The 144,179-nt window shown below is 51.2% G+C and overlaps 1 protein-coding gene across 2 annotated transcripts; it reads right to left on the reverse strand.

The window, feature by feature from the left end:
• Window positions 1–21,241: 21,241 nt before the first annotated feature.
• On the reverse strand, window positions 21,242–120,118 carry ILDR1 (immunoglobulin like domain containing receptor 1). 2 transcript variants are annotated; one of them, XM_075593586.1, is made up of 8 exons: window positions 119,571–120,117; window positions 84,140–84,310; window positions 76,007–76,156; window positions 35,202–35,321; window positions 28,172–28,318; window positions 25,899–26,030; window positions 24,932–25,767; window positions 21,242–21,696 (listed from the first exon to the last, which is right to left on the reverse strand). In XM_075593586.1, exons 1-8 carry the CDS (start codon window positions 119,614–119,616, stop codon window positions 21,655–21,657), a joined length of 1,644 nt encoding a protein of 547 aa, XP_075449701.1. In that variant the 5' UTR covers window positions 119,617–120,117; the 3' UTR covers window positions 21,242–21,654. The 2 variants fall into 2 exon arrangements, with proteins under 2 accessions (XP_075449701.1, XP_075449702.1); XM_075593587.1 differs by lacking the exon at window positions 28,172–28,318 and having other exon boundaries at window positions 119,571–120,118.
• Window positions 120,119–144,179: the final 24,061 nt, after the last annotated feature.

Consider the following 144,179-nt stretch of genomic DNA (forward strand, 5'->3'; position numbering starts at 1 on the left):
TCCCTACAAATGCTGCACCATACAGTGACGTGGGGAACACTCCTCGGGACCTGGTAATAGTCTCTGGCCTAAGCAGGCGGGTCACGGACCCCCTGCTCTCGCACTCAAAATTCTGGCAATCCCCTCCTTGCTTCTCCTAGCGTGGTCTCCTCTCCCACACTTCCTGTTCTCCTCCCCTAACAATCCAGCCTGTCCATTGGCTCCTAGCCGCAGCTGACTCCTCCAAGGTTCGCGAGGTTAAAGTTCAGCACATAGTCCCTCCTTATTGGCTCGCTATTCGCGCGCTTCCATGGCGCATGCGCGACCTTGCCTTGACACAGTGACCTCTCAACCTTGCACAACAATATGGCGCGCCCTGTACCAACTTGCCGGCGCGGAACCCGACATACAATGTACTTATAGACGTTGTGCTAACACATCCTTACACTTACTAGACAAGAGAGAATAGACCTTGACACATTAAGACATGATTACACCATTACTATAAAAAATGCGGATAAAGGAGGGGTGATTGTGGTACAGTCGTCCCTGAAATACAAACAAGAAGCTTTAAGATTATTGAGCGATACTAAATTTTACTTAAAATTGAAGACAGACCCCACGAGAATCTTTTTTGGAGAATTGCAGACCCTATTGGAACTGGGGGATGTACTATATGTTTTGAGTGTTAAGGAACGACAGTTTTTGAACTGTGACCATCCTGTCATTCTTTCACCATCTCCCAAAGATCCATAAATCTCTTGAGAGCCCACCGGGGCAGCCCATCGTCTCAAGTATTGGATCTTTGGGAGATGGTGTTTCCCGATATGTAGACAGATTTCATCAGCCATTAGTGCATACCTTGCCCTCATATATTCGCGATACCACAGCACTCTTACTCACATTGGAGGGTGTTACCTGGAAGGATGGGTTACTATGGATGTTACGTCTCCTTACACGATTATTGACCACCAACATGGTTTACAAGCTATTTATCACTATTTATTATCTTCTTCCCTATCCACGGCACAGATCACTTTTATCACCGATTCCATTTTATTTTTACTTACACACAATTATTTTTTATTTGATTCACATTTTTTTCTTCAGGAACAGGGCACGGCAATGGGGACATCTTTTGCCCCATCTTATGCCAATCTCTTTATGGGTCTTTGGGAGTCTGTTCACATTTATGGTAGCACTAATAATTTTTGTCAAAATATAATTTTTTTATAAACGTTACATCGACGATCTGATTTTCATTTGGGATGGTGATCTAGATAGTTTGCACACTTTTATTAACATTCTTAACACTAATGACATTAATCTTAAGTTTACATTCGAAACTGATCCACATTCAATTAACTATCTCGACGTAACACTCCATAATGGCCGTGACAACACAATTCAAACAGATATCTTTAAAAAGCCTCATTCCAGGAATTCATTTTTGCATGCGAAGAGTAGTTACCCCAAATTCTCTCATTCACGGGATCCCGAAGGGACAATTTTTAAGATACAGGAGATTATGTTCCAACAAGGTTTCATTCCTGCAGCATTCGAAGGAGCTTAGTTCTTGATTCTTGGCGAGGGGTTTCCGCCAGACTGACATACAAGAAGCTTTTCTTAACGCTCAATCTACTGATCGGATTAAGTTGATCCAATGTAATAAACAGGAACCAGACAACTTTAGAAATAATCCTTTGTTTATTACCAAATTTAATAAACAACCGTATCATATACGTAAACTTGTTTCTAAACATTGGGATATACCAAAATTGGATCTTGATCTGAATCATGTTACAGAACATGGCCCTAGATTTGCTTTTAAAAAAGCCAATACACTGGCCTCATTAATATCTAGAAGCCTCTTTCAGTCGAGATATCAAAAACCCTTATGCAATAAACCAAAGGGGTTTCACAAATGTAGCTTCTGTAGGTGGTGCCGATTTGCAGAACCCAAAAAAAGAATACACACTCTCTATCCAAAAAATAGATACAAGATCAGAACTTTTATTAACCGTCATACTAGTTTCGTTGTGTATATAATCATGTGTGGTTGTAATAAACAATATGTCGGTAGGACTATTAGATCACTGAATGCTAGAATTGCTGAGCATGCAAGACTCATTGTCAAAAAAGACATGGTACACCCAGTGTCTAGACACTTCACGGAGTGTCCACAGGGTGGGATGGATAACTTCCATTTTTTGGTGTGGAACATATAACGGTTAATGCCAGAGGCGGTGATAGGCTCAATTGCCTTAATAGAAGAGAAATGTATTGGATATTCTCTTTGAATACCCTTCATGCTAATGGAATAAATAAATGTAGAATGGGAATTGAAACATTTCCTTCGTAATTAAAGATATGTTTAATATTTCAAGATATGTTTAACATCTAATATTCATACATGATTTCCTTTTTTCCCCTTCCCTCCTCTTCCTCTTTCCTCCTTTCCCCTCTCTTCCCCACCCCCCTCCCTGCCTACCCCTTTCCCTTTCTTCAGTTTTAATATTAACCCCGTGTTTCTCATATATTCGATCTCTCATTAGTACTGTTCATGTTTCATTATATCATGTATTGTACTTGCTCTCCCCAGCATAGATTTGGATGTAGACATTATATGATCTTCAAGGTTAAGCATCTGTTTGGTAGCTTCTGGCACTGCTGTGTTTGTTTTTAATCATTATTATCTTTTTACCAGTTTCATTCTTTTTTCCATATATATACAATGTCTGTATTTTATATGTTATAGTTTCTTTATACGAGACTGGCTGTTATTATGTGTGCTGGTTTATATATACTCCTGTTGTGGATGCTTCATCCTCCACACCTGTTGATCATGGACTCTTGATCAGATTTCACAGATGTTGACGTTTTGCGCCCTATATCAGGCCTATCTGTTCACTGGCGGATCACTCTTTGACAAAGCGCTTCGGCGTGAAACGCGTTAGAGGATCCGCCAGAGCTCTACCATTAGGCTCCAATAAATTTTTCTCAGTCACATTCTCAGCCTTTGCATTTTTTCACCGCGGCGGTCACCGTTTCTTTCTCCGGTGGGAGGAGTATCATCCTTCAATAATTCAGCCTAAAGTGTTCACTGTGGGCTGGTATGTCAACTTTGTTACATTGATGGTTTCTTCACTTATTGATTGTAGAAGAAAGCAAATACTGATGTAGTCCTGTTTCCTAATGAATACAGTACGCTACCAATGCTGTCTAACCTGTTGGCTCGCAGGGCCTAAGCCCAGAGCCTGGGGCAATATATATGCATACCAATAACCTCTTACCAAGTGCAGCGCCTCCACCTGTGACAGCTCCCAGCAGAGCGGGAGTGGTTCCTCACAGGACAATATTGTAATACTACGCACACAGCATATAAAAGGAACAGAGACTTTACTAATGATAACCATAACCTTGCATGTCATATAGTGAGTGTCCCTCTGTATAGGAGACACTATAACTAATGCGTCTCGCAGGACGCGACCCCTTCACCGTGCACCCGCACCGTGTCCAATTCCCCCACACCACAATCCCACCCCCAAAGTGCGGTATGTGTGTGTGTGACTGCGCAGCTACTAAGTTCTGGTTTTATAGTTGGTGCACTTGTGGATGTTACCTGCCGAGCGCTCCAGCGCTCGGACCTGCAAACGGGCTTCACAAAGGATCCGACGATGAAGACACTCCAGGGATACCTTCCAGGACGATCCCATCCGGTCGGCTGCTGCTGTGCGTGCAGAGGTCTGAGCCCAAACCTCTGCGTTGGTACCGCGACAGTCTCTGGGTATACACTTCTATCACTTACTCTAATGGGGCAGATTCCTATCTTAGGGCCTGTCCCTGCATCAACTTCAGTGTCTGTGACTCAGGGTCTAACTGGGCCAGGTGTATAGGGCCTAGTGTAGGGGCTACTTAGCAAACTTGACACCCTCTACAATTCAATTTGTCGTTTTGTTCTCCAATGCAACTACAACACACATCACGGCGAAATGCTCAAAGAACTAGATTGGTCATCACTAGAGTCTAGGCGCAAAGTTCACCTTTCCTGTCTTGCCTTTAAATTCTTCATGGGCAAGCTACCCAGCTACCTGAACAAGATCCTCACCCCTACCACATGCAGCACATATCACCTGAGATCAGACTCCAAAAGACTGTTCATGGTCCCAAGGCTCAACAAAGTATCCGGACGTTCCTCCTTCTCCTACCGTGCACCCCAAAACTGGAACAACCTACCAGAGACTCTCACTACAGCCACCAGTCTAAGTTTTTTCAAATCTAAGGCTGTCTGACATTTTAACCTGGTCTGTAACTGTTACATAAGCCCATACTATACATCTTCTCTAACTGTGCACGCAATGTCTTGTACAGTATATAATGTATACCCTGTTCATTTATGTAACTGTACTTGTAACCATGTATTATTTGTCTTAACTCTGTGCCCAGGACATACTTGAAAACGAGAGGTAACTCTCAGTGTATTACTTCCTGGTAACACATGTTATAAATAAATAAATACTTGCCTCCCTACATGCAGAGCTCCTTCTCCTTCCTCCTCCTGGTCCTTTCTGATCAGCGTGCTCCCCTGCGCAACCTCCTAACTCTTCCTCCCGTGAATCCGCCCGCCCTATAGGCTCCCTGGCGTCACCTGGTCTCGCTGAGGCTCCTGGGACTCGTAGTCCCGTGCGCTACGCCCTCTATGATTGGTTCCTATTTCACGGGCTAACGCAACCCCTTCCGCACATGGGCGACCTTTCCTTTATCACCACCTACACGGGCTCACCGCGCATGCGCGAACATCCAACATGGCGGCGCCCTGAACGCTCGGGTCACTGCGGAGCCTCCAGTGCGCCGGAGCGCTCCCTGCTCTTGCTGCAACCTTCCCTATTCTCCCAGCAGAGCAGAGATAAGGGTGAGTCTGGGGGACCTGGCTGCACTGATAAACTTGGTGAACTGCGCACAGCACAAACCGCGCCCGCAACTTGTCATGTTAAAAAATAAAACCCTGCCATGTGTTGTAGAAAGCACACGGATCATTTGTACAGCTCTGGCCAACTCCAGTCCTCCAGGGCAAAGAACAGGTCTGGTTTTCAGGGTATCCCTGCTTCCGCACAGGTGGCTCAATCAGTGCCTCAGTCGTTGCTTAAGGCTCTGTGACCTGTTGGGGACCCTTGAGGAGTTAGCCATCCCTGTGAGACCAATGTACGGGGGCAGCAGTGCCAATGTGCGGGGGCAGCAGTGCCAATGTACGGGGGCAGCAGTGCCAATGTACCGGGGCAGCAGTGCCAATGTACGGGGCAGCAGTGTCAATGTGCGGGGCAGCAGTGTCAATGTGCGGGGGCAGCAGTGCCAATGTATGGGGGCAGCAGTGCCAATGTACGGGGGCAGCAGTGCCAATGTACGGGGGCAGCAGTGCCAATGTACGGGGCAGCAGTGCCAATGTATGGGGGCAGCAGTGCCAATGTACGGGGGCAGCAGTGCCAATGTATGGGGGCAGCAGTGTCAATGTACGGGGCAGCAGTGCCAATGTGCGGGGGCAGCAGTGCCAATGTGCGGGGGCAGCAGTGCCAATGTACGGGGACAGCAGTGCCAATGTACGGGGGCAGCAGTGCCAATGTACGGGGGCAGCAGTGCCAATGTACCGGGGCAGCAGTGCCAATGTACGGGGGCAGCAGTGCCAATGTGCGGGGGCAGCAGTGCCAATGTACGGGGGCAGCAGTGCCAATGTACGGGGGCAGCAGTGCCAATGTACGGGGGCAGCAGTGCCAATGTACGGGGGCAGCAGTGCCAATGTACGGGGGCAAAAGTGCTAATGTACGGGGGCAGCAGTGCCAATGTACGGGGGCGGCAGTGCCAATGTACGGGGGCAGCAGTGCCAATGTGCGGGGGCAGCAGTGCCAATGTGCCGGGGCAGCAGTGCCAATGTACAGGGGCAGCAGTGCCAATGTACGGGGGCAGCAGTGCCAATGTGCGGGGGCAGCAGTGCCAATGTAAGGGGGCAGCAGTGACAATGTGCGGGGGCAGCAGTGCCAATGTACGGGGGCAGCAGTGCCAATGTGCGGGGGCAGCAGTGCCAATGTGCGGGGGCAGCAGTGCCAATGTACGGGGCAGCAGTGCCAATGTACGGGGCAGCAGTGCCAATGTGCGGGGGCAGCAGTGCCAATGTGCGGGGGCAGCAGTGCCAATGTACGGGGGCAGCAGTGCCAATGTACGGGGGCAGCAGTGCCAATGTGCGGGGGCAGCAGTGCCAATGTGCGGGGGCAGCAGTGCCAATGTACGGGGCAGCAGTGCCAATGTACGGGGCAGCAGTGCCAATGTACGGGGGCAGCAGTGCCAATGTACCGGGGCAGCAGTGCCAATGTACGGGGGCAGCAGTGCCAATGTGCGGGGGCAGCAGTGCCAATGTACGGGGCAGCAGTGCCAATGTACGGGGGCAGCAGTGCCAATGTGCGGGGGCAGCAGTGCCAATGTGCGGGGGCAGCAGTGCCAATGTACGGGGGCAGCAGTGCCAATGTGCGGGGGCAGCAGTGCCAATGTACGGGGGCGGCAGTGCCAATGTGCGGGGGCAGCAGTGCCAATGTACGGGGGCAGCAGTGCCAATGTGCGGGGGCAGCAGTGCCAATGTACGGGGGCAGCAGTGCCAATGTACGGGGGCAGCAGTGCCAATGTGCGGGGGCAGCAGTGCCAATGTGCGGGGGCGGCAGTGCCAATGTACGGGGGCGGCAGTGCCAATGTGCGGGGGCAGCAGTGCCAATGTGCGGGGGCAGCAGTGCCAATGTACGGGGCAGCAGTGCCAATGTGCGGGGGCAGCAGTGAAAATGTGCGGGGGCAGCAGTGCCAATGTGCGGGGGCAGCAGTGCCAATGTACGGGGCAGCAGTGCCAATGTGCTGGGGCAGCAGTGCCAATGTACGGGGGCAGCAGTTCCAATGTGCGGGGGCAGCAGTGCCAATGTGCGGGGGCAGCAGTGCCAATGTACGGGGGCAGCAGTGCCAATGTGCGGGGGCAGCAGTGCCAATGTACGGGGCAGCAGTGCCAATGTGCTGGGGCAGCAGTGCCAATGTACGGGGGCAGCAGTGCCAATGTACGGGGGCAGCAGTGCCAATGTACGGGGGCAGCAGTGCCAATGTACGGGGGCAGCAGTGCCAATGTACGGGGGCAGCAGTGCCAATGTACGGGGGCAGCAGTGCCAATGTGCGGGGCAGCAGTTCCAATGTGCCGGGGCAGCAGTGCCAATGTACGGGGCAGCAGTGCCAATGTACGGGGGCAGCAGTGCCAATGTGCGGGGGCAGCAGTGCCAATGTACGGGGGCAGCAGTGCCAATGTGCGGGGCAGCAGTTCCAATGTGCCGGGGCAGCAGTGCCAATGTACGGGGGCAGCAGTGTCAATGTGCCGGGGCAGCAGTGCCAATGTGCCGGGGCAGCAGTGCCAATGTACGGGGGCAGCAGTGCCAATGTACGGGGGCAGCAGTGCCAATGTACGGGGGCAGCAGTGCCAATGTGCGGGGCAGCAGTTCCAATGTGCCGGGGCAGCAGTGCCAATGTACGGGGGCAGCAGTGCCAATGTACGGGGGCAGCAGTGCCAATGTACGGGGGCAGCAGTGCCAATGTACGGGGGCAGCAGTGCCAATGTACGGGGGCAGCAGTGCCAATGTGCGGGGCAGCAGTTCCAATGTGCCGGGGCAGCAGTGCCAATGTACGGGGCAGCAGTGCCAATGTACGGGGGCAGCAGTGCCAATGTGCGGGGCAGCAGTGCCAATGTACGGGGGCAGCAGTGCCAATGTACGGGGGCAGCAGTGCCAATGTACGGGGGCAGCAGTGCCAATGTACGGGGGCAGCAGTGCCAATGTACGGGGGCAGCAGTGCCAATGTACGGGGGCAGCAGTGCCAATGTACGGGGGCAGTAGTGCCAATGTGCGGGGGCAGCAGTGCCAATGTACCGGGGGCAGCAGTGCCAATGTGCGGGGGCAGCAGTGCCAATGTACGGGGCAGCAGTTCCAATGTGCCGGGGCAGCAGTGCCAATGTACGGGGCAGCAGTGCCAATGTGCCGGGGCAGCAGTGCCAATGTACGGGGGCAGCAGTGCCAATGTACGGGGGCAGCAGTGCCAATGTGCGGGGCAGCAGTTCCAATGTGCCGGGGCAGCAGTGCCAATGTACGGGGCAGCAGTGCCAATGTACGGGGGCAGCAGTGCCAATGTGCGGGGCAGCAGTTCCAATGTGCCGGGGCAGCAGTGCCAATGTGCCGGGGCAGCAGTGCCAATGTGCCGGGGCAGCAGTGCCAATGTACCGGGGCAGCAGTGCCAATGTACGGGGGCAGCAGTGCCAATGTACGGGGGCAGCAGTGCCAATGTGCGGGGCAGCAGTTCCAATGTGCCGGGGCAGCAGTTCCAATGTACGGGGCAGCAGTGCCAATGTACGGGGGCAGCAGTGCCAATGTGCGGGGGCAGCAGTTCCAATGTGCCGGGGCAGCAGTGCCAATGTACGGGGCAGCAGTGCCAATGTACGGGGGCAGCAGTTCCAATGTGCCGGGGCAGCAGTGCCAATGTACGGGGGCAGCAGTTCCAATGTACGGGGGCAGCAGTGCCAATGTGCGGGGGCAGCAGTGCCAATGTACGGGGGCAGCAGTGCCAATGTGCGGGGGCAGCAGTGCCAATGTACGGGGCAGCAGTGCCAATGTACGGGGGCAGCAGTGCCAATGTACGGGGGCAGCAGTGCCAATGTGCGGGGGCCGCAGTGCCAATGTACGGGGGCAGCAGTGCCAATGTACGGGGGCAGCAGTGCCAATGTACGGGGGCAGCAGTGACAATGTACGGGGGCAGCAGTGCCAATGTGCGGGGGCAGCAGTGCCAATGTACTGGGGCAGCAGTGACAATGTACGGGGGCAGCAGTGCCAATGTACCGGGGCAGCAGTGCCAATGTACGGGGCAGCAGTGCCAATGTACGGGGGCAGCAGTGCCAATGTACGGGGGCAGCAGTGCCAATGTACGGGGGCAGCAGTGCCAATGTACGGGGGCAGCAGTGCCAATGTAAGGGGGCAGCAGTGCCAATGTACGGGGGCAGCAGTGCCAATGTACGGGGCAGCAGTGCCAATGTACGGGGGCAGCAGTGCCAATGTACGGGGGCAGCAGTGCCAATGTACGGGGCAGCAGTGCCAATGTACGGGGGCAGCAGTGCCAATGTGCGGGGGCAGCAGTGCCAATGTACGGGGCAGCAGTGCCAATGTACAGGGGCAGCAGTGCCAATGTACGGGGGCAGCAGTGCCAATGTACGGGGGCAGCAGTGCCAATGTGCCGGGGCAGCAGTGCCAATGTACCGGGGCAGCAGTGCCAATGTACGGGGGCAGCAGTGCCAATGTACGGGGGCAGCAGTGCCAATGTGCGGGGGCAGCAGTGCCAATGTACGGGGGCAGCAGTTCCAATGTGCCGGGGCAGCAGTGCCAATGTACGGGGCAGCAGTGCCAATGTACGGGGGCAGCAGTGCCAATGTACGGGGGCAGCAGTTCCAATGTGCGGGGGCAGCAGTGCCAATGTACCGGGGCAGCAGTGCCAATGTGCCGGGGCAGCAGTGCCAATGTACGGGGGCAGCAGTGCCAATGTGCGGGGCAGCAGTTCCAATGTGCGGGGGCAGCAGTGCCAATGTACGGGGGCAGCAGTGCCAATGTGCGGGGGCAGCAGTGCCAATGTGCGGGGGCAGCAGTGCCAATGTGCGGGGGCAGCAGTGCCAATGTGCGGGGGCAGCAGTGCCAATGTACGGGGGCAGCAGTGCCAATGTACGGGGGCAGCAGTGCCAATGTGCGGGGGCAGCAGTGCCAATGTACGGGGGCAGCAGTGCCAATGTGCCGGGGCAGCAGTGCCAATGTACGGGGGCAGCAGTGCCAATGTGCGGGGGCAGCAGTGCCAATGTGCGGGGGCAGCAGTGCCAATGTGCGGGGGCAGCAGTGCCAATGTACGGGGGCAGCAGTGCCAATGTACGGGGGCAGCAGTGCCAATGTGCGGGGGCAGCAGTGCCAATGTACGGGGGCAGCAGTGCCAATGTACGGGGGCAGCAGTGCCAATGTACGGGGCAGCAGTGCCAATGTACGGGGGCAGCAGTGCCAATGTGCCGGGGCAGCAGTGCCAATGTGCGGGGGCAGCAGTGCCAATGTACGGGGGCAGCAGTGCCAATGTGCGGGGGCAGCAGTGCCAATGTGCGGGGCAGCAGTGCCAATGTACGGGGGCAGCAGTGCCAATGTGCGGGGGCAGCAGTGCCAATGTGCGGGGCAGCAGTGCCAATGTACGGGGGCAGCAGTGCCAATGTGCTGGGGCAGCAGTTCCAATGTACGGGGGCAGCAGTGCCAATGTGCGGGGGCAGCAGTGCCAATGTACGGGGGCAGCAGTGCCAATGTACGGGGCAGCAGTGCCAATGTGCAGGGGCAGCAGTGCCAATGTACGGGGGCAGCAGTGCCAATGTGCTGGGGCAGCAGTTCCAATGTACGGGGGCAGCAGTGCCAATGTACGGGGGCAGCAGTGCCAATGTGCGGGGGCAGCAGTGCCAATGTACGGGGCAGCAGTGCCAATGTGCAGGGGCAGCAGTGCCAATGTACGGGGGCAGCAGTGCCAATGTACGGGGCAGCAGTGCCAATGTGCAGGGGCAGCAGTGCCAATGTGCGGGGGCAGCAGTGCCAATGTGCGGGGGCAGCAGTGCCAATGTGCGGGGGCAGCAGTGCCAATGTACGGGGGCAGCAGTGCCAATGTACGGGGGCAGCAGTGCCAATGTGCTGGGGCAGCAGTTCCAATGTACGGGGGCAGCAGTTCCAATGTGCGGGGGCAGCAGTGCCAATGTACGGGGCAGCAGTGCCAATGTGCAGGGGCAGCAGTGCCAATGTACGGGGGCAGCAGTGCCAATGTGCGGGGGCAGCAGTGCCAATGTACGGGGGCAGCAGTTCCAATGTACGGGGGCAGCAGTGCCAATGTACGGGGGCAGCAGTGCCAATGTACGGGGCAGCAGTGCCAATGTGCAGGGGCAGCAGTGCAAATGTGCGGGGCAGCAGTGCCAATGTGCAGGGGCAGCAGTGCCAATGTGCGGGGGCAGCAGTGCCAATGTACGGGGGAAGCAGTGCCAATGTACGGGGGCAGCAGTGCCAATGTGCGGGGGCAGCAGTGCCAATGTACGGGGGCAGCAGTGCCAATGTACGGGGGCAGCAGTGCCAATGTACGGGGGCAGCAGTGCCAATGTGCGGGGGCAGCAGTGCCAATGTACGGGGGCAGCAGTGCCAATGTACGGGGGCAGCAGTGCCAATGTACGGGGGCAGCAGTGCCAATGTACGGGGGCAGCAGTGCCAATGTGCGGGGGCAGCAGTGCCAATGTACGGGGGCAGCAGTGCCAATGTGCAGGGGCAGCAGTGCCAATGTACGGGGGCAGCAGTGCCAATGTACGGGGGCAGCAGTGCCAATGTACGGGGCAGCAGTGCAAATGTGCAGGGGCAGCAGTGCCAATGTACGGGGGCAGCAGTGCCAATGTACGGGGGCAGCAGTGCCAATGTACGGGGCAGCAGTGCCAATGTGCGGGGGCAGCAGTGCCAATGTGCGGGGGCAGCAGTGCCAATGTACGGGGGCAGCAGTGCCAATGTGCGGGGGCAGCAGTGCCAATGTGCGGGGGCAGCAGTGCCAATGTACGGGGCAGCAGTGCCAATGTACGGGGGCAGCAGTGCCAATGTACGGGGGCAGCAGTGCCAATGTGCGGGGGCAGCAGTGCCAATGTACGGGGGCAGCAGTGCCAATGTACGGGGGCAGCAGTGCCAATGTGCGGGGGCAGCAGTGCCAATGTGCGGGGGCAGCAGTGCCAATGTACGGGGCAGCAGTGCCAATGTACGGGGGCAGCAGTGCCAATGTACGGGGGCAGCAGTGCCAATGTGCGGGGGCAGCAGTGCCAATGTACGGGGGCAGCAGTGCCAATGTACGGGGGCAGCAGTGCCAATGTACGGGGGCAGCAGTGCCAATGTACGGGGGCAGCAGTGCCAATGTACGGGGGCAGCAGTGCCAATGTACGGGGGCAGCAGTGCCAATGTGCGGGGGCAGCAGTGCCAATGTACGGGGGCAGCAGTGCCAATGTGCGGGGGCAGCAGTGCCAATGTACGGGGGCAGCAGTGCCAATGTACGGGGCAGCAGTGCAAATGTGCAGGGGCAGCAGTGCCAATGTACGGGGGCAGCAGTGCCAATGTACGGGGGCAGCAGTGCCAATGTACGGGGCAGCAGTGCCAATGTGCGGGGGCAGCAGTGCCAATGTGCGGGGGCAGCAGTGCCAATGTGCGGGGGCAGCAGTGCCAATGTACGGGGGCAGCAGTGCCAATGTACGGGGGCAGCAGTGCCAATGTGCGGGGGCAAAAGTGCCAATGTACGGGGGCAGCAGTGCCAATGTACGGGGGCAGCAGTGCCAATGTACGGGGGCAGCAGTGCCAATGTGCGGGGGCAAAAGTGCCAATGTACGGGGGCAGCAGTGCCAATGTACGGGGGCAGCAGTGCCAATGTACGGGGGCAGCAGTGCCAATGTGCGGGGGCAGCAGTGCCAATGTGCGGGGGCAGCAGTGCCAATGTACGGGGCAGCAGTGCCAATGTACGGGGGCAGCAGTGCTAATGTGCGGGGGCAGCAGTGCCAATGTAAGGGGGCAGCAGTGCCAATGTACGGGGGCAGCAGTGCCAATGTACGGGGGCAGCAGTGCCAATGTACGGGGCAGCAGTGCCAATGTACAGGGGCAGCAGTGCCAATGTACGGGGGCAGCAGTGCCAATGTACGGGGGCAGCAGTGCCAATGTACGGGGGCAGCAGTGCCAATGTACGGGGGCAGCAGTGCCAATGTGCGGGGTCAAAAGTGCCAATGTGCGGGGGCAGCAGTGCCAATGTATGGGGGCAGCAGTGCCAATGTACGGGGGCAGCAGTGCCAATGTACGGGGGCAGCAGTGCCAATGTGCGGGGGCAAAAGTGCCAATGTACGGGGGCAGCAGTGCCAATGTACAGGGGCAGCAGTGCCAATGTACGGGGGCAGCAGTGCCAATGTGCGGGGGCAGCAGTGCCAATGTGCGGGGGCAGCAGTGCCAATGTACGGGGCAGCAGTGCCAATGTACGGGGGCAGCAGTGCTAATGTGCGGGGGCAGCAGTGCCAATGTAAGGGGGCAGCAGTGCCAATGTACGGGGGCAGCAGTGCCAATGTACGGGGGCAGCAGTGCCAATGTACGGGGCAGCAGTGCCAATGTACGGGGGCAGCAGTGCCAATGTACGGGGGCAGCAGTGCTAATGTGCGGGGGCAGCAGTGCCAATGTGCCGGGGCAGCAGTGCCAATGTGCGGGGGCAGCAGTGCCAATGTGCAGGGGCAGCAGTGCCAATGTACGGGGGCAGCAGTGCCAATGTACGGGGGCAGCAGTGCCAATGTGCGGGGGCAGCAGTGCCAATGTGCGGGGGCAGCAGTGCCAATGTGCGGGGGCAGCAGTGCCAATGTACTGGGGCAGCAGTGCCAATGTACGGGGCAGCAGTGTCAATGTGCGGGGGCAGCAGTGCCAATGTACGGGGGCAGCAGTGCCAATGTGCGGGGGCAGCAGTGCCAATGTACGGGGGCAGCAGTGCCAATGTGCGGGGGCAGCAGTGCCAATGTGCGGGGGCAGCAGTGCCAATGTGCGGGGGCAGCAGTGCCAATGTGCGGGGGCAGCAGTGCCAATGTACGGGGCAGCAGTGCCAATGTGCGGGGGCAGCAGTGCCAATGTGCGGGGGCAGCAGTGCCAATGTGCGGGGGCAGCAGTGCCAATGTGCGGGGGCAGCAGTGCCAATGTGCGGGGGCAGCAGTGCCAATGTACGGGGGCAGCAGTGCCAATGTACGGGGGGCAGCAGTGCCAATGTACGGGGGCAGCAGTGCCAATGTACGGGGGGCAGCAGTGCCAATGTACGGGGGCAGCAGTGCCAATGTACGGGGGCAGCAGTGCCAATGTACGGGGCAGCAGTGTCAATGTGCGGGGGCAGCAGTGCCAATGTACGGGGCAGCAGTGCCAATGTGCGGGGGCAGCAGTGCCAATGTACGGGGCAGCAGTGCCAATGTACGGGGGCAGCAGTGCCAATGTACGGGGACAGCAGTGCCAATGTACGGGGGCAGCAGTGCCAATGTACGGGGGCAGCAGTGCCAATGTACGGGGGCAGCAGTGCCAATGTACGGGGACAGCAGTGCCAATGTACGGGGGCAGCAGTGCCAATGTACGGGGGCAGCAGTGCCAATGTACGGGGGCAGCAGTTCCAATGTACGGGGGCAGCAGTGCCAATGTACGGGGCAGCAGTGCCAATGTACGGGGCAGCAGTGCCAATGTACGGGGCAGCAGTGCCAATGTACGGGGCAGCAGTGCCAATGTACGGGGGCAGCAGTGCCAATGTACGGGGCAGCAGTGCCAATGTACGGGGCAGCAGTGCCAATGTGCGGGGGCAGCAGTGCCAATGTACGGGGCAGCAGTGCCAATGTGCGGGGGCAGCAGTGCCAATGTACGGGGCAGCAGTGCCAATGTGCGGGGGCAGCAGTGCCAATGTACGGGGCAGCAGTGCCAATGTACGGGGGCAGCAGTGCCAATGTACGGGGCAGCAGTGCCAATGTACGGGGGCAGCAGTGCCAATGTACGGGGGCAGCAGTGCCAATGTACGGGGGCAGCAGTGCCAATGTGCGGGGGCAGCAGTGCCAATGTACGGGGGCAGCAGTGCCAATGTGCGGGGGCAGCAGTGCCAATGTGCGGGGGCAGCAGTGCCAATGTGCGGGGGCAGCAGTGCCAATGTGCGGGGGCAGCAGTGCCAATGTACGGGGGCAGCAGTGCCAATGTGCGGGGGCAGCAGTGCCAATGTACGGGGGCAGCAGTGCCAATGTACGGGGGCAGCAGTGCCAATGTACGGGGGCAGCAGTGCCAATGTACGGGGGCAGCAGTGCCAATGTACGGGGGCAGCAGTGCCAATGTACGGGGGCAGCAGTGCCAATGTGCGGGGGCAGCAGTGCCAATGTACGGGGGCAGCAGTGCCAATGTACGGGGGCAGCAGTGTCAATGTGCGGGGGCAGCAGTGCCAATGTACGGGGGCAGCAGTGCCAATGTGCGGGGGCAGCAGTGCCAATGTACGGGGGCAGCAGTGCCAATGTGCGGGGGCAGCAGTGCCAATGTACGGGGGCAGCAGTGCCAATGTGCGGGGGCAGCAGTGCCAATGTACGGGGGCAGCAGTGCCAATGTGCGGGGGCAGCAGTGCCAATGTGCGGGGGCAGCAGTGCCAATGTGCGGGGGCAGCAGTGCCAATGTACGGGGCAGCAGTGCCAATGTGCGGGGGCAGCAGTGCCAATGTACGGGGGCAGCAGTGCCAATGTACGGGGGCAGCAGTGCCAATGTAAGGGGGCAGCAGTGCCAATGTAAGGGGGCAGCAGTGCCAATGTGCGGGGGCAGCAGTGCCAATGTACGGGGGCAGCAGTGCCAATGTGCGGGGGCAGCAGTGCCAATGTGCGGGGGCAGCAGTGCCAATGTGCGGGGGCAGCAGTGCCAATGTGCGGGGGCAGCAGTGCCAATGTACGGGGGCAGCAGTGCCAATGTAAGGGGGCAGCAGTGCCAATGTAAGGGGGCAGCAGTGCCAATGTACGGGGGCAGCAGTGCCAATGTACGGGGGCAGCAGTGCCAATGTAAGGGGGCAGCAGTGCCAATGTGCGGGGGCCGCAGTGCCAATGTACGGGGGCAGCAGTGCCCATGTACGGGGGCAGCAGTGCCAATGTACGGGGGCAGCAGTGCCAATGTAAGGGGGCAGCAGTGCCAATGTGCGGGGGCCGCAGTGCCAATGTACGGGGGCAGCAGTGCCAATGTACGGGGCAGCAGTGCCAATGTACGGGGGCAGCAGTGCCAATGTACGGGGGCAGCAGTGCCAATGTGCGGGGGCAGCAGTGCCAATGTACGGGGGCAGCAGTGCCAATGTGCGGGGGGCAGCAGTGCCAATGTACGGGGGCAGCAGTGCCAATGTACGGGGGCAGCAGTGCCAATGTGCGGGGGCAGCAGTGCCAATGTACGGGGGCAGCAGTGCCAATGTACGGGGGCAGCAGTGCCAATGTACGGGGGCAGCAGTGCCAATGTGCGGGGGCAGCAGTGCCAATGTACGGGGGCAGCAGTGCCAATGTGCGGGGGCGGCAGTGCCAATGTACGGGGGCGGCAGTGCCAATGTGCGGGGGCGGCAGTGCCAATGTGCGGGGGCGGCAGTGCCAATGTACGGGGGCAGCAGTGCCAATGTGCGGGGGCAGCAGTGCCAATGTGCGGGGGCAGCAGTGCCAATGTGCGGGGGCAGCAGTGTCAATGTGCCGGGGCAGCAGTGCCAATGTACGGGGGCAGCAGTGCCAATGTGCGGGGGCAGCAGTGCCAATGTACGGGGGCAGCAGTGCCAATGTACGGGGGCAGCAGTGCCAATGTGCGGGGGCAGCAGTGCCAATGTACGGGGGCAGCAGTGCCAATGTGCGGGGGCAGCAGTGCCAATGTACAGGGGCAGCAGTGCCAATGTGCGGGGGCAGCAGTGCCAATGTACGGGGGCAGCAGTGCCAATGTGCGGGGGCAGCAGTGCCAATGTACGGGGGCAGCAGTGCCAATGTGCGGGGGCAGCAGTGCCAATGTGCGGGGGCAGCAGTGCCAATGTGCGGGGGCAGCAGTGCCAATGTGCGGGGGCAGCAGTGCCAATGTGCGGGGGCAGCAGTGCCAATGTACGGGGGCAGCAGTGCCAATGTGCGGGGGCAGCAGTGCCAATGTGCGGGGGCAGCAGTGCCAATGTGCGGGGGCAGCAGTTCCAATGTACGGGGGCAGCAGTGCCAATGTGCGGGGGCAGCAGTGCCAATGTACGGGGGCAGCAGTGCCAATGTGCGGGGGCAGCAGTGCCAATGTGCGGGGGCAGCAGTGCCAATGTACGGGGGCAGCAGTGCCAATGTACGGGGGCAGCAGTGCCAATGTACGGGGCAGCAGTGCCAATGTGCGGGGGCAGCAGTTCCAATGTACGGGGCAGCAGTGCCAATGTACGGGGCAGCAGTGCCAATGTGCGGGGGCAGCAGTTCCAATGTACGGGGGCAGCAGTGCCAATGTACGGGGGCAGCAGTGCCAATGTGCGGGGGCAGCAGTGCCAATGTGCGGGGGCAGCAGTGCCAATGTACGGGGGCAGCAGTGCCAATGTACGGGGGCAGCAGTTCCAATGTACCGGGGCAGCAGTGCCAATGTGCCGGGGCAGCAGTGCCAATGTACGGGGGCAGCAGTGCCAATGTACGGGGGCAGCAGTGCCAATGTACGGGGGCAGCAGTGCCAATGTGCGGGGGCAGCAGTGCCAATGTGCGGGGGCAGCAGTGCCAATGTACGGGGGCAGCAGTGTCAATGTACGGGGGCAGCAGTGCCAATGTACGGGGGCAGCAGTGCCAATGTACGGGGGCAGCAGTGCCAATGTGCGGGGGCAGCAGTGCCAATGTACGGGGGCAGCAGTGCCAATGTGCGGGGGCAGCAGTGCCAATGTGCGGGGGCAGCAGTGCCAATGTGCGGGGGCAGCAGTGCCAATGTGCGGGGGCAGCAGTGCCAATGTACGGGGGCAGCAGTGCCAATGTACGGGGGCAGCAGTGCCAATGTGCGGGGGCAGCAGTGCCAATGTGCGGGGGCAGCAGTGCCAATGTGCGGGGGCAGCAGTGCCAATGTACGGGGGCAGCAGTGCCAATGTACGGGGGCAGCAGTGTCAATGTGCGGGGGCAGCAGTGCCAATGTACGGGGGCAGCAGTGCCAATGTGCGGGGGCAGCAGTGCCAATGTACGGGGGCAGCAGTGCCAATGTGCGGGGGCAGCAGTGCCAATGTACGGGGGCAGCAGTGCCAATGTGCGGGGGCAGCAGTGCCAATGTACGGGGGCAGCAGTGCCAATGTGCGGGGGCAGCAGTGCCAATGTGCGGGGGCAGCAGTGCCAATGTGCGGGGGCAGCAGTGCCAATGTACGGGGCAGCAGTGCCAATGTGCGGGGGCAGCAGTGCCAATGTACGGGGGCAGCAGTGCCAATGTACGGGGGCAGCAGTGCCAATGTAAGGGGGCAGCAGTGCCAATGTAAGGGGGCAGCAGTGCCAATGTGCGGGGGCAGCAGTGCCAATGTACGGGGGCAGCAGTGCCAATGTAAGGGGGCAGCAGTGCCAATGTAAGGGGGCAGCAGTGCCAATGTGCGGGGGCAGCAGTGCCAATGTGCGGGGGCAGCAGTGCCAATGTACGGGGGCAGCAGTGCCAATGTAAGGGGGCAGCAGTGCCAATGTAAGGGGGCAGCAGTGCCAATGTACGGGGTCAGCAGTGCCAATGTACGGGGGCAGCAGTGCCAATGTAAGGGGGCAGCAGTGCCAATGTGCGGGGGCCGCAGTGCCAATGTACGGGGGCAGCAGTGCCCATGTACGGGGGCAGCAGTGCCAATGTACGGGGGCAGCAGTGCCAATGTAAGGGGGCAGCAGTGCCAATGTGCGGGGGCCGCAGTGCCAATGTACGGGGGCAGCAGTGCCAATGTACGGGGCAGCAGTGCCAATGTACGGGGGCAGCAGTGCCAATGTACGGGGGCAGCAGTGCCAATGTGCGGGGGCAGCAGTGCCAATGTACGGGGGCAGCAGTGCCAATGTGCGGGGGGCAGCAGTGCCAATGTACGGGGGCAGCAGTGCCAATGTACGGGGGCAGCAGTGTCAATGTGCGGGGGCAGCAGTGCCAATGTACGGGGGCAGCAGTGCCAATGTACGGGGGCAGCAGTGCCAATGTACGGGGGCAGCAGTGCCAATGTACGGGGGCAGCAGTGCCAATGTACGGGGGCGGCAGTGCCAATGTGCGGGGGCGGCAGTGCCAATGTGCGGGGGCGGCAGTGCCAATGTACGGGGGCAGCAGTGCCAATGTGCGGGGGCAGCAGTGCCAATGTGCGGGGGCAGCAGTGCCAATGTGCGGGGGCAGCAGTGTCAATGTACGGGGGCAGCAGTGCCAATGTGCGGGGGCAGCAGTGCCAATGTACGGGGGCAGCAGTGCCAATGTACGGGGGCAGCAGTGCCAATGTGCGGGGGCAGCAGTGCCAATGTACAGGGGCAGCAGTGCCAATGTGCGGGGGCAGCAGTGCCAATGTACAGGGGCAGCAGTGCCAATGTGCGGGGGCAGCAGTGCCAATGTACGGGGGCAGCAGTGCCAATGTGCGGGGGCAGCAGTGCCAATGTACGGGGGCAGCAGTGCCAATGTGCGGGGGCAGCAGTGCCAATGTGCGGGGGCAGCAGTGCCAATGTGCGGGGGCAGCAGTGCCAATGTGCGGGGGCAGCAGTGCCAATGTGCGGGGGCAGCAGTGCCAATGTGCGGGGGCAGCAGTGCCAATGTGCGGGGGCAGCAGTTCCAATGTACGGGGGCAGCAGTGCCAATGTGCGGGGGCAGCAGTGCCAATGTACGGGGGCAGCAGTGCCAATGTGCGGGGGCAGCAGTGCCAATGTGCGGGGGCAGCAGTGCCAATGTACGGGGGCAGCAGTGCCAATGTACGGGGGCAGCAGTGCCAATGTACGGGGCAGCAGTGCCAATGTGCGGGGGCAGCAGTTCCAATGTACGGGGCAGCAGTGCCAATGTACGGGGCAGCAGTGCCAATGTGCGGGGGCAGCAGTTCCAATGTACGGGGGCAGCAGTGCCAATGTACGGGGGCAGCAGTGCCAATGTGCGGGGGCAGCAGTGCCAATGTGCGGGGGCAGCAGTGCCAATGTACGGGGGCAGCAGTGCCAATGTACGGGGGCAGCAGTTCCAATGTACCGGGGCAGCAGTGCCAATGTGCTGGGGCAGCAGTGCCAATGTACGGGGGCAGCAGTGCCAATGTACGGGGGCAGCAGTGCCAATGTGCGGGGGCAGCAGTGCCAATGTGCTGGGGCAGCAGTGCCAATGTACGGGGGCAGCAGTGCCAATGTCATTTATTGTAGAAAGCACACGGATCATTTGTACAGCGGGACATGAAATGATAGACCAGGGCTGGCCAACTCCAGTCCCCCAGGGCCAACAACAGGTCAGGTTTTCAGGGTATCCCTGCTTCCGCACAGCTGGCTCAATCAGTGCCTCAGTCGTTGCTTAATAATTATATATGTCGCGTACATTCACTATTCTTTGCACCCTTTTTTGCACTATTTATTAGGGATTGTGTTTGCGCCTCAGTCTTTTTTGTGTTCGCCCCATCAAAGATGCCAGAACGCTGACATCGCAGCACGAGACGCGGAGGCGCTGGCGACTGTCGCCATGGGTACGAGAGAAACCAAAAAATAAAGTCTCCCGTCGTCATCGCAACATTAGTACAGCGTCAATATATTAGTGTGTGTGTGCGTGCGTGTCGCATAACTCCTCCCTACGCCTTCTTCTGATACACCCCAAATCCCCAGCGGACATGCACAGAGCAAAAATAGGAGCAAAGACATTGATTCATTTCTCGCTATGCACCATCCCGACTCTTGCGTTCTGCTCAAGGATGTCTTCTCTCTACCCCCTTTGTATCTAAAGCCCTCTCCCGCCTTAAACCTTTCTCACTGACTGCCCCACACCTCTGGAATGTCCTTCCCCTCAACATCTGACTAGCACCCTCTCTATCCACCTATAAGACCTGCCTCAAAACACACCTGCTTAAGGAAGCATATGGGTAGCACCATGGCTGATAATTAACACCTTATACATAAAGCTTGGCCCCCTGCAGACGCACTTACCAGAACGCCCTCCTACTGTCTCTGTACGTTCTCCCTACTTACCAATTAGATTGTAAGCTCTTCGGAGCAGGGACTCCTTTCCTAAATGTTACTTTTATGTCTGAAACACTTCTCCCCTTTATGTATTATTTGTTATTTATATGATTGTCACGTGTATTACTGCTGTGAAGCGCTATGTTCATTAATGGTGCTACTGTATATAAATAAAGACATAGATACATAGATACATAGATACATACATACATACATACATACATACATACATACATACATACATACATACATTGATGCAAAGCAATGCAATGTGAAAATGGTGCTCTTTGAAACCAGTTTTACTCCACAATGTAATTAGTACTGTATATAAGGCCCGATGTAATTAGTACTGTATATAAGGCCCATGTGTAATTAGTACTGTATATAAGGCCCCAATGTAATTAGTACTGTACATAAGGCCCAGGTGTAATTAGTACTATACATAAGGCCCCAATGTCATTAGTACTGTATATAAGGCCCCGATGTCAGAGTTGTGTCTTTACATTGGTTAAAAAATACAAGACGACGCATTGATGTGTCTAAATGTACCTAATTTATTTACATTACATGTACAGGAGGTTCGTTATTACAAAGTAAGGAATGGTAACCTTTTTCTGAGGCCTTCCCCAACATGACGTACTGTACAGTAAAGGCCAACTCAATTATAGTATTTACACGTGAACCAAAAGCTGATCAATGTACTGTATACCGACCGCGACTGCTGTTATTCCGTCTCTCAAATACAAAATATCTGCTAAAATTGCCGTGTGGTGTAGAAAAATATAAAAATCCTTCCTTTTCAGTCTTGTGCTTTTGCGTTCTTATTTTCCACGTGGAACAGCCTAGTCTCAGAAGTGGCCGGACCAATCCCAAGGTCAGAACAAACTATTGTGCCAGGCAAATACACATGAAAACAAGCCACGGTTTATTCCACGTAGTTTTGTGGGCTAAATGATCATGCTTCTTCCACTCCTGGAACTCGCCCGGTCCTGGGAAAAAATAAGCACGAGACACTAAATATCTGAGAAGATTTGCAACCACTGTACACATACATATTTAGTTACATATTTACGATAGTAGATGAAGTTGAAAAAAGACATATGTCCAGCTATTCAACGTGTGCTAAATTTAGATGACAGATACTTATCGTATATTTTTATTTACAGTATTTTGATCCAGAGGAAGGTAAATGAAGAACCCCAGTGACACATTATCCAAAGATGTCTCATAACTGGGAAAATACATTCCTTCCTGACTCCAAATAACAGCAATCAGATTACTCCCTGGATCAACATCCACATTATAAAGATGGGAGTTGTTATTGCATAGAACGAACCATGTAATACTTTACTATAGAAGCACAGACACATTAAAACCACATGTTAAAAAGAGAGAATGGGGATTCCCTGCCTGAAAGATCTGGCCACACAGAAACCGCGTGAAATGCATATGACAGCACATTGGCGGATCCATTTAGTAAGCGTGGCTGCAGTCCTGAATAGTTCCATGCTATTGAACGCTTACACGACTCCAGGGAGGGAGCTGGGAATATAGGGATGGAAAAGAAAGGACCAGACAAAAGGGTGCCGATAGTGAGAAAGGTTTCAGGGGTTAAATGAATAACAGAGGACCATATGACAAAGCCGACAGACTAGACCAAGAGTTCAGCAGTAGTGTAGTAGGACACCAAACATCTATTTAAGTAGAGGCAGAGAACTAGAGAGCCTGGAAGAGAGAGGAGGACGTTGTAACCAATGTATGCTTTTATAGGAATCCATCAGAATGATTTTAAAGGCGTAAGCCCGTCTCAAATCCACTTAGAGCCCAATAAATACATCATATCAAATAGTGACCAATTAGAAGCACGGTCATATACTTCTCCAATAAAAATCTCAATAGCAAATAACTTAAACAGCGCACTCAGTGACCCACTTCCTGCTCAATGGCGCAGAAGGGCTCTGTTATCTGCAACTGTCTGAGGTTGAACGACATCTGTGGTGGGGGCAGAGAGCAGGGTGACTGTGCAGACAGATACATGGAGAAGTGCTCGGCAGGAGAGGGGAGTGTATGGAAAGTAGCAAAGTGAACAGCGGACACTGGATATCAAACTGGGGTCATCTGCTCATAACACAGGCTACAAAATCGCTGCCATTAAAAGTGGCTACATGGGGTTCTACCCCCAATCCCAGCTCCACGTAGAGACCGTGTATCTAATGTGGCGTCTGCTGTATTTGGCCACTCTGTCTCTATCCCGTGGTCACGCGCTGTGATGTCAGTAATGCCCGAAGCTCGTTTCGCTCCTGAGAGCTTCGCCAGGGCTGGGCGGACCTTACGTTGTGCAGGTTTTTATAGCGTCTTACTTCCTTGGCACCCACTATGTTGTCTATGCTACTAGAGCCCTCCTTTTCTCAGCGTTGCTGTTTTTACAATCACTAATGCCTCAATCTCAATCTTGCTGAAACCTGCGTGTGTTAAGGAGCCCGATAATACAAAATTAAAACTTGTGTTGTTATCTAATGAACTTACTGGTAGGTCTTTGGTACAAAAAATAGTATAGATCAGAGTTAATCAAAAATATACCGGCTACTGCCTTTACTTTATATAGGTCCTGCTAGTAGTCTTCAAGTAAGTGTGTTGTTACAAAATATTGGCAATATTTGAAGTTACTGTCCCTTCTGTTTCTATCTCTCACACAATGATTCAGACCATTTCTCTCTTTACTCCTATTTCTATTTTTATTAGGTGTAGCCAATTGCTGGATCGGCTAATTATCAACTCTATATAGTTGGTATGGAAATCCTTTTAGGAAGTGTGGGATGGGACTCATTTAAATATACTTTGCATAACCATTAACATATCTCCCAGTCGGGTACCGTAGGTGTGCTCCTTTTCCAGCACAGGCGTCTCTCCCTAATTTATCTGGAGGAACGTTTGAGGGGATATATATTTACAAATCTGGTTTCTGCTAATAAAGATGCAAAGGTCATGGCCTCTCGCTCATTTTTTTAGTACCCAATCCGCAGACGAATTTTAGTGCAGGGGACAGATTTGGTCAGCGAATTTAAGGTTATATACGTGGCCGACGGAGGGAAGATATCACGCATTTTCGGGACCCTACAGGGAGATAAGCGAGACAGCTGGATAGCGGTGTGTATTAACCCTGGTCACATATAGAAGTCACGTGCTCACAGCGGTGTCGAGTGTGACAGGGGTGCCAGCATACAATAGCAGGTGCCCTTCCCGATTGTAGAAACTGCGTTAATGGCGTTAAATGATCTCGGTGTGATACTTTGGCTGAGCATATGTTGATATTCTGTAATACATGTGGGTCAAATGTAAGGGCAGCAAGGCGTCTAAATCTGCACTTGTACGACATAAATAACTCATGAGCAAAATGTATTACTTTACCCTTGATTAATGGCACATTGTGTTTTTGTAAAAGTGTATAATCTTTGGATACTTTATACTTCCTTCCCGGAGAGCATTTGTGACATGCTGTAAGTATGCAGTGACCTCTTGGCGTTTAAAGAATAAATTGCCTCAGGAGGTGAACGTTTGGAGAAATACTCGTTTAGAAGTTATGTAAGACAGAGACAACTCAAAAGAATGGGTTCAAAGCACCCCACTATTTGCACTCATTACCTAGATAATAAACAGATGCCCCTAATGCTATCTGTTTATTATCTAGGTAATGAGTGCAAATAGTGGGGTGCTTTGAACCCATTCTTTTACCTCCCTTGCACCTACCCTTTCACAACTAGGACAAATAAGATATAGGTGAGCAGTTATATTACCTTTTTTGATCGTTTAGGAGTTACAAATAAATTCAGCTAAAAAAAAATAATGTATCTGGATGCGTGATACTACTCCTCTATATACAGATCCACGCATAGCATAAAGTTACAAAACCGGGCAGTACCACAAAGCATTATAGTAGAAATCAGCGATAAAAAAAGTTAAACTACCATCCGGGGGACAGCTTCTCTAACCCATCTACCGTGTTTTGTTTTTATAGCAACGTTTAATAAAGGCTTTCAGTTCCTTGTAATTTCTGCAATTTTTGAGCACAAAGTTATAAAGCAGTTGTAGAAACGGGTATACGACGCTACCATCAATGGTTGCCAAGAACAACAAAAAAACGGTGATTAGGGTGGAAAATAAATGCAGATAGGACAAAATAAAAAAACGTTTGATGCAGGACATCAAATTAGCCTCTGAACTCACCGACTGTCTCCCTGTGCCCGCTCGTTGGGTTTGAACCTTTCCTGTAGTGACGTCAAGTGACTTGTAGCTGGGAGGCTTCTCCTCCGGGTAGTCGTAGGACTGCTGACGTCTTTCCATTCGACCTCTGCTGCGGTGGTTCTCATCTTCTGAGCTCCAGGAGTCGCGTCGATACGGTGGAGAGTTGCTCCTCCTGTGTCCCCGGGGCCTTGAAGAACGATCAGGACTACCTCTCCTCCCCGACCGTGGTTCTCCTCTGTCTGGTGACCTTCTGCTGTCTGGAGACCGCACTCTCTCAGAACGGTAGTTGGAACGACCACGGCGATCATCGTAACTGGATTCGTCGCTGTGGCCATCACGACCATATCTACGGGGTGGGGAGCGATCCCTCCTGGGACAGCTACTACTTTGTGCGTCTCTCCTGTACTCATTAGCTCTGTCACTGCGCAGTCTGTCTTGTGCCCTCCAATCATTCTCAGTAGAGTGTGTATCTTCCACTGTTCGGATCCTCCTCCTGTCTCTGTCACTCTCCAGGGGATCCCATGATCCCATATTGATGCGCTGATGGGAAGTGTTGCTGGTTCTCTGGGAGTTGACAATGTGCTCTATAATAGGAGGGAGCTGGATGACCCTACGTTCTACCTCTCGCACTCCGACATCACCGAGCGATGATAACATACTGGGATGGTGGCTACCACCACTGTAATGAGCCCCGGCTCGAAGAGGCTGTGCTGTGTTTAGGTTTTTGATCTCAGACTCCAAGAAATCAAGCACTTTGTTATTAGCAGTTGGGTAGAGCGATTGTCTGGCCATGGGTAGGCTGTTCTGCAATGAAAAATCTACAAAGAAAGGAAGGGGGGGGGGGGAGATCACAGAGGAATCAGAGAGAAAGGATAATGGGTGCTCATTTAATAACTATTTTATCTAATTAACTACTGTTGCCACCAACAGCCGAAAAGCTCAGTCTCACCTCTCTGGAGCAACGGGTTCAGGTGATAGGAAGAATTGTGAGAGTTTCTGTCATCCCCCGCATACATCGGCTTATCCATCATCCAAGGCATTTGTCCAGCTGTCTGTTTCATGTACCTGTGCCGGGCGAGGGCTGGAACATGAAAATAAATCCGTATGTAAACCCCCATGCATCGCTCGGAATCAAGATATTTCCATAGGAAGGTACAGTAGGTCCAAATGAAGTCCTGCATCTTAAGGACATGTCTCATATGTTCCTTGAAATAGAGTTACATTTTACACTATCCACAGAATACAAACCTCCCTCCAAATAAATTAGGGAGACTGGGTGGAAAATGAACGCACCTGAAGTACCCTGGGACATATGCTAATGGGTATGGTCACCAGGTCACTTTGTTATATTACTTTCTCTCGTCATCTGCTTTATTCACTTATGTGTCAGAAAACCTGTGTTTTATTTAGTGTCACCTGGCCTCAGTACATATTATTACTTTGTACTTTAAGTTCTTTCAAGGTTACAATCAACGAAATAGATAACCCTTGGAGATATGTTAGTAGACGTTACGGTGGTGCTAACCCAACAGATGTTTTAGCTCACACTGTTAGATCTGCTGTCTAGAAAATCAATGGTTGTGGGTTCTAGTCCTGTTGGGTCTGACAAGTATACTATTCCAGTCACTACAATAGGTGCCGTATGCTTATCCAGTCAGTATAGTTCTTATGGAAATCATTTTGGGAAGTGTGGGATGGGACTCATTTAAATCTACTTTGCATAGCCATTAGCATATCTCCCAGAGTACCTCAGGTGTGCTTGGAGATATGTTAGTAGACGTTACGGTGGTGCTAACCCAACAGCTGTTTTAGCTCACACTGTTAGATCTGCCGTCTAGAAAATCAATGGTTGTGGGTTCTAGTCCTGTTGGCTCTGACAAGTATACTATTCCAGTCACTACAATAGGTGCCGTATGCTTATCCAGTCAGTATAGTTCTTATGGAAATCATTTTGGGAAGTGTGGGATGGGACTCATTTAAATCTACTTTGCATAGCCATTAGCATATCTCCCAGAGTACCTCAGGTGTGCTCCTTTTTCAGCACAGGCGTCTCTCCCTAATTTATTTGGAGGGAGGTTTGAGGGGGATATATACAACTGGAGACACTACTGAAATGGAACTCCTCCGCCTCCCTGGGCGGAATGGATTTAATGGCAGATTTGGATTTATCCGCTCAGATCTTTTAGTACCCAGACAGATTTTTGGTGGGGAAATTGGATTTAGGTTTTAAATATCCAGGAAAATCCAGGAATGGGTTTCGGACCAGTCCGCCCATGTCTATTAGTGAGCCGCTGTATCTTTTTGTTTTCGTATAAGCAAAAGTCTACTGTGTTCTTGGCCTTTATATGAATGAAATAAAAATGTAGGCACATGGATGCTCCTTATGCGTAGACGTTTATGCATGAGCAACACAACAAGCTCTTCAGATGCTTCACAAATGGTGCCAACTAGAAGAAAATAGAAAATCAACCAGCATACTGTATCCCAAGTGCAGTGTCTGGCTTATTCTGCATCTACATAAATAATATATACAGAGAAAGGGACACTAGATGTACCGCGTATCAGAAACGTAAGAAAAAACAAACCACATTAATGCCGCATGAACGGATTAACAGAACGATGTATGTACACATACAGCATCAAAACAAGGGCCAGATCTACTAAACAATGCTACTCCATAAAATACCTTCGTGCATGACTTGGTAAGTACTGCACCGACACACTTTATTCGAGCAAATACCCGGTATGTACCTGGCAGATACCTGGAATGCGCCGCTCCTCACCTCTGACAAGCCCCGTTGCGTTTGCCTTCCCAGCCTGGGTTCATGCCTGGCTGACGGGCGGCTGATCTGTTAAATGATAATGACTAGGATTTAATAGGCTGCAATGCTTCGCGTGTCTACCAGATGGCATAAATTCATGAATTGTAATGCAGTGTATATATATATACTGTGCAGTATTGCAGCCAGCGGGAATTAAATGCTTCAATCCCTGCCTGAAAAATAACTCAATGTACTCGGGCAGAAAACAGTCACAAACCTCAATACACCCGGGTATACCCGAATTCGTGGGACTAGCCAAGCTCGAATAAAGTGTGTCGCCAGTGTATGGTCCGTTACAGGCATACCATGTGAAATGGGGGTATGGTGTCTTGCGATATTGAAGGCCTCTTATGGAGTGGCACTGCTTACGAAACATGGCCCGAAATGTCTTCATTGATACCTTCTTCTGGACAGCAGCATTTGGTCGGGCAGCACGGACACCGGACATAGCAGCAGCAGCAGTGGGGGCAGCACTGGCACCAACATATGCCCAACAGGAGGAAGAGGAGCAAAGCTCCCATAACGATGAACAGCACTGTAAGCCAATCTGTGGGGGGGACAGAGACACTGGTCATGTTCTCAGGGTGTCACACACATGTATGTCCTCACCAGCACTTAGAGATTCAGTCCCACAAGCAGGGCTAAGAGATCACAAACATTGGGCGGGCCGAATAAATAGGGATGCTTTGCAAATTCAGTGTCAACAGAAGTGAAACGCGTTGGGATTTAGCGATTTGTAGTCCTAACAAGCACACATAGAATATACTTTTTAGCTGTTAACCCTTTTTTTATTCCATTTGTGATGATACCGGGGATGTCTCTTGTAGACGGTCAGATTAAAATGGATGCACGGGTAAATCTGTCCATGTCCACCATAAAGGGGTGTGGATTTCTCCATTCACAGGCAGTGCCAGTCTCCTTAATAGTACAGGACACTCACAGGCAGTGCCAGTCTCCTTAATAGTACAGGACACTCACAGGCAGCGCCAGTCTCCTTAATAGTACAGGACACTCACAGGCAGCGCCAGTCTCCTTAATAGTACAGGACACTCACAGGCAGCGCCAGTCTCCTTAATAGTACAGGACACTCACAGGCAGTGCCAGTCTCCTTAATAGTACAGGACACTCACAGGCAGTGCCAGTCTCAATAATAGTACAGGACACTCACAGGCAGTGCCAGTCTCGTTAATAGTACAGGACACTCACAGGCAGCGCCAGTCTCCTTAATAGTACAGGACACTCACAGGCAGTGCCAGTCTCCTTAATAGTACAGGACACTCACAGGCAGCGCCAGTCTCCTTAATAGTACAGGCCACTCACAGGCAGTGCCAGTCTCCTTAATAGTACAGGACACTCACAGGCAGCGCCAGTCTCCTTAATAGTACAGGACACTCACAGGCAGTGCCAGTCTCATTAATAGTACAGGACACTCACAGGCAGAGCCAGTCTCATTAATAGTACAGGACACTCACAGGCAGTGCCAGTCTCAATAATAGTACAGGACACTCACAGGCAGCGCCAGTCTCATTAATAGTACAGGACACTCACAGGCAGTGCCAGTCTCATTAATAGTACAGGACACTCACAGGCAGTGCCAGTCTCATTAATAGTACAGGACACTCACAGGCAGAGCCAGTCTCATTAATAGTACAGGACACTCACAGGCAGTGCCAGTCTCATTAATAGTACAGGACACTCACAGGCAGTGCCAGTCTCCTTAATAGTACAGGACACTCACAGGCAGAGCCAGTCTCATTAATAGTACAGGACACTCACAGGCAGTGCCAGTCTCCTTAATAGTACAGGACACTCACAGGCAGAGCCAGTCTCATTAATAGTACAGGACACTCACAGGCAGTGCCAGTCTCGTTAATAGTACAGGACACTCACAGGCAGAGCCAGTCTCATTAATAGTACAGGACACTCACAGGCAGCGCCAGTCTCGTTAATAGTACAGGACACTCACAGGCAGTGCCAGTCTCATTAATAGTACAGGACACTCACAGGCAGTGCCAGTCTCGTTAATAGTACAGGACACTCACAGGCAGTGCCAGTCTCATTAATAGTACAGGACACTCACAGGCAGTGCCAGTCTCATTAATAGTACAGGACACTCACAGGCAGTGCCAGTCTCATTAATAGTACAGGACACTCACAGGCAGAGCCAGTCTCATTAATAGTACAGGACACTCACAGGCAGTGCCAGTCTCGTTAATAGTACAGGACACTCACAGGCAGCGCCAGTCTCGTTAATAGTACAGGACACTCACAGGCAGTGCCAGTCTCATTAATAGTACAGGACACTCACAGGCAGAGCCAGTCTCATTAATAGTACAGGACACTCACAGGCAGTGCCAGTCTCATTAATAGTACAGGACACTCACAGGCAGTGCCAGTCTCATTAATAGTACAGGACACTCACAGGCAGTGCCAGTCTCCTTAATAGTACAGGACACTCACAGGCAGTGCCAGTCTCATTAATAGTACAGGACACTCACAGGCAGTGCCAGTCTCAATAATAGTACAGGACACTCACAGGCAGAGCCAGTCTCGTTAATAGTACAGGACACTCACAGGCAGAGCCAGTCTCAATAATAGTACAGGACACTCACAGGCAGTGCCAGTCTCATTAATAGTACAGGACACTCACAGGCAGTGCCAGTCTCGTTAATAGTACAGGACACTCACAGGCAGCGCCAGTCTCCTTAATAGTACAGGACACTCACAGGCAGTGCCAGTCTCCTTAATAGTACAGGACACTCACAGGCAGCGCCAGTCTCCTTAATAGTACAGGCCACTCACAGGCAGTGCCAGTCTCCTTAATAGTACAGGACACTCACAGGCAGCGCCAGTCTCCTTAATAGTACAGGACACTCACAGGCAGTGCCAGTCTCATTAATAGTACAGGACACTCACAGGCAGAGCCAGTCTCATTAATAGTACAGGACACTCACAGGCAGTGCCAGTCTCAATAACAGTACAGGACACTCACAGGCAGCGCCAGTCTCATTAATAGTACAGGACACTCACAGGCAGTGCCAGTCTCATTAATAGTACAGGACACTCACAGGCAGTGCCAGTCTCATTAATAGTACAGGACACTCACAGGCAGAGCCAGTCTCATTAATAGTACAGGACACTCACAGGCAGTGCCAGTCTCATTAATAGTACAGGACACTCACAGGCAGTGCCAGTCTCCTTAATAGTACAGGACACTCACAGGCAGAGCCAGTCTCATTAATAGTACAGGACACTCACAGGCAGTGCCAGTCTCCTTAATAGTACAGGACACTCACAGGCAGAGCCAGTCTCATTAATAGTACAGGACACTCACAGGCAGTGCCAGTCTCGTTAATAGTACAGGACACTCACAGGCAGAGCCAGTCTCATTAATAGTACAGGACACTCACAGGCAGCGCCAGTCTCGTTAATAGTACAGGACACTCACAGGCAGAGCCAGTCTCGTTCATAGTACAGGACACTCACAGGCAGCGCCAGTCTCCTTAATAGTACAGGACACTCACAGGCAGTGCCAGTCTCCTTAATAGTACAGGACACTCACAGGCAGTGCCAGACTCCTTAATAGTACAGGACACTCACAGGCCACTCACAGGCAGTGCCAGTCTCATTAATAGTACAGGACACTCACAGGCAGTGCCAGTCTCCTTAATAGTACAGGACACTCACAGGCAGAGCCAGTCTCATTAATAGTACAGGACACTCACAGGCAGTGCCAGTCTCGTTAATAGTACAGGACACTCACAGGCAGAGCCAGTCTCAATAATAGTACAGGACACTCACAGGCAGAGCCAGTCTCCTTAATAGTACAGGACACTCACAGGCAGAGCCAGTCTCAATAATAGTACAGGACACTCACAGGCAGCGCCAGTCTCCTTAATAGTACAGGACACTCACAGGCAGAGCCAGTCTCAATAATAGTACAGGACACTCACAGGCAGCGCCAGTCTCCTTAATAGTACAGGACACTCACAGGCAGTGCCAGTCTCATTAATAGTACAGGACACTCACAGGCAGCGCCAGTCTCGTTAATAGTACAGGACACTCACAGGCAGCGCCAGTCTCAATAATAGTACAGGACACTCACAGGCAGTGCCAGTCTCATTAATAGTACAGGACACTCACAGGCAGTGCCAGTCTCATTAATAGTACAGGACACTCACAGGCAGTGCCAGTCTCCTTAATAGTACAGGACACTCACAGGCAGTGCCAGTCTCATTAATAGTACAGGACACTCACAGGCAGCGCCAGTCTCGTTAATAGTACAGGACACTCACAGGCAGTGCCAGTCTCCTTAATAGTACAGGACACTCACAGGCAGTGCCAGTCTCCTTAATAGTACAGGACACTCACAGGCAGTGCCAGTCTCATTAATAGTACAGGACACTCACAGGCAGTGCCAGTCTCATTAATAGTACAGGACACTCACAGGCAGTGCCAGTCTCCTTAATAGTACAGGACACTCACAGGCAGTGCCAGTCTCGTTAATAGTACAGGACACTCACAGGCAGCGCCAGTCTCGTTAATAGTACAGGACACTCACAGGCAGCGCCAGTCTCGTTAATAGTACAGGACACTCACAGGCAGCGCCAGTCTCATTAATAGTACAGGACACTCACAGGCAGAGCCAGTCTCATTAATAGTACAGGACACTCACAGGCAGAGCCAGTCTCATTAATAGTACAGGACACTCACAGGCAGCGCCAGTCTCGTTAATAGTACAGGACACTCACAGGCAGTGCCAGTCTCCTTAAAAGTACAGGACACTCACAGGCAGTGCCAGTCTCGTTAATAGTACAGGACACTCACAGGCAGCGCCAGTCTCGTTAATAGTACAGGACACTCACAGGCAGTGCCAGTCTCGTTAATAGTACAGGACACTCACAGGCAGTGCCAGTCTCAATAATAGTACAGGACACTCACAGGCAGTGCCAGTCTCCTTAATAGTACAGGACACTCACAGGCAGCGCCAGTCTCGTTAATAGTACAGGACACTCACAGGCAGTGCCAGTCTCGTTAATAGTACAGGACACTCACAGGCAGTGCCAGTCTCCTTAATAGTACAGGACACTCACAGGCAGAGCCAGTCTCATTAATAGTACAGGACACTCACAGGCAGAGCCAGTCTCATTAATAGTACAGGACACTCACAGGCAGCGCCAGTCTCGTTAATAGTACAGGACACTCACAGGCAGCGCCAGTCTCCTTAATAGTACAGGACACTCACAGGCAGTGCCAGTCTCAATAATAGTACAGGACACTCACAGGCAGTGCCAGTCTCAATAATAGTACAGGACACTCACAGGCAGTGCCAGTCTCCTTAATAGTACAGGACACTCACAGGCAGTGCCAGTCTCGTTAATAGTACAGGACACTCACAGGCAGCGCCAGTCTCGTTAATAGTACAGGACACTCACAGGCAGTGCCAGTCTCGTTAATAGTACAGGACACTCACAGGCAGTGCCAGTCTCAATAATAGTACAGGACACTCACAGGCAGTGCCAGTCTCCTTAATAGTACAGGACACTCACAGGCAGCGCCAGTCTCGTTAATAGTACAGGACACTCACAGGCAGTGCCAGTCTCGTTAATAGTACAGGACACTCACAGGCAGTGCCAGTCTCAATAATAGTACAGGACACTCACAGGCAGCGCCAGTCTCCTTAATAGTACAGGACACTCACAGGCAGTGCCAGTCTCATTAATAGTACAGGACACTCACAGGCAGTGCCAGTCTCATTAATAGTACAGGACACTCACAGGCAGTGCCAGTCTCATTAATAGTACAGGACACTCACAGGCAGAGCCAGTCTCCTTAATAGTACAGGACACTCACAGGCCACTCACAGGCAGTGCCAGTCTCATTAATAGTACAGGACACTCACAGGCAGCGCCAGTCTCCTTAATAGTACAGGACACTCACAGGCAGTGCCAGTCTCCTTAATAGTACAGGACACTCACAGGCAGCGCCAGTCTCCTTAATAGTACAGGACACTCACAGGCAGTGCCAGTCTCCTTAATAGTACAGGACACTCACAGGCAGTGCCAGTCTCCTTAATAGTACAGGACACTCACAGGCAGCGCCAGTCTCATTAATAGTACAGGACACTCACAGGCAGCGCCAGTCTCGTTAATAGTACAGGACACTCACAGGCAGCGCCAGTCTCGTTAATAGTACAGGACACTCACAGGCAGTGCCAGTCTCATTAATAGTACAGGACACTCACAGGCAGTGCCAGTCTCGTTAATAGTACAGGACACTCACAGGCAGTGCCAGTCTCGTTAATAGTACAGGACACTCACAGGCAGTGCCAGTCTCAATAATAGTACAGGACACTCACAGGCAGTGCCAGTCTCATTAATAGTACAGGACACTCACAGGCAGTGCCAGTCTCGTTAATAGTACAGGACACTCACAGGCAGTGCCAGTCTCAATAATAGTACAGGACACTCACAGGCAGTGCCAGTCTCATTAATAGTACAGGACACTCACAGGCAGTGCCAGTCTCATTAATAGTACAGGACACTCACAGGCAGAGCCAGTCTCCTTAATAGTACAGGACACTCAAAGGCAGCGCCAGTCTCCTTAATAGTACAGGACACTCACAGGCAGTGCCAGTCTCATTAATAGTACAGGACACTCACAGGCAGTGCCAGTCTCATTAATAGTACAGGACACTCACAGGCAGAGCCAGTCTCCTTAATAGTACAGGACACTCACAGGCAGTGCCAGTCTCGTTAATAGTACAGGACACTCACAGGCAGTGCCAGTCTCCTTAATAGTACAGGACACTCACAGGTCTGCTATTTGCCACCAGGCACTTCACTAAAAGGCAGGGTCACTGGTCTACTCCCATCCAGAGCGAGGGTTCAAATTTGTACCAGATAAAAAAACAGCACCGTTTAGTGCAGGGGTGGGCAACTCCAGCCTTCATGGGCCACCAACAGGTCAGGTTTGCCAGATATCTCTGCTTCAGCACAGGTGTGCAGTGGAAGACTGAGCCACAGATTGACCCACCTGTGCTGAAGCAGGGATATCCTGAAAACCTGACCTGTTGAAGGCCCTTGAGAAGTGGAGTTGCCCACAACTGATCTACAGTAGTAGATGGCAAATGCGTTATACACAGTGACAACGTTACTGAATTCCAATATCGCAACGTTAACACCGCCGTCTACGGACTACCCCAGAAATAATTGTGATCACTGTGAAAAAGCCGGGGCTGGAATGATATATGCTGCGCAAACCTGTAAACGCTGACTGGTATCAACACAAATATATGAATTGCCGTTAAACTTTAGCACGTGTGATATCGGAGGAAATAACAGTGCAACTTGAGCGCGGGAAAGCTCATTGGAAAGTCTCGGCAGCGCGGGCTCAGACGCCGCGATTCCCCGTGTAGGCGTTCCACTTACGCAGCACGATGAGCTTGACCTCTTTATCGGGGTCACCGGAGGTGTCTCCCTGAGCTTCCACTGCGCAGTAATAGACGCCGTGATCCCACCACATCACTTCGCTGATGACCAGGTCGGCCTCTGGGGAGAAGAAATGCACACGGTCAGCACCAGGACTTCCCGACTTTCAAGGGTCACGGCTTCCATCCTAAATAAGTGGTCTGGGTGTGGATGCCGGTGTGTGAAGCACTGTATGCTGGGTGATAATGGTATAATGGTGAAAGGCAGTGGTGCAGCCCTGTCTAAGACGTGATTGTGCTCTATATATCTATATCTATAAGTCTCAAATAATGTTTGTGTGTGTTTGTCTTCCCCCTGTGTCATTGGCCACGGCGCACGCCCCACCACCCCCCCTCACCCCACCCCTCACATTGCAAGGACCATCTCACTTGCAGTTGGAACCTAAGGAGAACAACCCTTACACGCGCACCACACGTGCATATATAGGGGGCGGAGGGGGGGGGGTATGTGTCAAACTGTCCTGCACGTGATTTTTTTGCGCTAATAGATCTGGCGCCTTTTCTTTGCTCCGTCTCTGCGCTGGCTTTGCAGCCGGGAGACTTTCATTCCTATTAAGTCGGTATCTTTTGCTTTACGTATTAATACTGAACGTAATAAATCTATAGGAGGCAGGTTTATTATTCTAACAATTCTGTCTCGAGAGCCTCGCTACAACCACAAATAAGGACGCGGTTTGCCTTATTAATACAACTGACCGTTTAGCAATGACTGAAATCTGGTTTCTAGATAAATAGTTGCATGGTATTATTAATCCCCGATGTTTCCATGGTTACAAAGAATAAGAGAAGCATTTAAATGTTTTAATCTATTAATTGCTTTGACCCAGAACATCCAGGGGTATAAACAGTTCCTTTTGTAATTAGGCAGGTGGACAAAGGGGGGAGGGGGGGTGTTGTCCTGTAAAATTGTGTGGACCACGAAAAAGAGGCCCCCTGACTCCTATGTGACCCTGCCTTCTATAAGAAAATTAAACAAGATCCAACCAATGAATATACCAAACTCCTGAAACAACTCCTGGAGGATGCATTGGCTAACTTGGTCATATCTGCAACAGAGTTTGATTTTCTTTACTCGGAATCCCCAAAAGTTCCAATATTTTATCATTTGCCAAAAACACATAAATCTGTCACGAACCCGCCCGGAAGACCTATAATTTTGGGGCATACAATCTCTAACTGCGAACCTCTCCCAACACGTGGACTTTTTTTCTGCAGGTGTATGTAGGGAAACTTCCCTCGTATTTGAAAGATTCTTCCTCAGTATTAAATGTCTTTTCAGATTTTCAGTGGAAAAAAATCCTATAGATGGCTTACTTGCGATGTTCAAGCGTTATATACGCACATTCCACATCTGAAGGGGTTAGAAGAGGCTCAGTCCTTTTTAGAAGGAGATCCCTGCTACATTCACTAAATAGTGAAATTATCCTAAAGTCAATAACATTCACATTGACGCACAATTATTTCTTGTTCCTCTCCGAGTTCTTCCTCCAGGTTTGCGGAACAGCAATGGGGACGTGCTTTGCCCCAAGTTTCGCAAACCTGTATATGTTGGAATAGGAGTCTAAGAACATTTGGAATGATAACCCTTTTAATAAAAATATTATTGCCTGGCGTCACTTTATAGACGATATCTTATGCGACTGGGAGGGCGACACACAATCGGTTGAGGATTTCATCCTGTACATAATGACAGGAAATTAATCTTTACACACACACACTTCAGACGCTAAAATGGTTAACTTCCTAGATCTCAAATTGATGGCCTCTGAGAATGGAGAAGTGATAACTGAGACATTATTTAAGGAGGTTGACTCGAATAACTTGCTACAGGCCTCTAGTAACCATAAACCAACGTGGATCAATAACATCCCGAGGGGCCAGTTTATGATGATAAAAAGAAATTGCAGTCAGAAAGAAGACTTCGAAAGACAGGCTGAGAAGTTACTTCTCAGATTTGTAGAAAGGGGCTATCCTATAAATAAACTGAATCATGATTTGGATTTAGTTAGAAATATGGACAGAACCCTTATGCTGAAACCGAAATTGAAAAAGAAGGAATTCGAAACTAGGGATAAAGTGGATGTGGCTTTTATTACCAACTTTAAACAGAAAAATAGAAGAGATCATCAAAAAACACTGGGGGATCCTGTGCAATGATCCTATTCTGGGTGGACACATTGTAGATACCCCTAAATGTATTTACAGGAAAGCACAAAACAACAAGAATTCACTTGCTTTAGTGATATAGGAAATCATTTACACCAAAGCGAAACAGACTTCAGTTAAAAAAGAAACCTCTAGGAAATTTTGCATGCGGCAAATGCTCAGTATGCGAACATCTACATCAAAAATCTTTTAAGTCCAATATTACCAATAAGGTGTTTGCTATTTCAGATTTCATCTACTGCAATTCCACACATGTATTCCACCTAATTGAATGTTCCTGTGGCTCACAGTATGTGGGCTGCACAAAAAGGTGTCTAAAAGTCCGAATTCAGGAACACATTAGGGATATCAGAAATGGTTATGAGAAGCACCGTTTGTCTCGTCACTTCGCTGCGTAGCATTAGGCCTTGGACATTGTAAAAAATACGGTGCAGAGCCGCGCTGAACCAGCACACTTACCTCCTGCTCCTGGTGTGTGCGTGTGGCTTTAGCGGGCGCGTGCGGGCGCGTGCTGAATTGCAGCTGATATATTAATTTAAGTTTTCGCGCTTACAGGAGCGGAGGGGCGGTCACGTGACCGCAAACAGCCAATGGGAATGAGGAACAAGCCCGCCTCGCCCCCAAAGCGCGCTCGCTGCCTCGCCTGACAGGACGCAAAAAAGCACCAGCTGCAGCAGGCGAGGCCGAGCAGGAGCGCGGCCCGAGGCACCATGCCCGCGGCCTAAGGCTGAGTCCCAGCTGGCGCTGAGCGCCGGGTGTCCTGCTTGTACGCGCACGTGGGGGAGGGGGCGGCATTGCGGGTAGTTGATCGCGCGGGTAAGTATAGTTTTTTTGTTTACCAAAGCGCCGATCCCGGGTGAGCGTAATTGCCCGTGCACCAGCGCCGCGCACACCTCGTGAGCGGGGACATATATATCTCTATATGTAAGTTCCCGCCGCAAGCGCCGCCCGCTCAGCGCTAGCGGGGACTTAGCCTAACAAGGACCCTTCCTCCCTAATGTTTATTAAAGGTATTAAAATTGTCCCCCGTAGTAGAAGAGGATGGGACAGAATTAAAGACCTTTCAGTACAGGAAACTTTTTGGATCCATAAAATGGAAACCCTTTCCCCGAAGGGATTAAATGAAGACATAGATGTCTGGTCTTTGTTCTAAATTGGTTTCTACCTTTTTTTGTAATAGATAAAATAAGTAACTCCTTCCTCTCATATTGGTTGCTATTTTTATCTTCATTCTCTGCATCTCGGCTAAGAACACATTAGGAATATCAGAAATGGTTATGAGAAGCAGTTTGTCCGATCACTTCGCTGCGTATCATAACAAGGACCCTTCCTCCCTAATGTTTAAAGGTATTAAAATTGTCCCCCGTAGTAGAAGAGGAGGGGACAGAATTAAGGACCTTTCAGTACATGATCTTTTTGGATATATTACTCTTTAATATATGTGTACAGGAGACTTGCTACATTAAGTGGAGTTATGTTTATTAGATCTTGTGTATCTAATTTTATTTTCTCTTTGCAGCACGGTATATTGTGTATATTTATATTGTTCCTATATTTTGAATAAATATCTGTTTTTAGCTTTAATTTATGAACTTATGACCTCTGCTGTGCTATTCACTGCTCCCCTTGGTTGGCTAAATCGATTTATTGTTTGACCTATCACAGGCGACTAGTGGGTATTTAATCTTAATGCTTGCTTAGTTGTAATAATCCCTGAGGAAGTAGCATGCTAGTTACGAAACGCGTAGGATTTTAAGCATGGTCTTTTACTTGACTTTGACCTCTGGAGCCCTAACATATGCCAATGCACTGTGTGCTGGGTAAGGAATCATTTCCCAGTATCCATCGTCACTTAGTGACGCGCATACAGTGACGTCATCTTCCAGTGCCAGTACCATCGGCGCACGACCCAAGCGCGGAGGCTCCCTGATTCATGTCCCGACGCAGCCGTGTGTATACTGCATTACCAGGATCTCTCTCCTCTCTGATGTGAAGGAGCTGTGTCTGCTGGTCGGAACAGAAGTGGGGGGATCCGTTCGGCATCACCACGGAAGTGCTTTAAAAGGACTTTTAACCACACTTTGCTCCGCTATTCAGGACACGGTGACCGGGACTAATATTCTTACTAAGAGGAACTCCTGCAAAACCATACGAGGTGCTATTTACCTGCAGGAGGGTGATATCTTCCCGGCTGTTACTTGAAGGTGACTGAGACATCCCACGCTTCTATCTACACGTGGGCCCACTGTGTGGTAACTCATGTATTGTAACATGATATGCTTTTATCTGATGTACGCAGATTTATTACCCCTTTCTACACAATATATATATAATTAATAATACTACACTATGAGCGTTGTGCGCTGTTTTCTTGTCTTTTTTTTCCTTCTGGGGTTCATACCCCACATATCTCTTTAGCAGTGCAGCGCCTCCATCTGCCGTGGACTCCAGGAACTGAAGGTATATCGCAAAGCAGGAACGGGTTTATTACTACTCTCTGCAGTAACAGTTACTCGGCAGTCTTCTGCCAGATACAGTCTCTTTAGATCAGCTCTCAGTGGAGATGGTCCCTGGACCGCCACTACAGGCCAAGGGCACCCGCAGGAATCCTAGCTCTTCCCCACCTCCCTAGCGGAGGCAGAGGTATGGTCCACACTCACTCTCCCCCATGGGGAAGAGGAATAGTGTAGGCCCAATATGTAGCCTCTCCAATGTGTGACCTGCCTTCCTCAAAAGGGAAGGAACAACCTGCTAACTTTAGGGCGGTCCTGCCGTTATGTACAGCCAGAAGGTGGGCACCCCGTTGTCACAGCTACAACAGGATGTACCACCCTCGGCTGTCACTCAAGTGCAGTACCAAAGGTGAAGAGAAAACCCCATACCAACTACCTGCAACCTGATAGTACCAGGGTTTATTGCCAGCCCATTGGGCATAATAGTAGTCGGGGATGACTGCTACAATTATAAAGTAAGCCCACGATTTACTGGAAATGGCAAACAAATCACAATCTGTAATACTCTATGTTTGCCACTAGGTGCCACTGGAATGACATGCAAGCTTTATTGTGTACAATTCCTCTTGGGTGAGGCAACAGAACCAGTTTAACCAGTCCCCATGAAATTACACCTTTATTTTTAGGCACACAATTCTGCAGTTTGTTTTCAAATTTCTGCTGGAATTTATTTCAGCAAAAAGTTCAAAGGGATTTTTTTTAACCAAAATCACTGAATTATGGAACTGGAGGAATTCACAGATTATTTTTTTTGAAGCCGATTAATCTTGAAAATGGTCTGGGGTTTCATTCATTCAAAGCAAGATTCATACTGTACCTACAATGACTTATGTGTGGATCCCGCTGTCATTATAAATATGCTACACATGAAAAAAATAAAACAAATTATGTCATTAGTATGGGGACGGAAATAATGCAAATTTGTAGGGGGGACATATTTAAAAGCCCCAAATAAAACAAAAACACACATGGACAGACACATTGCCGTCTTAGGCCTCGTTCAGGGTGCAGGCTTCGGAGGGAGGCGTGCTGCCGTGCGAGCTGCCGTGGGACACAAAGTATTCAAATTGAATACTGGTTGTCAGGGTAGCAGCTGCCCTGTCTCCGAAGCCCGGAGTTGACGCTGGCTACAGTTTCAATAAACAACCCAAGTCGTTTTTTGAAGCTGCAGCAGCGTCACTGGGACCTCGGCAGCCAATGAAATCATTCTTGAGAATGATTTCAAGACTGCAACTTGGATCCCTAACCTCACGTCTGTAGCCCCACCCCCTCCCCGCCTCCTGAAACAGTCTGCTGGGGATGAACACACATCGCCCAGCAGACTGCCGCCCGCCCTCGCAAACGATGCCCACATCCACCGGGCTGCCCACACACATACGCCGGGGCTGCCCACGTCCGCCGGGGCTGCTCACGTCCGCCAGGGCTGCCCACATACGCCGGGGCTGCCCACGTCCGCCGGGGCTGCCCACATCCACCGGGGCTGCCCACATCCACCGGGCTGCCCACACACATACGCCGGGGCTGCCCTAGTCCGCCGGGGCTGCTCACGTCCGCCGGGGCTGCCCACGTCCGCCGGGGCTGCCCACGTCCGCCGGGGCTGCCCACGTCCGCCGGGGCTGCCCACGTCCGCCGGGGCTGCCCACGTTCGCCGGAGCTGCCCACGCCCGCCGGGGCTGCCCGCATCCGCCGGGGCTGCCCGCATCCGCCGGGGCTGCCCGCATCCGCCGGGGCTGCCAACATCCGCCGGGCCTGCCCACACACATGCGCCAGGCTGCCCACATCCGCCGGGGCTGCCCGCATCCGCCGGGGCTGCCCGCATCCGCCGGGGCTTCCCGCATCCGCCGGGGCTGCCCGCATCCGCCGGGGCTGCCCACACCCGCCGGGGCTGCCCACACCCGCCGGGGCTGCCCACACCCGCCGGGACTGCCCACACCCGCCGGGGCTGCCCACATTCACCGGGGCTGCCCACACCCACCTATACAAGGATTCTCAAACCTGCAGGACCGAGCTTCATTGCATCCTTGGAACTGTAGCTGTTAACCTTCAATGCACATGTATAATTCAGGAAGTGTTTCCCTAGAAGGGGAGAACTGGGGCTCAAGGGAATAGGATACACCGAAAATAGAAGAAAACTGTATATATAATAATGATCCTTCAATAGCAGATACAGCTCAACCCCCTTATAACGCTGTGCTTGGGGTCCAAAGAATCACATCGCGTTATAAGCGGATCGCGTTTATTTATTATTATTTATTTATTTATAAAATATTTTACCAGGAAGTAATACATTGAGAGTTACCTCTCGTTTTCAGGTATGTCCTGGGCACAGAGTAAAACAAATAATACATGGTTACAAGTACAGTTACATAAATGAACAGGGTATACATTATATACAAGACATTGCATGCACAGTTAAAGAAAATATATATTATGGGCGTATGAAACAGTTACAGACCAGATTAAAATGTGAGACAGCCTTAGATTTGAAAGAACTTAAACTGGTGCTGGATGTGAGAGTCTCTGGTAGGTTGTTCCAGTTTTGGGGTGCATGGTATGAGAAGGAGGAATGGCCGGATACTTTGTTGAGCCTTGGGACCATGAATAGTCTTTTGGAGTCTGATCTCAGGTGATAAGTGCTGCATGTGGAAATAATGTACAATTGTATGCATTGTACAATAAAGTATTTAAGCTACCAATAATCGTGTTGTAAAGTATTCCTAACTACGAAAATTGGGAGCCGCGCCTGCATCGCGTTATAAGCGGATTCGCGTTGTAACGGATCGCGTTATAACAGGGTTGAGCTGTATAATAATCTTGAGAGATCTGACCCTCTAAGCAAGTGTGAGAGAAACACTTTGATGAAGCTCTCCCGAGCGAAACATGTCCGCGTGATCTACCATTTGTGAAACAAATGGTTTTCAGTTCGCCCTCCATTGCTGGCTGATTTTTGTGGTGTGGCGCTCCTTTGCTTCCTGGCACATTTTTCTCTTCCACATGTATAATTCCACCAGCACCCAATACGCAGAACTGCTATCGAGAAGGGTCCTTCAGTGTTTGTTACGGCCTTTTAGAAGGTAGCAGAGGTGAACCATATTCAACAAGGTGTGGCAGGCACCAGAGAGTTGAACTGTAAACACAGGGCCAGTACCACTATACAATGAAGCATACAGATGTAACCCAGCTCTTTCACCCGTGGGTTTGCGGTGTTCTTGCTTCCCTGGTGGCAAGTATGGCTAGCCTCACTCCAGGGGACAGGAGTCTGGCTGCGTCAGTATTGCAGTTGGGAGGGAGGTGATAAGGCAATTAAGTCACTTAACATTTTTTTTAAATTATTATTTTAAACCAAATGTGAGTGTTTTAATCACCTCGCTGTTTCAATCAACGTGACAGCAGGTTTTAATCTCCTCATTATTTTCAGAGTCTGTATAAAATACAGCTCAAATAAGACGTGTGACATAGCAAAGTTAGTACTGTACTACTCGGGTCAAACAGATTTTTAGTTCTTGTGCATTCCAGTGGTTACTATAGTTATATCGTAGGTAAATAGATTAGTACTTGTATAAGAAGTATATTCCTTTTGTCAAGACATTACATCCCCTCTGTATCCTCCTCACATCCTACACTTCTTCCCAACTCTCCTCCTGCCTTCTACTCTTTTTCTGCTGTCAACAGAGGAGGATGTGTCGTTGCTGATCTCTTCTCCCTCTACCACTTGCCCTCTTGACCCTATTCCCTCCCATCTCCTCAAACCTCTTGCCCCTACTCTAATTCCTACACTCACACAAATTTGAATCTCCCTCCCACCTCTGGTCCCGTTTCCTCCTCCTTCAAACATGCAACACCATTACTCAAAAACAGCAACCTTGACCATACTTGTCTCTATCCTTCTGTCTCCCTCTTGCCTCTAAACTCCTTGAACGTCTTGTATTCTCTCGCTTACTCCATTTTCTCACCACCTAGTCTCTCCTAGATCCTCAATCTCGCTTCCGCACTGCTCACTCCACTGAAACAGCCCTCACTAAAATAACTAAATGACCTTCATGCTGCCAAAGAAAAAGATCATTACACTTTGCTCAGATTACTCGACCTCTCTGCAGCCTTTGTTACTGTGGACCACCCTCTTCTCCTTCACATTCTCCATACCCTTTGCATCTGTAACAGAGTTCTGTCCTGGATCTCCTCTTACCTCTCCCATCGTACTTTCAGTTTCCCGTTTGCCAACATCTCCTCCTCCTCTATCGATCTCTCTGTGGGGGTTCCCCAGGGCTCTGTCCTGGGACCTCTTCTCTTTACACATTCTCTCTAGGTGACTATCACATTTATTGGGTTCAAATATCACCTCTATGCTGATGACACACACATTTACTTATCAAGCCCTGCTGACCTTACACCTGCTGCACAGACCAAAGTCTCTGAATCTCTCTCCGCTACAGTATATCCTCCTGGAAGACCGTCCGACGACTCAAACTAAACATGTCAAAGACTGAGCTCCTCATACTTCCTCCCGAAGTTCCCACACAATCAGACTCTCCGTATCACACGCACACTGTCTAGGGGTCACATTTGACTCCTCCCCCACATTCACAATGCAGCTAAAACCTGTTGTTTTTTCCCCCTCTGTAACGTTGCAAAGATTCGCCCTTTACTCTATAGCACTACTACTAAAACTTTAACGCAGGCCAAGAATAATATTTTAATATTTAATCTTTTTTCTAACAGGAAGTGCTCAGGAAACCTATTACTTATAGTTGGAACAAGGGTGGACCCTTATCTGCAATTATAGGAAACTTTATTCCAAACACGAGCTGGAGTGATTGGGGCCATACCTAGTGGTAACCACCAGCTGGCACTGCTGGCTTTAATCTGGCCTATGAAAGGCACAGATTGAAACCAGGTGGGACAATATTATATTAACAAAACACAGAACCCCAGCAAGCTCTTTTTGGGAACCCCTGAGCCCCCACAAAATATATATATGTATATGTGTCAAAATGGAGTGCTATTGAGCGTGGCATATGTATACAACAGACAACAGAGAAGCCCAATGCTACATCCAACATGACAGAAATACACAGTAAAATACTTATATATTCTCTTAAAATAGGGTCATTTAGTTTAACCCTTTGGCCAAAGCGTTGTAAGCCTGTGAGCCACGTCAAGGCAGACACCTGTTCGCAAGTCCTAACACTACCAGATAAAATACTACACTACCGACACACTTTATTGAAGTGTGGTCGGTACCGCAAGCCGGGAAATCTCCCGGCTTGCTAGTGGCCGCCCCTCGGCGTGCCGCGCGTCATAGACGCGCGGTCACGCGTCATCGGGAGCGTGCGCCCCCTGCACGCGTTTCCAGGGGCTCCCCGAGGGAGCCCTGGTGTCCCGCGATCGCGGGACAGCGGCAGGGGGTTCCGGGGGACCCGGCGGACCCGGCAGCGGTAGGGAGAGCGCCCCGATCGGAGGGCGCTCTTCCGCTGCTTCGGCGCGCGCCCGTCACACTCGGGCGCGCGCCAGGCTACTGCTGCGGCACAGAACGGGCAAATGCTCGAATAAACTGTGCCGCAGCAGTAATATACCTCTATTGGGATTACAATTCTCATTTACCTCTATTAGGAGGGAGAAAGACCACAGTGGGTCTATATCCAGCAGAATGAGGAACTTGCAAACTAGGGAAGTAGGCAGGGGCGGGCTTAAAACCTGGGAAGGAGGAGCCACTAACCTCCAACAGCTGGAACAGCTGAGAATGGGTTAACAAAACACAGAACCCCAGCAAGCTCTTTTTGAGAACCCCTGAGCCCCCACAAAATATATATATGTATATGTGTCAAAATGGAGTGCTATTGAGCGTGGCATATGTATACAACAGACGACAGTCCCTCATTCTGCTGGATATCGACTCAATGTGGTCTTTCTCCCTCCTAATAAAGGTAAATGAGAATTTTAATCCTAATAGAGGTATATTAGTATTTTATCTGGTAGTGTTAGGACTTGCAAACAGGTGTCTGCCTTGTCGTGGCTCGCAAGCTTACAATTCTTTGGCCAAAGGGTTAAACTAAATGACCCTATTTCAAGAGAATATATAAGTATTTTACTGTGTATTTCTGTCATGTTGGATGTAGCATTGGGCTTCTCTGTCGTCTGTTGGAACAGTAATATATCAAACAGGTTAAAGTTAGATGATGATTTGTAGGCAAAGGGTGGGTAGCAGTGTTCGCCCTTTCCTCCATGTAGTAAAGAAGGGAGAGGGGACCAGCAAATAGTTTATATGTTACAAGCTTTGGAACTTCTCAAGGTCCCTCAGGATTTTTTATGAAGAAAAAAAAAAAAAAATAGACGGAAAACAAAATGTGAAAGCTTGTTCTGAAACTGGTTTTATACATTGTATTATCACGTTTAGGGCGGGTTCTAACTGCCTGGTCTCTTTCTTATCCTGTCCTCTTTTGTAACCGGTTCTAAAACACAAAAGGGTGGAAAATATGAATAATTAAAACATCTCGTTGGACAGCGCAAACAATTTTGTAATTTTCAGGGTGTCTTTAAGGAACTTTTTAATATATGTATGGTAGGGGAGAGACTGATTCTGTGTGGTACAGAACTCCTGAGCTGGGATCCAGCGCGGGAAAAGTCATAGTGGCGGGAGTGAGGCGTAGTGATACGGGAGGTGGGAGGCGTGGATCAGGAGCAGAGCGCAGACTGCGTGTGGGAGTGTACTTGCACATAAGGTCAGAGCTGCAGAGAGGAGCAGTGTTATGCATACTGTATGGGCAGCCAGTGTAGTGATTTGCAAAGAAGTGCCGCAGAGGAAGAGCAGTTAGGTATATGTGCCCTGGCAGCAGCATTTATAATGGACTGGAGAGGAGACAGACGGCCAAAGGGGAGACTAACTAGAAGCAGGTTACAGAAGTTCAGTTGGGATATATTGAGGGCACGAGTTAGAATTTTTCTGTGAGGAAGAGACATATTTTGACAATACAGCGAGGCTGAAAATGACACCATTTGGAGAGGTACTGAATGTGCAGGATGAAGTAGAGGGAGGTTTCAAGAATGACACCGAAAGGCATCCAGCCTTTAAGCTCGTGATTGGTCATCCATGAGCAGAAAGACAGCGACACCAAATTGGAGAGGTCAGGAGAGGAGAGGTAGATTTGGGTATCAGAAGCATAGAAGTTATAGCGGCAACCGTCTGACTGTACGAGTTTACCAAGGGAAGAGGTGTAGATGGAGAGGAGCAGAGGTCCGAGACAGAGCCCTGGGGTACACCAGCTGTGAGTGGGAGTGAAGTGGAGGGTGTGCCCGCAATGGAAACACGGAAAGTTCACTCAGTTAGATAAGATGTAAACCAAGAGAAGGCAGTGTCATGGAGGCCAATACAATGGAGAGGGCACAGGGGGAGGTGATGAGTAAAATGTATCAAGGCAAGCAGGAAGGTCTAAAAGAATAAGTAGAGAGAACTGCGAGAGATTTGGCTTGAAGTAGGTCATACGTGACTTTTGTTAAGGGAGTGTAAGTGGAGTGGTTAAGACAAAATGCAGACTGGAGTGCATCAAGGAAAGAGTTAGGAGAGAGAAAGTCCAGCATGCAGTTATAAATGAGTCTAAGGAAAATATTCAGTATTTTAATAAACTAGCACACACACAGTTCATTTTAATTGTACCTTAAAAACACAAAGAATTGTTTTTATGGCGGGTCAAGACCTAGCCTGATTTTTAGGTTTACAAAAAGAAAAGAACGGCCTGGAAAGCGCAAACTCGCCAGTCCTTCCAGTACTGGAGTCGCACAGATAACACTACGCATTTCGCTCGCATGGGCTTCGTCATCCCACAGTCGGGGTGATCTCGCGCGCCTTGTCTGGCCTCAATACCTCCACTCGTGTGCTACTCCCGATCTGGTCCGTAGCTCACTTCCATGCGTCCACCGTGTGGAATGATGTAGTGACTGATGTCCCTGCGCTCCGTTAGGCACTGCCACAGTTAAGGGATGACGAAGCCCATGCGAGCGAAACGCGTAGTGTTATCTGTGCGATCTGGTGTGCGACTCCAGTACAGGAAGGAGCGGCGAGTTTGCATTTTCCAAATGACCGAGGACCCGTTGTGATCGAGGTCCCCCTACCCGTGCCCCGTTGTGTCCACTACTACTGTCTCACATGTGAGCTTTACTGGTTTTACTGGTTTTAAATTACATTTTTACTGGTTGTGCTCGTCTGTTCTTCTCTTTTTCTTTACTCAAGGATCCTCCGCAAGGGGGATAAAGGACTAATGTTCACATGGACAGAGCTCACCAAATATCACAATGTGGCGATTTCCCAATAAAGCAGCTGTACAAGCCGACGGGTTTTTTTCCCCCTTTAATATGTGCATCAATACAAAGATGCAAAGTTCTGTGGGGAAGATCATGTGACCAGGCAGTCACTAGATACAATTGTTGCACTGCTAGAAAGAGGGCAGTGCTCAAAAAGGTGCGTGCCAGAGACGGTTTCAGAAGAGGAAGGGGATGTGACTTTGTAAATGATTGCTATAGAAACAGAAAATGCTTGTTACATCATAATACATAAAAAAATGCCAGTCTCGTTTAAAAAAAAAAAAAATGCTACTGTACAAGTATTTTCTCATAGGACAGAACTGATTTATTTAAAAAAAAAAAAAACATGTGTAGGATATTGCTTGGTCTGAAGCTTTAAGAGTTCTAGTTGAGCACGGTTTAACTAGTTTTGGTTATGTTGGTTGTACTGTTTTTGTAAATTAAATCTAAAATGTAATAAGTATGTCTCTGGGCTCTGATTGACCGTTGCACGTTTTGAAGAGAGTGATTACATTTTTGGACACTGTGACGGAGCGGCCTGTAAGCGAGGTCAGTATATCGCTTAAACAGAGGGTTAATCTTAAATGCAGTGGTTTATTATCCACATAACAACTAAACAATAGGTATTCTGTCCCTTTAAGAATACCAAATCATAAAATAAACGCCTACGCCTTCATAGGAGACTGACTAAACATTACTGTGCTATCCTATGCAAACAAACAGGTCTTTAAACATCGCAGAGTCTTATTTAGTTCTTATCTCTATTTGCAGGGTCCTATCCCAGGGTCTCCATGTAGCTCCTTCAGCCATTTTGGAATGCCAGTTCCGGGGAGCAGGCTGTGTCCAGCCTGTAGTAATCTTTATCCTGGGTGCGAGTCCCAGCTGGACCCCACAGTCTTGCTTCCTGCAGTCCTAGGGTCCAGAACAACCAGGGTCCCTCCTTTTTGGGTGAAGTTTCACTTCCCCTCTCTCTGGGGAAAAATAGTCTCCCTTGTGCAGGCAACTTCCTGTCTTATAAATCCCTGCCCCATCAGGATTTAATTACACCCACCTTCCAGTTCAGGTAGGAAACCCGACACCAGTGCAGTTTCCTGCCCTGCAAAGGAAGTTTAACCCATTTACTCCCTTACAGGCATATTTGTCATGGTAAACAGGGACCAAGGCCCCTTAGTGATAATATTTGTCTGTATCCTTGGTGGTGGCAACGAGTCAAGATACATTTTGGGAGATTGAGGGAGGATATCTTTAATTTGAGGGACATTGCAGAGGTGAAAAGTGGATCAGCTAGTTACCGGTGTGTATCCACCCTGGTCACATATAGAAGTCATGTGCTCACAGGTGTGTCGATCATGACAGAGTCATTCAAGAAATTTGGATGCAAATGTTAAAAGGGAGATAGGATGGTAGCTGGAAGGGGAGGCAGGGTCGAGAGAAGGTTTCTCCAGGATGGGTGTGAAAGAAGCGTGCTTCGAGGAGTTAGTCTAGGAATAATTGCAGTAGAGAGTGAGCAGAGGAATGTGAGGGGATAGGATGGAGAGTGCAGGTTCTAGAGTGGGATGAGGAGAGAAGATGGGAGACTTGCTTTGGGAGCATGGTGGGAGCGGTTTTGTGTAGATGGGACTAGACAAAGTATTAGGTCATATCGAAGTGTCGACTATCGTTAAAGTGGTTAGCAAGGTCTTGAGCAGTAAGGGAAGTAGTGGGAACTGGCCTGGGTGGGCAAAGGAGAGAGCTGAAAGTGGAACACAGACGTGGATTGGAGGACACGGTAGATACGAGGGAGTAGAATTAGTTTTGTTTAGAAAGGGAAAAGGCAGCATTATAGGCAGAAATAATGAATTTGCACTATTTAAAATCTGCTGTAGAGCACAATTTCCTCCATTGGAGTTCAGCCCCGCGGGAGCATCTCTGAGGGTATTGTGTTTTGCTGGTGCGCCATGGTTGAGGTTTGATAGGACGGTAGCAGTGGGTTGGGGAGGGAGCAATATATAGATTAGAGATGTAGATGAGCGAGAACTATTGTATAGGGAGGTGACAAGTCAGGGCAGGAGAGGGTGGGTAAGAGAGAGAGGAGGGTTTGCAGGGAGCTAAAAAGTTGAGAAATGTCTTATGTTGTGTAAGTTTGGTAGCTTTGAGATGAGGTTGGTGGCAGGGAGTGGGAGGGGGGAGGCAGGAGAAAGAGTAAGAAGGAGAGGAGACTGGTCTGAGAGAGGTACAATGATTAGAGAAATTAGGAAGGGAGCACAAAATGAAAAAACACAATGTCAAGTGAATGACTAATCCGATGGGTATGAGAATTGGTCCACTGGGAGAAACCAGAAGGATGAGGGTAAGGAGAGTTTGCAAACATTAACACCCATTTATATTTTTTCTTAACAGCATCACTCACTTTAATATATTAGAAAGATCAACAATTCGTTCCTACGTTGCATTGTGAGATTCTAGACCCCACTTTGAGATCAGCAATAGTTCAGGCGCGTTTATCTTACAGAATGTCCTTATCCTCTTATACTCTGACTGTGCGATACTCTGACTGTGCGATACTCTGACTGTGCGATACTCTGACTGTGCGATACTCTGACTGTGCGATACTCTGACTGTGCGATACTCTGACACACATGAACAGTGATCCTGGTAAAACATATTGTAAATAAATATTAACAAAAACAGAAAGGCAGCGCAACATACAAAAATGACACAACATATAGTACAATACTTCAGTGCTTATCTGCTCAAGAGTAAGGGTCATTTAATTAAACCATTTGGCCAAAAGGTTACAGTATAAGCCTGCAGCTACTTCACGGCGTGACCAATCTGCAGGTCCAATAAATATTGTTTACAATCCAGATTTCTACAAAACCAAAAGAAAATAAATGAAAATCATTACTGTCCCAGATGCCGATTCATATTATTGGTGCAGCCAGCTGTGTTGGTTCCATATTCTAGGTGCAGGCAGCGGTGTTGGTTACATAGTATTGGTGCAGGCAGCGGTGTTGGTTACATAGTATTGGTGCAGGCAGCGGTGTTGGTTACATATTATTGGTGATGGCAGGCAGCGGTGTTGGTTACATATTATTGGTGCAGGCAGCGGTGGTGGTTACATATTCTAGGTGCAGGCAGCGGTGTTGGTTACATATTATTGGTGCAGGCAGCGGTGGTGGTTACATATTATTGGTGCAGGCAGCGGTGGTGGTTACATATTATTGGTGCAGGCAGCGGTGTTGGTTACATATTATTGGTGCAGGCAGCGGTGTTGGTTACATATTATTGGTGCAGGCAGCGGTGGTGGTTACATATTATTGGTGCAGGCAGCGGTGGTGGTTACATATTATAGGTGCAGGCAGCGGTGTTGGTTACATAGTATTGGTGCAGGCAGCGGTGTTGGTTACATAGTATTGGTGCAGGCAGCGGTGTTGGTTACATATTATTGGTGCAGGCAGGCAGCGGTGTTGGTTACATATTATTGGTGCAGGCAGCGGTGGTGGTTACATATTCTAGGTGCAGGCAGCGGTGTTGGTTACATATTATTGGTGCAGGCAGCGGTGGTGGTTACATATTATTGGTGCAGGCAGCGGTGTTGGTTACATATTATTGGTGCAGGCAGCGGTGTTGGTTACATATTATTGGTGCAGGCAGCGGTGTTGGTTACATATTATAGGCAGCGGTTTTGGTTACATATTATAGGTGCAGGCAGCGGTGTTGGTTACATATTATTGGTGCAGGCAGCGGTGTTGGTTACATATTATAGGCAGCGGTTTTGGTTACATATTATAGGTGCAGGCAGCGGTGTTGGCTACATATTATTGGTGCAGGCAGCGGTGTTGGTTACATATTATAGGCAGCGGTTTTGGTTACATATTATAGGTGCAGGCAGCGGTGTTGGTTACATATTATTGGTGCAGGCAGCGGTGTTGGTTACATATTATTGGTGCAGGCAGCGGTGTTGGTTACATATTATAGGCAGCGGTGTTGGTTACATATTATAGGTGCAGGCAGCGGTGTTGGTTACATATTATTGGTGCAGGCAACGGTGTTGGTTACATATTATAGTCAGCGGTTTTGGTTACATATTATAGGTGCAGGCAGCGGTGTTGGTTACATATTATTGGTGCAGGCAGCGGTGTTGGTTACATATTATTGGTGCAGGCAGCGGTGTTGGTTACATATTATTGGTGCAGGCAGCGGTGTTGGTTACATATTATTGGTGCAGGCAGCGGTGTTGGTTACATATTATAGGCAGCGGTGTTGGTTACATATTATAGGTGCAGGCAGCGGTGTTGGTTACGTATTATTGGTGCAGGCAGCAGTGGTGGTTACATATTATTGGTGCAGGCAGCGGTGGTGGTTACATATTATTGGTGCAGGCAGCGGTGGTGGTTACATATTATTGGTGCAGGCAGCGGTGTTGGTTACATATTATTGGTGCAGGCAGCGGTGTTGGTTACATATTATTGGTGCAGGCAGGCAGTGGTGTTGGTTACATATTATAGGCAGCAGTGTTGGTTACATATTATTGGTGCAGGCAGGCAGTGGTGTTGGTTACATATTATAGGTGCAGGCAGCGGTGTTGGTTACATATTATTGGTGCAGGCAGCGGTGTGGGTTACATATTATTGGTGCAGGCAGCAGTGTTGGTAACATATTATTGGTGCAGGCAGCGGTGTTGGTTACATATTATTGGTGCAGGCAGGCAGTGGTGTTGGTTACATATTATTGGTGCAGGCAGCGGTGTTGGTTACATATTATTGGTGCAGGCAGCGGTGTTGGTTACATATTATAGGTGCAGGCAGCGGTGTTGGTTACATATTATTGGTGCAGGCAGCGGTGTTGGTTACATATTCTAGGTGCAGGCAGCGGTGGTGGTTACATATTATTGGTGCAGGCAGCGGTGTTGGTTACATATTATTGGTGCAGGCAGCGGTGTTGGTTACATATTATAGGCAGCGGTTTTGGTTACATATTATAGGTGCAGGCAGCGGTGTTGGTTACATATTATTGGTGCAGGCAGCGGTGTTGGTTACATATTATTGGTGCAGGCAGCGGTGTTGGTTACATATTATTGGTGCAGGCAGCGGTGTTGGTTACATATTATTGGTGCAGGCAGCGGTGTTGGTTACATATTATAGGTGCAGGCAGCGGTGTTGGTTACATATTATTGGTGCAGGCAGCGGTGTTGGTTACATATTATAGGCAGCGGTGTTGGTTACATATTATTGGTGCAGGCAGGTAGCGGTGTTGGTTACATATTATTGGTGCAGGCAGCGGTGTTGGTTACATATTATAGGCAGCGGTGTTGGTTACATATTATTGGTGCAGGCAGCGGTGTTGGTTACATATTATATGCAGCGGTTTTGGTTACATATTATAGGTGCAGGCAGCGGTGTTGGTTACATATTATTGGTGCAGGCAGCGGTGTTGGTTACATATTATAGGCAGCGGTGTTGGTTACATATTATTGGTGCAGGCAGCGGTGTTGGTTACATATTATAGGCAGCGGTGTTGGTTACATATTATTGGTGCAGGCAGCGGTGTTGGTTACATATTATTGGTGCAGGCAACGGTGTTGGTTACATATTATAGGCAGCGGTTTTGGTTACATATTATAGGTGCAGGCAGCGGTGTTGGTTACATATTATTGGTGCAGGCAGCGGTGTTGGTTACATATTATAGGCAGCGGTTTTGGTTACATATTATAGGTGCAGGCAGCGGTGTTGGTTACATATTATTGGTGCAGGCAGCGGTGTTGGTTACATATTATTGGTGCAGGCAGAGGTGTTGGTTACATATTATAGGTGCAGGCAGCGGTGTTGGTTACGTATTATTGGTGCAGGCAGTGGTGTTGGTTACATATTATAGGTGCAGGCAGCGGTGTTGATTACATATTATTGGTGCAGGCAGCGGTGTTGGTTACATATTATTGGTGCAGGCAGCGGTGGTGGTTACATATTATTGGTGCAGGCAGCGGTGTTGGTTACATATTATTGGTGCAGGCAGCGGTGTTGATTACATATTATTGGTGCAGGCAGCGGTGTTGGTTACATATTATAGGCAGCGGTTTTGGTTACATATTATAGGTGCAGGCAGCGGTGTTGGTTACGTATTATTGGTGCAGGCAGCAGTGTTGGTTACATATTATTGGTGCAGGCAGCGGTGGTGGTTACATATTATTGGTGCAGGCAGCGGTGGTGGTTACATATTATTGGTGCAGGCAGCGGTGTTGGTTACATATTATTGGTGCAGGCAGCGGTGTTGGTTACATATTATTGGTGCAGGCAGCGGTGGTGGTTACATATTATTGGTGCAGGCAGCGGTGTTGGTTACATATTATTGGTGCAGGCAGCGGTGTTGATTACATATTATTGGTGCAGGCAGCGGTGTTGGTTACATATTATAGGCAGCGGTTTTGGTTACATATTATAGGTGCAGGCAGCGGTGTTGGTTACGTATTATTGGTGCAGGCAGCAGTGTTGGTTACATATTATTGGTGCAGGCAGCGGTGGTGGTTACATATTATTGGTGCAGGCAGCGGTGGTGGTTACATATTATTGGTGCAGGCAGCGGTGTTGGTTACATATTATTGGTGCAGGCAGCGGTGTTGATTACATATTATTGGTGCAGGCAGCGGTGTTGGTTACATATTATAGGCAGCGGTTTTGGTTACATATTATAGGTGCAGGCAGCGGTGTTGGTTACGTATTATTGGTGCAGGCAGCAGTGGTGGTTACATATTATTGGTGCAGGCAGCGGTGGTGGTTACATATTATTGGTGCAGGCAGCGGTGGTGGTTACATATTATTGGTGCAGGCAGCGGTGTTGGTTACATATTATTGGTGCAGCCAGTGGTGTTGGTTACATATTATAGGTGCAGGCAGCGGTGTTGGTTACATATTATTGGTGCAGGCAGTGGTGTTGGTTACATATTATTGGTGCAGGCAGCGGTGGTGGTTACATATTCTAGGTGCAGGCAGCGGTGGTGGTTACATATTATTGGTGCAGGCAGCGGTGGTGGTTACATATTATTGGTGCAGGCAGCGGTGGTGGTTACATATTATTGGTGCAGCCATTCATATGTATGATTATTAGTGGGAAGACAGCACTGCTGAAAATCAGAGCCTGAAAAGGTCATATTACTTTCTTCCCATGTTCCAGCTTGCCTGGGGTAGGAATAAGCCAAATGTTAATGCAACCTTTTTCTTTTAATGTTTGTTCAAGTCAAATGTCACGTTCCCAGGGACTCACTCACTTGCACGCATTGCTGAATGAACCAGTCAGTGAGGCAGCAGTATACTGTAGAAGTCTCCAACAACAGCCATTCATCTTCCAGTGGGACCCCAAATGCCCAGTTTCACCCCCAGACACAGAGCTGCAGAAAGTAGCACTATTTGTTAAAACAAACTAACTTTATTTAACATCAGAGTACAGCGATGCAGGTCTCTTCTGCACAGAGTTAAAAACATTATCTGGGCTTTTTAAAATAAATATGACTTATTTCTGCGAGGAAAAGAGGAAGACTGTGTAGATGCCACTACTGACAAAGATAGGAGAAGCAGCGGCTCAGTGAGTGAAGACACTGACTGGCACTGAGTGTGAAGCAGGGGAGCCTGGGAGAAGGAGCGGCTCAGTGAGTAAAGACACTGACTGGCACTGAGTGTGAAGCAGGGGAACCTGGGAGAAGGAGCGGCTCAGTGACTACAGACACTGACTGGCACCGAGTGTGAAGCAGGGGAACCAGGGAGAAGGAGCGGCTCAGTGAGTGAAGACACTGACTGGCACTGAGTGTGAAGCAGGGGAACCAGGGAGAAGGAGCGGCTCGGTGAGTGAAGACACTGACTGGCACTGAGTGTGAAGCAGGGGAACCTGGGAGAAGCAGCGGCTCAGTGAGTGAAGACACTGACTGGCACTGAGTGTGAAGCAGGGGAACCTGGGAGAAGGAGCGGCTCAGTGAGTACAGACACTGACTGGCACTGAGTGTGAAGCAGGGGAACCTGGGAGAAGGAGCGGCTCAGTGAGTAAAGACATTGACTGGCACTGAGTGTGAAGTAGGGGAACCTGGAAGAAGGAGCGGCTCAGTGAGACACTGACTGGCACTGAGTGTGAAGCAGGGGAACCTGGGAGAAGGAGCGGCTCAGTGAGTGAAGACACTGACTGGCACTGAGTGTGAAGCAGGGGAACCTGGAAGAAGGAGCGGCTCAGTGAGTAAAGACACTGACTGGCACTGAGTGTGAAGCAGGGAAACCTGGGAGAAGCAGCAGCTCAGCGAGTGAAGACACTGACTGGCACTGAGTGTGAAGCAGGGGAACCTGGGAGAAGGAGCGGCTCAGTGAGTAAAGACACTGACTGGCACTGAGTGTGAAGCAGGGGATTCTGGGAGAAGGAGCGGCTCAGTGAGTAAAGACACTGACTGGCACTGAGTGTGAAGCAGGGGAACCTGGGAGAAGGAGCGGCTCAGTGAGTAAAGACACTGACTGGCACCGAGTGTGAAGCAGGGGAACCTGGAAGAAGGAGCGGCTCAGTGAGTAAAGACACTGACTGGCACTGAGTGTGAAGCAGGAGAACCTGGGAGAAGCAGCGGCTCATTGAGTGAAGACACTGCCTGGCACCGAGTGTGAAGCAGGGGAACCTGGGAGAAGGAGCGGCTCAGTGAGTGAAGACACTGACTGGCACTGAGTGTGAAGCAGGGGAACCTGGGAGAAGGAGCGGCTCAGTGAGTGAAGACACTGACTGGCACTGAGTGTGAAGCAGGGGAACCTGGGAGAAGCAGCGGCTCAGTGAGTGAAGACACTGACTGGCACCGAGTGTGAAGCAGGGGAACATGGGAGAAGCAGCGGCTCAGTGAGTGAAGACACTGACTGGCACTGAGTGTGAAGCAGGGGAGCCTGGGAGAAGGAGCGGCTCAGTGAGTGAAGACACTGACTGGCACTGAGTGTGAAGCAGGGGAACCTGGGAGAAGCAGCGGCTCCGTGAGTGAAGACACTGCCTGGCACCGAGTGTGAAGCAGGGGAACCTGGAAGAAGGAGCGGCTCAGTGAGTAAAGACACTGACTGGCACTGAGTGTGAAGCAGGGGAACCTGGGAGAAGCAGCAGCTCAGCGAGTGAAGACACTGACTGGCACTGAGTGTGAAGCAGGGGAACCTGGAAGAAGGAGCGGCTCAGTGAGTAAAGACACTGACTGGCACTGAGTGTGAAGCAGGGGAACCTGGGAGAAGCAGCGGCTCAGTGAGTGAAGACACTGCCTGGCACCGAGTGTGAAGCAGGGGAACCTGGGAGAAGGAGCGGCTCAGTGAGTGAAGACACTGACTGGCACTGAGTGTGAAGCAGGGGAACCTGGGAGAAGCAGCGGCTCAGTGAGTGAAGACACTGACTAGCACCGAGTGTGAAGCAGGGGAACCTGGGAGAAGCAGCGGCTCAGTGAGTGAAGACACTGACTGGCACTGAGTGTGAAGCAGGGGAGCCTGGGAGAAGGAGCGGCTCAGTGAGTGAAGACACTGACTGGCACTGAGTGTGAAGCAGGGGAACCTGGGAGAAGCAGCGGCTCCGTGAGTGAAGACACTGCCTGGCACTCAGTGTGAAGCAGGGGAACCTGCTCCTTGTGACCTTGGGCAAGTCACTTTATCTCCCTGTGCCTCCAAACCTGGGAAAACTTAATCGCCACACAAATCAGACGTGACAAAGTTACAAATCCAAGAACACTTTCAGCACGGAACATGGTTTGCAACACACACGGTAACCACAAATCCCCCAATAAGAGCCTAAGTATTACACTACCCCAATAACCAGAAACCTGGGGTGGGAAGGTATCCAACAGGACCACTGACGGTACTATAATATATGATAAACAGATATTGTTCAAAGTATCAGGCGGCTGTATGTGTGTTGTACAAGTAGTGGTGTAGAGCGTATACCTTATAGCAGGGGCACGCAAACTTATTTTGCTGCGCCCCCTTGCCTTGCTTCCTTTGTTCCTGCCCCCCCCCTCTTTTACCTCGTGTGGCGTCACGTGACCCACGGCATTACCAAGGCAACCATGATGTCACATGAACCTGCGGGGGTCATTTGACACTGCGTTGCCATGGTCACGCGTCCCGATCCGGCTGAATCTCGGTAAGTAGAGGTTGCCTCGGGAAAGAGTGCGGGACCTCTGCCACCGCCGCACCCCACCAACAAAAAAATTCTCGCGCCCCGCAGTTTGTGCACCACTGCCTTATAGTATTAAAGAGTTTCTCGTGTTTGAATTTTTGCGCTAAAGGGGGCGGCGTGAGAGCCGCGGTGTGTCATCACCAGGAGGAGAGACGTCACAGAGACGGGCTGACAATACACCGCTAAAATGTTATTATTTAGTTACATTGTTATTGTAATAAAGAAAATGGAACGTTGCAAAATGTGTAATATACGGAGGAAATATAGTGTAATATTTTGCTAAGAAACATGCTGTGCTATGTATGAAGGAAACTTATATTATGTGCAAGATTGTATATTTTCCAATAACAAAAATTTAAAAAAAAGAAAGGGGTAAGCAGCTGGGTAGAAAAATTATTCAGTGTGGCATTCCTGGTAAGAGCCTATAGTGCAGGGGCGGCCAACTCCAGTTCACAAGGGCCACTAACAGGTCAGGTTTTCAGGATATCCCTGCTTCAGCACAGGGGGCTCAATCTTCAACTGAGCCCCCTGTGCTGAAGCAGGGATATCCTTAAAACCTGACCAGTTGGTGGCTCTTGAGGACTGCAGTTGGCCACTCCTGCTATAGAGGTTATTTAATAAACCGATGACAGCGCTGACCAGAGCACCATCACATGGACGTGTCTACTGACGCCATAAACTGAGGTTTAAAAATAAATAAATTCCCCATTCAATCTGTGCATCAATACAATCTGCACACTGACACGTGATTAGCTAAGATGCAGATCAGTATGTGCATCAATACAATCTGCACACTGACACGTGATTAGCTAGGCTGCAGATCAGTATGTGCATCAATACAATCTGCACACTGACAGGTGATTAGCTAAGCTGCAGATCAATCTGTGCATCAATACAATCTGCACACTGACACGTGATTAGCTAAGCTGCAGATCAGTATGTGCATCAATACAATCTGCACACTGACACGTGATTAGCTAGGCTGCAGATCAGTATGTGCATCAATACAATCTGCACACTGACACGTGATTAGCTAGGCTGCAGATCAGTATGTGCATCAATACAATCTGCACACTGACACGTGATTAGCTAGGCTGCAGATCAGTATGTGCATCAATACAATCTGCACACTGACACGTGATTAGCTAGGCTGCAGATCAGTATGTGCATCAATACAATCTGCACACTGACAGGTGATTAGCTAGGCTGCAGATCAGTATGTGCATCAATACAATCTGCACACTGACAGGTGATTAGCTAAACTGCAGATCAATCTGTGCATCAATACAATCTGCACACTGACACGTGATTAGCTAGGCTGCAGATCAGTATGTGCATCAATACAATCTGCACACTGACACGTGATTAGCTAAGCTGCAGATCAGTATGTGCATCAATACAATCTGCACACTGACACGTGATTAGCTAAGCTGCAGATCAGTATGTGCATCAATACAATCTGCACACTGACACGTGATTAGCTAGGCTGCAGATCAATATGTGCATCAATACAATCTGCACACTGACACGTGATTAGCTAGGCTGCAGATCAGTATGTGCATCAATACAATCTGCACACTGACACGTGATTAGCTAAGCTGCAGATCAGTATGTGCATCAATACAATCTGCACACTGACACGTGATTAGCTAGGCTGCAGATCAGTATGTGCATCAATACAATCTGCACACTGACACGTGATTAGCTAGGCTGCAGATCAATATGTGCATCAATACAATCTGCACACTGACACGTGATTAGCTAGGCTGCAGATCAGTATGTGCATCAATACAATCTGCACACTGACACGTGATTAGCTAGGCTGCAGATCAGTATGTGCATCAATACAATCTGCACACTGACACGTGATTAGCTAAGCTGCAGATCAGTATGTGCATCAATACAATCTGCACACTGACACGTGATTAGCTAGGCTGCAGATCAGTATGTGCATCAATACAATCTGCACACTGACACGTGATTAGCTAAGCTGCAGATCAGTATGTGCATCAATACAATCTGCACACTGACACGTGATTAGCTAAACTGCAGATCAGTATGTGCATCAATACAATCTGCACACTGACACGTGATTAGCTAGGCTGCAGATCAATATGTGCATCAATACAATCTGCACACTGACACGTGATTAGCTAGGCTGCAGATCAGTATGTGCATCAATACAATCTGCACACTGACACGTGATTAGCTAAGCTGCAGATCAGTATGTGCATCAATACAATCTGCACACTGACACGTGATTAGCTAGGCTGCAGATCAGTATGTGCATCAATACAATCTGCACACTGACACGTGATTAGCTAGGCTGCAGATCAGTATGTGCATCAATACAATCTGCACACTGACACGTGATTAGCTAGGCTGCAGATCGATCCGTTCTCCTGTAATCGATCGCTGTGCTCTGGGTTATTTAATTCCGTTCTTGCACAGCATTATGGGAAATGTAATCCAGCAATATCATGTGACTGAGCAGTTACTGGATACCATTGGTTCACTGCTAGAGAGAGGGTGGGGCTCAAGAGCCACAGCCTATCGGAAGGGGAAGGGGGTGGGACTTTGAAAATGGTTTCTATAGAAACAAAAATGCTTCATACACTAGAAATATAAAGAATTGTGTTTTTTTTTGCAACAAGTATTTTGTCACAGGACAGAACGGGTTTATTACACACCGCACACGTAGGATATTGCTGGAACTGCCGCTTTAAGAACAACAATACATTCAAAATCCTATATGTGGTTTTTAATGCATCAGTTGTGTAGTATTAGATCAGGGGGGGGGCACAGACTATTAGAGCTGCGCCCCCCGCCCCCACCTGCTCCCTCCAGTCCTCGCACCCTCGTCACCTCTTTTGCCGGCAGCAGCGTTACATGACACCGCGTTGCCATGGCGACACGTCACACCAGCCTTCTGAATCAGTGACGTTGCAGAGGCCTCACGCGGTCCCCCGGCATTTAAATGCCTTGGGGAAGAGCGTGGGGCCTCTGCTAGTGCCCGCGCCCCCCCCCCAGGAAAATCCTGCGCCCCCCAGTTTGCACACCCCTGCTTTAGATCACACTTGCTGCACTTCCCCCCCCCCCCCCCCCACTCTTTTCGCCCTTTTTAATGCGTTTTCATGTATTCGGCTTCCTGGGGTTGCTATAGCAACCATTTAACAAAGGCACGTCACATCCTATTTTTGAAATAGGCGGCCATATTGTGAACCCCGGGAAGCAGGATCTTTGCCGCTCGATCTGAGGCTTAACGCCAAGCAACTGCTGTATCTATTAAACCCAACAACACATGCAAACCGTGTGACCCCTTCCAGGCAGCTCTCCATTAGGGTCAAAGCATCATCGGCGTCATTATAAAGCGCGGAATTATTCATGTCGCGGGGGGGGGTTTGGAAAAATATTTGAGACATGGAAGGAAATTGCCGGCAGTGAAGGGGTTAAACTTGGATTCAGACTCCGTTGACCACGTTCACTAAACAGTGCTATTCCGCCGCGAAAGACCCCACAGCCCAATCAAGTGAATGGGTCACAAAAAGGTGTATTCCGGAGGCAGGTATTATTGGATAGCACCATTTAGTCACCATGGCCCTTTATCTACCCAAGATATTTTGTTGTTATAGAAAAAAAAAATGATTTTAAAACCTTTATTTTGAAGCATGGAACATTGTGCCGGAGTTACTGTGCCTGCAACATGTTAAATAAAGAAATCACATCGCATTTGATACGGTTGCGAACCTTGCGCAGTGCGGCGCTCGTCATTCTGTGACTAAGCGTTCTGAACCGGTCTAATCAGCTGTAACCAGAGCCAGCCGAGCGGTGACACGCTCCGCAGAAACGTATGCACGGCAGCGGGGAGTGGGGCAGAGGAGACGGCTGGGGTAAGAGCATGCTACTCTCTGCAGAAACGTATGCACGGCAGCGGGGGAGGGGGGCAGAGCAGACGGCTGGGGTAAGAGCATGCTACTCTCTGCAGAAACGTATGCACGGCAGCGGGGAGTGGGGCAGAGGAGACGGCTGGGGTAAGAGCATGCTACTCTCTGCAGAAACGTATGCACGGCAGCGGGGGAGGGGGGCAGAGCAGACGGCTGGGGTAAGAGCATGCTACTCTCTGCAGAAACGTATGCACGGCAGCGGGGGAGTGGGGCAGAGCAGACGGCTGGGGTAAGAGCAAGCTACTCTCTGCAGAAACGTATGCACGGCAGCGGGGCAGTGGGGCAGAGGAGACGGCTGGGGTAAGAGCACGCTACTCTCTGCAGAAACATATGCACGGCAGCAGGTGAGTGGGGCAGAGCAGACGGCTGGGGTAAGAGCATGCTACTCTCTGCAGAAACATATGCACGGCAGCAGGGGAGTGGGGCAGAGCAGACGGCTGGGGTAAGAGCATGCTACTCTCTGCAGAAACGTATGCACGGCAGCGGGGGAGTGGGGCAGAGCAGACGGCTGGGGTAAGAGCATGCTACTCTCTGCAGAAACGTATGCACGGCAGCGGGGAGTGGGGCAGAGGAGACGGCTGGGGTAAGAGCATGCTACTCTCTGCAGAACCATATGCACGGCAGCGGGGGAGTGGGGCAGAGGAGACGGCTGGGGTAAGAGCATGCTACTCTCTGCAGAAACGTATGCACGGCAGCGGGGAGTGGGGCAGAGCAGACGGCTGGGGTAAGAGCATGCTACTCTCTGCAGAAACATATGCACGGCAGCAGGGGAGTGGGGCAGAGCAGACGGCTGGGGTAAGAGCATGCTACTCTCTGCAGAAACGTATGCACGGCAGCAGGGGAGTGGGGCAGAGCAGACGGCTGGGGTAAGAGCATGCTACTCTCTGCAGAAACGTATGCACGGCAGCGGGGGAGTGGGGCAGAGCAGACGGCTGGGGTAAGAGCATGCTACTCTCTGCAGAAACGTATGCACGGCAGCGGGGAGTGGGGCAGAGGAGACGGCTGGGGTAAGAGCATGCTACTCTCTGCAGAACCATATGCACGGCAGCGGGGGAGTGGGGCAGAGGAGACGGCTGGGGTAAGAGCATGCTACTCTCTGCAGAAACGTATGCACGGCAGCGGGGAGTGGGGCAGAGGAGACGGCTGGGGTAAGAGCATGATACTCTCTGCAGAAACGTATGCACGGCAGCGGGGGAGTGGGGCAGAGGAGGCGGCTGGGGTAAGAGCATGCTACTCTCTGCAGAAACGTATGCACGGCAGCGGGGGAGTGGGGCAGAGGAGGCGGCTGGGGTAAGAGCATGCTACTCTCTGCAGAAACGTATGCACGGCAGCGGGGAGTGGGGCAGAGGAGACGGCTGGGGTAAGAGCATGCTACTCTCTGCAGAAACGTATGCACGGCAGCGGGGAGTGGGGCAGAGGAGACGGCTGGGGTAAGAGCATGCTACTCTCTGCAGAAACGTATGCACGGCAGCGGGGGAGTGGGGCAGAGGAGACGGCTGGGGTAAGAGCATGCTACTCTCTGCAGAAACGTATGCACGGCAGCGGGGAGTGGGGCAGAGGAGACGGCTGGGGTAAGATCATGCTACTCTCTGCAGAAACGTATGCACGGGAGCGGGGCAGAGGAGACGGCTGGGGTAAGAGCATGCTACTCTCTGCAGAAACGTATGCACGGCAGCGGGGCAGAGGAGACGGCTGGGGTAAGAGCATGCTACTCTCTGCAGAAACGTATGCACGGCAGCGGGGGAGCGGGGCAGAGGAGACGGCTGGGGTAAGAGCATGCTACTCTCTGCAGAAACGTATGCACGGCAGCGGGGGAGTGGGGCAGAGGAGACGGCTGGGATAAGAGCATGCTACTCTCTGCAGAAACGTATGCACGGCAGCGGGGGAGTGGGGCAGAGGAGATGGCTGGGGTAAGAGCATGCTACTCTCTGCAGAAACGTATGCATGGCAGCGGGGAGTGGGGCAGAGGAGACGGCTGGGGTAAGAGCATGCTACTCTCTGCAGAACCATATGCACGGCAGCGGGGAGTGGGGCAGAGGAGACGGCTGGGGTAAGAGCATGCTACTCTCTGCAGAAACGTATGCACGGCAGTGGGAGAGTGGAGCAGAGGAGACGGCTGGGGTAAGAGCATGCTACTCTCTGCAGAAACGTATGCACGGCAGCGGGGGAGTGGGGCAGAGGAGACAGCTGGGGTAAGAGCATGCTACTCTCTGCAGAAACGTATGCACGGCAGCGGGGGAGTGGGGCAGAGGAGATGGCTGGGGTAAGAGCATGCTACTCTCTGCAGAAACGTATGCAAGGCAGCGGGGGAGTGGGGCAGAGGAGACGGCTGGGGTAAGAGCATGCTACTCTCTGCAGAACCATATGCACGGCAGCGGGGAGTGGGGCAGAGGAGACGGCTGGGGTAAGAGCATGCTACTCTCTGCAGAAACGTATGCACGGCAGTGGGAGAGTGGGGCAGAGGAGACGGCTGGGGTAAGAGCATGCTACTCTCTGCAGAAACGTATGCACGGCAGCGGGGGAGTGGGGCAGAGGAGACGGCTGGGGTAAGAGCATGCTACTCTCTGCAGAAACGTATGCACGGCAGCGGGGGAGTGGGGCAGAGGAGACAGCTGGGGTAAGAGCATGATACTCTCTGCAGAAACGTATGCACGGCAGCGGGGGAGTGGGGCAGAGGAGACGGCTTGGGTAAGAGCATGCTACTCTCTGCAGAAACGTATGCACGGCAGCGGGGGAGTGGGGCAGAGGAGGCGGCTGGGGTAAGAGCATGCTACTCTCTGCAGAAACGTATGCACGGCAGCGGGGGAGTGGGGCAGAGGAGACGGCTGGGGTAAGAGCATGCTACTCTCTGCAGAAACGTATGCACGGCAGCGGGGGAGTGGGGCAGAGGAGGCGGCTGGGGTAAGAGCATGCTACTCTCTGCAGAAACGTATGCACGGCAGCGGGGGAGTGGGGCAGAGGAGGCGGCTGGGGTAAGAGCATGCTACTCTCTGCAGAAACGTATGCACGGCAGCGGGGAGTGGGGCAGAGGAGACGGCTGGGGTAAGAGCATGCTACTCTCTGCAGAAACGTATGCACGGCAGCGGGGAGTGGGGCAGAGGAGACGGCTGGGGTAAGAGCATGCTACTCTCTGCAGAAACGTATGCACGGCAGCGGGGGAGTGGGGCAGAGGAGACGGCTGGGGTAAGAGCATGCTACTCTCTGCAGAAACGTATGCACGGCAGCGGGGAGTGGGGCAGAGGAGACGGCTGGGGTAAGATCATGCTACTCTCTGCAGAAACGTATGCACGGCAGCGGGGGAGCGGGGCAGAGGAGACGGCTGGGGTAAGAGCATGCTACTCTCTGCAGAAACGTATGCACGGCAGCGGGGCAGAGGAGACGGCTGGGGTAAGAGCATGCTACTCTCTGCAGAAACGTATGCACGGCAGCGGGGGAGCGGGGCAGAGGAGACGGCTGGGGTAAGAGCATGCTACTCTCTGCAGAAACGTATGCACGGCAGCGGGGGAGTGGGGCAGAGGAGACGGCTGGGATAAGAGCATGCTACTCTCTGCAGAAACGTATGCACGGCAGCGGGGGAGTGGGGCAGAGGAGATGGCTGGGGTAAGAGCATGCTACTCTCTGCAGAAACGTATGCATGGCAGCGGGGAGTGGGGCAGAGGAGACGGCTGGGGTAAGAGCATGCTACTCTCTGCAGAACCATATGCACGGCAGCGGGGAGTGGGGCAGAGGAGACGGCTGGGGTAAGAGCATGCTACTCTCTGCAGAAACGTATGCACGGCAGTGGGAGAGTGGAGCAGAGGAGACGGCTGGGGTAAGAGCATGCTACTCTCTGCAGAAACGTATGCACGGCAGCGGGGGAGTGGGGCAGAGGAGACAGCTGGGGTAAGAGCATGCTACTCTCTGCAGAAACGTATGCACGGCAGCGGGGGAGTGGGGCAGAGGAGATGGCTGGGGTAAGAGCATGCTACTCTCTGCAGAAACGTATGCAAGGCAGCGGGGGAGTGGGGCAGAGGAGACGGCTGGGGTAAGAGCATGCTACTCTCTGCAGAACCATATGCACGGCAGCGGGGAGTGGGGCAGAGGAGACGGCTGGGGTAAGAGCATGCTACTCTCTGCAGAAACGTATGCACGGCAGTGGGAGAGTGGGGCAGAGGAGACGGCTGGGGTAAGAGCATGCTACTCTCTGCAGAAACGTATGCACGGCAGCGGGGGAGTGGGGCAGAGGAGACGGCTGGGGTAAGAGCATGCTACTCTCTGCAGAAACGTATGCACGGCAGCGGGGGAGTGGGGCAGAGGAGACGGCTGGGGTAAGAGCATGCTACTCTCTGCAGAAACGTATGCACGCAGCGGGGGAGTGGGGCAGAGGAGACGGCTGGGGTAAGAGCATGCTACTCTCTGCAGAAACGTATGCATGGCAGCGGGGAGTGGGGCAGAGGAGACGGCTGGGGTAAGAGCATGCTACTCTCTGCAGAAACGTATGCACGGCAGCGGGGAGCGGGGCAGAGGAGACGGCTGGGGTAAGAGCATGCTACTGTCTGCAGAAACGTATGCACGGCAGCGGGGAGTGGGGCAGAGGAGACGGCTGGGGTAAGAGCATGCTACTCTCTGCAGAAACGTATGCACGGCAGCGGGGGAGTGGGGCAGAGGAGACGGCTGGGGTAAGAGCATGCTACTCTCTGCAGAAACGTATGCACGGCAGCGGGGGAGTGGGGCAGAGGAGACGGCTGGGGTAAGAGCATGCTACTCTGCAGAAACGTATGCACGCAGTGGGGGAGTGGGGCAGAGGAGACGGCTAAGGTAACAGCATGCTACTCTCTGCAGAAACGTATGCACGGCAGCGGGGGAGTGGGGCAGAGGAGACGGCTGGGGTAAGAGCATGCTACTCTCTGCAGAAACGTATGCACGGCAGCGGGGGAGTGGGGCAGAGGAGACGGCTGGGGTAAGAGCATGCTACTCTCTGCAGAAACGTATCCACGGCAGCGGGGAGTGGGGCAGAGGAGACGGCTGGGGTAAGAGCATGCTACTCTCTGCAGAAACGTATGCACGGCAGCGGGGGAGGGGGGCAGAGGAGGCGGCTGGGGTAAGAGCATGCTACTCTCTGCAGAAACGTATGCACGGAAGCGGGGGAGTGGGGCAGAGGAGACGGCTGGGGTAAGAGCATGCTACTCTCTGCAGAAACGTATGCACGGCAGCGGGGGAGTGGGGCAGAGGAGGCGGCTGGGGTAAGAGCATGCTACTCTCTGCAGAAACGTATGCACGGCAGCGGGGAGTGGGGCAGAGGAGACGGCTGGGGTAAGAGCATGCTACTCGCTGCAGAAACGTATGCACGCAGTGGGGGAGTGGGGCAGAGGAGACGGCTGGGGTAAGAGCATGCTACTCTCTGCAGAAACGTATGCACGGCAGCGGGGGAGTGGGGCAGAGGAGGCGGCTGGGGTAAGAGCATGCTACTCTCTGCAGAAACGTATGCACGGCAGCGGGGGAGCGGGGTAGAGGAGACGGCGGGGGTAAGAGCATGCTACTCTCTGCAGAAACGTATGCACGGCAGCGGGGGAGTGGGGCAGAGGAGACGGCTGGGGTAAGAGCATGCTACTCTCTGCAGAAACGTATGCACGGCAGCGGGGGAGCGGGGCAGAGGAGACGGCGGGGGTAAGAGCATGCTACTCTCTGCAGAAACGTATACACGGCAGCGGGGGAGTGGGGCAGAGGAGACGGCTGGGGTAAGAGCATGCTACTCTCTGCAGAAACGTATGCATGGCAGCGGGGAGTGGGGCAGAGGAGACGGCTGGGGTAACAAGCATGCTACTCTCTGCAGAAACGTATGCACGGCAGCGGGGGAGTGGGGCAGAGGAGACGGCTGGGGTAAGAGCATGCTACTCTCTGCAGAAACGTATGCACGGCAGCGGGGGAGTGGGGCAGAGGAGACGGCTGGGGTAAGAGCATGCTACTCTCTGCAGAAACGTATGCACGGCAGCGGGGGAGTGGGGCAGAGGAGACGGCTGGGGTAAGAGCATGCTACTCTCTGCAGAAACGTATGCACGGCAGCGGGGGAGTGGGGCAGAGGAGACGGCTGGGGTAAGAGCATGCTACTCTCTGCAGAAACGTATGCACGCAGGAAGGGAGTGGGGCAGAGGAGACGGCTGGGGTAAGAGCATGCTACTCGCTGCAGAAACGTATGCACGCAGTGGGGGAGTGGGGCAGAGGAGACGGCTGGGGTAAGAGCATGCTACTCGCTGCAGAAACGTATGCATGGCAGCGGAGGAGTGGGGCAGAGGAGACGGCTGGGGTAAGAGCATGCTACTCTCTGCAGAAACGTATGCATGGCAGCGGAGGAGTGGGGCAGAGGAGACGGCTGGGGTAAGAGCATGCTACTCTCTGCAGAAACGTATGCACGGCAGCGGGGAGTGGGGCAGAGGAGACGGCTGGGGTAAGAGCATGCTACTCTCTGCAGAAACGTATGCACGGCAGCGGGGGAGTGGGGCAGAGGAGACGGCTGGGGTAACAGCATGCTACTCTCTGCAGAAACGTATGCACGGCAGCGGGGAGTGGGGCAGAGGAGACGGCTGGGGTAAGAGCATGCTACTCTCTGCAGAAACGTATGCACGGCAGCGGGGGAGTGGGGCAGAGGAGACGGCTGGGGTAAGAGCATGCTACTCTCTGCAGAAACGTATGCACGGCAGCGGGGAGTGGGGCAGAGGAGACGGCTGGGGTAAGAGCATGCTACTCTCTGCATAAACGTATGCACGGCAGCGGGGAGTGGGGCAGAGGAGACGGCTGGGGTAAGAGCATGCTACTCTCTGCAGAAACGTATGCACGGCAGCGGGGGAGTGGGGCAGAGGAGACGGCGGGGGTAAGAGCATGCTACTCTCTGCAGAAACGTATGCACGGCAGCGGGGAGTGGGGCAGAGGAGACGGCTGGGGTAAGAGCATGCTACTCTCCGCAGAAACGTATGCATGGCAGCGGGGAGTGGGGCAGAGGAGGCGGCTGGGGTAAGAGCATGCTACTCTCTGCAGAAACGTATACACGGCAGCGGGGAGTGGGGCAGAGGAGACGGCTGGGGTAAGAGCATGCTACTCTCTGCAGAAACGTATGCACGGCAGCGGGGGAGTGGGGCAGAGGAGACGGCTGGGGTAAGAGCATGCTACACTCTGCAGAAACGTATGCACGGCAGCGGGGAGTGGGGCAGAGGAGACGGCTGGGGTAAGAGCATGCTACTCTCTGCAGAAACGTATGCACGGCAGCGGGGGAGCGGGGCAGAGGAGACGGCGGGGGTAAGAGCATGCTACTCTCTGCAGAAACGTATGCACGGCAGCGGGGGAGCGGGGCAGAGGAGACGGCGGGGGTAAGAGCATGCTACTCTCTGCAGAAACGTATGCACGGCAGCGGGGAGTGGGGCAGAGGAGACGGCTGGGGTAACAGCATGCTACTCTCTGCAGAAACGTATGCACGGCAGCGGGGGAGTGGGGCAGAGGAGACGGCTGGGGTAAGAGCATGCTACTCTCTGCAGAAACGTATGCACGGAAGCGGGGGAGTGGGGCAGAGGAGACGGCTGGGGTAAGAGCATGCTACTCTCTGCAGAAACGTATGCACGGCAGCGGGGAGTGGGGCAGAGGAGACGGCTGGGGTAAGAGCATGCTACTCTCTGCAGAAACGTATGCATGGCAGCGGGGAGTGGGGCAGAGGAGACGGCTGGGGTAAGAGCATGCTACTCTCTGCAGAAACGTATGCACGGCAGCGGGGAGTGGGGCAGAGGAGACGGCTGGGGTAAGAGCATGCTACTCTCTGCAGAAATGTATGCACGGCAGCGGGGAGTGGGGCAGAGGAGACGGCGGGGGTAAGAGCATGCTACTCTCTGCAGAAACGTATGCACGGCAGCGGGGGAGTGGGGCAGAGGAGACGGCGGGGGTAAGAGCATGCTACTCTCTGCAGAAACGTATGCACGGCAGCGGGGAGTGGGGCAGAGGAGACGGCTGGGGTAAGAGCATGCTACTCTCTGCAGAAACGTATGCACGCAGCGGGGGAGTGGGGCAGAGGAGACGGCTGGGGTAAGAGCATGCTACTCTCTGCAGAAACGTATGCACGGCAGCGGGGAGTGGGGCAGAGGAGACGGCTGGGGTAAGAGCATGCTACTCTCTGCAGAAACGTATGCACGGCAGCGGGGGAGTGGGGCAGAGGAGACAGCGGGGGTAAGAGCATGCTACTCTCTGCAGAAACGTATGCACGGCAGCGGGGAGTGGGGCAGAGGAGACGGCTGGGGTAAGAGCATGCTACTCTCTGCAGAAACGTATGCACGGCAGCGGGGGAGTGGGGCAGAGGAGACAGTGGGGGTAAGAGCATGCTACTCTCTGCAGAAACGTATGCACGGCAGTGGGGGAGTGGGGCAGAGGAGACGGCTGGGGTAAGAGCATGCTACTCTCTGCAGAAACGTATGCACGGCAGCGGGGGAGTGGGGCAGAGGAGACAGCGGGGGTAAGAGCATGCTACTCTCTGCAGAAACGTATGCACGGCAGCGGGGGAGTGGGGCAGAGGAGACGGCTGGGGTAAGAGCATGCTACTCTCTGCAGAAACGTATGCACGGCAGCGGGGAGTGGGGCAGAGGAGACGGCTGGGGTAAGAGCATGCTACTCTCTGCAGAAACGTATGCATGGCAGCGGGGGAGTGGGGCAGAGGAGACGGCTGGGGTAAGAGCATGCTACTCTCTGCAGAAACGTATGCACGGCAGCGGGGAGTGGGGCAGAGGAGACGGCTGGGGTAAGAGCATGCTACTCTCTGCAGAAACGTATGCACGGCAGCGGGGGAGCGGGGCAGAGGAGACGGCTGGGGTAAGAGCATGCTACTCTCTGCAGAAACGTATGCACGGCAGCGGGGGAGTAGGGCAGAGGAGGCGGCTGGGGTAAGAGCATGCTACTCTCTGCAGAAACGTATGCACGGCAGCGGGGGAGTGGGGCAGAGGAGACGGCTGGGGTAAGAGCATGCTACTCTCTGCAGAAACGTATGCACGGCAGCGGGGGAGTGGGGCACAGGAGACGGCTGGGGTAAGAGCATGCTACTCTCTGCAGAAACGTATGCACGGCAGCGGGGGAGTGGGGCAGAGGAGACGGCTGGGGTAAGAGCATGCTACTCTCTGCAGAAACGTATGCACGGCAGCGGGGGAGTGGGGCAGAGGAGACGGCTGGGGTAAGAGCATGCTACTCTCTGCAGAAACGTATGCACGGCAGCGGGGGAGTGGGGCACAGGAGACGGCTGGGGTAAGAGCATGCTACTCTCTGCAGAAACGTATGCACGGCAGCGGGGAGTGGGACAGAGGAGGCGGCTGGGGTAAGAGCATGCTACTCTCTGCAGAAACGTATGCACGGCAGCGGGGAGTGGGGCAGAGGAGACGGCTGGGGTAAGAGCATGCTACTCTCTGCAGAAACGTATGCACGGCAGCGGGGGAGTGGGGCAGAGGAGACGGCTGGGGTAAGAGCATGCTACTCTCTGCAATGCCAGAGTGGGCTAGCCCAGGGGCCCTCAACTCCCGTCATCAAGCCCCCCTCAACAGGTCAGCTAGTCAGGATATCCCAGCTTCAGCACAGCACGGCAGTCGAAGACTGAGCCTCTGATTGAGGCACCTGTGCTGAAGCAGAAACTGTTTGATCCACCTATGCTGTAGCATGCACCGATAGAGCTACCTGTGCTGAAGCAGGGACTGATTGAGCCACCTGTGCTGAAGCAGGTATATCCTGAAAAGCTGACTTGTTGGGGGGGCTTGAGCCCTGGAGTTGAGCCCCTTTACCCTAGGCCTCTGGACCATGGTCGTCTCCCTCGGAGCGAGACTGCTTTCTGAAGGGAGATACAGGTAATTAATAGCAGCGATATTGTGTTAGTTCTGTGGGGGTCATTCATTAAAACTGAGATAGTGCCGATGGAGGCCCTATCGCCCAGGAACTCCCATTAACTTCAATGGGAGTTCAGAGTGATAGTGCCCCGAATGGCACTATCAGAGCGTAATGAATTTACCCGTGTCTGTCTGCATTTCAGTTGCCGACATGCCCTTATATCCGTTTTGCACGCAGGCCGGATTTACTGCGCCGGCTTCTACCTTCGGACACCTTCTGTGCCGGATGACGCCTGTGGCCCTATACGGGCAGTAAGGGATCTTCCAGCGCTGAAAGGGGTTGTATGACAGAAGACTGCACAGTTAATACGGCCCAGTATCTATATAAACACACCCCCACCACGCTCCCCACCTCCTCCCCACACACACACACCATATAATGAGAGAGAAAGGGAAATCAAACACCAAAAACCCATTGAAAAGACCAATATAAACAAACACAAAAATCAGTAATAAAACTATAAGACCTCGGTATGCGCGTGCAAACAGAGACCAGGGTCCCATACATCTAATGCGAACATGAAATCCTACAGACCATCCCAGGAAGTCCCGAAACATATAGTGTGTGATATTGTGCGTGTGTGTGATAGGGTGTGTGAGTGTGATGGTAAGTGTGATGGTGTGTGTGTGAGTGAGTGTGATGGTGTGTGTTTGAGTGAGTGTGATGGTGTGTGTGTGAGTGAGTGTGATGGTGTGTGTGTGAGTGTGATGGTGTGTGTGTGAGTGAGTGTGATTGTGTGTGTGTGTGAGTGAGTGTGATGGTTTGTGTGTGAGTGAGTGTGATGTGTGTGTGTGTGTAAGTGAGTGTGATGGTGTGTGTGAGTGAGTGTGATGGTGTGTGTGTAAGTGAGTGTGATGGTGTGTGAGTGAGTGTGATGGTGTGTGAGTGAGTGTGATGGTGTGTGTGAGTGAGTGTGATGGTGTGTGTGTGTGAGTGTGATGGTGTGTGTGAGTGAGTGTGATGGTGTGTGTGAGTGAGTGTGATGGTGTGTGTGTGAGTGAGTGTGATGGTGTGTGTGTGAGTGTGATGGTGTGTGTGTGAGTGAGTGTGATTGTGTGTGTGTGTGATAGGGTGTGTGAGTGTGATGGTAAGTGTGATGGTGTGTGTGTGAGTGAGTGTGATGGTGTGTGTTTGAGTGAGTGTGATGGTGTGTGTGTGAGTGAGTGTGATGGTGTGTGTGTGAGTGTGATGGTGTGTGTGTGAGTGAGTGTGATTGTGTGTGTGTGTGAGTGAGTGTGATGGTTTGTGTGTGAGTGAGTGTGATGTGTGTGTGTGTGTAAGTGAGTGTGATGGTGTGTGTGAGTGAGATGGTGTGTGTGTAAGTGAGTGTGATGGTGTGTGAGTGAGTGTGATGGTGTGTGAGTGAGTGTGATGGTGTGTGTGAGTGAGTGTGATGGTGTGTGTGTGTGAGTGTGATGGTGTGTGTGAGTGAGTGTGATGGTGTGTGTGAGTGAGTGTGATGGTGTGTGTGAGAGTGAGTGTGATGGTGTGTGTGTGAGTGTGATGGTGTGTGTGTGAGTGTGATGGTGTGTGTGTGAGTGAGTGTGATTGTGTGTGTGTGTGTGTGTGTGAGTGAGTGTGATGGTGTGTGTGTGAGTGAGTGTGATGGTGTGTGTGAGTGAGTGTCATTGTGTGTGTGTGAGTGAGTGTGATGGTGTGTGTGTGAGTGTGATGGTGTGTGTGTGAGTGAGTGTGATGGTGTGTGTGTGAGTGAGTGTGATGGTGTGTGTGAGTGTGATGGTGTGTGTGAGTGTGATGGTGTGTGTGAGTGTGATGGTGTGTGTGAGTGAGTGTGATGGTGTGTGAGTGAGTGTGATGGTGTGTGTGAGTGTGATGGTGTGTGTGTGAGTGTGATGGTGTGTGTGTGAGTGTGTGAGTGTGATGGTGTGTGTGAGTGAGTGTGATGGTGTGTGTGTGTGAGTGTGATGGTGTGTGTGTGTGTGAGTGAGTGTGATGGTGTGTGTGTGAGTGAGTGTGATGGTGTGTGTGTGTGTGAGTGAGTGTGATGGTGTGTGTGAGTGAGTGTGATGGTGTGTGTGTGTGTGTGTGTGATGGCGTGTGTGTGAGTGAGTGTGATGGTGTGTGTGAGTGAGTGTGATGGTGTGTGTGTGTGTGATGGTGTGTGTGTGTGTGATTGTGTGTGTGAGTGAGTGTGATGGTGTGTGTGTGCGTGAGTGTGATGGTGTGTGTGAGTGTGATGGTGTGTGTGAGTGTGATGGTGTGTGTGAGTGAGTGTGATGGTGTGTGTGAGTGTGATGGTGTGTGTGAGTGTGATGGTGTGTGTGTGAGTGTGATGGTGTGTGTGAGTGTGATGGTGTGTGTGTGTGAGTGTGATGGTGTGTGTGTGTGTGAGTGAGTGCGATGGTGTGTGTGAGTGAGTGTGATGGTGTGTGAGTGAGTGTGATGGTGTGTGTGTGAGTGAGTGTGATGGTGTGTGAGTGAGTGTGATGGTGTGAGTGAGTGTGATGGTGTGTGTGAGTGAGTGTGATGGTGTGTGTGAGTGAGTGTGATGGTGTGTGTGAGTGTGATGGTGTGTGTGTGTGTGATGGTGTGTGTGTGATGGTGTGTGTGTGAGTGTGATGGTGTGTGTGTGTGTGATGGTTTGTGTGTGAGTGTGATGGTGTGTGTGAGTGAGTGTGATGGTGTGTGTGAGTGAGTGTGATGGTGTGTGTGAGTGTGATGGTGTGTGTGTGAGTGTGATGGTGTGTGTGTGTGTGATGGTGTGTGTGTGAGTGTGATGGTGTGTGTGAGTGAGTGTGATGGTGTGTGTGTGAGTGTGATGGTGTGTGATGGTGTGTGTGAGTGTGATGGTGTGTGTGAGTGTGATGGTGTGTGTGAGTGAGTGTGATGGTGTGTGTGAGTGTGATGGTGTGTGTGTGTGTGAGTGAGATGGTGTGTGTGAGTGTGATGGTGTGTGTGTGTGTGTGAGTGTTATGGTGTGTGTGTGTGTGAGTGAGTGCGATGGTGTGTGTGAGTGAGTGTGATGGTGTGTGAGTGAGTGTGATGTGTGTGTGAGTGAGTGTGATGGTGTTTGAGTGAGTGTGATGGTGTTTGAGTGAGTGTGATGGTGTGTGAGTGTGATGGTGTGTGTGAGTGAGTGTGATGGTGTGTGTGTGTGTGTGTGTGTGTGTGATGGTGTGTGTGTGATGGTGTGTGTGTGTGTGTGAGTGTGATGGTGTGTGTGTGTGAGTGTGATGGTGTGTGAGTGAGTGTGATGGTGTGTGTGAGTGAGTGTGATGGTGTGTGAGTGAGTGTGATGGTGTGTGAGTGAGTGTGGTGGTGTGTGTGAGTGAGTGTGATGGTGTGTGTGTGAGTGTGATGGTGTGTGAGTGTGATGGTGTATGTGAGTGAGTGTGATGGTGTGAGTGAGTGTGATGGTGTGTGTGAGTGTGATGGCTGTGTGTGAGTGTGATTGTGTGTGGAGTGTGTGATGTGTGTGTGTGAGTGTGATGGTGTGAGTGAGTGTGATGGTGTGTGTGAGTGAGTGTGATGGTGTGTGTGAGTGAGTGTGATGGTGTGTGTGAGTGTGATGGTGTGTGTGAGTGTGATGTGTGTGTGAGTGAGTGTGATGGTGTGTGTGAGTGTGAGTGTGATGGTGTGTGTGAGTGTGGGTGTGTGTGAGTGTGATGGTGTGTGTGAGTGTGATGGTGTGTGTGAGTGTGATGGTGTGTGTGAGTGTGATGGCGTGTGTGATATATTGTGATATATATATTTTTTTTACATGAGTGCCACTACGTCTCATACCCTATACACGGTGCTAGTACCATTGCTGGTCAGCGACACGGACTCTGTCCCTATGGCTGGAGGATACTTACTGTCCCGCAGGGTGATTTTGCGCTGCCTGTACTCCATGCCCAGCACCGGCTCATTCTGCCCGCGCCTCTGGATGATAATGCGCACCTCTCGCTGGTTATCATTGCAGTCATTAGAAGGGTCCTGGTTGAGTTTTAAAGATGCTTGGTAATCTGAGGAAACAAAAACAAATCCATGGTTTTAATCTGCAACGGAGTCAGGGGTTCAACCCCCCCCCCATCTTTAATAATAAGAAATACAACGTGTGTTTCTTAACTTACAAAATGGGGTGTCTGTTCCCAGCCCTGTCACTGTTTTATTAAATAACCTCTATAGCAGGGGCGGCCAACTCCAGTCCTTAAGCCCCCCAACAGGTAAGGGTTTGAGGATATCCCTGCTTCAGCACAGGTGGCTCAATCAGATGCTCGGTCTTTGACTGAGCCACCTGTGCTGAAGCAGGGATACCCCAATACCTGGCCTGTTGGTGGCCCTTGAGGACTGCAGTTGGCCGCCCCTGTACTAGAGGATCTCAAGGTGACCCAATCCTTAGCTTTGGGACGTTTGGGTCAAGGCTGCGCAGCAAATAGTGTATTGCGGCAGAAAATATAAATAAAAACTAAAAATAAGCCGCGATTGTTTCAATGAAAGACCTGCCTGGAAGAGCACAGCTCGTGTTCCCTTATTCCTCCTGCAGGAGGGGTTCGGGCTCGTCGGCAGGAAGACCTTTGCATGCTACGTAGGAACGGGCCATTATCCTGAGGGGTTGCACCGTGTTCTTCAAAGCAAGGCAAGGGTTAAACAGAAGTGGAACTGGGCACAAACCAGTACTACCACAGAGACGTCACCCGGCACAGACTGGGATGAGGGAGCTGTGGGCGTATTGGACTAACAAATTGCATCATAAGCTAGAGAGTCTGCAACAGATGACAGCACCTTCGGAACTGAAGCGGTTAAAAGATACGCACAGTAGGCACATTGTGTCGCCGTGCTGCGCTGCAAGGGTTTGGTATTTTGCAGACTGCAGTCCAGACGCGTGGGAATTACTGCACTCTGTGTGTTCAATTACTGTTCAATAATACTACATGGCTGCTTCATAGTCAGCCCCCATGTACGTTCTATCCAAAATACCAATCTCAGGCACCAAGTCTGATTAAACACATACATTGCCACAATATGCTTCATTAATAAACAGAGCCTTCAATGCAGCAGAAGAGGACCAAAGATGCAAAGTTCTGTGGGGAAGATCATGTGACCAGGCAGTCACTAGATATAATTGGTGCACTGCTAGAGAGAGGGCAGGGCTCAAAAAGGGGTGTGTGAGTGTTTCAAAAGAGGAAGGGGATGTGACTTTGTAACTGGTTGCTATAGAAACAAAAAGTGCTTGTTACATTATAATACATGAAAAAAATCATTCAGAGTTGGGTTTTTTTTTTTTGCAATTGGTTTCTTAAGAATATGCAACAACAACACACTTTTTGGTTGGTTTGGAAATCGTGTGTTTTTTAAGAGGTCAGTCGCTACGAAGTCCTGAGTGTAGTGATGCCTGTGAGTGACATGATTAAGGGCTGACATCTGGAAGATGCCTTTTTACCCAGATCCTAAACCTATAAAGCTAGTATTTTAAATTAATACTAAATTGCAGTTTGTAAACACAGCGTGGGGAGATTTGGGAGGGGGGTGATTTATCTCTGGCTGACATTACTGTGTGTTCTGCAAGTGATTTACTTCCCAGTTCAGAGGCCTCCAAGAACGAATGCAGCACAATCTTTGCTAATGGCATGGTTAGATTTGTTTAGTGGAGCCAATTCGTCTGATCAATTCCGTACAAATGGTTGTCTAACATGTTATTTACCATCATATCTTCTTCCAAAATATAACAATTCCAGGATTCGGGTTTGGCACAGAAATATTTATTTTGTCGAGTATTTCGCAGATATAAGATCTACAAATCAAGTTCTTCCATGTTCTCAATGATGGCGGCCGGTCACTCCTCCTTTCTTGTTGGAAGGATTCCTCTCCCTCCCAAGGCTGCGCTTATAGTGCCGGCGACGCGACGTCGCCCGAAAACAAATGTATTCCCGCCGTCGCGTGCGTTTATAGTAAGCGCGACACGACGGAGCGATGTGGTGTGCGAAATGTGGAAGCCGGTCAAATATGAGTTTTCAAAGGCTGTCGCCACATGTGACAGCCTCTGAGCCAATCAATGGTAAAGGTGTGGGCGGGGACGGACGGCAGTGGTAAAGGAGTGGGCGGGAGTGGTAAAGGTGTGGGCGGGACGGGCGGGAGTGGTAAAGGTGTGGGCGGGACGGGCGGGAGTGGTAAAGGTGTGGGCGGGACGGGCGGGAGTGGAAAAGGTGTGGGCGGGACGGTCGGGAGTGGAAAAGGTGTGGGCGGGAAGGGCGGGAGTGGAAAAGGTGTGGGCGGGACGGGCGGGAGTGGAAAAGGTGTGGGCGGGAAGGGCGGGAGTGGAAAAGGTGTGGGCGGGGAAGGGCGGGAGTGGTAAAGGTGTGGGCGGGACGGGCGGGAGTGGTAAAAGTGTGGGCGGGACGGGCGGGAGTGGAAAAGCTGTGGGTGGGGACGGGCGGGAGTGGTAAAGGTGTGGGCGGGGACGGGCGGGAGTGGAAAAGGTGTGGGCGGGACAGGCGGGAGTGGTAAAGGTGTGGGCGGGGACGGGCAGCAGTGGAAAAGGTGTGGGGGCGGGGACGGGCGGGGACGGGCGGGAGTGGAAAAGGTGTGGGCGGGACGGGCGGGAGTGGAAAAGGTGTAGGCGGGGACGGGCGGGAGTGGTAAAGGTGTGGGCGGGGACGGGCGGGAGTGGTAAAGGTGTGGGCGGGACGGGCGGGAGTGGAAAAGGTGTGGGTGGGGACGGGCGGGAGTGAAAAAGGTGTGGGCGGGACGGGCGGGAGTGGAAAAGGTGTGGGCGAAACGGGCGGGAGTGGAAAAGGTGTGGGCGGGACAGGCGGGAGTGGTAAAGGTGTGAGCGGGACGGGCGGGAGTGGTAAAGGTGTGGGCGGGACGGGCGGGAGTGGTAAAGGTGTGAGCGGGGATGGGCGGCAGTGGTAAAGGTGTGGGCGGGACGGGCGGGAGTGGTAAAGGTGTGGGTGGGGACGGGCGGGAGTGAAAAAGGTGTGGGCGGGACGGGCGGGAGTGGAAAAGGTGTGGGCGAAACGGGCAGGAGTGGAAAAGGTGTGGGCGGGACGGGCGGGAGTGGTAAAGGTGTGGGCGGGACGGGCGGGAGTAGTAAAGGTGTGGGCGGGACGGGCGGGGAGTGGTAAAGGTGTGGGCGGGGATGGGCGGCAGTGGTAAAGGTGTGGGCAGGACGGGCGGGAGTGGTAAAGGTGTGGGCGGGGATGGGCGGCAGTGGTAAAGGTGTGGGTGGGGGCGGGACGGGCGGGAGTGAAAAAGGTGTGGGCGGGACGGGCGGCAGTGGTAAAGGTGTGGGGGCGGGGACGGGCGGGAGTGGTAAAGGTGTGGGCGGGGACGGGTGGGAGTGGTAAAGGTGTGGGCGGGACGGGCGGGAGTGGTAAAGGTGTGGGTAGGGGCGGGCGGCAGTGGTAAAGGTGTGGGTAGGGGCGGGCGGCAGTGGTAAAGGTGTGGGTGGGGGCGGGAGTGGAAAAGGTGTGGGCGGGACGGGCGGGCCGTGGTAAAGGTGTGGGGGCGGGGACGGACGGGAGTGGTAAAGGTGTGGGCGGGGACGGGCGGGAGTGGTAAAGGTGTGGGCGGGACAGGCGGCAGTGGTAAAGGTGTGGGGGCGGGGACGGACGGGAGTGGTAAAGGTGTGGGCGGGGGACGGGCGGGAGTGGTAAAGGTGTGGGCGGGGGACGGGCGGGAGTGGAAAAGGTGTGGGCGGGACGGGCGGCAGTGGTAAAGGTGTGGGCGGGGATGGGCGGGAGTGGTAAAGGTGTGGGCAGGATGGGCGGGAGTGGTAAAGGTGTGGGCGGGACGGGCGGGAGTGGTAAAGGTGTGGGCGGGACGGGCGGGAGTGGTAAAGGTGTGGCGGGACGGGCGGGCCGTGGTAAAGGTGTGGGCGCGGGGACGGGCGGGAGTGGTAAAGGTGTGGGCGGGACAGGCGGCAGTGGTAAAGGTGTGGGGGCGGGGACGGACGGGAGTGGTAAAGGTGTGGGCGGGGGACGGGCGGGAGTGGAAAAGGTGTGGGCGGGACGGGCGGCAGTGGTAAAGGTGTGGGCGGGGACGGGCGGGAGTGGTAAAGGTGTGGGCGGGGACGGCCGGGAGTGGTAAAGGTGTGGGCGGGAACGGGCGGGAGTGGTAAAGGTGTGGGCGGGGAACGGGCGGGAGTGGTAAAGGTGTGGGCGGGACGGGCGGGAGTGGTAAAGGTGTGGGCGAGGACGGGCGGAAGTGAAAAAGGTGTGGGTGTGGGCGGGACGGGTGGGAGTGGAAAAGGTGTGGGCGGGGCGGGCGGGAGTGGAAAAGGTGTGGGCGGGACGGGCGGGAGTGGTAAAGGTGTGGGCGGGACGGGCGGGAGTGGTAAAGGTGTGGGCGGGGACAGGCGGCAGTGGAAAAGGTGTGGGCGGGACGGGCGGGGAGTGGTAAAGGTGTGGGTAGGGGCGGGCGGGAGTGGTAAAGGTGTGGGTAGGGGCGGGCGGCAGTGGTAAAGGTGTGGGTAGGGACGGGTGGGAGTGGAAAAGGTGTGGGCGGGGATGGGCGGGAGTGGTAAAGGTGTGGGCAGGATGGGCGGGAGTGGTAAAGGTGTGGGCGGGACGGGCGGGAGTGGTAAAGGTGTGGGCGGGACGGGCGGGAGTGGTAAAGGTGTGGCGGGACGGGCGGGCCGTGGTAAAGGTGTGGGCGCGGGGACGGGCGGGAGTGGTAAAGGTGTGGGCGGGACAGGCGGCAGTGGTAAAGGTGTGGGGGCGGGGACGGACGGGAGTGGTAAAGGTGTGGGCGGGGGACGGGCGGGAGTGGAAAAGGTGTGGGCGGGACGGGCGGCAGTGGTAAAGGTGTGGGCGGGGACGGGCGGGAGTGGTAAAGGTGTGGGCGGGGACGGCCGGGAGTGGTAAAGGTGTGGGCGGGAACGGGCGGGAGTGGTAAAGGTGGGGGCGGGGAACGGGCGGGAGTGGTAAAGGTGTGGGCGGGACGGGCGGGAGTGGTAAAGGTGTGGGCGAGGACGGGCGGAAGTGAAAAAGGTGTGGGTGTGGGCGGGACGGGTGGGAGTGGAAAAGGTGTGGGCGGGGCGGGCGGGAGTGGAAAAGGTGTGGGCGGGACGGGCGGGAGTGGTAAAGGTGTGGGCGGGACGGGCGGGGAGTGGTAAAGGTGTGGGCGGGGACAGGCGGCAGTGGAAAAGGTGTGGGCGGGACGGGCGGGAGTGGTAAAGGTGTGGGTAGGGGCGGGCGGGAGTGGTAAAGGTGTGGGTAGGGGCGGGCGGCAGTGGTAAAGGTGTGGGTAGGGACGGGTGGGAGTGGAAAAGGTGTGGGCGGGGCGGGCGGGACGGGCGGGAGTGGAAAAGGTGTGGGCGGGACGGGCGGGAGTGGAAAAGGTGTGGGCGGGACGGCCGGGAGTGGTAAAGGTGTGGGCGGGACGGGCGGCAGTGGTAAAGGTGTGGGGGCGGGGACGGGCGGGAGTGGTAAAGGTGTGGGGGCGGGGACGGGCGGGAGTGGTAAAGGTGTGGGCGGGGATGGGTGGGAGTGGTAAAGGTGTGGGCGGGGATGGGTGGGAGTGGTAAAGGTGTGGGCGGGGACGGGCGGGAGTGGAAAAGGTGTGGGCGGGACGGTCGGCAGTGGAAAAGGTGTGGGCGGGAGTGGTAAAGGTGTGGGTAGGGGCGGGCGGCAGTGGTAAAGGTGTGGGTAGGGGCGGGCGGCAGTGGTAAAGGTGTGGGTGGGGGCGGGAGTGGAAAAGGTGTGGGCGGGACGGGCGGGCCGTGGTAAAGGTGTGGGGGCGGGGACGGACGGAATGGTAAAGGTGTGGGCGGGGGACAGGCGGGAGTGGAAAAGGTGTGGGCGGGACGGGCGGGAGTGGTAAAGGTGTGGGCGGGGACGGGCGGGAGTGGTAAAGGTGTGGGCGGGACGGGCGGCAGTGGTAAAGGTGTGGGGGCGGGGACGGACGGGAGTGGTAAAGGTGTGGGCGGGGACGGGCGGGAGTGGAAAAGGTGTGGGCGGGACGGGCGGCAGTGGTAAAGGTGTGGGCGGGGACGGGCGGGAGTGGTAAAGGTGTGGGTGGGGACGGGCGGGAGTGGTAAAGGTGTGGGCGGGACGGGCGGGAGTGGTAAAGGTGTGGGGCGGGGACGGGCGGGAGTGAAAAAGGTGTGGGTGTGGGCGGGGGACGGCCGGCAGTGGAAAAGGTGTGGGCGGGGCGGGCGGGAGTGGAAAAGGTGTGGGCGGGGACGGGCGGGAGTGGTAAAGGTGTGGGTGGGGGCGGGGCGGCAGTGGTAAAGGTGTGGGCGGGACGGGCGGCAGTGGTAAAGGTGTGGGCGGGGACGGGCGGCAGTGGAAAAGGTGTGGGTGGGGACGGGCGGGAGTGGTAAAGGTGTGGGCGGGACGGGCGGGAGTGGTAAAGGTGTGGGCGGGACGGGCGGGAGTGGAAAAGGTGTGGGTGGGGGGCGGGCGGGCGGCAGTGGTAAAGGTGTGGGCAGGACGGGCGGGAGCGGAAAAGGTGTAGGCGGGGACGGGCGGGAGTGGAAAAGGGGGTGGGCGGGGACGGGCGGCAGTGGTAAAGGTGGGGGCGGGGACGGGCGGGAGTGGTAAAGGTGGGGGCGGGACGGGCGGGAGTGGTAAAGGTGGGGGCGGGACGGGCGGGAGTGGTAAAGGTGTGGGCGGGACGGTCGGGAGTGGAAAAAGTGTGGGCGGGACGGGCTGTGGGCGGGACGGGCGGGAGTGGTAAAGGTGTGGGCGGGACGGGCGGGAGTGGAAAAGGTGTGGGTGGGGGCGGGCGGGCGGCAGTGGTAAAGGTGTGGGCAGGACGGGCGGGAGCGGAAAAGGTGTAGGCGGGGACGGGCGGGAGTGGAAAAGGGGTGGGCGGGGACGGGCGGCAGTGGTAAAGGTGGGGGCGGGGACGGGCGGGAGTGGTAAAGGTGGGGGCGGGACGGGCGGGAGTGGTAAAGGTGGGGGCGGGACGGGCGGGAGTGGTAAAGGTGTGGGCGGGACGGGCGGGAGTGGAAAAGGTGTGGGCGGGACGGGCGGCAGTGGTAAAGGTGTGGGCGGGACGGGCGGCAGTGGTAAAGGTGTGGGCGGGACGGGTGGCAGTGGTAAAGGTGTGGGTGGGGGCGGGCGGCAGTGGTAAAGGTGTGGGTGGGGGCGGGCGGCAGTGGTAAAGGTGTGGGTGGGGGCGGGCGGCAGTGGTAAAGGTGTGGGTGGGGGCGGGCGGCAGTGGTAAAGGTGTGGGTGGGGGCGGCAGTAGTAAAGGTGTGGGTGGGGGCGGGCGGCAGTGGTAAAGGTGTGGGTGGGGGCAGGCGGCAGTGGTAAAGGTGTGGGGGCGGGACGGGCGGCAGTGGTAAAGGTGTGGGTGGGGGCGGGCGGCAGTGGTAAAGGTGTGGGTGGGGGCGGGGCGGCAGTGGTAAAGGTGTGGGTGGGGGCGGGCGGCAGTGGTAAAGGTGTGGGTGGGGGCGGGCGGCAGTGGTAAAGGTGTGGGTGGGGGCGGGCGGGAGTGGTAAAGTCTCACTTCCAGAGCAAAAAATGGGAGCTACAGGAAATCTAACACCTCATGTCTACAAAAGGGACATTAACAAATATTTGAAGCCAGATGACCGATTTCTTTTAAATACTCATTCACGTGCATCAGGGTTTTTTTTTTTTACCCCTTTAGACATGTAGATTAATACTGCTACAGTATATACTGCCACACTGACCCCCCCCCCTGCGGTTTGAAGGAAATTTGAAGCTGAAAAATAAATAATTTGCCTGCGGTGTCTCTGAAAAGAATTCCCTGATCCCAAGGAGTCCATGGAAGATTTAGAAGTCTCCCATAGTTTATCTGAAGGGTGCTCAGTATGCCTTATAATCATGGGACGGAGAGCACCTGTAAAACATCATATTCACACAGTTTATACCGAAAAAACACAGGTTTGATAGGCCGCCCGGACCGTAAGTCTATTTCAGATGATAGGACTTCTAGATTTAAAGCATCATACTTTTTCAACACCTTTTTTCTGGACATTAGAGCATTGCCACCGCTCACAACTCCCGAGTGTGCAAGGAAGCAGGACTTACCGGCCGAGAAATAGTCAAAGATGGGGTCCTTGCAGAAGGACTTGAAGCGCCAGGTGACGGACACGTCCTGCAGCTGGGCCGAGGTGCTGTAATCGCACTTGAGAATGACAGAGGAGAACAGCAGGGTGTATCGCTCCGTGTCCTGTACACTCACCAGCAGGGAATGGCATCCTGAAATGAAAAGCACAGTCTGAAGGAGGAGAGCCACTTATGTCACATACAGTATCAGTCATAGAAATGTGCAACAGAGCTCGTCAGGCGACAAGAAAAGCTAAGGGAGCTCAGGTAATAACTGCACGGAGGTATTCTGTTTGTCCTTGCAAATCCTTGGCTACCGAGCGCTCCAATAGGTTTCCATGATTAGTCTACAACACAAACACCTTTCACTTATTAAATTCCAGCATGTAGTAGATACCACAGCCGCAGTACACCCAAGGGGGGAAAATCATCAGTACAATCGTATCGCAAGTGAAAATGCCAAGTGACACGTGCAGGAAATCAGTATCTAATCCACAACATCGTATTCTCCTTTCTTAATAAATGAATCAAATTGTGGTTAGCTGCAAAATGTGACCGGAGTTAAATGATACATGTTTTTCATACTTGTCCTACAGACATGACCCAACTTCTAAACAGGTTGTATCATTTCTAATTTGAAACAAAATGTATACAATTATTAGGTGATCAAATAAATATAAGGGAATCTGAAGAAATCTGACTATATGAAAATTAATTATTTACTGGTCTAGAAGTAAATCTTATGCAAAAGACCACAAACACATTCCGCTGATATATCTATATATATATATATATATAGATATATCTATATATATCAATATATATATCTATCTCTGTATCTTGGGACATCCGACATATTACTAGCATCGGACAAGCGGATTTCCCAACATATTCATTTCTTGGTGGGTCACTATCTTGGGGTATAAAGGGTCAGAGTTGTATCTCTGGTTAACCTTCTGGGCACGTCCAAAATCTTGCATTTCATAAAAATTAACGTGGCAGGTGATGGAGACAAAAATCTTGACGCGCTGAACGGATTTGCTGTTTCTAAGACTAAAGTGGGTGTCCCTCTCAGGAAACACAGAACATGAATACATCATATGTTTGCGTTGCCTAGTTCTCTAGCCCTGGAAGACAGACGCGCCAAGATAAGTATAATAAGTATACACATAAAATTACAAATATCCGAATTTACAGCTTAGAAAATATTAGCGCCTTTCATAGGCATTGGTGCTGGAAGTCAAGCAGTGTCTGGCATACAAGGATGCGGCTACAGCTGAACTCCGAGTCTGAGGTTTGCCGAAAAGTCAGAAAATGACATCACATACAGTGCGACCAATCCCTACGCGTTTCGCACAATAGTGCTTCGTCAGGGAAGTTCTAGTATGTATACGTAAATTTCAGTATTAATACAAGATGCCATGTCCAACAAGATGTCTAATCCCTTTATTATTCCACAGGTCGGCAGCAGCACACATTTTTCCTTGAGACCATGAATGGAGGGAAATCTGTGCAGGGTTAGGGACCGTTATTTTTAACCGCTAAAACAATTTCAGCTACTTGGAAGAGTCTTCGCTTAAAGCAACACCTCTATCTACATTACTCAGATTATTGTCACCTTCCATGTCTAATTATGGTTAAAAAATAGGCCATTTTCCCTATTTCTCTGATTTTATATTTATTAAAAATACAGTGCCCATTAGCTTGCAAAAAAAAAAAAAAAAACCATATATATATTTTTGAGAACAACTTAAATGGTGTACTGTAATAGTCTTTCTTAAATGCAATCCTGCCTAAAGCAAACATTCGCTATTAAGAAGAATATATCACTGCTATTCGTATCGATCTACATTACTGTATTTGTTCACTTAGGTTTTTAGGAAGGGCTGCACTTTTATAATGATGTCGTATTCGGTATACTTTTCTATACTCCAGAACATCAAGTCCCAGATCACATTATCGACCTGATCTACGTAGAGCAGCATATTCTGCAGTGCAGCCCAATGGGACTGTAAGACTATAGCAATAACACCGTAAGGATATATCGTATCATTAAAATTACCTTGTACCCTGGGTAAGACAGACCCTGAACTTACAATATAAGAGACTATGGGTGGACACTCTATATAAAGCATTGTGCTTTTGTAAGCTCAGCCCCAATATATTTAACATTGATATTCTTTTTTTTTTTTGTTTCAATTTTTTTTTATTGTTTTAGAGACATAACAAATATATAGTCTTGGAATACATGTGATGTTTTAACAGTGTCACTTGTCCATACAACAAAGGGCATTAACAGTTCGTCATCATTACTGAAATAAAATAGTTGCTATAACACTGTTTTTGAATAAGTGTGGTCTGTCTTCCTATTTCCGGTTGTGTTAGGGAAGCAGCCGCTTCCGTAGGCGTCTCTCATGGGCTTAACAAAGGAAAGAGAAGAATGTAGAAAAGAAGAAAAAGAAGGGTGGGAGGGGTGGAAGGGGGGGGGGGTAGGACGAGCCCATTTGTCTGGTCTTTCTGTATTTATTTCTATTAACATTGATATTCTTGCTGTATTCTTTCCTCTTTTTCTATGTTCAGGCGCTATGAAACAGATCAGAGCAAGAGCGTGCGCCCCCAGCGTCACTGTCAGAACGGCTGAAACCGGCGCCCGACCCCCCCCCCCCCCCCCCCCCCCCCCCCCCCACTGGCATCTCTGCTAATTGGAGATTTGGCAGGAGCTCTACCCTGAAGGGAGGATACACCTCCCAGAAAGTGTTTCGTAAAACAATGTACCAGTGACACTGTAATTAAATGGAGTATGCAGCATGGAAACGTATTGGCCTAACATTTGTGGAAGACTGTACACCAAGCATGTCAAACTCGCGGCCCGTGGGCCGCATGCGGCCCACAGTGAACATATTTGCGGCACAGCTCGCCAATATTTAACTCGTGCTGCGCGCGCTTTCTGCAAAGGGGAAAAAAAACCTCTCCCGATTGGCTGGCGCGTGTTGGCACGCTGCCAGAAATTTTTTTTTGGCCCGGAGCAAGCTCTATCCGAGCTTGCATAGTGAGGCCCGCCTCTTCCTGCTGCCTGCTCCCCGCCTCTTCCTGCTGCCTGCTCCCCGCCTCTTCCTGCTGCCTGCTCCCCGCCTCTTCCTGCTGCCTGCTCCCTGCCTCTTCCTGCTGCATGGAGCAAGTCAGGTGACTACTGCTCCATGCCTGCCTTGCTTCCCCCTTGCTCTCCTGCTCCGATTTCCTCTCCCGTTCCGATTTCCCGTGTGTGTGTGTTTTCTGAGTGTGTGTGTGTCTGTGTGAGTGTGTATCTGTGTGAGTGTGTATCTGTGTCTGTGTGTATTATCTGAGTGTGTGTGTGTGTGTGTGTGTGTGTGTGTGTGTGTGTGTGTGTGTGTGTGTGTGTGTGTGTGTGTATCTGAGTGTGTGTGTGTGTGTGTGTGTGTGTCTGAGTGTGTGTGTGTGTGTGTCTGAGTGTGTGTGTGTCTGGGAGAGAGTGTGTCTGGGAGAGAGTGTGTCTGGGAGAGAGTGTGTCTGGGAGAGAATGTGTCTGGGAGAGAATGTGTCTGGGAGAGAGTGTGTCTGGGAGAGAGTGTGTCTGGGAGAGAGTGTGTCTGGGAGAGAGTGTGTCTGGGAGAGATTGTGTCTGGGAGAGATTGTGTCTGGGAGAGATTGTGTCTGGGAGAGATTGTGTCTGGGAGAGTGTGTGTCTGAGAGGGGGAGAGAGTGTGTCTGAGAGGGGGAGAGAGTGTGTCTGAGAGGGGGAGAGAGTGTGTCTGAGAGGGGGAGAGAGTGTGTCTGAGAGGGGGAGAGAGTGTGTCTGAGAGGGGGAGAGAGTGTGTCTGAGAGTGGGAGTGAGTGTGTCTGAGCGGGGGAGAGAGTGTGTCAGAGGGGGAGAGTGTGTCAGAGGGGGAGAGAGTGTGTCAGAGGGGGAGAGAGTGTGTCAGAGGGAGAGAGAGTGTGTCAGAGGGAGAGAGAGTGTGTCAGAGGGAGAGAGAGTGTGTCAGAGGGAGAGAGAGTGTGTCAGAGGGAGAGAGAGTGTCAGAGAGAGAGTCAGAGAGAGAGTCAGAGAGAGAGTCAGAGATGCCAAGTGTCAGGAAGAAAACATTTATTTTATCGTTCTTTTTTTTTTATACTGTACTTTTCGAAATAAACCTACGTTTCTATGAAAATTGAAGTTTTTGTTTTTTTGCGGCCCACCTAAACTTAAACCTTGTTTATTTGGCCCGTGTTAGCCTTTGAGTTTGACATGCTTGCTGTACACATTGCAGCGCTCCTCCCTGAAGTAGGACATTCAGGACAGAGCTCCTACCAACCCCCCAATAAGCATGAAGGTACAATACCCCTCATTGCCAGTCTGCACATCTCCCGCCACTGAAGAGCAGCTGGGTGTCTATGGCTGGTAGGAAGAAGAGATGTGTGCAAGTTTCCATATTTCACACTAGGGTATTTCTGCACCCACAGGTTACCTTTATAATAAGGGAACTCTGTTACTTTTAATGGCACTAAATCACAAATCGGCATATGCTTCATTTATTTAACCCCGTCAGGGCACTTTCACATAATCTCACAAAGTTAAGTCCACAGGACAACAAGAAATTACCTACATTCAGTGCAGGTTCCTGCTAAACGGAGGTCACCGTGACGAGGCTGGCGGCTGGAATCAGGTTTTGATCAAAAGATGCAACCAAATGGCTGCTTTGCAACACAGACTTAGGTTCTAAATGTAAACGTCACTAGTATATTTTAGCCCAATTGGTAGGAGCGCAGGCTCTGTTCTTTGTGCTCCATATATGTAAGGCCGATCCTTTTACCCGCAGCATGCTTCCTACACGGGAGGAGCGCAGGTAGTATGCGCAGTCACCCTGACACGCAGCATAACTCCGCTCCTTGGTGTCCGATTGTGCGTTCTTCTGACTCCTCCTGCAGTATTCATACAGCTTTTCTTGTGACCCGAGTAAAGCTGCCGTCTACAAGCTGCTATTCAGCATTTTCAGCCGCGTCCTCCCTGATCTTTTCTTAGCTCCATTAGCCAACTGATGGATCAACTTCTCGTCTGCTTACGAAGCTCTGTGGGATCCAATTTTCCCAGTGCCTCATTCAGCCTATTTGCACAATTACAAAGCCTCGCTGGATTTCTGATGCCATTAAAATAATGTGCTCTTTAATGAAGACACAGTGCTTGGTTTCCAAACTACTTGTAACTGCTGAAACATGTTCTTTACCGTATCATTTTCACTATCCGGTAATGAGTATGGGAGTAATAGTATAGAGCAGGGGAGCGCAAACTTTTCCTGCTGCACCCCCCTGCCTTGCCTGCCCTGGTGCTCGTGCCCCCCCCCCACCTTGGAGCTGCGTCATGTGACATCATGTCACGTTACCCGCGGCATCATTTGACGTGTGTGACGTCACTTCACGACCCGAGGTGTCATTTGACGCCGCGTCACACAGCCATCTTAAAAATCACTGTAAGTTAGAGTTGCAGAGGTCTCACATGATTCCCCGGCATTTCATTTAAATGCCTTTGGGAAGAGCGCGGGACCTCTGTAACCGCCACGTCCCCCTAGAAAAATCTCCCGCCACCCAGTTTGCGCACCCCTGGTATACAGGACCGTTTTCAAATGGGGGATTTTTTAAATGAAAACGGTCCAAACAAACACTTCAGACACTGCACATTTAGGCTTCAGCGCCTAATTCAGAGGCGGAGCAATCCCTGGCGCCTAAAATGTGACTCTTGGCTCCTGCGCTGAGCACCCCACTGACTCACCCGTCGGTCATCGCCACAAACAGCAGCCGCGCTCTCCAGATTCCACGTCCGATGCTGCTGTGGGGACGAGCTAGATGGCCGTGGCGGTGCGTGGCAAGTCAGTCACTGCCGCCTTGCGGGACGAGACAGGGACGGCTGGGAGGTTTGCGGCACTCACTGCAGGGACACGTGCAGGGTCCCGGCTCCTGCCTTCTCCGACGGCATCGCCTCAGCTCCTTGCGTCGTGGATCCGCTACGTCACAAGGTGTTACGTTGCCATGAAGACACGTCATGAGACGGGGCCATGCAACGTCCCGTTGACCTAGCAATGTGAGACACGTCACGTGACGCCCCGTTGTCATGACAACACAACGCCATTTGCCGTGGTGGAGCCATGTTGACGGGACCCTGCATGGAGAGGCAACCGGAGAAAGCAGGAGAGTTACACAGCCCCCTGCGCTCTCCTCTTGGAAACAGTTTAATTGTTGTGGGGGAGTGCGCGGGGCGTCTGTAGGCTCGGGGCACGGTGCAGTGGCACCGATGGAACCACCATCATGCTGGGCCAGGGCGGAGCGATCCTTTGTTCTTCTGTAAACATAGGATCGGGTCTCCGGAGCTGAACTCCTTTAATTTCAGCCGTGGGGACCCCAAGCTTTCGGAGATACTTCCCCTCCAGAGGGCGAGCCGGCAGCCGCTCTGCACGGCTAGCGAAGATCACGTAATAGCAGCGTTTCAAAGCCCCCGCCCCCCTGCGGGCCAATAGGAAGCCGTGATGTCGGGGGCTTTAAACTCTGCCGAGATACCAGCCCCCCTCCCCTTTGAAAGTAACTTTGGTAGCAGGAGCTCCCCGGAGCTGAAATGAATGGGGGTCAGCTCCGGGGACCCCGTGCTTCAATCCTTTGTTTAAAAACAAATGTTTTAAATTAAAAAAGGGGTAAGAAGAAGGCAAATAATTCTAAAATGCGGTCTAAAGTTTCACAGGGAAAGCGAGCAAACTACATACATACATACCCCGCATTAATGTACGCAATGGGACCGGAGCATGTATGTAACACAGGCATACCCCGCATTAACGTACGCAATGGGACCGGAGCATGTATGTAACACAGGCATACCCCGCATTAACGTACGCAATGGGACCGGAGCATGTATGTAACACAGGCACACCCCGCATTAACGTACGCAATGGGACCGGAGCATGTATGTAACACAGGCACACCCCGCATTAACGTACGCAATGGGACCGGAGCATGTATGTAACACAGGCATACCCCGCATTAACGTACGCAATGAGACCGGAGCATGTATGTAACACAGGCATACCCCGCATTAACGTACGCAATGGGACCGGAGCGTGTATGTAACACAGGCATACCCCGCATTAACGTACGCAATGGGACCGGAGCGTGTATGTAACACAGGCATACCCCGCATTAACGTGCGCAATGGGACCGGAGCATGTATGTAACACAGGCATACCCCGCATTAACGTGCGCAATGGGACCGGAGCATGTATGTAACACAGGCATACCCCGCATTAACGTACGCAATGGGACCGGAGCATGTATGTAACACAGGCATACCCCGCATTAACGTACGCAATGGGACCGGAGCATGTATGTAACACAGGCATACCCCGCATTAACGTACGCAATGGGACCGGAGCATGTATGTAACACAGGCATACCCCGCATTAACGTACGCAATGGGACCGGAGCATGTATGTAACACAGGCATACCCCGCATTAACGTACGCAATGGGACCGGAGCATGTATGTAACACAGGCATACCCCGCATTAACGTACGCAATGGGACCGGAGCATGTATGTAACACAGGCATACCCCGCATTAACGTACGCAATGGGACCGGAGCATGTATGTAACACAGGCATACCCCGCATTAACGTACGCAATGGGACCGGAGCATGTATGTAACACAGGCATACCCCACATTAACGTACGCAATGGGACCGGAGCATGTATGTAACACAGGCATACCCCGCATTAACGTACGCAATGGGACCGGAGCATGTATGTAACACAGGCATACCCCGCATTAACGTACGCAATGGGACCGGAGCATGTATGTAACACAGGCATACCCCGCATTAACGTACGCAATGGGACCGGAGCATGTATGTAACACAGGCATACCCCGTATTAACGTACGCAATGGGACCGGAGCATGTATGTAACACAGGCATACCCCGCATTAACGTACGCAATGAGACCGGAGCATGTATGTAACACAGGCATACCCCGTATTAACGTACGCAATGGGACCGGAGCATGTATGTAACACAGGCATACCCCGTATTAACGTACGCAATGGGACCGGAGCATGTATGTAACACAGGCATACCCCGCATTAACGTACGCAATGGGACCGGAGCATGTATGTAACACAGGCATACCCCGCATTAACGTACGCAATGGGACCGGAGCGTGTATGTAACACAGGCATACCCCGCATTAACGTACGCAATGGGACCGGAGCATGTATGTAACACAGGCATACCCCGCATTAACGTGCGCAATGGGACCGGAGCGTGTATGTAACACAGCCATACCCCGCATTAACGTGCGCAATGGGACCGGAGCATGTATGTAACACAGGCACACCCCGCATTAACGTACACAATGGGACCGGAGCATGTATGTAACACAGGCATACCCCGCATTAACGTACGCAATGGGACCGGAGCATGTATGTAACACAGGCATACCCCGCATTAACGTACGCAATGGGACCGGAGCGTGTATGTAACACAGGCATACCCCGCATTAACGTACGCAATGGGACCGGAGCATGTATGTAACACAGGCATACCCCGCATTAACGTACGCAATGGGACCGGAGCATGTATGTAACACAGGCATACCCCGCATTAACGTACGCAATGGGACCGGAGCATGTATGTAACACAGGCATACCCCGCATTAACGTACGCAATGGGACCGGAGCATGTATGTAACACAGGCATACCCCGCATTAACGTACGCAATGGGACCGGAGCATGTATGTAACACAGGCATACCCCGCATTAACGTACGCAATGGGACCGGAGCATGTATGTAACACAGGCATACCCCGCATTAACGTACGCAATGGGACCGGAGCATGTATGTAACACAGGCATACCCCGCATTAACGTACGCAATGGGACCGGAGCATGTATGTAACACAGGCATACCCCGCATTAACGTACGCAATGGGACCGGAGCACGTATGTAAAGCGAAAATGTACTTAAAGTGAAGCACTACCTTTTCCCCACTTTTCGATGCATGTACTGTACTGCAATCGTTATATACGTGCATAACTGATGTAAATAACGCATGTGTAACAGGCTCTATAGTCTCCCCGCTTGCGCACAGCTTCGGTACAGGTAGGGAGCCGGTATTGCTGTTCAGGGCGTGCTGACAGGCGCATGCGTGAGCTGCCGTTTGCCTATTGGGCGACATGTACTTACTCGCGAGTGTACTTAAAGTGAGTGTCCTTAAAGCGGGTTATGCCTGTATACTAAAGAAACATGTACCTTATTGGCAGCCAGTTTCTATATCTCTATCGAGGAAAAAAGGTAAATAAACCAATCACATGCAAATACTGCGGTTACGCGTAATCGCAGGCAAACAATATTAAATAACAATGCGTTTGCTAATATTGATAACACTGGGCAGATAACACAAGGCATACAGATTTCTCCATTACTCTAATAACCAAGTACAGCAGCAACGACACCGTTATGGTGCCGGAAAGTATCCCGTTTAAGACCCAACGCTCTTTCAAAAAGGGACTGGTCGGTGATGCACGCAGAGGTAACGGCAGGAGACTTGCGTCGGGACAGGGAAACAGAGGCTTTTATTCAGCCAAAGTTCAGCAACGCAAAGTGCAGCTTTTTCATAGCATCGGAATGTAAAAGTTCATGTGTACAGAGCATAACATACGTCCTACTCGGGTGTCCCTCTGCAGTCCAGGGCACACCCTTCTGGGCTGTACGCGCCCCGCTTTTTAACCCTCTACTAACTCAGCTGCGCGGGTCAATACTGCCTCCTCCAGGCAGGGATTAACCTCTTGGTAGCCGGCACCTTACAGGGACCTTCAGCTCACATCATCTCCTTAGGGGAGGCAGCTCTAAGAATTTATGATTACTATGAGAAATAAATGCAACATATAAACAACACATATCTATTTATTTCTAAGGCGGACAGTACTTGGCTAGTTTAGTGAGATACATCTTGCAAAGGCCTATTCAGCACACCGTCTAGTCCCATTCACATTTCAAGCTTTCCTCACAAGTACAGGACATCTGCACAGGATAGTGAAATCAGAGACAGTTTCTAATCTAGACAAGGGGTGCGCAAACTTCTTGCCTTGCGCCCCCCTGCCAGCTCTCTACCCGTGCTCGCGCTCCCCTTACCTGCTCTGCAGCATCATGTGACGTCACAACACGTGATGCCGTCTTGCCGCAGCGATGCGTCGCCAAAGCCGACTGAATCACGGTAATTGAAGTTGCAGACGCCTCGTGCGGTCCCCCGGCATTTAATTTAAATGCCTTGGGGGAAGAGCGCGGGACCTCTGCAACCGCCCACGCCCCCCACCCCCCCCCCCCCCAAAAAAAAACATCTCGCGCCCCCCGCTTGCGCTCCCGTTGTCTTGACTATGTGTAACAGTGTTTGCTACTCCGTGTCACCATAACAAAGTAACAGCATGTCCCAGATCATGGACTACTTGCAGCTATACTGTATTGTATTGTATGTCTTTATTTGTATAGCGCCATTACTGTACTTAGCGCTTCACAGTAGTAATACACGTGGTAATCATATAAATAACAAATAATAAACAGATATAAATAACAGATCATGGGAATAAGTGCTTCAGAGAAACGTAACATTTAGGAACAGTCCCTGCCCCGAGGAGCTTACAATCTAATTGGTATGTAGGAGGAACATACAGAAACAGTAGGAGGGCATTTTGGTAAGTGCTTCTGCAGGGCGCCAAGCTTTATGTATCATGTGTCTACTAATGTAAGAAATCCAATTTAGCAATAATTATATTGTAATGAATGAATCTGTTATCAAAGGCAGAATGTTAAAGTATACAGTATAATAGTCTGGACTTTCCTTCATATCTACATATTTGTCTGATATATATATATATATATATATATATATATTATCTGATTGTAGGTTCAATTTATTGAACATTGGAGAATACATTTCCATATGTATTGGAGAATTACATAGAGGATACAATACAGTTGTTCCAATATTTCTGTAGATTTTGTTACATGTGAAGTATTCTAAGTAAAAGGTCAGATCTATTCTGACAGACAGAATTGACCCAAAAGGTCCATTCGTGGTCTAAAGTTGTTGGACAGCTGTAAGTCCTAACTGGGAAAAATGCTGCCATAAGTCTTTTCCATTCAGTAAGTTTGAAACGACTTATATGTTATGGGGTAGTTCATATGACATCAGTAATGTAGGTGAATACCATGTAGGGATATAACATTTTAAAGGGGTCTTCTGGATAAATACAACAGTGAGCTTAGTAAGCTTTAGGAAGGAAGGCCAGAGGAAGGAAGGCCAAAGGAGACCACCAGGCCGAAGAGTGATAATACCATGAAGAGGAGAAAAGACATGTTAATACCTGGAGAGAATATTAACAGAAAGAAGGTTACTATGTGCAACTATTCTTAAGAATATCAATCTATTTGAAACATCACCATCGTCATTCTTACTATTTTTGTATGCAAGTAATTATTTTCAAAATAAACGTTTTGTTTTTGTGTGCAAACGACAAGAATGCTGAATTCTGTTATGCTGACGTAAATCTATAGAAAAAGCGAATTTAAAAACATTTAACAACTAATATCTACGATGCTACTCATATGCTTCTTTAAGCAAGTGTGCCTTAAGGTGGGTCTTAAAATACCTATACTTATACACTTATACCTGTCCTGCCTGGAACCTTCCTTTTAGTAAATGGAATTCTATATCATTCCAAATTGGCCGTTTGTAGCCGAAAATCCCCATAAACTTCAATAGATATTTTTAGCCAAAAATGTCCCGGCCGTCCGCGTCAGCAGATCTACAATAAAGTCCTTATAGTGTCAATATTGTACGTGTTTTCCTTGCCCTTATCCTCTTTCCCACAGATATCAGAGACCTAGGAGCCACATAAGTGTGAATTCCCATTTTGTAGTTCCTTAAACCCAGGGGTGCGTGTGATTTTGTTAAGGGGGGCGCGGCAAACATTTTGCCTTGCGCCCCCTGCCGGCTCACCCCCTCTCCCCCGTCACCTGTTCTGAAGCATCAAATGATGCCACGGGGTCATGTGACATCACAGCGTCATTTGACGCGGTGTTGCCAAGACACGGTAAGTTAAGTTGCAGAGAATCCTCGCGCAGTCCCCCAGCATTTAATTTAAATGCCTTTGGAGAAGAGTGTGGGACCTCAGCAAACACTGCGACCCCTAAAAAAAATCTCACGCCCCCAGTTGGCGCACCCCTGCTGTAATGTATGAACTAAGGCTGTTCAGTCAGGTACTGGTGGTAAATAGCTGCAAGAAAATGTGTCTTATTGCAGGAAAACTAGATTTAGATATCAATATCCCCCGGTCACCTGAAATGAGAGAGGTATGATCGCCTGGGTTATTTACGTGTCGTTTACCAGAGAACATTGGATTAATGAAAGATAAATAAAATAAAAACATTTGAAAGGGAACGGAATAAATTGCTTGAAAGAAACCTGTAGGTTGTAACAGCAGAAGCCTTTCTTTACAGCATAAATCATTTCTCATTCAAAAGTTTAGCATGAATTGTTTCCGTACTAAAGGAGCAGAAGCACAGAAACCATTTCATGCGTGTGCTGCCCGTAACAGGTGGTATAATGGGACAGGGTGATGGGGAGATATCGTTACTGTAATTTGAAGGACCTGTGCAGGAGGTGAAAAGTGTGTCAGCTGGATAGCTGCGTATTAACCCTTGTCCCGCACGCAGGTCACGGGCTCGCAGGGATGCGCTAATAGATTTATTATACGCCGTCCCAATAAATAATGGTGAACACCAAATTACATAAACGGAATACAGAGCCTATTTATTATGTATACTATAAAACATAACCAACTAGCGCAAGCAGTGCTAATAAAGCACAAAAAGGTGCTAAATGAATTTGCAAAATAGTATTCCATTTCGGGTCTGCATTCCATGTAATAAACTTCTTTAGATTTAGATGCCAATTTCTTAAACATCAGACCAAACGAATGACACTGCAATGAGATGACCGTTGTAAAGTACCCCAATAGTATTTGGCTTGCTCACCCGTTCCCTTTTCGTTTTGCTAATTGCTTTACTATGTTTTCGCCTGTTTATTTATTTCACTGGTATTAGGGATTGCCATGAAAACCTGTCTCCTAATAAAATGCCAATGGCAGCAGCCATTTTTAAATCCCAATGGCAGCAGCCATTTTTAAATCCCAGAAGGGAAATGGTTGATAGAGTGAGGGCTGGCATTAAGCTCGACTCGTCCACGGACTCTTCCTATTGCCCCATCTGGACCAATTTCTTGCTAATGCAAATGGTGGGGTTTCCGGTTATGGGGGGGGGGGGTAATATTATAGAGAAACACATTAAGACAGCGGTTCACAACTCCAGTTCTCAAGACCCCCAAACAGAGAAGGTTTTGAGAATATCCCAGCTTCAGCACAGATGGCTCAATCAGTGGCTCAGTCAAAGTCTGCACTACCTGTGCTGAAGCAGGGTTATCCTTGAAACCTGACCTGTGGGGGGGGGGGAGAAAGGGTCTTGTGGACTGGCGTTTTGAACCCCTGCATTAAGATATAAATAGACATAGTATATGACATTTTTGAAGCTACAGTGTTTCTGGTCATTGATCATACCCTAAATCAGGGGGGCGCAAAATTATTTTGTGGGGGCGCGAACAAGCGTGCTCTCTATTTCCCAGCTCGGACCATGAATTTATATTCTCGTCAGCATCTGACTTTTATATCAGGACATACAAATAATCAGACAAATTAGAAAGCAAATGTATCAACTTAGTTCAGCTCAGGAGACCCCCTGCTCACGCACACTCTGAATAAAATTACAATGTAAGCAGCTTCATTACTTTAGCAGCTAACCGCTAAGGTAATGGGCTTTTTATCTGGGGGGCAGTTACAATGGTGAAAGGTGCAACACAGTCGAGACACACACACGCGCGTGCGTGCGCTCGAGACGCCCACATACATACACCTCTTCGCTCCATGCTGTTTCCTCCTCTCCTTGGCCCCACCCTGAGGCTCCTGACACCTCCTTCTGAGTGGCTGCATTACCCAGTAGCAACCAATCAGGATGGAGGAAGCTACCCATCCTCCTAGCAATAGCCCTGCTTGGGGAAATCCTGCGGCCCCCCAAGCCGGTCAGGTCACTCTGTCCAGAGAGGCAATACTACAGTAGACACATACATGTCCAGAGAGGTAATAACACATTGTATTGTATTGTATGGAAACAAAAGAAAACAGCGCACAACGCCAAATGGTGAAGCAAGTTCAACAATATAATTCAAATTAAAGGGGTAATATATCTGCGTACATAATAAAGGTTGGTAAAGTGCATTTAGTGCGTATCACACTGTTTACCACTCAGCAGCTGTTGTCAGGAGAGTCAGGTGCTTGCTTCTCTCAGCTAGTGCCACTCCGTTGGTTCTGGGGCAGGGCGTCAGTCTTTTGCTCATAAGGGGGTTTCCCTTCAAGCAGCCAGGTTCAGCTGAAGGTATTGGTGCCCAGTGAGATCACTCCGGCTTCCAGGCCGTCTGGAGCAGCTCGTGTAGCTCAGCAGGTGGATCCTCTGCACGGAGGTTAGACCGTAGCTTGCAGGGGCACACTCGGCGTGCCATGATGCCACTCTGTCGCGGGACGCTGTGTGATGACGTCACTGTCTCCACAGCCGTGGTGGAATCGGCAGGGAGGTGATACAGTCTCTCAGAGTCTCTCAAAAAGGCCCAAAACGGCACACAGGATTGGTAAAATCAGGGCAAAGCCAATAAGTAGGCAATAGCCAATATAAGCAGATATAAGGCAATAGAAAATGACATCCAACGCGTTTCATAGAATTAACTACTTCTTCAGGGAATAATTAGGCCATTACCCAGAGGTCTTATATACCTCACAAAGATACCTTATTGGTTGTATCACCTCCCTGCCGATTCCATCACTGCTGTGGAGACAGTGACGTCATCACGCAGCGTCCCGCAACGGAGCGGCATCGTGGCACGCCGAGTATGCCCCTGCAAGCTGCGGTCTAACCTCCGTGCAGAGGATCCACCTGCTGAGGTATAGTAGCTGCTCCAGACGGCCTGGAAGCCGGAGTGATCTCACTGAGCACCAATACCTTCAGCTGAACCTGGCTGCTTGAAGGGAAACCCCCTTGGGAGCAAAAGACTGACGCCCTGCCCCAGAACCAACGGAGTGGCACTAGCTGAGAGAAGCAAGCACCTGACTCTCCTGACAACAGCTGCTGAGTGGTAAACAATGTGATACACACTAAATGCACTTTACCAACCTTTATTATGTACGCAGATATATTACCCCTTTAATTTGAATTATATTGTTGAACTTGCTTCACCATTTGGCGTTGTGCGCTGTTTTCTTTTGTTTCCATTTTCTTAGTGTGTGTGGGGTGCTGAGCCACCCCGTGTTTATAGCAGCAGACGCCCGTATCCTCAACACGGTTATGTGATATAATTTATTTATTTTTTACATATCTCACTGTGGGAGCTGTGGTATAATCTTTTATCACATATTTTTATGGTTTAGTCACTGCACTGTGTATATCCATATATTATAAATCCTAGTAGTTAGTTAGATAGTAGCGCACAGTATTTTTTCTGTTTTTTATTGTATTGTATGTCTTTATTTATATAGCGCCATTAATGTACATAGCGCTTCACAGTAGTAATACATGTGGTAATCAAATAAATAACAGATAATATAAATAACAGATCATGGGAATAAGTGCTTTAGACATAAAAGTAACATTCCGGAAGAGGAGTCCCTGCCCCGAGGAGCTTACAGTCTAATTGTTAGGTACAGAGAACGTACAGAAACAGTAGGAGGGAGTTCTGGTAAGTGCGTCTGCAGGGGGCCAAGCTTTATGTATCGTGTTCAGAATATCCACAGTGCTATTCATATGCTTCTTTAAGCAAGTGTGTCTTAAGGTGGGTCTTAAAGGTGGATAGAGAGGGTGCTAGTCGGGTACTGAAGGGAAGGGCATTCCAGAGGTGTGGGGCAGTCAGTGAAAAAGGTTTAAGGCGGGTGAGGGCTTTAGATACAAAGGGGGAATAAAAAAGACATCTTTGAGAAGAACGCAAGAGTCTGGATGGTGCATAACGAGAAATTAGGGCTGAGATATAAGGAGGATCAGAAGAATGTAAAGCTTTAAAAGTGAGGAGAAGAATGGAGTGTGAGATGCGGGATTTGATCGGAAGCCAGGAGAGGGATTTCATGAGGGGAGATGCTGAGACAGATCTAGGAAAGAGTAGAGTGATTCTGGCAGCAGCATTTAGGATAGATTGTAGGGGAGACGGGTGAGAGGCAGGAAGGCTGGACAGCAGGAGGTTACAGTAATCAAGACGGGAGAGAATGAGGGCCTGAGTCAGAGTTTTAGCAGTCGAGCAACAGAGGAAAGGGCGTATCTTTGTTATATTGCGGAGGAAAAAGCGATAAGTTTTAGAAATGTTTTGAATGTGAGGGGCGAATGTGAGAGAGGAGTCGAGTGTGACCCCTAGGCAGCGTGCTTGGGCTACTGGGTGAATGATTGTAGTTCCAACAGTAATGTGGAAGGAGGTAGTAGGGCCAGGTTTGGGAGGAAGTATGAGGAGCTCTGTTTTAGCCATGTAAGGCGTCGGAGGGCCATCCAGGATGATATAGCAGAGAGACATTCAGAAACTTTGGTACAGCAAGTGTAAGGTCAGGTGTTGAAAAGTATATTTGTGTGTCGTCAGCATAGAGGTGATAATTAAACCCAAAAGATGCTATTAGGACACCTAGAGAGAGTGTGTACAGAGAAAAGAGAAGAGGTCCCAGGACAGAGCCCTGGGGTACCCCCACAGAGATCAATAGAGGAGGAGGTGTTAGCAGAAGAGACACTAAAAGTACGATGGGAGAGGTAGGATGAGATCCAGGATAGAGCTTTGTTCCGAATACCTAGAGTATGGAGAATGTGGAGGAGAAGAGGGTGGTCCACTGTGTCAAATGCTGCAGAGAGGTCGAGTAATATGAGCAGAGTGTAATGACCTCTGTCTTTGGCAGCATGGGGGTCGTCAGTTATTTTAGTGAGGGCTGTTTCGGTGGAGTGAGCAGTGTGGAAGCCATATTGTAGAGGGTCTAGGAGAGAATAGGTGTTGAGAAAATGGAGCAAGCGAGAGAATACAAGACGTTCAAGGAGTTTAGAGGCAAAAGGCAGGAGGGAGACAGGTCGATAGTTAGAAAGACAGGTAGGGTCAAGCTTGCTGTTTTTGAGTAATGGTATGACTGTTGCATGTTTGAAGGAGGATGGAAAGGTTCCAGAGCAGAGGGAGGAGTTAAAAATGTGTGTGAGCGTAGGGATTATAGTAGAAGCTAGAGGTTTTAGGAGATGGGAGGGAATGGGGTCAAGAGGGCAAGTGGTAGAGGGAGAAGAGGCGATCAACAGCGACACATCCTCCTCTGAGACAGTGGAAAAAGAGTCAAGGAAGGCAGGGGGAGAGTTAGGAAGAGGTGTAGGATGGGAGGAAGAAACAGAGGGGATGTTCTGACGTATGGATTCCACCTTTTCCTTAAAATAGTCAGCAAAGTCCTGAGCGGAGATGGAGGAAGGAGAGGCAGCTGAGGGTGGTTTGAGTAGAGTATCAAAGACAGAGAACAGTCGGCGTGGGTTAGACTTGTGCATGTTGATTAGTGCAGAAAAGTAGGCTTGTTTAGCTTGCGATAGGGCAGAGTTGAAACAGGATAGCATAAATTTGTAGTGAAGGAAGTCTGCGGGAGTGTTAGACTTCCTCCAGAGGCGTTCAGAGGAACGAGTGGAGGAACGCAGCATGCGCGTGTGGGAATTTAGCCAGGGTCTGGGGATAGAAGGGCGAGTGCGGCAGAGAGAAAGCGGGGCATGTAGATCAAGAGAGGAGGACAAGACAGAGTTGTAGTTCCTGACCAGGTTGTCAGGGTCTGTAGCAGAGCTGAGAGAGGAGAGGGAGGAGCTTAAAGTGGACTCAAAGTCAGGTAAGTGAATAGAGCGCAGGTTTCTGCAGAACCGGGGGGTAGATGGAGGTGGAGAAGGGGAGAAGCGAGATAAAGAGAATGAGATGAGATGATGGTCGGAGAGAGGAAAAGGGGAAATGGAGAAATCAGAGAGAGAGAAGTTTTTAGTGAAAACCAGGTCTAAGTAGTGGCCATCCTTGTGGGTGCTGGCTGCAGTCCACTGTTGAAGGCCAAAAGAAGAGGTTAGAGAAAGGAAGCGGGAAGCCCAAGAGAGAGAGGGGTCATCAATGTGGCAATTGAAGTCCCCAAGGAGAAGAAAAGGGGAGTATGAGGAGAGAAAGAAAGAGAACTAGGATTCAAAGTGAGAGAGACAGGCAGAAGGGGGATGAGTAGAGGTAGGTGGGCGATAGATGACCGCCACATGGACAGGGAGAGGAGAGAAGATCTGGACAGTGTGAGCCTCAAAGGAGGGAAAAGCAAGAGAGGGGGGAATAGGAAGGGTTCGGTAACGGCAGAGAGAGGAGAGCAGGAGCCCCACGCCTCCACCCCTGCCACCAGGGCGTGGAGTGTGGGAGAAGGAAAGGCCACCATAGGAGAGGGCAGCTTCCAGAGCAGAGTCAGACTGAGTGAGCCAAGTCTCAGTTATAGCAAAGAGAAGCAGGGAGTGAGAGAGAAAGAAGTCATGTACAGAGAGGAACTTGTTAAAGAGGGAGCGAGCATTCCAAAGGGCACAGGAGAAAGGGAGAGAGGAGGGAGGGTGGCAGGGGATAGGTATGAGGTTGGAGGGGTTGACACCAGAAGGAGTAGAAGTTGCATGTGGGAGGCGAGGACGAGAGCAAGTAGAAATAAGACAGGGACCAGGATTGGGAGAGATATCCCCAGAAGCAAGGAGGAGAAGCATGGAAAGAAAGAGAATGTGTGAGGATGATTTGAAGGGGTGTTTTTTAGTGCAGGGAATATAGCGGTGTGGTGTCAGAGGACACAGGTAAGAAAGGAGTTCATGTGAACAGAGAAGTGGGGAAGGAAGGAGAGATGGAGATATATGAATAGAGTTAGAGACATACTGAGGCTGGTAGAAAGAAGTGCATAATTTGAGAAGAAGTGAAGTCACAGTAAATATAAATGGTAAAGGCAGCATCACAGCAGTAATGATGCAGTCTGGTATTGATGATATCCTCCTTTCCAGCGTAGTTCAAATGCAGGAATCAGGGCCTGTTGGGGTGTCCACTTCTTCTTCACTTCTTTTGAACTTCCTTTTAAATTTCAGTTGTTCAGTAGTCCTGCCACTTATAATGTGCCACTTGGATATGTGCTGCAGGCAGACTAGCTGTTCTGACACAGTTTATATAGGCCTAAAAAGTCACCTGACAGTGTGGTTCTGTCTGCTTAATTAGCACATCTACATACATGTCCTCTCATATTTTTACTGGACAGTGTCCAAATACAGGACAGTCCGGTTCAATACTGGACACCTGGCAACCCTAACTGCAGGTACAAAAGGAAATGAGAGGTATAGTACAAAGAAGCAATAAATAAATAAATAAGTCTAACCTCATGTTTTGGAGGTCATTCTGTGGGAATCACAAGAACCCATAAGAACATATCTGTAGCCCTGTTTCCTTCTGAATACAGTATACTACCAATGCTGTCTAACCTGTTGGCTCACAGGGCCTAAGCCTCTGCCACGGAGAGCCTGGGGCAATATATAGGCTATAGGGAACCATGTTAAAAATGGTTATTGAGGCAAAAAGTGACACTGTGTGCTCATTTGCATGTCATTTCCCAGAATCCCTTGCTGCAGTGGAAGTGCTGTATGCTGGGTGATAATGGGGAAAGGCGGGGTTGCAGACCTGCCTAAGACATGCAGATGAGCATACAGCTATATTTGCATATATGTATATATATATATATTTTTTTTTTTTTTAAACCATTGTATGTCCGTCTCTAGGGGCAATCACATTGGACCTTGGGCCTGTACGTCATTCCGGCTCCGGCCAATGAGATTGCTCCCTTGGCCCACCTGCCCCCGCACACCTCTCATTGGCTACACCCCTGCCTCACTCTCCCAGCCCTCACTGAGCTTAGGGAACGCTTCACAGCACCTAACCCTCAGTGCTCTGGGAGACGACACTTCACAGCTCTCACCTCTCAACGCACAAAACCCTCACCGGCTGCTACCACCAAAAGTACTGCGGAATCAGGTACAGACTCTTGCCATTTACAACAACAACACACACACACACAAACACACACACACACACACCACCACCCACTACCACCACCACGCCTGCAAAACTCCCCAACCTCACCCATCAGGAGCGCACGCCCTCCCGGGACCGCAAGCCCGCTACCGCACAACACCACGCCTGCAACACTCCCTAACCTCACCCATCAGGAGCGCACACCCCACCGGAGCCCGCAAAACTACCCTCCACAACCCCTCCCGGCAGACGAAACACCCCACCTGTCTCCGGAGCACGCAACCCCCCCCACAACACCTCCCCCCACAACCCCCCCCCCCCCCCCACAACACCTCCCGTACGCTACCGTAGCTACACACAACACCACGCCTGCAACACTCCCCAACCTCACCCATCAGGAGCGCACGCCCCACCAGAGACACCGGAGCCCGCAAACCCACCCCCCCCCACAACACCTCCCGTCAGCCGAAATACTCCACAGGAGACACCGGAGCCCGCAACCCTCCCCCCCCCCCACAACACCCCCCGTCAGCCGAAACACCCCACCGGAGACACCGGAGCCCGCAACTCCCCCCCGCCCCCCCAACAACAACTCCCGTAGGCCGCAACCCCTCCTGTCAGCCGAAACAACTCCCGTACGCTACTGCAGCCAAACACAACAACACTCCCCAACCTCAACCATCAGGAGCGCACACCCCGCCAGAGCCCGCAAAACTACCCTCCACAACCCCTCACGGCAGACGAAAGACCCTACCGGAGACACCAGAGCCCACAACCCCCCCCCCCACAACACCTCCCGTCAGCGAAACACCCCACCCACGCACGCCCTCAGACACGCCGCACACCCTCAGACACGCCGCACGCCCTCAGACACGCCGCACGTCCTCAGCCATGCCGCACGCCCTCAGCCACGCCGCACGCCCTCCCGCACGCCGCACGCAGCACGCCCTCCCGCACGCCGCACGCCCTCAGACACGCCGTACGCCCTCAGCCACGCCGCACGCCCTCAGCCATGCTGCACGCCCTCAGCCACGCCGCACGCCCTCCCGCACGCCGCACGCTCTCCCGCACGCAGCACGCCCTCCCGCACGCCGCACGCCCTCCCGCACGCCGCACGCCCTCAGCCACGCCGCACGCCCTCAGAATGCCGCACGCCCTCAGACACACCGCACGCCCTCAGCCACGCCACACGCCCTCCCGCACGCCCTGCCGCACGCCCTCAGACACACCGCATGCCCTCAGACACGCCACACGCCCTCGGCCACGCCGCACGCCCTCGCCCACGCCGCACGCCCTCGGCCACGCCGCACGCCCTCAGCCATGCCACACGCCCTCCCGCACGCCGCACGCCGTACGCCCTCAGACGCCGCACGCCCTCAGATGCCGCACGCCCTCCCGCACACCCTCAGACACGCCGCACGCCCTCAGACACGCCGCACGCCCTCAGACACGCCCTCAGACATGCCGCACGCCCTCCCGCACGCCCCACCCAACCAGCACTCCTGTGCTGATACGCCACACAGAACAACACTTCAACACCACCCTACCTGCCCACCCACACGCTGCGGCATATACAACACACCTTCCCTACCCAACGCCTCAACACACACCCTCCCGGACGCTAAACCACCCCAACACACCTCACCTTCACCTTGCTGCCAGACACACTACACTCAACACAATGCATATTCACAGGTGTAGGCCACCCCTCCCCTTGCACCTCAACCCCACACCACACAAACGTGTGCACCAAAACACCCCCTCCGCTGGCAGCACACCTCCCACAGTCACTCAGCTCTTCGTTGAAATAAAAAATATTCGGAACACAATGCCAATTGAGCCGTCTGTGTCATTTCTTGCACAAACAGTCAGCACACCCACACACAACACTCACTAACACACACACCACCAACACTCCATCAACCACACAAGCAACACTACAACATACACACACGCACCACTCAAACACACAGACACACAACACTCACACAACAGCCACCCACCACTCGCACAAACACAACCACCACTCTCACCCACCCCTCACCCAACCCACCCCTCACCCCACCGACCCACCCACCACTCACACCCACCCACCACTCACAACCACTCAAGATCCCACCACTCCCACTGCTAAAACCCAACACCCACCCACCACTCCAATCCACCCACCACTCCCACCCACCCACCACTCACACCCACCACTCACACCCACCCACCACTCACACCCACCTACCACACCCACCCACCACTCAAACCACTCATCCACCCACCACTCCCACCCACCCTACCCACCACTCCCACCCCAAAGCACCCACCCCTCCCACCCACCTACCACTCCCACCCACCACATCTGCCACCACCCACTGCCACCACTCCCACCCACCCCTCACCCCACCCACCCCTCACCAAGCCACCCCTCACCCCTCACACCAACCCACCCCTCACCCCACCCACCCCTCACACCCACCCACCACTCCCACCTCTCACACCCACCCACCCCTCACACACACCCACCCCTCACACCCACCCACCACTCCCAACCCACCACTCCCAAACCCCTCTCACCCCAAACCCACACACCCACCACTGCCAAACCACTCCCACCCACCAACCACTCCCACCCACCAACCACTCCCAACCACCACTCACACACACACACCACTCACACACACACACACCCACCCAACACTCACACACACCCACCCAACACACACACACACACCCACCCAACACACACATACCACTCACACACCCACCCACCACTCACACAGAACCACACTACAATCACCAGTCACTCACCCACACAAAACTCACACACACACAACACTCCTGTGCTGATACGACACACAAAACAACACTTCAACACTTCAACACCAAATCCACTTCTTTCATACATGTCAGGGACGACTTCAGAATCTAAACATTTTCTCCAAAACATACGCAAATACAACTCCTGTTTCCAAATGACATCCTTTGGTGCTACATCTATCGTGGAACAAATCGGATTTAAAAGTACTTTCAAAGTACAAGGTCAAGTTTACCACAGGGCCGGCTCTCTTCTCCCATTACCAGAACAAGATCCACAATTCTTGCAAATTTACTTCCTGGGCGATGAACAACAACAAGCTGATCAACGATGCCATTGGATACCCACTACAAGACGTGATATTGTCATCTCCTTACAAAGGATGTTACATGAACACAACCATCTCATTAACACATTCAAAACATCACTTGAACGCATGCCAACTGATGACTATAAAGTCATTATCAGAGCGGACAAAACACCAGTGGGTCAACATGAACGTCGCTTTAATGCTCCTCAAATCAACGAAGTCACTATTGTTATAGCGGGGGAACAATTTAATACACGTGACATCATTCTTCAGCGGCGCCGTCATTCACTCACACGCATTTGTGAAACACATCGCTCATATGATGCACTTCAATACCCTCTCATACTTTGGAACGGTGATGATGGCTATCACTTCAACATCATGCAAGTAGACCCAACTTCACAGGCAAACACAAAGAAAACTGTCTCCGCTATGGACTTCTACGCTTACAGATTAATGATACGAGATGCATCGCAAAACCACATTCTACATTGTCGCCAACTTTTTCATCAGTTTATTGTTGACATGTATGCTAAAATTGAAAGTGAGCGTCTTCTATATATACGTTTACATCAAAAACAACTTTGCGTTGATCAATACATACATTTCAGGGATGCTGTTGGCAACGATGGTCACGTTGACAACATAGGCAAAATGTTAATTCTACCAGCAACATTCACAGGAAGTCCTCGCCACATGCACGAATATGCTCAAGACGCTATGGCATATGTTAGAGCATATGGAGGCCCAGACTTCTTTATTACCTTTACATGTAATCCAGCTTGGCCAGAAATAAAACAAGAACTTGGGGATGGCCACGCACACAGCGATCAACACGACTTAATCGCCAGAGTATTTAGACAAAAACTACTCACATTAATTTACATCATCACGAAGAGTTATATCTTTGGACAAACACAATGCTGGATGTACTCAATAGAGTGGCAGAAAAGAGGCCTTCCACATGCTCATATTCTTATATGGCTCAAAGAAAAGCTACATGCCATAGACATCGATAACGTTATCTCAGCAGAGTTACCAAATCCAGAAGAAGACCCAATACTATTTGCAATAGTCACCAAAAATATGATTCATGGCCCATGTGGAAAGATTAATATTCAGGCACCATGTATGAAAGACGGTAAATGCACCAAAAAATATCCCAAACCATTCATTGCAGACACACAAAGTGGAGATGATGGATATCCTCAATATCGAAGACGCGCTCCCACAGACGGTGGAAACGCAACAACACTGACTATTCGAGGCAACAAACGCATCCAAGTCGACAACAAATGGGTTGTTCCATATTGTCCACTTCTTTGTAAAATTTATAACGCACACATTAATGTCGAATACTGTAATTCTGTGAAATCAATTAAATACATTTGCAAGTATATCAACAAGGGGAGCGACATGGCCATTTTCGGAATCACAAATGAACACATCCGGGACGAAGTGACGCTCTACCAACTGAGAAGATATATAAGTAGTAATGAAGCCGTTTGGAGGATTTTAGCTTTTCCCATTCACGAACGACACCCAAACGTTGTTTACCTCACTGTTCATTTAGAAAACGAACAAAGAGTATACTTCACACCTCACAACGCAGAGGCAGTTGCTGCTCAACCACCAAACACAACTTTAACTGCCTTCTTTCAATTATGTCAACACGACTCTTTTGCAAGGACATTGCTTTATCCGGACACTCCACGATATTACACTTGGAATGCATCCACAAAACACTTCAAGAAAAGAAAGTAGGGTATAGCTGTTCCAGGAACGGATGCCCTTGCAAGTGAAGCCTTAGGGCGTGTCTACACAGTTCACCCAAACAACGCCGAATGCTTCTTTCTCCGAATGCTACTTAATACCATTCCAGGACCAACTTCATTGAACGCTCTAAAAACTGTCAACGGTCAACTCTGTCAAACTATAGAGAAGCTTGCCAAAAGCTTGGCTTACTAGAAGATGATCAACACTGGAATACTACCTTAGCCGAAGCTGCATTACACTCTTTGCCAGCCCAAATTCGCAACCTTTTTGCCATTATCCTTACCACCTGCAACCCATCAAACCCCAACACTCTCTGGGACACATATCGCGAAAGCATGAGTGAGTATATACTTGCCAAAGCACAGAGAGACAATCCATCACTCAATCTTCAGTTTTCACCAGAGATTTTCAACGAGGTGCTCATATTGTTAGAAGATACATGTCTATCTATCAATAACAAAACACTACTTCAATTAGGTCTACAAGCTCCACAACGTCATCATCATGATGTACTCAATACAGACCTTATGCGAGAGAAACAATACAATATTTCACTTCTAAAACAATATGTTGCAAGCAGAAAACCAATGTTAATTTCACAACAACTTACCACCTACGAGAACATCATGGATCACATCACCAACGGACAAGGTGCAATACTGTTTTTTGATGCTCCAGGTGGAACCGGCAAAACATTTCTCATCAATTTACTCCTAGCCGAAATCAGAATGCACAATGATGTTGCACTTGCACTAGCATCATCTGGCATTGCAGCCACTCTTATGGATGGAGGACGAACTGTGCACTCAGCTCTTAAATTACCGCTAAACATTGCTCATGAAGAAAACCCAACATGTAATATTACCAAAACATCTGGACAAGCACGCGTTCTTCAAATTTGCAAACTTATTGTTTGGGATGAATGTACCATGGCGCATAAAAAAAGCACTTGAAGCCCTTAATAGAACCTTGCAAGACTTGCGTAACAATAAACAAATAATGGGTGGTGCTGTCATTCTTTTAGCTGGTGATTTCAGACAAACACTTCCAGTCATACCACGATCCACACCAGCAGACAAACTTCATGCATGCCTTAAATCCTCTATTTTATGGCGACATGTGAAACATTTCCCATTAACAACCAATATGCGAGTACAACTTCTCGGCCACTCAAATGACCAAGCTTTTGCAGACACCCTTCTTCAAATTGGTGAAGGTACTTTACCTACTCACTTGACATCAGGTGAAATTGCTTTTCCCACACATTTTTGTAACATGATGATATCACTTGAAGATCTCATACATCACGTCTATCCAAATCTCTTACACAATTACACAAATCACCAGTGGCTCTGTGAAAGAGCCATCCTTGCTGCCAAAAATACTTCTGTCAATGCTCTAAATCATCAAATTCAAGATATTCTTCCCCACACAATTACTCAATACAACTCCATCGATACAGTTGTGGATACCGATGAAGCCATCAACTATGCAACCGAATTCCTACACTCCCTGGAACCATCTGGAATGCCACCACATCACCTTCGGCTGAATGTTGGAGCACCCATCATGCTACTTCGCAACCTACACACACCTAACCTTTGTAATGGAACAAGACTGTGCATCAAAACATTGATGCCCAACCTGATTGAAGCTACTATCTTAACTGGCAACGCCAAAGGACAAGATGTCTTCATCCCCCGCATTCCACTCATTCCAACAGACATGCCTTTTACTTTCAAACGGCTACAGTTCCCCATCAGACTAGCTTTTGCAATCACCATCAACAAAGCACAAAGACAGTCCATCAAGTGCACTGGTATCAACTTAGAATCACCATGTTTCTCCCACGGCCAGTTATATGTTGCGTGTTCAAGAGTTGGATCACCCAAAGAATTGTACATCTTTGCTCCAAGTGGAACTACCAAAAATGTGGTTTACAAACAAGCCTTACAATGAACATCGACTTTGCTACATTTGCCTCACCTCAACCTATTCTACTAGCAACTTCAAGAAACACACTCACTGTAGTGCACTCATCTTTTGTTACCAACAATTTTGCCAACACACACTTACAGCTGACGTGAAATACACTACCCTCAACAATGGAGCTACCCATCTTTCACCAAGGGTTTCCAAGAAAACATTTTTTAAACTAACAACCGTAACAAGTAACATACACTTTGCAAAATTGTGCTCAGATACATGTTCTTTGTACTGTTGTTGCTTTACAAACACACTTTGGAAAAAGATTACATAACATTTACATGAAATTACAATTTTTCACTACACATTATTATACAACATTAACACATGTTAATCCCTTAAGGTTGGAGGAAAGGAAATTTCACCAGCAACAAAGGAAAGGGTTCTTTACAGTAAGGGCAGTTAAAATGTGGAATTCATTACCCATGGATACTGTGATGGCAGATACAATACCTTTGTTCAAAAAAAGGTTGGACATCTTTTTAGATGGGAAAGGTATACAGGGATATACCAAATAAGTATACATGGGAAGGATGTTGATGCAGGGATTAATCCGATTGCCAATTCTTGGAGTCAGGAAGGAATTAATTTTTCCCCTTAATGGGGTTTTTTCTTTGCCTTCCTCTGGATCAATAAATAAGTATAGATATAGAATAAAGGATCTGTTGTCTAAATTAACCATAGGTTGAACTTTGTGGACGTACGTCTTTTTCAACCTCATCTACTATGTAACTATGTAACATAATTATTCAGGGTTCACATCCCGGGCAACGCCGGGTCTCTCAGCTAGTATATATATATATATATATATATATATATATAGTGGTTGACAAATCACCAAAAAATCTACTCGCCACACAAAAAAATCTACTCGCCACCTAGTACCAAACGTGTGCTGGTTCCTGCAAGTCCTACCATTGTATGCTGTTCCTGCCTGGACCTCCTTGGGATCTTTACTCATCTCCTTTGGGTTCCGGAAGACTGGGACAGTCACTCAATTACTACTGAGAAGTAACACTTCGTCTGCCTGCAACTGGTCGCTCCAGAAAACCAAGGCATTTGCATCCACGGTTGACCAAAACGCTGAATCCTGTATGACACACATCTCCTCCATGAAGCGCTCATAGGAATCGCCACTACTTTCTTCAAACAATTGGTCCGGAGTTCCTACCCACCCCCCCTTCCCCCCCCCCTTCTGTGAGATTCACCCATAGAGAGACGTGAGTGCCTGGGAAGAAGATCTCCTGGATGAGCAGCAGCTGATTTCCTGTAAAGAAGATCTCTGGAAGACCAAGCAATATTCAAACAAGTCCTTAAAAGCTACGTTCGTGAGTCCCAGAGAGGATTAAATGCTCATACTTATTTGATCAGTGTAAGCGCATATCTTACCATTCTTATATTTATATAATTATAGATATACTGCCCTATGATCCCTTTTTGTGTTTTCTCTCTCCCTTTTTCCACTTGCGCTTAGGTCACTCTTCTCCATATATATATATAATATATATATATATAGTGGTTGACAAATCACCAAAAAATCTACTCGCCACACAAAAAAATCTACTCGCCACCTAGTACCAAACGTGTGCTGCTTGGGCCACTATTTACTCGCCCGGGGGTTAAATCCACTCGCCCAGGGCGAGCAAATGTATAGGTTTGTCGAACACTGTATATATATATATAATCTCTTACCAAGTGCAGCACCTCCACCTGTGACGGCTCCCAGCAGAGCGGGAGTTGTTCCTCACAGGACAATAATACAATACTACTCACACAGCATATAAAAGAAACAGTGGCTTTACTAGCGGTAACCATAACCATGCATATCATTCCAGTCAATGTTACTCTTCAAGGAGACACAATAACTTAACGCGTCTCGCAGGACGCGACCCTTCACCGTGTTCCCACACCGTGCCCAATACCCAACACCATAAACCCCCAAAGTGAGTGTGTGTGTGTGTGACTGCGCAGCCACTAGTATGAATGATATTATAGTTGGTGCACTTAAAAGAGGAGCGCTCGGGCCCGCAAACAGACTTCACAAAGGATCCGACGACACGGAGCTGCCGGTGATGCCTTCCGGGGCGATCCCACCCGGAAGGCTGATGATATGCCTGAAGAGGTCTGGTCTCTGGGATGGTGCCGTGACAGTCTCTGTGTCTTTAACAGCTTCACTCACTAATGTGACAGGTTCCTATTCTAGGGCCTGTCCCTACAGTAACTCTGACTGACTGTGACTCAGGGCCTATCTGGGCCTGGGGGTATACGGGCCTAGTGTAGAGGCTACTTGCCTCTCTACACGCTGAGCTCCTTCCTCATCCCCCTCCCGATCTTGTCTCCCCAACGTGCTCCCCTGCGCAACCTCCTAACCTTTCCCTGCTCAGTCTCCTCGCCCTATTGGCTCCCGGCCGTCACCGGGTCCTGCTGAGGCTCCTGGGACATAGTCCCCAACTCTAAACCTCCTCTGGTTGGTCAGTGCTGCGCACGCTCGCGCAACCACTTGCTGCGCATGCGCAACCTCTCTGCTGTCGCCGTCGCCTACGGGACTACTGCACATGTGCAATACAAAAATGGCGGCGCCCTGGACGCTCGGGCCGCCGCGGAGCCTTCGGTGCACCGGAGCGCTCCCTGCAACCTTCCATGACTCTGTCACCACAACGGAGGTGAGGGTCAGTCTGGGGGACCTGGCTACAGATCATTAAATATAATGGCTATAAAGACAGCATTGCACATATGTTGTATATGCAAAGCTTATGGCTTATAAATGGAAATTGTCATTACAGATCCTCTAAAAATCTATTCAAGGGCTCCAGACCCGGCATTTCTTGCATCCTTTAAGGCAGCGGTGCGCAAACTTTGGGGGGGCGCAAGATTATGTAGGGGGGGCCCATGCTGCTTGCAGGGAAACCTGGGGGCGGGCAGAGCTGTGCACGGGCGGCCAGAAGCTCCGTGCTGCTGCTTCTATGGCTGCGTCCATAGACGGACAGGCCGTGCTGAGCCGTGCGGACACTCCGCGCTGAGCCCCTGCATCCTCAATGAGGATGCCTTGAGAGGGGGCTCACGCGAGCGTCCGCAGGCGTGCTGAGGCGCTGGAGTTTTCAGCCGACAGCCAAGCTGTTTTTCAGCGCACTGTCGGCTGAAAACATCCAATCAGCCTGAAGCAGCGTCAACGTCACCGCGCCGTGACATTGACGTCAGTGCGTCGCGGGCGATTGGCCCAGCGACGTCACTGCCCCGCCTCCAACCACCTCCCCCTCGGCTCCCTTCGCGCCCGCTGGCTCGCCTGCAAGTCCGTGCAATCGCGCTGACTGAAGCAGGCGAGCCTCAGCGTTAGCGCGCCTCTTCTTTCCCTACACTTCTATGGCCCAGGCCTAAGTGTCTGTGTCTTGCAGAGGGGGCGGGGCCTGCAGAGGGGGAGGGGCCTGCAGAGGGGGCGGGGCCAGAAGCTCCGTGCTGCTGCTTCTATGTGTCTGTGTCTTGCAGAGGGGGCGGGGCTTCTCTCTGCACACAGACAGCCCCTCCTTCTCTTCCTGTCTGCTTCCCGCACCAGTTTTCAGCAGCATGGGGGTTGGGGGATGGGAGCATGTGATTTTGATTACATCAGGCAGGGGGGGCCCGACAAATTTTATGGATGAAAAGGGGGGCTCGGCATAAAAAGTTTGCTCACCCCTGCTTTAAGGAATTAGGCAAGTTTTATTAGATAAGTAAAGAGTGACACGCAGTGCTTATTTGCATGTCATTACCCAGAATCCCTGGCTGCAGTGGAAGCACGGTTTTGCTGAGCGATATTGGGGAAAAGCCGGGTTGCAGACCGGTCTGAGACATGCAAATGTACCGCAAGGGGGATATTTATTTACTGTATGTTTTATTCAAACATATGATTTGCTATAATCTATTTTTAACTTGAGATAGATATGGCATAATAGGGCACTTCCATTCACCCACAATGGTGCAATGTGTGAGCCTGCAAAATACTGTATTAACGAAATATTAACTATGCTTTGACGTGCCACAAGGTTTAATACCTACAGGAGCGAAGGCCAGATCCATTGGAGTCTGGCGGTGCAATAACTCAGTTATAAAGCCAAATACTTTTGCCCAGTAGACATTATGGTTTATTTTATGACTGCAGTGAAACACACTTTCCCCTGCCATCTTTTATTCTCTACTTTTAACTCTGCTTCCCCCCCCCCCCCCCCCAGTAACTCCCCTTCCATTTCTCACCTCTAAGCACAGCTAGTGAGGTTTATCACCTGCCTACTGCTCACATAGCTCTGTTTCCATGGGATTGGAGATGAGACGCAGGCTGGGCGACACCTGGAGGCTTCTTCTTTATCCACCAAAGCAGCTGATCGGGCTGTTTACTGACTTCAATGGGGAACTTTGGCCAAAAAGCCCCAGATCGGCCACTTTGGCAGATATCCCGTAGAATAAGCACCTTAATCTCTTTGCTGCCAGCGGGTCACTGCGCGGCGTGGCTGGCCCTTCAGAAGTAAAGTGGTCTATGTATCATCGCAGGGGGAACGCGTGTGCAGACGCGCGGCTCCGCTTATTGGAGCAGGGCTGCGGTATATGAGAGCGTTTCTTACACCTGATGCCGAATGTTAGACTTACGCCACTTCAGATCCGGAGGATCTTTTCGGCCAATGAAAAAGCAAAAAGAACTGATGCACCATTATAATCTGTGCACCATGTAACCCCTCCCCAAGGCGCAAGCTAGGAGCAAAACGCTTTCATACATCGGTGCAGGGTGAAAATGCCGCAGGTTTGCCCAAAACTCGCCTTGATACTTAAACACCACAAGTGTTTTCCAGGGGGAATGGGCCAGATGAAGAGGTAGTCCCTCGAAACGTCGCCCCCTTAGCATACTTTCCGTTCTCTGTTTTTTGTGTATATTCCTTGTGTTTCATGTTTTTTTCCCCTTTTCCTTTCCCCCCCCCCCTCCCACCCCTCACTTTGTGACATGCCCATTTGTGACACTGGTTTCTGCAAACACATTTGATTTATTTCTGGTTTGTTTTATTACAGGCATACCCCGCATTAACGTACGCAATGGGACCGGAGCATGTATGTAAAGCGAAAATGTACTTAAAGTGAAGCACTACCTTTCCCCCACTTATTAATGCATGTACTGTACGGCAATCGTTATATACGTGCATAACTGATGTATATAACGCATTTGTAACAGGCTCTATAGTCTCCCCGCTTGCGCACAGCTTCGGTACAGGTAGGGAGCCGGTATTGCTGTTCAGGACGTGATGACAGGCGCATGCGTGAGCTGCCGTTTGCCTATTGGGCGATATGTACTTACTCGCGAGTGTACTTAAAGTGAGTGTACTTAAAGCGGGGTATGCCTGTATTAAATGTATTTCCTGCATTACAATGTTTTTCATAATGTAGCTATTAGACAGTGAGTGCTGGTACTTACGTAGATTTGCATAACTTTTAACATCATATAGGGATCATGCTCTTAATAAAACACACACACACACACACACACACACATATTTGTGTCAAAAGGAGTGCTACTAGGATTGTGACCTCATGTATAGAACAAAAAAGGGGAAAACCCCGAGGCTACATGTAACGTGGCATATTATTATAAAGTTACATACGTATCTCATTGAGTTCAATTTTTTGGCCAAAGTATTTTAAGCCTCCAACCACATCACGACATGTCCCATCTGTAGGTCCTCACACTGCTGCACCTGCAGAAAACTCCCAGAACCTCTCTAATGGAGAGGGGGCTGTCTTAAAGCTGCACACCAAGCAATATCCTAGGTGTGTACTATTGTACAGTTCAGTACTATGAGAAAATACTTGCAGCTTTTTTTTTTTTTTTAAATAAATACAATTTGAAAGACATCTTTAATGTATTATAATGTAACAAGCATTTTTGTTTCTAGAGCAACCATTTACAAAGTCACATCCCCTTCCTCTTTTGAGACAGGCTCTGGCTCTTGAGCCCTGCCCTGTCTCTAGCAGTGCACCAATTGTATTCAGTGCCTGCCTGGTCACATGATCTTCCCCACAGAACTTTGCATCTTGGGTAATCTTCTGCAGCTCTAGCAGCGATATAAAGAACCCCTGAGCAGAATCTTCAACGATCGATCTGCAACTTAGCCAATCACTGTCAGTGTGCAGATTTTATTGATGTACTTATTGAATGGAAAAATAAATCAATACAAATTTAAAAAAAACAGCAGCTTGAACTGCAGCTTTAATAGACAGACCATTTACAGGTGCATAGCCAGGACTGCCATTTAAAGGGGGGGGGGGGGACACAGACAGCCCCTGTATGCTCAGAGAACTGAACTAAATGACACTGCTTATGAGAAGATCTACAGATAAGTATTTAACTATATCATTTGCCATGTTGGATGTAGCACGGAGGCTTTTTATTAGAACAAAATACACCTCTACAGATAAAACATGTTGCTAGACTGTAATTCAGTATTAGAAATGATAGCACTGAAAGGACAATCCACAGTGCAAAAAAATATATATTCTGCTGTGCCAAGGGCAAACAGAAACAATTCTGCACTCCGTTACACGAAATTCATTCTGTACAATTTCTGCATTGAATGGGTACATTTTGTCATGCTCATCTGAGTTCTATTATCAGATTTCCTCCCTTTTCAGCTTTTTGAAGGTCTTGTGCTGCTTTGATGTGCGAGACCCAAATTAGCTTTTTATATATCAGTACTACTGTACGTCAGTATGAGTAACCTGCTTTTCTTGCTGCAGAATGCCATAGCAACATTGACCTTACATGTCCCCCAAACAAGGAATATTATTTTCTTTGGAGAGGTTATGACATTAAAACGATCCAAAACGTATAGGGGTCTACTAACTCCTCTATCCTGGCTGCAAAACTGGTGAAATATACATATGTAGCAAAGAAATGGCATTTCACTGGAAGTCATTAGAATTTGTGTAAATTGAGTACAATTCTTCGTCACTGGGTTTGCCCTAATTTGCAGCCAGAACACTTAAGTAAATACATCGCATTCTGTCACTAGCTCTGCCGGAAGATCCTGTGGGGTGGAGTTGAAATTACTTTTTTTTTATTTAGGAGGTGTCCAATCAAGAAGAACAATTTACAATATATATATATATATATACACACGTTTTAGACGCGTGGACTTACTACCACAAATGCTTTACATTGCCGGGAAAATCACTTTCAGGAGAAAGGGCGTCAAACATGTGACGTGTGGCTTTAATGGTCTGGTAATGCCATTGCTGCAAGTTATTTCAAGATTGCCTGACCCAGGGGTGACCAACTCCTGTCCCACCAACAGGCCAGGTATTAGGGATATCCCTGCTTCAGCACAGGTGGCTGAATCATGCTAAAGCAGGGATATCCTTAACCTGGCCTGTTGGTGGCCTTTGAGGACTGGAGTTGGCCGCCCCTGGCCTAACGCAAGGAAACAAAAACTTTGGAGGCAATTTAAAAATGTCAGGTGCAAATATGTAAATAACATGTGCCTGTGGCATTGTCACTGTGACCGGGTACAGCTAGCCATCTTTCTTCTGCTGTGCAAAAAAGCATAAATTAGCATTTATAAATGGGATTTTAACCCCTTTGCTTCCAGGTGGGTCTGCAATGCACTGAAGGTCCCATCAGCAGCAGTGCAATTAAACTGCAGGTTCATTGAAGAAATAAATGTGGCAATTGTGATTTGTTGCAATTTATAATAAAAGCTATGATATAAGGAAGGACCCACAGTAAGTCACAAGTACTGACCAGCTGGGTTGCCATTTTGCACTATCCCTGAGGCAGCCCCTAATCCTGGCTAAAAAAAAAAAAAAAAAAAATCCAAATTATTTTTTATTACAATACCCCAAATAACTGCATGAATCTGTGTGTGGGAATAAAGAGGTGCCCCGGTGAGTGATGCTAGGCGTCCTGATAATCAGTAGAAGATGGGGTGACCACCTCGCCTAACGTTAAAGGGAGTGCTATTTAATTACAGTGGGATTAAAGGGCTGGTCCAAGCTGACATTGTACATTAACCCCATATTCCCCCCTGTAGCTGTCTCTTTAGTCGGGCAGTAACCCCAGCCAGATGTGAGGGGCGCACCGCAGCCAGATGTGAGGGGCGCACCGCAGCCAGATGTGAGGGGCGCACCCCAGCCCCTCATTGCAGTGAAGATAAAGTGTCACGTGACAGGACCACTATACCTGGCACGGACTGAGGGCGCACCTGTTCCCCTGCGCATGCGCACTGCGCCCCTCTCTGCCTGCGCAGTGACACCCCCCTCCCCCAGGAGGGGTACACAACCGTCACATAGGATGGACACACACCCCTCACAACCTCCCCCAGGGGGTGGAGGGGGGGGGGGCAATAGACACTCACCTGTCGTCAGCCAGGTATAAAGCAGCAGCTGCTGCAGCATCATCATGGCGGAGGGCTTAGCTCTGAGACACCTGTGCAGTTCCTCTCCGGGAGGGGCAGCTCCCCCCACCTGTGCAGCTCCCCCCCAGTACTGTACACCCAATGCCCTCCCCCCTCTCCGTGACCAGAGGGATCCACTGCTCCACTTCCACCTTGAGCCCTTTGCTACAACCTACAAGTTAGGAGCAACCCCCCTCCCCCCTCTCTCCTGTGAAGTGAAACTTCAACCACCATTCCTGGGTGCCCTCCCCCACACAGGGGTAACACCCCTCCCTACTGGGCAGTCCCCTTCCCTCACATCTCCTCCTCCAACCAGTTTGCCCTGCTGGAAGAACCAGTTTCCTTTTCCCAGCCTGTTGTTGCCCTATTTGCACACACAGTGGCATGCATCCCACATCACAATAACAGACAGCACTGAGCACTGCAGCTGTAATACTAAGTGCAGCCTGTATCTCTGTGCATCAGGTGTCTGCTCCCTCCCTTCCTGCTGCTAGGAATCCTGAAGCACTGGCTCCTGTTTGCCTATTCCCACTGAAGCCAGCAAACAGCTCCCATGAGCCCTGCCCAGAAACTACTTCCACTAAACAAAGGACCTTCCCCCCTCTCTCTTTAGCATCTCTCCCTCCCCCCTCTTTAGCATCTCTCCCTCCCCCCCTCTTTAGCATCTCTCCCTCCCCCCCTCTTTAGCATCTCTCCCTCCCCCCCTCTTTAGCATCTATCCATGAGACAAAGGTTTTTTTTTTTTTTTTCTCCCATGGGAATCAAACTGGGACTTACAGATGCAGCGGCCGTTATTCGAACACTTCACGCGTTGTATACCTCGGAATAGTCATGTCATGGCGTGTGATTTCTTCCAACCGTGCCGCCTTGAGACGCGAGTTCAGAAAATGGCATTTTAGTGTTCTGGTTTTTAAACACCTGAAATTGGCACAGTAGCACAGTACTGTACACATTACAATTCATTCATTTCTGCCACGGATACGCGACGAATTGCACCCAAAGAAACTGAATCCATGAAATTCAAACAAAGCAACCGCAATAAACCCGTGTGCCTGGGGTGGTTGGCCGCGTGGAATACAGCAGCGCACACGAAAATGGCGCCGTGAAATGTTCAAAAACATGGGGATAGGAATGTTATTCAGTGGGTAATTGCAAATATTGTTAAATACTGGCTTTGGTAGCAGCTTAAAGTGTGTTTTTTATGTAAGTACAAGTTGTATGGGGATTGTGGCTGCTGTAGTGAGCCCGTGGTTTGTACAGAGCTTGATATTCTGTTTGGTGAGAATTGGTAGGGCTACAGAATGGTCATGTATTAACACCTCCGTTTCCCAATAGTTAGGCTGACCATACGTACTGTTTGAAACGGGACAGTACCGTTTTTTTTTCTTCATATTTCCCGACCGTCCCGTCGTTTTAATATAAATGTCAATTTTGTCCCGTTTTTAATAAACTACAGTATATATAGTTTTTAATTTTTTGTAAAAAAAACTGAGCGCGGGTTGTTTATTTCTCCTAAGGCTCTCTGCTAATCACTGCGTACAGTAAAACCACTAGTGTGACGGAAGAGGAAGTTCCATTTACTTTATCCAATCAGGGCCAGGCTTCTTGCCCAGAGAGAGAACAGCGCTAGTAAGAGACGGAGCGAACGCGTTCTCGCTGCTTAGTGCGATCGGAGTCCCACATTGTACTCGTATCGTTGTTTCCTTAGCGTTGGCGGCTGGCAAACTGATCCCCCACCACTGAACCTGCTAGAAATCCATCATGCTTCTGACTCAGTAAAGTAAATGCCCTGCAGTGGGGTGTGGGGGTAAATAAAACGTTTGTTATCTTCTTACTTTTTCATGAATACGTAATATTACATAACCCCGTCTTGTTTTTGCCTTCCCAATGTCCCGTTTTTGTCTCGAGGAAATATGGTCAGCCTACCAATAGGAAATCACGAAAGGTTACCCAAGGAGTTTCAGTGTAACATTAAAGCAAATAATGGGTTACCGCCCCTCCAACTTTTGCAGCATGAAAATACACGTTATTTGCTACCTAAGTGTGTGATTGAGGAGCTTCCAAGCAGCACCTTCTAGGCTCTGCAACACTAGCAATTTACTATATGTGTAAGATCATATTACCAATAGAATGTATATGGGGATTTTTTGTATATAATTATATAACCCCTCCTTAACCGGTACAAAAGGCGTGTCACATCAAGTTATATTACTTCTGTACAGGTAGTGCAGTGTCTCTATTTCCCTTTCTCACGGTGCTGGCACCGGTGCAGGGTGGGCTTATAATCAGGGATGGTAAAGGATTGGCACCATGAACTTCTCTCTCAAACAGGTTTTTCTTTAATTACATTTGATATCAGACATTCTTCATCTTTGGGGCCCATGCAGCATCCCAAAGAGGCACATTCCGTGCCACAATTTTGTGTAATTGATATGGCAATCCCTTGCCTTGGCGTTCTCCGACATCCTATGGGACCTGGTTACAAGGGTGCACTCTCGCTCAAGGATCCATATCCTGTCACCCCGTGCAGAACCCTCCGGGTCCTTCCCTATTGGATGCAGATGTGCTTTTTAACCTGGTCTTTGAGCAGCTCCATGGTGATCCTCCGAGGCCCATATTATTATTTTTTTATTATTTTTATAATGCTTACTCATGTTGCAGGCTCTCCCTCTGGGCTCCCCATGTCCCCTCGGTTTCCTCTGCCCCTCCTCTACCTTCCAATCGGCATTGGAGGTTTGCAGGCGAGCGCATCGCCAGAGGCACCGGCGGCTACCCTACACAAGGCGCCGCCATGATTGATTGCGCGCGCGGTGAGCTTCGCGCATGCGCAGAGAGGCTCTAGTGCGGCGGCCAGTAGGAGTAGGCGTGCGCATGTGTAGAACACCGAGTATCGGCGACAATGCCAGAGAGTAGCTCAGCAGGGGACTACAATTCCCAGCAGCCCCAGGGGCTGTTGATCACATGGGTACAGGTAGCCAATAAGGTTGGCTGAATCTCGGCTGCAGTAATATAGATACATTTCACGCGCTGCAGCCACGTTAGTCGGAGCTGGGATGCAGATAGGGTAGGTTGTGTATGTGCAAGTGTCTGTGGCACCTGCACTAGGACAGGGACCAACCCGAGGCACCAGCTAGGCCCCGACTCCCCTCAGCTTGTGGTTGCTGCGGGGACAGGCCATAGATAGGGACACTGCCCCTGTAGCATTAAAGTGAGGGACACAGACAGGACGCGGTGGCATCCTGACCTCAGGTGATCTGAGACCACACACCTGCCACAAAGAGACATTGCATATGGTGGTACAATCCCGGCAGGACCCACCCAACATAGAGGCGGAGGCTTCGTGGTTATCGTCACTGGATCCGTGGATTCCACCAGTATCACTGCACACCCGGGTGTGGACACACCCGGCAGGTACCTCATCTCACCAAAGTGCACCAACTATACACGGGCTAGTGGGGCAGCGCTGTGTCACACACGGGTGGGTGGTTGGTTTTGTGGACACTGGGATGGTACGGTGCCCGGAGCACCTCAGTACATTGGGGTAACCCCACAGGGGTATGGACACGGTGTTGGGAAGGCACGGTGAGGGTTTGTGGCCCAGCGAAGCCAAGTGTTACAGTAGTGGTGTCATTGTTTATGATTGTTTATATTTCTACAGTAAAGTGCTATTGTTTTATTACAGCAGTGTGTATTGTTCATATATGGTCCTGCACGGGGCTATCCCACATAGTTAGGATCCCGCGCAGGTGAGACGCTGTCACCCATCGAATCAGGTGCACCCCAGGCTCCCAGCAGCCGAGGTTCAGGCCTCCTGTGAGCCACAGGTAAAGCACCACTCACACAGTAGCTGCCCTATCTCCCAGGGGGTGGGGAAAAGTGCGCTACACACACACATACACTCAACCTCCTTGTCACACGCACATATCCAACACACTCACCCACCCTCTTCTTACACACTCCACATTCACTCACACATCCTACTTCGCCCCCTTTTACTTAACACACTACATTTATTTCCCCTTCTCACACAGCGCCCACTCTTTCTTAGTTACAAACACCCTATCGCCCCCCTTATGCACTAGCCTCCTTCACCCTCCACACAAACTCATTCCACACTCCTCTCCATACAAAAACCTTACTCCTTCAATGACGGATTCATCCTGTGCTGAGGAAGAGGCATTTCTCTCTCTTCTGTGCCAGGCTGAGACAGGAGAGGCAAACCAAGGCACCCTTGGCAGAGGGTCGTGGGCTCGCGGCTCACCCTGGTTGTGAAACACTGATGTAGAGAGAGTTTGACACCCAGCAGCCTTTCAAGTGACGTATGATTAATCTCTTTGTGCTATTCATAAAACCCCCTTGTAACAATGTCTCCTGCCCAGCACATAATCCACTCGAGCACAGAACATGCTTGTGTTCAGGACACACGGGTTCTACTCCACTTGCCCACCCTAATAATTCTTCATACAAACTATATTGTCTATCTTCTAGAACCCAACAATGTCCTAATATTCCCCACAAGATTTGTGGAATGAATTGCTAAATGATGTCTAAAAACTCATATTAGAATATGTGCACCACAGCTTGTCCCTTTAATCTGTATTAAATGCCAGTCAGTCCTTCCTCTGGGCACAAACACGGACACATCACATCACTACGACTGTAAGACATAAAAAGGATGTGCCGGGCGTATCAAAACAAATATCAGCAATGTGGACAAGAAGCAAAACTGGTAAAACAATATTAAAAATAATATAAAACTGAAATACCAAATCCCGCTATCGTGCTTCAAACTGCTCAATAAAGAGAACTAACGATCCTTGTATTAATCTACTATCTTATCACAGTTGAAAAATCATGTTTGGCAAATTCTACACCACACAAGAAGGCTGTATAGGTTGTGCAGCCAAAACGAATTCTAACCAAGCCAGACACCTCTAAGGAAGAGGTATAACTGAGTTATATGCTCAAAGGGGCACTCAAGGGCTGATTTAGAAATATAGCAAAGATAATTTATGTATAACATTACATTATTGAAGCAAGACATACTTAATAACAATTAAAAACACAGATAAAGTTAAAAAGGATCTCTATCCCGCAGTGGCAGGCCCAGCCTAGATGAGAAGTTGAGCTGCGCTGTGCAATCAGTGCCACCCCCGTGCTCACCGGAAGTTGGGGCTCAGCCACGCGGAAGTCGCATCTCCCTGCAGCCAGCGGGATCAGCGTTGCACAGCCCCTGACCGCGAGGACTACAGCCCACAGAAGGCTTAGCAGGGCTGCAGTCACATGTCGCGCGAGAGCCAATAGGTGTAAGGAGCCGCAGATCACGGACCTCCGCACACGGCGCCCTCTTACCTGGCACCGCCGCCGCTCCGAATCCCCGGCGGCTCCCCTCTGCCGCCAGCGTTTCCCTCGTGGCTGCTCTCCCTCTTCCGGGTCACGCGCGTCACCATTACAGGGGCGCGCGGACCCAGGCAGCTTATACCCGGCACTCCGTAGATAGTCCCGCCCTCTCCTTGCGTGCCGGCGCACAAGCGCGCTCCTCAGCCCCAGATCAACTCTGGCCAGCCCCCAGGCCCCTGCCCCCTATCAGGTTAGATCTCTGGACCGCACCTCCGCTCCTCCCTCCCTCTGATAGGTTACTGCCCACTATGTAGCACTGTCTCCCCATTCTCTTAGTGCTCTGAATAGCTACTGTACCTTGTGCTGTCTGCTTCTGCTTGGCTCTCTCTTGTTTGTTTCAGCCCCTGTTCCGGAACCCGGATTCTCTGCTGACCTCCCTGGATCTTGACCTTGGCTTTGGAAACCCGACCACGCTGTTTTCTGGACCCCCTGACCTGGCTCATGGACCTTCGACCACGCTGTCTTCTAACCCCTTGGACGACGCAGCTCTCCACGAACTAGGCTTACGAACTCTCTACTACGCAACTATCTCCACTCCCTGACTATTCTACTCCAGAGTTGGCAAGTACCTTATTTCCCCGTTTTTAGTTTCCAGACCAGCTACGCTACTTACCTCACTCCGGTCGCGCCCCCGCTTGCTGTTAGGGGCGTGGTATTCTTCCGTTCCACCTCAGTACCGGGGTCTCGTCTGGTTTGCGGGCAGTCCGAGCGTTACAATAGGGCTGCAGTATTCCCTTGCAGGGATCAGTTACATTTGGCGCGCTCAGACCTCGCTAGTCAGTCAGAGCTGGGACAAGGAAGGGGTAGGCTGTATGTGCAGGTGTCTGTGGCACCTGCACTAGGCCAGGTACCCCCTATTAGGCCCCGACTCATCACAGTTTGTGGCTGCTATAGGGACAGGCCCTTAGGTAGGGACACTGCCCCATTAGCTGTTTGATAAGTTCAGGGACACAGCTGCAATGCTGCGCAGCCCTGAATATTGTGATCTCGGACCAGATCACCCTGCAAGGTATAGAGACTATTTGTATGTGGGACACTCCAGCTGGATACCATCCACGCAGAGGCGGGCTCATCGCGGATGACATCGCTGGATCGGCGGATCCCATCGTTCTTCCAGTCGGCGCGCCCGGGTGCTGGAGCACCTGGCAGGCACCTACCTCATTAAGTGCACCAACCAACACACACACACACACCATAGTGGCAGCGCTGACCACATATAGGGGTGGGGTTATACCCTTTTGGACTCCATGGTGGTCGGGTGCCCGAGGGCCCCGGCCGGTTCTGTGGACACGGTGTTGGGAACACGGTGGTGGATTACGGCCGTTCGAGGCTTGGTGGGTAGCTGTACCTCATTAGTACTGTTATGTGTTACTCATGGTTATGCGGGTTATAGACTATAGTAAAGTATTGTTTTACTACATGGTCGTATATTATTCATATCCTACAAAGTTAGGATCCCGGGCAGGTGGAGGCGCTGTCGCCTATCGAATCAGGTACACCCCTAGGCTCCCAGCGGCGGAGGTTCAGGCCTCCTGTGAGCCACAGGTAAAGCACCACACACACTGTAGACGCGTTATCTCGCAGGGGGTGGAGGAAAGTGCGCTACATGCACTTTTACCTCCCCTGATTATTTCTAGCCACAAGGTCTCTACATTTTCATCATTCCCTTCATAAACATCTTCTCTTATAAGAGGTTTTAGATCCGGTTTCACATATAAACCTACTCCACCTCCCCTTCTATTTGTTCGATCCTTCCGAAAAAGGGAATAACCCTCTAAATTAACTGTCCAGTCATGAGTTTCATCCCACCATGTTTCAGTAATGCCTATGAGATCATACTGCTCCCTTGCAGCTAAAATAATATAGTGTACACTGTATATAATAATGAGGAATATGTAGCTAGAATCTTGGCTCATATGTCAGCCCACTTACAGGAAGGTAAGATTTTCTACTATTATCTGTATTTAATATGGATGTCTCCGTGCTTGCCAGACTCCCACTTGCCCCCATTCTACCTCCATGCCCCCTTGCAATTTCCCCATCCCTATCTATTCTTTTTAGTTTGTTATCTATTTCTTGTCCCTCCCCCCCTCCGTCCTAATTTAAAATCTCAGTGATGCATCTGGGGAAGTTGTGATTCTAACAACGGGGAACTATCCATCACCACCCAGCTGCACGGACCCAGCACCCTGATAAGGAAGCCAAATATATAGCCTATCAGGTGTAAACTCCCTAGGAGCCGGGCAGGGAGGGTAGACTATTATGACATTTATATGAAGGTATTAAAAGGTTCTTATATTGCTATATTGTTGTTGTAACTGAAATTATGTAAGCCATATGGCATACTTTTTAAGGAGAGATCTGATCTCTGTTAGCTATGCCCCCTCGGGAAGAGGTACATCCACCAAGCATGTAGGGCTTTTGGTGACTTTGTGTGTCTTATGTCCTCTCCTGGTCCTCAGCGTCTATCCGACAGCAAAGCTCCAAGAAGAGTAAGACACCGTTACGTTTGCTGATATATTTTTTATCTTTGTATTATGTGGGTGCAACACTTACCATATATTTATCAAAAGAAACAATACAGTATTACCCTGTTGGCATCTTCCTTGCACTTGTTTTTATTTCTTGATTCCTGATTCCACATGTTGGGGTTCCTTCTCTCCATGTCACTGCCTGACCTGTAAACATCTTCATGCACATTTAACTCTGTCAAACAGCCAACATTACCCCTAGCTACCTGTACTTACCAGGTATGTTGATCTACACAACACTTTCAAAGTTCAAAGCACTGCATTGATTCCAATAGTACCTGACCAGATCTCACAAGGTAGTTCAGCTGGCCAGGTTTTAAATAATTGTGCAGTTACTTGTTGTTTGGACTGCGCAGCCTCCTCCCCTGATTGATGACATCACACGCTGTGTGGATACTGTATCTCTCCTCCTGGTTGCAGTTACTGTACATATCAGTTGTGAAGTATAACACGAAACAGCAGGGGCTGTACCTTTGAGTGGACCTTGGTCTGAATCTACAGGATTCATTGACAGGGTAAAGTGAACTTTAAAACAGAACTGCCCGACTTCCTAAATTGCTTATAGGTCATCAAATTAAAACCTCTAAGGGGCCCCCAATGACACTCTTACCCGGGGCCCCCAATGACACTCTTACCCAGGTCCCCAAGAACCCTAAGGCCACACTAATATACTGTATATGTGTTTGTGCTTGTGGGAAAATGTACTGGCCAAATGGGATAGTCATGTTGCTTTTGTTCACTTCCTTGTTTGTCTGTTTCTCCCTGACTGTGTAATTTCACAGATAGACCAGTGGTTGAAATTCCTATCCTCTGTGTACCGCAGAGACAATATTTTGGGGATAACTAATTATAGCATAGCCTTCCGGCCGCTACTTCTTTTTCCTCAGCCTTTCCAGTGTCAGGCCTGTTAGGGGCAGACAGTGGAAAGGTTAATTCCTTCTTTAGGCTCTGTGTGTGTGTATTACAGACTTGGATACAATTCTTGTATCCAAGGACAGGCCTAGCAACCACCAGAGAGTGTCAGCCTGAGAGATGGATACTGATTAGTTCATCCACAAGCAGTGCTAGCCAATCCGTATTCAACCTATGCTGTTATGGGACAGGGTTCCGACCCCCTATCTCAGGTTATAAATTCTGACACTCTCCTAAATTAGTGAGTTCTGGAAGAAGTTCAGTTATGTCTGGAGTGTGATCCTCCTCCACTTGGGGAGTGAGGAGCCTCTTCCTCCCACCCACTAGGGGATGGGAGAAAAGGGGAACAGGACTGAGTCAGGGCTCTGACCAGGAGATGGGAACAAGGAGAGAAAAGGGATGTATCTGTGTTTGCTGTCTGATAATCATCTATCTGCAATAAAGCCAGTTGTAACAGAAACAGTGTGATTACTGCCTGATGCTGTTAAGAAGATCAAGGTGTCAGGATGGCTCATCCTCTGCCCCTGTAGAGAACCTGTGCTGACTGGAGGCACTGCACCAATGACAAATAAAAAGTAACCTGAACCCCTGTTCTGGCTCTCCCCACACCATCGCGGAGCACTCAGCCCTCCTGTTCACCACCAGGTCACAGCCCAACACAACTAGAAGTAGCTGGAGATAGCATACCCACCCAAATCTCACTTTGGGGGAAACAGGGCTACATAATGAATATATTATTCCAGTGCTTCTCTGGGCCCAGGACACATCTAAGGAGCAGGTGGTCTCTCTCTGTCACCGACACTGCTTCTTAACCAGGTCTTCATGTCACCTCAAAGCAGCAATCCCGCCCCCGAAGATGAGATGGGTGTCCCGTACCACTGATGTGTGGCTCCCCAATGTTTGGGAAAGTCTTGTAAAAATAAAAATAATCCACTCTTCACCGCACCACATGACTATCCATCAAAACTCCCCACGATGCCAAAAAAAATCAATGCGGCCCCCAAATAAGGCCTAATCCAGGACTTGATGGCCATTGATCTTCAATTACTTGAAATAATCCTCAAATCTTATTTCCCGCATGAATAATTTTTTTTTCTTCTTTCTTAAATAAACGCCCCGTCCTTACCGTCCACTCTCCGACGGACAATTGTCATGTTATGTGAGGGTGTGGCCCTTTTATAAGATAGGGCCCATCGCCCTCACACAGCACATGTTTAGTGGGAGGGGAAGGTATGAGGAGTGGGAGGGGAAGGTATGAGGAGGGGGAGGGGAAGGTATGAGGAGGGGTGGGGAAGGTATGAGGGAGGGATGGGGACGGTATGAGGAGGGGTGGGGAAGGTATGAGGGAGTGGTGGGGAAGGTGTGAGGGAGTGGTGGGGAAGGTATGAGGAGGGGTGGGGAAGGTATGAGGAGGGGTGGGGAAGGTATGAGGGAGGGATGGGGACGGTATGAGGAGGGGTGGGGAAGGTATGAGGGAGTGGTGGGGAAGGTGTGAGGGAGTGGTGGGGAAGGTATGAGGAGGGGTGGGGAAGGTATGAGGAGGGATGGGGAAGGTATGAGGAGGGGGAGGGGAAGGTATGAGGAGGGGGAGGGGAAGGTATGAGGAGAGGAGGGGGCTTTGTGTGTTTGTCACTGTGTGTGTGTGTGTGTGTGTGTGTGTGTGTGTGTGTGTGTGTGTGTGTGTGTGTGTGTGTGTCACTGTGTCACTGTGTGTGCACGTATATTGGGGAGGGAGGAAAATGTGGGGAGAGGAGAAAAATACATGGGGGTGGGGATGTAAGAGAGAGGGGGGGGAAGGAATGGGTGAGAGGGGGGGAAGGAATGGGTGACTGGGGAGTGTGAGGTTGGGTGAGAGTGAGGTGTGTGAGAAGGGGGGGTTCTCGCAAGGCCGCCGAGCCGTGGGTAGAGGACCCCGGTGAAAACGTTCTTCCTGGGCCCCAGGAAAGCTGTCTGCGGCCCTGCATGGCAGTGATGTCACTGACTGCCATGAGGAGACCAAGAGACCCTATTTTGCAAAGTGTAAGGTCAGGAATGTCACATTTTTAAAAGTCTTAATTTTAATTAATGCCTACATATTTTTTTTATTTAATTTATGTCAATTAATTATTTATTTAATTGTAATTTGTTAATTATTTTAATTTTAATTAATGTCTTCATTATTTATATACACACAAACACACACTGCAGGGCCCACCTCCTATACACACAGACACACACTGCAGCCCCCACCAGCGGGACGCATTATGGTGCCTGAGGCATCACGTGATGCCACATTGTCATGGCAACATGTCACCGCCTGACGTCAGTGTCTCGTTGTCATGGCAACGGGGTGCGTCACGTGATGTAATTTGTTTTATAAATAATTTTTTTATTGTGTCCCGGTTTTTCATTTTGAAAATCTGGTCTCCCTAGCTCTAGATGAACATTGATGTCAAAGCTTCAAAATCTGCGCAACCAGACTTTGATTTAAACATGAAAAGGAGATTATGTTTCCATTTGAAAGTTAAATAAATCTTGTCATTGTACTCCTGCCCTAAGAGGCCATAGCACATTCCTGCACGCGGTGTGACTAATCTGCACACTGCAGTAATAATTACATTAACATGGGAATAATGTCCAGATCGTTTAGTGTTATAGAATACATGCCCCGTATGGGGAGAGTGAGGCCTTTATTCTATGAAGTGCGACAGCGCCGATCCAATTTACTTGATTGGGTCTTGCAGTGCAGTCGCCCCGGATCTGTGCTATGTCCCTTTTATAGAACGTGGGCCTTTGACTATAATTCACCAAAGTCTTCTGAAAACAAATCTGGGTCACAATGGGTGCAAAAATTCTGCACCAAATGTATCAAAGGAAACCTGCTATTGAACGCAATGAGTTTTTTTTCTATGATGACTCTGGTGCTGCCTTACATTCAGGAGACTTTTTGATAAATAATCCCTTTAGGATCAGTGACGGGCTGTTAATCCTAAAAACAATAGATTGATTGTAATTAGTTTGTGTATTGGCAAACTAATAAGTGATGACCAGGGGTAGCCAGTCCAGGGTTTATATCACTCATGCTAATACATTCTGCATATAAAATATTACACTGAGTATGTGCATAAATCAATGGAAAAACAGGGCAGCCTGTGTCTGGGCTACTTGGTTAATCTGTTCCACATTGTCAGCGTTAAGAGAAGGCAGCATGGGACTTACATTGATGTATATGTAACCCCTCTATACTTCTAGGTCCCAGACTGACACATGGTGCTGAGGTGGGGGACTCAGTCCTTTATTGCTACTCAATATACCACACGTGGCCTTCGGCCACACAGCGGGAAATAAGTACACAGAGTGTGCGGTGTAACTGCTTTTATATACTTGTTACCCAGTCTTAGGAACCTTCTGATCCTCAGCAAAGGAACACTATACACATCATACTGCATACATGTATTATAATATTAAATAATAAATCTGTGCAGGTGTGTGTCAGTAAGAAGATGGCCACCCAACCCTCGGTATATGGGCCTATATAAATGGTGCCGACACACCGTTGGCGCTCTTAATGCACAAATATGTTGCAGGCCTGTACTTCACAAAGGTACCACTGTTAACTGCAACTGTTGCGTGTCCCCTCCGACGACGACCGACACCCCGTGTGCTCTCCAGGGCAGATCTGCAGGGCTTTGCTCCACCAAGTACTGCTCTCCCCCAAGTGGATCTCCGCTCTCTCTCAGCGGGACTCAGACTTACCCCGGGTCACACTTGATCAAGACAAGGCATTCAGGCTTGTGCAGAGCTCTGACACTGGGGCTGCTATCCACATGGTCTATCCAGCTCTGGTCTCCTTGTGCTCTCCTCTGTGTCTCTGCCTGAAGTTTCCGGCTCCTCATCTCTGAACCTTGGCCTCATTGGCTGTAATGTCATGTGTCACTATTTCAGACTACAACTCCCAGAATCCCTTGCTGCTGCTCTCAGTCATTGACTCATTACCAGCAGTATACACCAGCAAGGAACACAGCTAGAGGGCTGCATGCATACATAGCTGTATTCTATCAAGGGGGTTACATATATATATATATATATATATATATATATATATATATACTGTAGAGTTTCGGTTATCCGACCTTAACGGGACCGATACCGTGTCGGATAACCGGAAAGTATTATCGGACATCTGTGGCCCCCCTTCTCATTTACCAGGCTTGCCGGTGGCAGCCGAAGAGGAGGACTGAAGACCACGGGAGCGGAACGGTACAGGAGGAAGACAGCTGGCAGTGGTAGAAGAGGACCATCTCAGCGGAGGAAATGAGATAGGACAGCGGGCGGCAGGAGGAGACCATGTGAGCGGAGCAGTAGCAGAGGGGCACAGGAGAATGGCCGGGGAGGAGCGTGCTGTAACAACAGCAGACACCTGACTTCTGGTGTCTGCCGCTGTTATAGCTCACTCCTCCCCGGTCGTTCTCCTGTGCCGCTCTGCTCCTGCTCACATGGTCTTCTTCTGCTGCTGCCACCTGCTGTCTTAACTCCTTTTCTCCGCTGACATGGTCATCTTCTCCCGCCGCCAGCTGTCTTCCTCCTGTGCCGCTCCGCTCCCGTGGTCATCACTCCTCGTCTTCTGCCACTGCCGCCTGGTAAGTGAGAAGGGGGGGGGGTGCAATTGTCGGATAAAACGGAGTGTCTGTTAACCGAAAGTCAGATAACCAAGACTCTACTGTATACTGTATACTAGTGCTTTGTTTTTTAAACACTTTTTATAAATATTTTTGAGCAACATTATATTTTTGCTGCAAAATTGTTATATTTCTCATGGGTGACATGTGGCTTAGATGTTGTATTTGGATAGATAGATAGATCGATAGATAGAAGTGAAAACGAGATGTAACTCAATATATTACTTCCTAGTAAAACATTTTCGAAATAAATATGTATAGATACATAGTGAAAAAGAGCACAAAAACAACACGTAATATAATAAACAACCCCATGTGGGGCGATGTTTTAAACATACACAGTGATTGTTCACTATTTAAATGATCTAGACAATTTATACAAGAAAATGTGAAATTATCAATAGTTTCCAAAGTAAATCCCTATGGGGCCAAATGCACCTACAAGGATTTTCCAAAATCGCCAGATAGATGGGAGAACAAGAGTCAGAGCACAAATAGGTCCCAAAAGGAAAAAAGAACAAGAAATATATAAAAACTACATGCATGGAGTACGTACAGTAGGATTTAGGTATCTATAAAAGCCCCCAAGAGCCAAATATCTTGATTCCAGACGATGATCTCAATCACAGTGATAGCATATAGAAAGAGAAAATACAAAACAAGGGATAGTGTCATACTGTTTATAAGAAGAAAAGAAAGGAACAACTTACCGGAGACATCTCTTCAATCAACAGAGGATCATGGACGCCTGCGCATTGTGCTGTTGAGCATTGCATCGTGGGTTGGTTCCGCAGTAAGATAACGAGTGTGAATCCGGCACAGGTAAGAAACATATTGATTGTGTTTTATTTAATTGTGTTTATTTTTTAGGATGCCCATTGACAGGCAATGTGCTTATCCATGCCCCTTTCTGGGTATAGTTAAGCACAGTGACAAGCAATGCATTTTTTGGCAAATGCTTGTTTTTATTTCATTGTTATACAGGTAAACCCCGTTATAGCGCGGTCCTCGGGGTCCACCCCGAGACCACCGCGTTAGTAACGGGGGCGCGCTAATTTTTAAAAAAAATGGCCACTGCGCGCCTGATCGGGAGGGAGGGAGTGAGGGGGGAAGGAAGGAAGAGGTGGCTGGAAGCCCTACAAATGGCGGCGATTCATCCCTCCTCCCTCTCCCTCCCAGCCCCCTCCCTCTCCCTCCCAGCCCCCTCCGGCAGCCGTGTGTGTTTTTTTTTTCTTCAATAGCAGGCTGCCGGGGAGGTCAGTGTGTGTGTGTGGTTGGTGAATAGCGGGTGAAAATAAATGAAAGTGCAGTTTGTAATAGTCATTTAGTATTACACATATAAGTTGCTGAATGTAATTAGAATATAGTAATACATGAATAAGGGTTCCGTTAGTAATCGGTATAACATAGTAAAAACTACGCATATAGAAATGTATGATACAAGGGTACAGTATGTAATAGTTTTGTATTACATTATTACAGGGCTCAGTGTGTAATAGGAATATGACATTACATATGTACAAGTAAAACAGGACAATGAGGACAACGTATCGGCTGCGGACCTCACAATTTAACATGCACTTCCCTTATTAACTCTACTTGCCCAAGGCTTTGTCTTGTGGCCCTGCTTGCGTCCGTATCAGTACAGGGATTGGTTGCACAGAGCGAGTCGAGATGTTCAGAACTTCTACTCGCGTTCGCTAGCTTTGGCGGTATTTGCCTATTTTCCCTCCTGCGCAATCTGAGTTCCCCCTCCACTCATGGCCCTATGGTGACGTAACGATCAGTGCCAAGCACGTGATCGTGACTTTTTGGAGGGGGCGTGAACATGAGGTAACCCCTGCCCTCAGGCAATTGAGGGGTCATTTATACTGAGCAGATAGGATTAACAAGTGTCTTACAGCCAATGTACTTGGGTTGGACGTAGAATGTACTCTGGGAGGGGACAGACGCTCTGTGTGTGTGTGTGTGTATGTGTGTGTGTGTGTGTGTGTGTGTGTGTGTGTGTGTGTGTGTGTGTGTGTGTGGAGGGGGGCACAATGATGCAGAATGTACTCTGGGAGGGGGACGGACGCTGTGTGGGTGTGGGTGGAGTGGGAGTGTGTGCATGCAGTGTAGAGTGTGTGCAGTGTGTGCAGTGTGTGCAGTGTAGAGTGTGTGCAGTGTAGAGTGTGTGCAGTATGTGAAGTGTAGAGTGTGTGCTGGGAGTGTGTGCAGTGAGTGCTGGGAGTGTATACAGTGTGCAGTGAGCAGTGTGTGCAGTGAGAGTGTGTGCAGTGTGTGCAGTGTAGCGTGTGTGCAGTGTAGCGTGTGTGCAGTGCAAAAAAAAAATAAAATTTAAATTTTTTTTTTTAAACGGGAGCCACCGGAAAACCGCGTTATAACCGATTCGCGTTATAACAGGTCGCGTTATAACGGGGGTTACCTGTATATTGTATTTTTATGGGGGTTTTTTTTAACGTTGCCCATACATTGTTATTGTGGCAATCCTGGCATGGTTTAACACAGTCACAATCAATAGCTTTATTGTCAAATGATTTTAATTTAAAAGTCATGCGTTTTATTTTGTGGTTCTTTTATTTTTAGGTTGCCCATTTATTTCCATTGTGGCAATCAATGCCCATTTTGGGGGCATGGTTTACCATAGTGACAATCAATGGGTAGAGGGGGTGGGGGATTTGGGGATTTGTCCCAGGGAGGGTAGTTAAGCCTTCTGTGTGGGTAGCATGGAGGGGGATTAACCCCTTAATTACTATAGCGGTTACTAACCGCTAAGGTAATTAAGGGGTTAGTGACCAGTAGTTAGTTTTTTTATTGTAATATTGCTGCCCACGGAAGACGCAGAGGACCCGGAGGAAGACGAGGATGGCCTTCATCCTGGCAGGGGTAAGTACAACTTTAATTTACTTTATGCTAGCTGGGTGATAGGATAATAGGTATTTTGTCCATTATTGTACTAAATTGTACTGTATGTGTTGTGGGGGGTTTGGGGGTAGAGGGGTTGGGTGAAGGGGGTAGATGCCCCAGGGTGGGTGGTTAGGCCTCTCGGTTGGGTAACGGGAGGGGTCAAGTCCTCCCACAACCTTCCCAGTAGGCGTAACCACCCACCCTGGGAAACTACCCCCTTCACCCATCCCCTCTACCCCCAAGAAACCAGGTAGTCTGGCCTAGCCCCTTCATTACCAAAGCTAAGGTAATGAAGCTGTTTTATTTGATTTTAATAACACAGTATTGTAGCAGGGGGTCTCCGGAGCTTAACCGCATTCATTTTAACCTCGGGGTCCCCCTGCTTCCCAAGTTACAGGCCCCATCCAGTATGGGGTGCCGGTATCCCTGCAAAGTTTAAATGTCCCGGTCACGTGACACGGTAGATTTAAACAATGCGGGGGGGATACCGGCACACCATACCGGAGCCTGTAACTCGGGAAGCAGGGGGTCCTCGAGGTTAAAATGAATGCAGTTCAGCTCTGTAGAACCCCTGGTACAATACTGTGTTAGTAAAATCAAATCAAAACAGTGCAATCGCCTCTAAGAGCTGTGCAGGGAGATGCAGCTCTCTGTGCAGGGAGATCGCCTGTAAGAGCTGTGCAGGGAGATGCAGCTCTCTCTGTGCAGGGAGATCTCCTGTAAGAGCTGTGCAGGGAGATGCAGCTCTCTCTGTGCAGGGAGATCCCCTGTAAGAGCTGTGCAGGGAGATGCAGCTCTCTTTGTGTGGGTAGATCGCCTTTAAGAGCTGTGCAGGGAGATGCAGCTCTCTCTGTGCAAGGAGATCTCCTGTAAGAGCTGTGCAGGGAGATGCAGCTCTCTCTGTGCAAGGAGATCTCCTGTAAGAGCTGTGCAGGGAGATACAGCTCTCTCTGTGCAGGGAGATCTCCTGTAAGAGCTGTGCAGGGAGATGCAGCTCTCTCTGTGCAGGGAGATCACCTGTAAGAGCTGTGCAGGGAGATGCAGCTCTCTCTGTGCAGGGAGATGCAGCTCTCTTACGGTGACCAGATTTTGAAAATGAAAAACCGGAACATTTTTTTTTTTTTTAAATAACAGTTTATTTATTGTAGTACACTTATACCTTACTACCATTAGTCCTTGTTACATAGTTACGTGTGTGTGTGTGTGTGATGACCTCACTAATCGAACAAAAAAAAACCCAGATGTGAATGATTCTGAACCCCTTAACCAGTATCAGGATGCTCCCTCTTCACAATTTCTAAAGCAGCAATCCCGCCTGGGATCTTACATGATCCACAGTCCCTCAAGGTACTATAGTGGAGGGGAGGTGTTCCTTACCTGTCTTCCAATGTCTCCCGCGTGAAACTTGTGTCAGATCTGGAAGAAAGCAGGGTAGGTTACTTCGGTGTAGGTATACGGCAGTTAAGATAAGACATACTGCACCGACACACTTTATTCGAGAAAATACCCAGTATGTACCTGGCAGATACCTGGAATGCGCCGCTCCTCACCTCTGACAAGCCCCGTTGCGTTTGCCTTCCCAGCCTGGGTTCATGCCTGGCTGACGGGCGGCTGATCTGTTAAATGATAATGATTAGGATTTAATAGGCTGCAATGCTTCGCGTGTCTACCAGATGGCATAAATTCATGAATTGTAATGCAGTATATATATATATACTGTGCAGTATTGCAGCCAGCGGGAATAAAATGCTTCAATCCCTGCCTGGAAAATAACGCAATGCACTCGGGCAGAAAACAGTCACAAACCTCAATACACCCGGGTATACCCGAATTCGTGGGACTAGCCAAGCTCGAATAAAGTGTGTCGCCAGTGTAGAGGGTGAGGGAGACAGGGAGGGTGAGGGAGAGGGAGACAGGGAGGGAGAGGGAGACAGGGAGGGTGAGGGAGAGGGAGACAGGGAGGGTGAGGGAGAGGGACACAGGGAGGGTGAGGGAGAGGGAGACAGGGAGGGTGAGGGAGAGGGAGACTGGGGGGTGAGGGAGAGGGAGACAGGGAGGGAGAGGGAGACAGGGAGGGAGAGGGATACAGGGAGGGAGAGGGAGACAGGGAGGCAGAGGGAGACAGGGAGGGAGAGGGAGACAGGGAGGTAGAGGGAGGCAAGGGTGGAGAGGGAGACGGTGAGGGAGAGGGAGACAGGGAGGGTGAGGGAGAGGGAGACAGGGAGGGAGAGGGAGACAGGGAGGGTGAGGGAGAGGGAGACAGGAAGGGTGAGGGAGAGGGAGACTGGGGATGAGGGAGAGGGAGACAGGGAGGGAGAGGGAGACAGGGAGGGAGAGGGAGACAGGGAGGGAGACAGGGAGGGAGAGGGAGACAGGGAGGTAGAGGGAGGCAGGGAGGGAGAGGGAGATGGTGAGGGAGAGGGAGACAGAGAGGGAGACAGGGAGGGAGAGGGAGAGGGAGACAGGGTGGGTGAGGGAGAGGGAGATTGGGGGGTGAGGGAGAGGGAGACAGGGAGGGAGAGGGAGACAGGGAGGGAGAGGGAGACATGGGGGAGAGGGAGACAGGGAGGGAGACAGGGAGGGAGAGGGAGACAGGGAGGGAGAGGGAGACAGGGAGGTAGAGGGAGGCAAGGAGGGAGAGGGAGAAGGTGAGGGAGAGGGAGACAGGGAGGGTGAGGGAGAGGGAGACAGGGAGGGTGAGGGAGAGGGAGACAGGGAGGGAGAGGGAGACAGGGAGCTGGGGTGATTATGTAAATGTTTTCACTTGTTTTCACTTGTTTGATTAATGTTGGAGGGTATATATACTGGATAGATCCTCATTTGAGTATGCCTAATCAATCGAAACATCGTGTGGCACAATAAATTCATTTATCTTGAAATCCGTGGAGCGCTGGATCTCTCTTTTTTCCTCAGATCTGGAAGAAAGCAGGGTAGGTTACTTCGGTATAGGTATACGGCAGTTAAGATAAGACATAGAGGGTGAGGGAGACAGGGAGGGTGAGGGAGACAGGGAGGGCGAGGGAGAGGGAGAAAGGGAGGGTGAGGGTGAGGGAGAGGGAGACAGGGAGGGTGAGGGAGAGGGAGACAGGGAGGGTGAGGGAGAGGGAGACATGGAGGGTGAGGGAGAGGGAGACAGGGAGGGTGAGGGAGAGGGAGACAGGGAGGGAGAGGGAGACAGGGATGGAGAGGGAGACAGGGAGGGAGAGGGAGACAGGGAGGGAGAGGGAGACAGGGAGGGAGAGGGAGAGGGAGAAAGGGAGGGTGAGGGTGAGGGAGAGGGAGACAGGGAGGGTGAGGGAGAGGGAGACAGGGAGGGAGAGGGAGACAGGGATGGAGAGGGAGACAGGGAGGGAGAGGGAGACAGGGAGGGAGAGGGAGACAGGGAGGGAGAGGGAGACAGGGAGGGAGAGGGAGACAGGGAGGGAGAGGGAGACAGGGAGGGAGAGGGAGACAGGGAGGGAGAGGGAGGCGGGGAGGGAGAGGGAGACAGTGAGGGAGAGGGAGACAGGGAGGGAAAGGAAGACAGGGAGGGTGAGGGAGAGGGAGACAGGGAGGGAGAGGGAGACAGGGAAGGTGAGGGAGACAGGGAGGGTGAGGGAGAGGGAGACAGGGAGGGTGAGGGTGAGGGAGACAGGGAGGGTGAGGGAGAGGGAGACAGGGAGGGTGAGGGAGAGGGAGACATGGAGGGTGAGGGAGAGGGAGACAGGGAGGGTGAGGGAGAGGGAGACAGGGAGGGAGAGGGAGACAGGGATGGAGAGGGAGACAGGGAGGGAGAGGGAGACAGGGAGGGAGAGGGAGACAGGGAGGGAGAGGGAGACAGGGAGGGAGAGGGAGACAGGGAGGGAGAGGGAGACATGGAGGGAGAGGGAGGCGGGGAGGGAGAGGGAGACAGTGAGGGAGAGGGAGACAGGGAGGGAGAGGAAGACAGGGAGGGTGAGGGAGAGGGAGACAGGGAGGGCGAGGGAGACAGGAAAGGTGAGGGAGACAGGGAGGGTGAGGGAAAGGGAGACAGGGAGGGTGAGGGAGAGGGAGACAGGGAGGGTGAGGGAGACAGGGAGGGAGAGGGAGACAGGGAAGGTGAGGGAGAGTGAGACAGGGAGGGTGAGGGAAAGGGAGGTGAGGGAGACAGGGAGGGAGAGGGAGACAGGGAGGGTGAGGGAGACAGAGACAGAGAGGGGGAGGGAGACAAAGAGGGGGAGGGAGACAGGGAGGGAGAGGGAGACAGGGAGGGAGAGGGAGACAGGGAGGGTGAGGGAGAGGGAGACAGGGAGGGAGAGGGAGACAGGGAGGGTGAGGGAGAGGGGGACAGTGAGGGAGAAGGATACAGGGAGGGAGAGGGAGACAGGGAGGGTGAGGGAGAGGGAGACAGGGAGGGAGAGGGAGACAGTGAGGGAGAGGGTGACAGGGAGGGAGAGGGAGACAGGGAGGGAGAGGGAGACAGAAAGGGTGACAGAGACAGAAAGGGTGACAGGGAGGGAGACAGAGACAGGGAGGGAGACAGAGACAGGGAGGGAGACAGAGACAGGGAGGGAGAGGGAGACAGGGAGGAGAGGGAGACACACACACTGATACACACACACACTGATACACACACACACACACACTGATTCACACACACACACACACACACACACACACACACACACACACACACACACACACACACACACACACACGCACACGCACACGCACACACACACACACACACACACACACACACACACACACACACACTGAAACACACACACTGAAACACACACACACATACTGATACACACACACACTGATTCACACACACACACACACACACACACACACACACACACACACACACACACACACACACACACACACACACACACACACACACACACACACACACACACACACACACACACACACACACACACACACACACACACACACACACACTGAAACACACACACACTGATACACACACACACTGATACACACACACACACACTGATACACACACACACACTGATACACACACACACTGATACACACACACACACACTGATACACACACATTGATACACACACACACACACTGATACACACACACACTGATACATGCACACACACTGATACACACTGATACACACACACACACACACTGAGATAGACACACACACACACTCACTGATTGACACACACACACGCACACTGATACACACACACACACACACACTGATACACACACACTGAAACACACACACACACTGATACACACACACACACACACACTGATACACACACACACACTGATACACACACACACACTGATACACACACACTGACACACACACACTGGTACACACACACAGAGACACACACACACACACAGATACACACACACAGATACACACACAGATACACACACACAGATACACACACACACAGATACACAGACACAGAGTGGAGTACAAACAGAGGCAGCCACGAGCAGGCGGCTCCCCGCCTCCCCCTACACCCACCCCCGCGCCCATCTCCTGCACCAAGGGGGGGGGGGGGGGAGATGGGAGCGCCAGGACGCAAAGGTACAAACTGCCGCCCCCCCTCCCCTGGGCAGGCAGCCACGGGTTCCCGGGGCAGAAAGGGGGGACACCGCGCAGCCACCACTGCCCGCCCCCGTGCCCATCTCCTGCACCTAGGGGACCGGGGGGAAGGGAGCGCCAGGACAGGAGGCAAAGGAACAAAAACCTACCTCCTATCACCCCGGTTGGGCAGAGGGGGGGAGACACCGCGCAGCCGACAGAGGAGCCAGGAGCGGGAAGAGACACACACACCACATGTGCTCCGCAGAAGGAAGCGGAAGCCCCACCCCCAGGCACCCTGGCCCTGCCCCCCACCCCCAGGCACCCTGGTCCTGCCCCTCCCCCCCCACAGCACCCTTCCATTCCGTGACATGCCTTGGTGAAGGATGATGCCAGGGGCGGGGCTTAATGCCGGGATGCAGGGGATTGGCCTAGGTAGGAAAATGCCGGGGGGGTGGGACTTTAGACAATGCCGGGCCGCATCCTCCAATCAGCAAGACCCAGCATGTTTCTACAGAAGCCCAACCCCTGGCATTAAAAAAAAATACTTACCAGACGGGCTGCTGCAGTCTCCTCCTCCGCGCTGCCGCTTACTCGCGCACTGCCGGCGACGCTAAACAAAAAACAAGAGCACATGGAATAAAAACCGGGACATTTCCGGGACACACAGGAAACCGGGAAAGCACTCGAAAAACCAGGACTGTCCCGGCAAAAAGGGGACGTCTGGTCACCATAAGCACTCTCTGTGCAGGGAGATGCAGCTCTCTCTGTGCAGGGAGATGCAGCTCTCTCTGTGCAGGGAGATGCAGCTCTCTCGGTGCAGGGAGATGCAGCTCTCTCTGTGCAGGAAGATGCAGCTCTCTCTGTGCAGGGAGATGCAGCTCTCTCTGTGCAGGGAGATGCAGCACTCTCTGTGCAGGGAGATGCATCTCTCTCTGTGCAGGGAGATGCAGCTCTCTCTGTGCAGGAAGATGCAGCTCTCTCTGTGCAGGGAGATGCAGCTCTCTCTGTGCAGGGAGATGCAGCTCTCTCTGTGCAGGGAGAAGCAGCTCTCTCTGTGCAGGGAGACGCAGATCTCTCTGTGCCGGGAGACGCAGCTCTCTCTGTGCAGGGAGACACAGCTCTCTCTGTGCAGGGAGACGCAGCTCTCTCTGTGCAGGGAGACGCAGCTCTCTGTGCAGGGAGATGCAGCTCTCTCTGTGCAGGGAGACAGCTCTCTCTGTGCAGGGAGACGCAGCTCTCGGTGTGCAGGGAGACGCAGCTCTCTCGGTGCAGCTCTCTCTGTGCAGCTCTCTCTGTGCAGGGAGACGCGGCTCTCTCTGTGCAGGGAGATCGCCTGTAAGAGCTGTGCAGGGAGATGCAGCTCTCTCTCTGTGCAGGGAGATGCAGCTCTCTCTCTGTGCAGGGAGATGCAGCTCTCTCTGTGCAGGGAGATGCAGCTCTCTCTGTGCAGGGAGATGCAGCTCTCTCGGTGCAGGGAGATGCAGCTCGCTCTCTCTGTGCAGGGAGATGCAGCTCTCTCTCTCTGTGCAGGGAGATGCAGTTCTCTCTGTGCAGGGAGATGCAGCTCTCTCTCTCTGTGCAGGGAGATGCAGTTCTCTCTGTGCAGGGAGATGCAGCTCTCTCTTTGCAGGGAGATGCAGCTCTCTCGGTGCAGGGAGATGCAGCTCTCTCGGTGCAGGGAGATGCAGCTCGCTCTCTCTGTGCAGGGAGATGCAGCTCTCTCTGTGCAGGGAGATGCAGCTCTCTCGGTGCAGGGAGATGCAGCTCTCTCTGTGCAGGGAGATGCAGCTCTCTCGGTGCAGGGAGATGCAGCTCTCTCGGTGCAGGGAGATGCAGCTCTCTCGGTGCAGGGAGATGCAGCTCTCTCTGTGCAGGAAGATGCAGCTCTCTCTGTGCAGGGAGATGCAGCTCTCTCTGTGCAGGGAGATGCAGCTCTCTCTGTGCAGGGAGAAGCAGCTCTCTCTGTGCAGGGAGACGCAGATCTCTCTGTGCCGGGAGACGCAGCTCTCTCTGTGCAGGGAGACACAGCTCTCTCTGTGCAGGGAGATGCAGCTCTCTCTCTGTGCAGGGAGATGCAGCTCTCTCTCTGTGCAGGGAGATGCAGCTCTCTCTGTGCAGGGAGATGCAGCTCTCTCTGTGCAGGGAGATGCAGCTCTCTCGGTGCAGGGAGATGCAGCTCGCTCTCTCTGTGCAGGGAGATGCAGCTCTCTCTCTCTGTGCAGGGAGATGCAGTTCTCTCTGTGCAGGGAGATGCAGCTCTCTCTCTCTGTGCAGGGAGATGCAGTTCTCTCTGTGCAGGGAGATGCAGCTCTCTCTTTGCAGGGAGATGCAGCTCTCTCGGTGCAGGGAGATGCAGCTCTCTCGGTGCAGGGAGATGCAGCTCGCTCTCTCTGTGCAGGGAGATGCAGCTCTCTCTGTGCAGGGAGATGCAGCTCTCTCGGTGCAGGGAGATGCAGCTCTCTCTGTGCAGGGAGATGCAGCTCTCTCGGTGCAGGGAGATGCAGCTCTCTCGGTGCAGGGAGATGCAGCTCTCTCGGTGCAGAGAGATGCAGCTCTCTCGGTGCAGGGAGATGCAGCTCTCTCTGTGCAGGGAGATGCAGC

This window comes from Ascaphus truei, chromosome 3 (assembly GCF_040206685.1).
Source record: "Ascaphus truei isolate aAscTru1 chromosome 3, aAscTru1.hap1, whole genome shotgun sequence".
NCBI lineage: Eukaryota > Metazoa > Chordata > Amphibia > Anura > Ascaphidae > Ascaphus > Ascaphus truei.

Coding starts and splice junctions, on each gene's coding strand:
- ILDR1 (XM_075593586.1), bottom strand. CDS start 119,616: ATGATGATGCTGCAGCAGCTGCTGCTTTATACCTGGCTGACGACAG. Junction 35,322..76,006: donor CAAAATCACCCTGCGGGACA/GTAAGTATCCTC, acceptor TCTTCTCCCCAG/AGGCCGACCTGGTCATCAGC. Junction 25,768..25,898: donor GAACCCGTTGCTCCAGAGAG/GTGAGACTGAGC, acceptor CTTTCTTTGTAG/ATTTTTCATTGCAGAACAGC.